General features: G+C 36.5%; 4 protein-coding genes, 1 long non-coding RNA gene and 2 pseudogenes across 15 annotated transcripts; 6 read left to right on the top strand and 1 right to left on the bottom strand.

Moving 5' to 3' along the window:
- Nucleotides 1-6,675: 6,675 nt before the first annotated feature.
- LOC142523768 (secreted RxLR effector protein 161-like) lies at nt 6,676-7,287 on the top strand. Its single transcript, XM_075627500.1, has one exon. It carries the CDS (start codon nt 6,676-6,678, stop codon nt 7,285-7,287), a length of 612 nt encoding a protein of 203 aa, XP_075483615.1.
- A 17,788-nt stretch (nt 7,288-25,075) lies between these two features.
- LOC142524850 (ASC1-like protein) lies at nt 25,076-30,290 on the top strand. 3 transcript variants are annotated; one of them, XM_075628981.1, is made up of 7 exons: nt 25,076-25,357; nt 28,084-28,313; nt 28,396-28,551; nt 29,095-29,280; nt 29,416-29,600; nt 29,781-29,856; nt 30,069-30,290. In XM_075628981.1, the coding sequence occupies exons 1-6, from the start codon at nt 25,220-25,222 to the stop codon at nt 29,810-29,812; spliced, it is 927 nt and encodes a 308-aa protein (XP_075485096.1). In that variant the 5' UTR covers nt 25,076-25,219; the 3' UTR covers nt 29,813-29,856; nt 30,069-30,290. The 3 variants fall into 3 exon arrangements, with proteins under 3 accessions (XP_075485096.1, XP_075485094.1, XP_075485097.1); XM_075628979.1 differs by having other exon boundaries at nt 30,017-30,290; XM_075628982.1 differs by lacking the exon at nt 28,396-28,551 and having other exon boundaries at nt 30,017-30,290.
- A 29,750-nt stretch (nt 30,291-60,040) lies between these two features.
- On the top strand, nt 60,041-111,415 carry LOC142524251 (inorganic pyrophosphatase TTM2-like). Of its 2 annotated transcripts, XM_075628142.1 has the most exons (12): nt 60,044-60,390; nt 61,504-61,860; nt 62,099-62,213; nt 62,540-62,735; nt 62,821-62,934; nt 63,057-63,230; nt 64,075-64,269; nt 64,562-64,684; nt 64,761-64,882; nt 65,222-65,327; nt 65,432-65,704; nt 65,784-66,177. In XM_075628142.1, exons 2-12 carry the CDS (start codon nt 61,524-61,526, stop codon nt 66,006-66,008), a joined length of 1,980 nt encoding a protein of 659 aa, XP_075484257.1. In that variant the 5' UTR covers nt 60,044-60,390; nt 61,504-61,523; the 3' UTR covers nt 66,009-66,177. The 2 variants fall into 2 exon arrangements, with proteins under 2 accessions (XP_075484258.1, XP_075484257.1); XM_075628143.1 differs by lacking the exon at nt 65,784-66,177 and adding an exon at nt 111,111-111,415 and having other exon boundaries at nt 60,041-61,860.
- LOC142524252 (F-box/kelch-repeat protein At3g23880-like) lies at nt 72,752-116,710 on the bottom strand. Of its 7 annotated transcripts, none has more exons than XR_012814856.1 (3): nt 115,361-116,708; nt 114,970-115,196; nt 72,755-72,836 (listed from the first exon to the last, which is right to left on the bottom strand). XR_012814856.1 is itself a non-coding variant. In XM_075628147.1 (2 exons), exon 1 carries the CDS (start codon nt 116,573-116,575, stop codon nt 115,364-115,366), a length of 1,212 nt encoding a protein of 403 aa, XP_075484262.1. In that variant the 5' UTR covers nt 116,576-116,708; the 3' UTR covers nt 72,752-72,836; nt 115,361-115,363. The 7 variants fall into 7 exon arrangements, 5 of the variants coding, with proteins under 5 accessions (XP_075484262.1, XP_075484261.1, XP_075484260.1 ...); XR_012814855.1 differs by lacking the exon at nt 72,755-72,836 and adding an exon at nt 114,229-114,458; XM_075628147.1 differs by lacking the exon at nt 114,970-115,196 and having other exon boundaries at nt 72,752-72,836.
- Nucleotides 103,221-104,873, top strand: LOC142525193 (protein ANTAGONIST OF LIKE HETEROCHROMATIN PROTEIN 1-like; annotated as a pseudogene).
- On the top strand, nt 106,898-108,337 carry LOC142524255 (inorganic pyrophosphatase TTM2-like; annotated as a pseudogene).
- LOC142524256 (uncharacterized) lies at nt 109,432-111,003 on the top strand. 2 transcript variants are annotated; one of them, XR_012814858.1, is made up of 4 exons: nt 109,432-109,560; nt 109,876-110,001; nt 110,079-110,651; nt 110,756-111,003. It is a non-coding gene; the product is annotated as an uncharacterized LOC142524256 (long non-coding RNA). The 2 variants fall into 2 exon arrangements; XR_012814857.1 differs by having other exon boundaries at nt 109,876-110,651.
- Nucleotides 116,711-144,179: the final 27,469 nt, after the last annotated feature.

Raw genomic sequence — 144,179 nt, 5'->3', positions numbered from 1 at the left:
GAATTGTACCTGGTACCAATTCAATGTTGAAGTCTATCTCTCTGACTGGAGGCAAACCCGTAATCTCATCTGGAAAGATATCAGCAAACTCACATATCACTGGCAAATCAGCCAATGATGGGCTCGATTTCAGTACGTCTACTGAATACACAAGGAATCCCTCTGCTCCTTTTTATAATAATCGAGTCATAGATAATACAGATATCAAAGGAATTCTCGATCTAGAACCCTTACCGTAAAATTTCCACTCATCAGCCATATCAGGTCTGAATCTCACGATCTTCTGAAAACAATCTACGGTAGCTCTGTACTTGTTCAGCATATCGATACCAATAATGCAGTCAAAATCAGTCAACCCAAGTACAATACAATCTAACTCAATCTCATGTCCGTCATACTGTAACATACAATGTTTCACAGAATTCACTGATATAAGACCTCTCCCCAAAGGTGAAGAGATAGATACTACAGTAGATAATGATTCAACAGGCAATGCATGAATCAATGCAAATCGCTCAGAAATAAATGCATGGAAGGCACCCGTATCAATCAATACATAAGCAGGATAACCACATAAAGAAAAGTTATCTGCAACAACATCATCTTGTGCTTCCTGGGCCTATTCTTCAGTCAATGCGAATACTCTAGCCTGCTGTCTCGGAGGCTGACTAACAGTCTGGCTTCTTTTTGGCCTGGGCTGTGACTGAGTAGTAGTCGGTGGTGGCTGGAAGGAGTGAACAGCAGATGATCGTCTATCAGTCTGAGCCACTGATCCAGATGATTCTGCTCCCTTGGATCTTTGAGAACTTCGTTGTGGACAGACCCGGGCAAAATGTCCCTGATGTCTACAGATGTGGCAACTACCAAATACTCCTTGGCATTGCTCTGTGGGATGTCTTCCTCCACAAGTTCTGCAATAGACCCCTGTATTACTCTGGCTCTATCGGGAAACAGTGGAGCTAGATGAACTGCTCCCTGACTTCTTGAACTGTTTTCCTCTGGCTTTCAAGTGATCTTTCTTCCCACCACTGCTATCAAATCTGGGAGGGGGTTGCTGAAATTGAGTAGAAGGTGGTTGCTGTGGTCTCGGTGTTGGAGGAACATACGAAGCTCCTTTCTGCCTAATCAGGCCAGCTTCAGCTCCTTTTGCTCTGTCCAGGGCATCAGCAAAATTATTCGGTCTTCCAGTGTTTACCAGTGTAAAGATCTCTGGATTCAGCCCATTAATGAATTGATCAGCAACAACTTCGTCATTCTCAGCAACGTGCGGAGCAAAACGCAACAAGGTAGAGAACTTGGCCACATATTCTTCAATGTTCAACTGACCCTGTCTGAGATTAGCAAACTCTGCTCCCTTGTCTTTCCTGTATGATACTGGGAAAAAACTTTGATAAAATTCAGTCTTAAAGATTTTCCAAGTAATAACTGTACCTCGAAGCTCCAACGCCCTCTTAGTCGTGAGCCACCAATTCTTCGCAACATCATGCAACTGGTGCCCAATCAATCTAACTCTGCGCTCGTCTGTATAATCCAGTGAATCAAACAACATCTCTATATCATCGAGCCAACTCTCACACTCAACAGAATTCTCGGTGCCCTTCAAAGTTAGCGGTTTAAACGACTGAAATCTCTTCAGTAGGGTTTCCATCGGAGTTGCTGTGACATCCATCGGATTAGTCGAGGTACTACCCTGTTCTAGGATTCTTCGAGGAGGCATATCTGATTATCAAAAGGATTAGTAACCAAATACAACACATCTGTTTCAGTCCTCCTCTGATCATCTTACTGCTGATCAAGAATCGGTTCTGATTCATTCTCAAGTCATACATGTTACCAATCAAATCAGATATTCAAGTAAACATGTATTTCAAAGCAGTAAAACATGCAGTAATACTAGCATGCAAAAGCAGGAAAGAAACTCAATCTACCCCACCCCGCTCACTAGCTTCTATCTCAGTCTAAGGAACCTACTGCTCTGATACCACCTGCTGTGGGGACCCAAACCTAATTCGTCTTCTTAATCATCATTAGGATAAATTAATTAATCTGGGTCTAAATTTTTTTTTTAAATTACATAAATGCGGAACATATGATAATCAGTCTGATATAAACATCAAAAACGAAGTACAAGTCTTGTACAAAATACATTTATCTCAACTAAGGTTCAACAACTATACATCAAGTGTTGAAAGCCAATCTACTTCTAAGTCCGGATCTCCACGCTAATCTTGATCTCTCATCTTCTTCTTGAACCTGATCATGACCCACATGTTGTCATGCACACATGCAAACACAACAACAGCCGGATAACTCCGGTAAGAAATATATTCCTAGTATAAACAACGTATACATGCAATCATATAAATTGATATAAAAGCATGAAACAGATATCAATAACATGTATCATAAACTGAAAGACATGAATCGATATAAAGCTATAAATAAACTCTTGACTCATCATCTCAGACTCGACTCTTCTCTAATCTAGGGATCCCGGTTCCTGGACATTGGCACACTATATCGAATCTCAGCAATAGAAGTCGGTCTGCTCCTAAGCAAAATCGATATAAACCAAACATCCAGTGTCTTGGCACATCAGCCAAAGACTTGGCACCTCAGCCAATGACTAGGCACATCAGCCCATGACTCAATACATGCTCTGCTATAAATCAATAGAGTAAGCATATCAGTCTCGTGAATTGCAAACATCAACGCAATAAAATAAAGTATGTGGTTTTGGGAAACTCAAGTCGAATCTAACTCGAGTCGTATCTTCCCAGTTCGACATTGATTTATACCTTTCTCTTGTCGATCTAACGAAGTCGAAGTCTCGAATTCGAAGCCTGTCAATACTCAATATGGCAATGACAATATTGAGGTGTACAATATCAATATACAGCCCAATCATCACTGGATATAATCAGAACTCAATCTAATTCTAATTCAACAGCATAACCACACAATCTCAATATACCCAGCAATACAATATCAGTAGATACGAATCATAACTCATAATCAATCAACAAACACAATTTGATACAAATTCTGTATAATCTAAATCAAACTAATTCTGAAAATCATAACAATTTCATACGGTGTCTGTTCTTCAATCTGATTTCGATTATACAATGATAACAATCTCAGGAACATATAATAACAATCATATCATGATTCCTCTCATATAAGATTTTCAAATCATATCAAAACATAAGAAAACTTATGTCCTTTTGAAGCTCTTGTCGAGAGGAGTCTGATACTGAACTCGGATTGAAAGTTGAACGGACGGATTTTGTATAACCTTCAAATTTCTAAAAGGAAAGCTTGACAATTCCCTGAGGCTCTCTCATTCTTTTTTCTCTGTCCAAACTCAAGAAATGAAGGATTTCACATATATATTGCATGTCCAAGCCAAGTGGCTCATTCCTTTGCACTGCACGTCTCGCGCATATGCGCGATCTTCCTCGGCGCATATGCGCGAGACCTACTGGTCTCGGCCTTCTTCCTTGCACATACTCGCGCATATGCGCGCCCTATCTTCGCGCATATACGCGAGGTTCTCTGTCATGCTCGCGCATATGCGCGAGGTTCTCTGCCTGCCTCGCGCATATGCGCCCTGCTTGGTCGCGCATATGCGCGAGGGGTTCAGTCCTCGCACATAATTCAAGTCTTCTTCTGTCTTTTCCGGTCTGACCCTTTTCGTCTATAATCACATCAAATCACAAATCAATAATTTCAGATTAACAGAATAAAAATCTCGGGCATTACAGTATATGAACATGATAAGCCTGAAGTTCAAGGCACTCAGAATGTAAATCTTGAAAATAACAGAAGGCGATGTGGTTTGGGATATGTCAAAATTGAGAGTGCTAAATCCAACCGATCATGCCTAAGATGCAGGCCAAATACAACCGTTCAAAACGGTTCAATACTGGCCCGCAAAAAATCAGGTTCAATTGGATATCACTAAAAAACTAGACATAACCATTACTACAACAACCGACCTGTTCAAAAGAGATACAGATTGAGTGACAATGACAGACGGACAAAACAACATGCTAAAAAAGAAAATACACTGCATACACCACCTGATTATGCACATAACCGTACTCATCTTAGGACACATCATGGAAAATACTTCAGGATAACTCAAGTGTGGATTCCTAAGGGACTAATAAGCTCAGGACCCAAATAAAAAATGGTACCAATTCCTTCTTTAAATAATTTCAGGTATTGAAGAAAAAGAACTTGGAAGAATCCATCTAGTTCTTGGATAGTGGTTGTTCCAGACACATGACTGGAAGCAAAACTATTTTATCAGAAATAGTCAACGACAGAGGTCCAACGATCACCTTCGGAGATAATTCTAAAGGTAGAGTTGCGGGTAAAGGTAAGATTATTCATGGAAAAATTATCATTAAAGATGTACTTCTTGTAGAAAATTTGTGTTATAACCTGATAAGCATAAGCCAACTATGTGACAATGGTTACACCGTTGAGTTTCAAAAACTCATATGCACTGTTAAATCTGCCGCAGGTAATATCGTGCTAACTGGTCATAGAAAGCAAAATACATATAAAGTAAAATGGAATGATGATTGTCTTAATACACCTACTTTATTTATCGCCTTAAATGGTAATAAAAATTAGCTTTGACATAAAAGACTCGATCATCTTAACTTCAAATCCATTGCTAGTATTAGCAAACTTAAACTGGTATCTGGCTTGCTTAACATTGAATTTGCCAAATATAAAATTTGCAATTCCTGTCAATTAGGTAAACAAGTCCGTTCAACCTTCAAGAACAAAGGAAGAAACTCATCAGCAAGATGCCTAGAACTTCTTCATATGGATTTGTTTGGACCGATACTGGTGATAAGCTTTGGGGGAAAGAAATACACTCTTGTGGTAATTGATGATTTCTCCAGATTTACATGGGTAACATTCTTAAACTCCAAGGATCAAACCACGGCTCAACTAATCAAGCTGCTCAAAACACTTCAAAATGAGAAAACTGAAGCAGTAGACAGAATCAGAAGTGACAGAGGAACTGAATTTCTGAACCAATTTCTGTCATCCTATCTTGAAGATCATGGCATAAAGCATGAATTGTCAGCTGCAAGATCACCTCATCAGAATGGAGTAGCTGAAATAAGGAACTGCACGTTAAAGGAAGCAACTAGGACCATGCTTGCAGAATCCAGTATCTCACAACAGTTTTGGGCAGAGGCCATCAATACAGCCTGTTATACTCAAAATCGGTCTATGATCAATAAAAATCATGAAAAGACTCCATATGAGATCTGGACCGGCAAGAAACCAGAAGTTGGATATTTTCGCATTTTCGGTTGTAAGTGTTTCATTCATATTGATGGCAAGACACAATTAACCACATTTGATGTAAAGATGATAATGGTGTCTTCCTGGGATACTCAGCAGTGAGTAAAGCGTATCGAGTTTATAATCAAAGAACTATCACTGTTGAAGAATCTATACATATTGTATTTGATGAATCATCCATATGTCATGACAATAGTAGTAGCAGCATTCATGATTTGATTAATAAACTTGATGCTACTAACCTTGAAGATAGTAGTGATGACAATATAGATCTGAGAAAAACAGGTGAACACATCTTGGAGCAAGATCCAACCGTTCAAGAACAAACTCAACAGATGAATGAACCAGAGGACAAATATCAACCACATAGTATACAAATAGAAGAGGGGGGCTGGAGCAAGAAGATGATATCATTCAATCAACCGAGTCAAATCCATATGGACCATGTCTCCGGTGCAAAAATGATCATCCACTTGAGCTGATCATCGGTAACCCTACTGCTCCTCTCAGAACTAGAAATCAAATGATCAATGAATTTATGCATGTTGTGTTTGTTTCCCAGATAGAACCTAAGAAGATCGATATGCATTGCTCGACAAAAATTGGATAGAGGCTATGCAGAAAGAACTTAAGCAGTTTGAAAACATTAAAGTTTGGCATCTAGTTTCTCGGGCTGACAATACTCATGTTATTGGCACGAGATGGGTATTTAGAAACAAAATGGATGAAAACGGTTTAATTATAAGAAACAAGGCAAGACTAATAGCTCAAAGTTATAGACAGGAGGAAGGAATAGACTTTGATGAATCGTTTGCCCATGTAGCCAGGATAGAAGCAATTAGAATATTTCAGGCCTTTGCAGCATTTAAGGATTTCAAAGTGTATTAAATGGACGTTAAATCTGCATTCTTGAATAGATTGCTAAATGAGGAAGTTTATGTAGAACAACCACCTGGTTTTGTTAATCACATTGATCCTGATTATGTTTACAAACTAGACAAAGCATTGTATGGATTAAATTAAGCCCCGAGAGCATGGTATGACACATTAACTCAATTATTTCTTGAGCATGGTTTCTTAATTGGAACGGTTGATAAAACTCTGTTTGAATTATCAAAAAATGATCACTCATTTGTACAAATATATGTGGACGATATTATTTTCGGATCAACTAACCTTAAATTATGTGAGAGATTCTCTAAGATGATGCAGGAACAGTTTCAAATGAGAATGATGGGCGAATTAAATTACTTTTTAGGACTGCAAGTCAAGCAGTAAAGAAATGGTATATTTATCAATCAAGCCAAATACACTCGAGATATGCTAAAGAAATTCGGCATGGAAAATTGCTCTCAAGCAACTACCCCGATGAGTTCATCAATCAAATTGGACAAAGATGAAGGGGGAATCTCAGTGGATACAAAGATGTACAGAGGGTTAAATGGTTCCTTACTATATTTGACTGCAAGTCGACCAGATATTATGTTTGTTGTATGTTTATGTGCACGATTTCAAGCTAAACCTATGCAATCTCATTTTATTGCTACAAAACGCATACTTAATTATCTTAAAGGTACTACTAATGTGGGTCTTTGGTATTCCAAATATTCAAGTTTTAATCTTGTAGGCTATTCAGATGCAGACTATGCCGGATGCAAAATCGATCAAAAAAGCACGAGCGGTTCATGTCAGTTTTTGGGTGATAGACTAATATCGTGGGCTAGCAAGAAACAGAAGTCTATTGCTACATCAATCGTTGAAGCTGAATATTTGGCGGCAGAGAACTGTTGTGCTCAGATGCTATGGATACAACAACAGCTGAGAGATTATGGAATTCAAGCTACCGAATCTCCTATCTTCTGCGACAACACAAGTGCAATAGCAATCACATACAACCCTGTCATGCACTCTCAGACAAAACAAATTGATATCAGACATCATTTCATCTGAGAACATGTTATGAAGAAAGAGATTTGGCTTGAATATGTTCATACGGATCAACAAGCAGCTGATATATTCACGAAACCGTTACTAGATGCTAAGTTTTCACATTTCCAAAATATGCTTGGTTTAATTGATTTATCTTGATATGATTATTTTTGTGTATCCAACTTGTAATGCAGGAAATCAAAGAGATAGACAAAATACAACCAATAATACATAAAGGAAATTTTATTAATTCAGACGGGCGGGTACAACAGATATTTCTTTTTTGATCGCCATCCTCCAGAAGGTCAACCAAGCTGTCAACCATCCGGTGGTGGTACGCAAAAACTCCTCTGAGTGGGCAATCCGCCTCAGAGTCCTCCGCTCCTTCAGGAGCATGATGAGATAGACTCCTTCCTCAGAGAAGGCGTCTGTAGCATCAGCAACGCGAAGGCGTCGCTGATATTTCTTCAAAGTTGCCACCCCTTTGGGGGTAGCAACAAGTCCCTCCCCATGGGAAGACTGAAGTTCCTGGACTTTCGTCCAGGTTGACAGCGTCTTCTCCAAGACGATGTCCTCTATAGCAGCTTTGCGGGAGGCCACTATGGACTCCATGAACTCCTTGACTAAATCAGGCTCGGCTAAACTACTTCCCTTATCCATCCTGCTTTATCTACTTTGTGTTTCAAGTGATTATGAAGCTAACCCATCTACTTGTATTTATAGATAAGAACCATCCGAAAAGCCTCTATCATTATGTCTGACACAAGGATATGAATAGCTCTCTGTCAAGCTACCGCCGGTTCATATCCCAAGAATTCTTTCTATGCACATGTTTAGGGGGAATGTTGGTTAAAGTCAATAATTTAATAGACTTCTCAACCGCTCCCTCTCTAATCATATTATTCATCCGGTTCAATTTTTTTTGGGGCTCGATATCTCCACGTCATTCCGTAAAAATTACTCAAACTCTTCGTCTACCCTGCTTGACGTGACGATTATTTTTTTTTTGAAATTTGAAATTAATCATTTTACCGCCGTACAAAACTTTTCAAAATTTTAAAAAAATTATATCCTTCCACTGACAGTCCTCCACGTGGACTTATTTGTGACTGTCTTAACTGAAAATACACATTCAAAATTTGCATCGTTCTTATCCTCACCTTGCTATTTTCATACGAAATTTGCGTTTAAGCTCTTCTTGCAGGTATTTCCTTCTATCTTTCTTCTTCAATCAAGAGTATGGCCGCCTCAATTGCACAAAATACAATTGCTATCAATTTCACATCAGTACTTGTCATGCCCAACAAGCCGATGAAAGCTATGTTTCGTATGCTTGAATTGTAACGTCCCAAAAATCTGAAAGTCCACGTGAACCACGTGCATGCAAATTATTAAATTTCTTTGGTATTTTATTAAATTCTTTTAAAGCATAAAATGCATGTTTATTTTATTAATTTGTGTTTAATTGTATTCATGCATTTTATGCATAATTATTGAATGATAGAGATTTATTTCATGAAATTTTAAAAGTTCATGCATTAGGATTATAGATGCATTTCACGCTCGAACGAGGATCAGAGACCGGAGAATTTTCAGGAAAAATTATTTCCATTACACGATTTATTTTTATAAATTAAATTGAAGCGGTTTTAAGGGTATTTTCAAAAAAAAGGGAATTTTTGGCCCGCAAGATTTTAATTTTTAACAGAACGCAAATTTTATCGAATCGAGGACTTTTTGAGAGTTCGGCTAATATTTTCAAAATCTTTTCAACACGAAATATTTTTCGGGAGTGTTTTTGAATTGAACGGGTAAAATTTTAAGCTCATCGGGCTTAAATATTCTTTTAAACCTTTAATTATCAAGCTTAGAGCCCATTAACCTTTTAAATTGCAATATCATTTAAGCCTAATAAAATCCCTTAATATCACGTAACCCCCACAGCCGATATATGTCCCTCTCCTTTCAGAATTTTCACAGTTTCAGAGAAAAAAAAATTAACTGAAGGACACGGCTTAGCTTGTTCTTCCATCGAATTCTCTCCGACGCATCCCTCTTCTCGTTTTTGATCTTCAAACTCATAAGGCACGCATTTGTATCATTCTTTATGCATCATACACGATATATGCATGTTTTATGCGTTTATTTGTTTGTGAAACTATCGATCCAAGCATGAGCATGGTTGGTTTCGGTTTTTGCATGTATCTTTGCATTTCATGCTTTGCTACTCACGTTTTTATGAATAGAGGTGCAAGGGGATGCGATTTGGGGCTGTACAGGGTCTTATGTTGGTGTCACGATGGAGCCTTGGAGTGAAAATGGTTCGGTGTTGCTGTAGGAGGAGAGATCGAGAGGTGGTGTCTTGGTTTTTGCCCGGTATGGCAAGATAGATCGAGTTGGGGGTGCTGCGATGTATGGGTTCGAACCAAGCTGGGTTTCAGAACTTGTAGAGTCTAGTAAGATGGTTGATGTGATCTCGCTGAAATGGGTGAGCAGGATAAGAAGCTCCAACGGATCAGATTAACAATTTATAGTGTTTAGGAATTTTGAGTGAGGATAATGGCTGTGACGGCACCTGCAAACAATGAAAAGAACTCATGAATGGGCGTCGGAGGGGTGTTCGGCGTAGCCACTCCGATGCTAAAGTCAGCAAGTTGAAGATGAACACAAGCAATATTTGAGAGAAAATATGTGTAATGCTCTAGAGTTCAAAGATTTCAGAATCATTAAATGACATTAATATTTGCTATTTATAGTAGAAAATGAGGTATGTACCTCGATTCTCGTGCCACCTACTAAATATGGTAAGTCGGTTGGCCATACTAGCTTCTGATGACTTCTAGGACACTCCAAGTCCAAGTAGTTCTGACAGATTTAGACTGCCTGTACTAATCATACTCAAGTGTGGTGCAATTCTCGAGGTTGCCCAAGTGGTAATCTACCCGGGAACTCATAAGACAGCCTGGGCTCTTGACTGCCCGGGAAGGTGAGAAGCGCCCGGTTAGTAGAGTGCTTGGTGGTTCCGTGAGGGCCCGGGCTGTTGGTAGAGAGCCCGGGTAGAGCCGCAATGCCCGGGAGAGAAGACTTGCCCGGGTTTTTTAGGAAACTTACCCGGCACACGGATCATGACCTCGGCCATCCAAGTAACAAACCAGGTTAATGCTGACCCGGATCTTAATGAGGGTATCACCACCCATCCCTAAAATAGTCGGGCTAGAGCTTGACTCGCTGTCTCGATCAGTCATACTTGTTATTTTGTTGAAACATAATTCAGAGTGAGTGAGAACATCGGGGGCTTCAAATATCTTATAGATGGGACAAAATACCGGGGCCTCATATCTCTCGGGCATTGAATAAGATGTCGGGGCCTCATATCTCCCGGGCTTTGAATAAGATGTCGGGGCCTCATATCTCCCGGGCTTTAGATAAGATGCCGGGGCCTCATATCTCCCGGGCTTTGAATAAGATGCCGGTGCCTCATATCTCCCGGGCTTTAAATAAGATGCTGGGGCCTCATATCTCCCGGGTAGTCCAAAGGGTGTCATTATTACCCACGTTTTAGCATTTATGCCGCTGAAAATCGTTTCACATTCCGAGGCAATTATGATCATGTCTCCTCGATATCCTCATAGGTCCTTTCATATGCCCGTTTCAATTTACGAGGTGCATCTCAATCGTCCACGTGTATCCAGATCAACGGCTGAGATCTCTTCCCTCCGCCTATATATATTAACCCTCCTATTTTCAAAAATCACTTTCGAATTTCAAAACTTCGGCGAAGCCCTTGCAAAATTCCTTCTCGAAGCTCCTTAGTGCGAAGCATTCAACCTCCGACGATCTTCCATCGTATTTTACCCTACAAATTTGTAAGTTTTTTCCTTCTTTAACCTATGTCTAACTCTATCTCTTCAACCTCAGGAGCCAATGCGCAAGGCTCGCCTAGTGCAGAGTCCACGGTGCTGCGCTTTGACTCCTCTCCGTCTCCCCCTCGTCGTTCTATTACCAAGCCTTCTAAAAAACCAGTAGCCCATCAAACCAAACCAACCTCTTCAAAACTTCCTTCTAGCTATTCTCGAGCTCCTACAAAGAGCAAGGGTAAAGGCAAAGCCCGGGTCTCGAGCCCTCCTCCAACCGAGACCCCGGGAGCTCCCTGGTTCTCCTCTATGAGCAGCACCCTGCGCACGGGGGCAGACGAGGAGCTCCGGGTTCTGGGGTCTATCCCTTCTGATTTTCCCATTTTGATTCCCGGTCCTTCTGATCGGGCAGATCACCCTCCTCCTGGATACACCACTTTCTTTCGTGACCAAGTTAGGAATGGTCTTCGATTTCCCGTCCATCCTTTTTATATCGATGTTGCCAAGTTTTTTGGCGTACCTGTCAATCAACTCCATCCCAATTCTTTAAGGATTATGGCCTCGGCCTATGTTCTTTTTAAAATGAATAATCTTCTCATCACCCCCCTCATCCTTCATTATTACTTTTCTTGCCAGCTTGGGGATAATGCATTTTCCCTGACTTCCCGGCTAAACGCCTGATTCCTTGACGACATCCCTTCCTCTCAAAAGATATGGAAAGGAAAATTTTTTTATGTCCAACTCCCGGGTCCTCTTCCCTGTCTAACCGAGTTTCTCCCTTCCCTGCCCCAACAACCTACCCTTCCCCAATCATACAAATTTGAGGAGCCTTTTTTGGTGAGTCAAACATTAGTAGAGGGGCGTAAGTACTCCTCTTCGGCCCTCATCTCGGAAGAAAATTTAGTAGCCTATGGGTTGAGCTCCCGGGCTGAGGACCCCTTGGACCGGGTTATTGACGAGGTGGCAGGCTCGGGCTCTCAACCCGGTACATCCTTTCTCTACTTTGTTTCCTTATTCCCTTATCTTGCTTGTTTAATTTGCCATAACCCTGTCTCTTTTTTATGCAGATAACTCCGAGATGCAAGCAGCTTTTTTGCTAAAAGGCGAGCAGCTGAGAAGGCAGCCCGAGAGAAGGAATTGGCGGTTCGCCGAGCAGCTGCTGAAGAAGAAAAGCAACGGGCTGCAGAGGCGGCAGCCCGAAGAGCTGAAGCTTCCCGGGAAGACCCTCCCCGGGATAACACTTCCCGGGCGATGACTGAGACCTCGGAGGAATCTGAAGATCTCATTCCTCTCAGTCAGAGGAAACGAAAAGCTACTGCGCAACCCGAGCTGGTCATTCTTGAAGACCTCCCCGAGGGTGACCAGGGCACCTCCCGATCTGCTCCATCTCCTCCCCTCCCCCCTCAGTCCAATGAAGAACCCGGTCAAGAGCTCCCTTCAACCGATCAGCTCTCCCAGGCTAATATCTTCTTTGAGGGAGCTACTGCCACTGGTGTTAAGCGCCTCAAGAAGATACTTAGCCCTGCTGAGGCGGTAATCTTGAAGAGTACTCCTGCCAGTGTTAAGTTTCTGGAGGGATCCAACCGACTTGTGTTTGTAAGTTTTATGCTTTTATCTTCTTCCATTTCTCTCTCCTCTTTTTTTTTTAATTCCTTCTTATTCAGGCTGCCCAGATGATAGTCTCGGCCTTTGAAGAGGTGGCTGCGGTGGCCACAAAGAAAGGTCAGCAAGCCCGGGAAGCTCAGGATATTCACGACCATCTTCAAGGAGAGATTGCCCGGGTTCAGAAGCTTCATGAGGAGAAAATCGCCGGTCTCCAGGCTTCCCTGGAAGCGGCTAATCAACAACTGGCCTCGGCTCAGCTCGCCCGAGATGACAGCATAGCCCGGGAGGAGGCTACTCAGAGGCAAACTGCGTTTCTGGCAACCCGGATTAGCTATCTCGAGGATGAGGCTAGTGCTCAGCAACATCGGGCTGAGATTGCTGAGGATAAGCTCAGACTCCTACAGCTGACCCATGAGGAATGGAGGACTGTTTTCCTAAAATCGGCGGAATTCCAAGCAGCTGTTGAAGATAGGACGTATAAATACTTCACAGTTGGCTTTGAGAAGTGCCAGGAGCAGTCTGAGGAAGAAGGTCTGATTCCAGCAGGTAGGGAGGGCTTTCCTGATATTGACAGGGCCATTGATTCCCTTCCCAAGGATGATGCTGCCGAGAAAGATGCTGAGAAGACTCCCGAGAAGGCCGGGGAACCATCAATGCAGCAGACTTAGAATAGGATTGTAATTTACTCTGTACTTTTTCTTTTGTAGTTCTTGCCTCCGGGCTTTGTAATGAAATGATATTTCTTTCCATTGCTGTACCTTTTTAATATTGCTTTGACAAATTTTCCACAACCCGGGTAATATAATAACTCATGAAACTTTCTAAGTGTTGAGAAGCCGGTAACTCCAAACCAATACCCGGGGTCCCGGTCCATATGATAAATAAATAACCCCATACTTTAACCGACACTTGAGGTGTAGAGGTTTAAACATGAGCTTCAAGAGGGTATATCTCGGGTTTCCCGAGCCAGGGTGTAGTGCCCTGGTCTTTTAAGAACCAAGGTGCGGAACCTTGGGCCGGGGAGCATGTCTCGGGACTTGTGAATGGTCGAGGTGTGATTCCCCGAGCCAGGGTGTAATGCCGTGGGCTTTTAAGAACCAAGGTGCGGAGCCTTGGGCCGGGGAGCATGTCTCGGGACTTGTGAATGGTCGAGGTGTGATTCCCCGAGCCAGGGTGTAATGCCCTAGGCTTTTAAGAACCAAGGTGCGGAGCCTTGGGCCGGGGAGCATGTCCCGGGACTTGTGAATGGTCGAGGTGTGATTCCCCGAGCCAGGGTGTAATGCCTTGGGCTTTTAAGAACCAAGGTGCGGAGCCTTGGGCCGGGGAGCATGTCCCGGGACTTGTGAATGGTCGAGGTGTGATTCCCCGAGCCAGGGTGTAATGCCCTGGGCTTTTAAATTAACCGGTGTTTGATATCTCCCGAGTTTAAGATATAAGAAACACTATATAACACTTCTATGAGAAAAATAAATCTTTCATTATATCTTCCAATAATCAATTACATTTGTCAGACATAATACTGCTTTAAATAAAATACATTCCATGGCCTTTTGAGGGAGCGTCCTTGCGCATCTTCTAAATAAAAGGATCCCGAGCTGACCCTCCGGGTAATTTTATAAGGTCCTTCCCACCGAGCTTCCAGCTTCCCCACATCCCCAGTAGGGTTGACTTTCTTCATGACTAGATCCTCTACTTGGAAGTCTCGGATTCGAACCTTTTTGTTATATGATTTCATAACCCGGCTTCTGTATGCCTCCATGCGAATGAATGCCCGGTCTCTTCTTTCTTCTACCAAGTCCAATTTCATGGCCCGGCTTTGGTCATTGTCTTCCGGGTAAGATTCTACCCGGGAAGAAGTTTGCTCGATCTCAATTGGGAGGACTGCTTCAGAACCATATACCAAGTTGAAAGGAGTTTCTTGGGTAGGTGCCCGGGGAGTAGTTCTGTAAGCCCAGAGAACACTGGGTAATTCTTCCACCCAATCCTTTCCTTTGCCTTTAAGCCTTGTCTGTAGTGCTTGTACAATAATTCTATTGACAACTTCTGTCTGGCCATTAGCTTGAGGATATGCAACAGAGGTAAAAGATTGAGTGATCTTCATTTCCCTGCACCATGACGTAATTACTTTGCCCTGAAACTGTCTCTCATTGTCCGAGATCAGTCTTCTGGGCACTCCAAACCGGCACACAATATTTTTCCACAGAAATTTCAGTACCTCCGGCTCAGTGATTTTTGCCAAGGGCTCAGCTTCTACCCATTTGGAAAAGTAATCAACAGCTACTAACAAGAATTTTTTCTGAGCCCGGGCAATTGGGAAAGGACCCATAATATCCATGTCCCATTGATCAAAGGGGCAAAATGCCCAGATAGGCTTCATGAGAGTGGCCGGGCTGTGCTTAAAATTTGAGTGATGTTGACAGCCCCCACAAGCTTGGACCACCCGAGCAGAATCTTGACTCAAGGTTGGCCACCAGAAACCAGCAAGCATTTTTTTCCGAGCCAAAGACATTCCTCTAAGGTGCTCGGCACAACATCCTTCATGAATTTCTCGGAGGACATAATCCACCTCTTTTTTAGATAAGAATTTTAAAAGAGGTCCCTGAAATGATATCCTGTACAACATATTATTTAAGAGAACAAACCTGGGAGCTTGTCTCTTAGTCTTCTGAGCTTGGGTTCTGTCCTCGGGCAGTTAATTATTTAAGATGAACTTGATCAGAGGTGTCATCCAGGAGTCACCAGGTACTGGTAATATTTCTTCCTCAGTGGAAAGGATCAACCGGGAAACATGCAAGACTTCCCGGGTGCTTACTTCTGATAAGGAAGCAGCCATTTTTGCCAGGGTATCTGCCTCGCCATTCTCCTCCTGTGGTATTTGTTCAATACCCCAATCCGCAAAGACTTCTGCTCGGGCTTTGATGAGCTGTAGGTATTTTTAGCATCCTGTCATCCTTAGCTTCATACACGCCCTTTATCTGCTGAGTAATGAGTTGCGAATCAGAATATAGAATAATCCTGGAGGCTCCGACTTCCCGGGCAGCTTGGATACCAGCCAGAACGGCTTCGTACTCGGCTTCATTGTTGGTTACCCGGGAGTCAATCCTCAGTGCCAATTTTATCTTCTCTCCCGGGGAAGATATTATCACAACTCCTACTCCACACCCAGCAAGGCTAGATGCCCCATCCACGAATACTCTCCACACTTCCTCCTCATTAGGTTGTACCATCTCGGATAAAAAATCTGACAGAGCTTGCGCTTTTATGGCAACCCGAGATCTGTATTTAATGTCATACTCCCCCAATTCTACCGTCCACTTGATCATCCGTCCGGACACTTCTGAGTGAGTCATAATCCTTCCGAGAGGACTATTGGTAAGAACAACTATTTGATGTGATAGGAAGTAGGGCCTTAGCTTCCGGGCGGTCATGATCAAGGCCAAAGCAATCTTCTCCACTTCGCTGTACCGGAGCTCGGGTCCTCTTAGAGCATGGCTAACATAATAGACAGGCTTTTGATCAGAGCCTTCTTCTTTTATTAGAACTGAGCTAACAGCATACTCTGTAGTAGATAGATAAACAAATAATTTCTCCCCGAGCTCCGGCTTTACCAACACAGGGAGCTCTGCAAGGTGAATCTTCAAGTCCTGGAAGGCCTGTTCGCATTTCTCATCCCACCCGAATTGTTGGGCCTTCCTTAGAACCTGGAAGAAAGGATAACTTCTGTGTGCTGACCGGGATATAAATCGAGATAAAGAAGCAATCCTCCAGGTCAGTTTCTGCACTTCTTTGACAGATCGGGGAGATGGCATACACAACACACATTTGAATTTTTCCTGATTCACCTCGATCCCCCGATCTGTCACTATGAATCCCAAGAATTTGCCTCTCTTGACACCAAAAATGCATTTGGCAGGGTTGAGCTTTATCCCGTAATACATTAGAATGGCAAAGGTTTCTTCCAGATCAATAATGAAATCCGCAACCTCCTTGGACTTGCCCAGAATATCATCCACATAAACTTCCACATTTCGCCCCAGCTGTTTCTCAAAGACTTTGTTAATTAGACGCTGGTAAGTAGCCCCTGCATTCTTCAACACGAAAGGCAATACAATATAACAAAATGTACCTCCCGAGGTAATGAAGCTGGCTTTATCTTGATCGCTCTTGGCCAGGGGAATTTGATGATATCCCTGGTATGCGTCCATGAAACTCAGTAATTCAAAACCTGAGGTGGAATCTACCAGCTGATCAATCCTGGGTAGGGGATAATGATCCTTGGGACAAGCTTTATTAAGATCGCGAAAATCTACACACATCCTCCACTTCCCAGTAGATTTAGGCACCAGCACCACATTTGAAAGCCATGTAGGAAATTGAATTTCTCGAATGTGGCCGGTCCTTCAGCAGCTCCTTCACCTGTTCATCAATAACTTTGTCCTTTTCAGGACCAAAGTGTCTCTTCTTCTGCTTTACCGGGTGAGAGCCCGGGAGTATGTTCAATTGATGCTCCGATATCAAGGGTGAGATCCCTGTCAACTCCTGTTGGGACCAGGCAAACACATGAATATTAGTTTTTAAACAATTGATCAGACTAACCCGGGTGGATGTGCTGAGGTCCCGAGCCACCCGGATTTGTTGCCCTGATCCAACCTCTACCATCTCCTGTTTCTCCTCTGCCACAAAGTGTACTTCCCCTTTCTCCACCACTGTTCCTCCAACTTCATCCATCCTTGCCTTCTTCCCTTCCCTCTTGGTTTTGCTCTGATCAGCCCAAAATGCCTCCACATAGCATTTTTGGGAAGAAGGTTGATCTCCCCGAACTTCTCCTACCCGGGCTCCCACAGGAAACTTTATCTTTTGATGGTAAGTGGATGCCACAGCCCTTAATTCATTCATAGCCGGCCTCCCCAAAATGATATTATATGAATATGAGGAGTCCACTACAGTGAAAGAGGTCATCGCTGTCTTCTTGAGATCCTGAGACCCTAGGGTTAGTGGTAGGACAATCTTCCCTTCCGGGTAGACCACATGGCCAGCAAAGCCAAAGAGGGCAGTTTCCACAGCTTCCAAGTGAAAATCCTGCAAATCCATCTGCACAAAGGCATCTTTAAAAATCACATTTACAGAACTGCCCGAATCAACAAATACCCTCAAAATGTCATAATTCGCCACCCGGGCTTGGATCACCAAGGCATCATTATGGGGTAGATTCACCCCCTTCAAATCCTCCGGGCCGAAACTAATGACCGCCTCATTCATCCTCGTCCCCTCTACCTCCATACATTCCCTCCTACTTCTCGATTTCCTCGCTCGATTGGAGTCTCCATCAGTGGAGCCTCCTGATATCATTTTAATCAACCATGTGGCAGGGGGAGAATTCTTTGTTCTCTCGGGCTCGGGCTCTCTTCTTCTCCCGAGATCACTCCTCGGATTACTCCTCATACCTCCTCCTCGGGCACTGGATCCTGGCTGCCGAGATGTCCAAGGCGGTAATCTCGGTCTCTTGTTATCGTGACTGGGTCCCGGGGGGGAGGTAAGACATAATCTCCCTTCAATGTCTTGCAATCCTCGGTGTTATGATAACACACCTTGTGGAGAGTGCAAAATCCTCTCCTCTCTGGCCGAGATAATTGATGGTCTGGAGCCAGGTCTCTACTGCATTCTTGCACTTCCCTGTCCCGAGTAATCTTCAGAGGCACGTGCTGAGAAAAGTGCCCGGGATTACTCCTCTTCTGTCCTCTCTCCTCGGGCTTAGACACCCGGTCTTCTCTCTCCTTTTTTACAGCCTCCCTCTTCTGCTTTTGAGCTTCTTCCATATTGATGTACTTATTTGCCCGGGACAATAAGTCCTCGAAATCCCCGGGCACCTTCTTGGTCAGTGATTTGAAAAACTCACCTTCCCTTAAGCCCTGGGTGAATACGGTAGTCTTTGTTTCAGTGGCACAAGTGGGAACGTCCAAAGCCACTCTGTTGAATCTTCTGATATAAGCCCTTAAACTTTTTTCCGGGCTCTGCTTGACCTCAAAAAGACTGAAAGCAGTCTTTTTGTACTTTTTACTGCTGCTGAAATGGTGTGAGAACATCTTCTGGAAATCTTTGAAAGAACTAATACTCTGGGGGACCAGACCCTCAAACCATCTCTGAGCCAAATCCACCAATGTTATTAGGAACACTTTACACTTTATTCTATCAGTGTAACAGTGCAGCATGGCCATGTTCTCAAATCTGGCCAAGTATTCCTCAGGGTCTGCATTGCCATCATAGTCTTTTATTTTGGCAGACTTGAAATTTCCGGGCAGGGGTTCCCGGACAATAATGTCAGCAAATGGGCATCCTCTAGCCATTGCCCGGGAAGTGCTCCGGTTCTCCAATTGTCCTTCCAGGACCTTCATCTTCTGCCTCAGCTCCAGCAACTCTTCTGCCACGGTTGGAGATTTGGACCCGACACTGGACTCCTCAGCCTCCTGTCTCTCCTCCTCCTCCCCCAACTCCTGCTCACGCTCTTGTCTATTTCCGGGCGGTGTAACATGACGAGAAACTTCCTTCCTTGCCATAGCTTTCTTTATGGCATCGGATACAATCTTTTGCAGCTCTTCCGAGGTCAAAGTAATGAGATTTGGCCCGGTCTTATTAACACCAACTTGTCTTGAAGTCTGCCCTCCATCATCCTGGGCGCGAGAATTATCTTGGTTGGTTCTTCTCGTACGAGCCATATCAACATCTTGAACTCAATTTTCCTACAGTCGGCGCCAATGATGTGATCTCGCTGAAATGGGTGAGCAGGGTAAGAAGCTCCAACGGATCAGATCAACAATTTATAGTGTTTAGGAATTTTGAGTGAGGATAATGGCTGTGACGGCACCTGCAAACAATGAAAAGAACTCGTGAATGGGCGCCGGAGGGGTATCCGGCGTAGCCACTCCGATGCTAAAGTCAGCATGTTGAAGATGAACACAAGCAATATTTGAGAGAAAATATGTGTAATGCTCTAGAGTTCAAAGATTTTAGAATCATTAAATGACATTAATACCTGCTATTTATAGTAGAAAATGGGGTATGTACCTCGATTCTCGTGCCACCTACTAAGTATGGTAAGTCGGTTGGCCATACTAGCTTCTAATGACTTCTAGGACACTCCAAGTCCAAGTAGTTCTGACAGATTTAGACTGCCTGTACTAATCATACTCGAGTGTGGTGCAATTCTCGAGGTTGCCCAAGTGGTAATCTACCCGGGAACTCATAAGACAGCCTGGGCTCTTGACTGCCCTGGGAAGGTGAGAAGCGCCGGGTTAGTAGAGTGCTTGGGTGGTTCCGTGAGGGCCCGGGCTGTTGGTAGAGAGCCCGGGCAGAGCCGCAATGCCCGGGAAGAGAAGACTTGCCCGGGTTTTTTAGGAAACTTACCCGGCACACGGGTCATGACCTCGGTCATCCAAGTAACAAACCGGATTAATGCTGACCCGGATCCTAATGGGGGTATCAATGGTAGAGATGAGTCATGGGTGTTTGGTCGAAGGAGAAGCTAGACCCTTGGATGTATAGCGTGAATGGAGATGGATGTGTTAGTTTTCGGTTGGCTTTGCAAGTGGTTGGTGCAGTGGGATTTGTGAATTGGTTTGGCTTAGTTTAGAAGGGTCATTAGGGTCCTAATGGTGAGTCTTAAGGCTGGACATGTGGTGGCATAGGGGAGGACCGAATGTTCAAAAATTAGGAGCCATGGGTAGGTTGTTGATTTGCACAAATGGGGGGTGGCCGAGACTTTAAGGAATACAGCAGGTAATGGATGAAGATTTTGGGGATTAAAGGACTTAATTTAAGTGGTAATTGGTTTAGAAGGAGTGGTATAAATTATGGTTCAAGTGGGAAAAAATTTTGGTAAAGTTTCGAGTTAATTTGCGTTAAAATCGGGACCCCGGTCCAAGTTTTAAAACAAATCGGTTAAGTTGTGAATTTGACTCGATTTTACATCTAGGAATGCTTTTAAAAATGTTTTGGGACATTTTAAGAAGTTTGGTAAGCTTCGGGTAAATTTTAGAGGTTCAGGGGTGAAACGATAATTTTTGGGTTTCTAGGGGCAAAATGGTCATTTTGCACCCGGGGTGAGATTTTGGTCCTGGCAGCGTCCTGAGCACAAATATATGATATTTTAAATATTTATGCATCATTTTTATGATTTTTACACAATTATGATAAATACGTCGCATACTTGGTTTTAAGAAAAATGTTACATATATGCATTTTTTTATTAATTGGTGAATATGATGTTATTTTAAAGGATGAGATTTAGTTATGACTGACGATGTATATGTATACGATGACATGAGATATGATGAGCTGAGGCTCGGGCTCAGTGGGCGGGTAATGCTGCCGCTGATGTCCCCTGCCGCCGGGTACCACGGTTTTATAGATGGATCCATCGATAGAGCTGATACGATAGAGCTGATACGAAAGTCACAACTAATGAACTAAATTCAATTAAAAGAAAATTTTTAAGGTTATGCTGATTGATGAGCTGTTTTGACACGTACATGATGATATGAGATGACATAATTTGACACGATATGATTTTCTACGACACGTTTACGTTACACTTTTAAGTTCATGAAAGTTATGTTAAGTATGATATTTTTCACTGTTGTGTGCTACATATAGGTATTTATATTTATGGTACATGTGTATTGAGTCTTTAGACTCACTAGGCATGTGTGATGCAGGTGAGTTCGATGTCGAGGAGACTGGAGGTGCTGGACTCTGAGTCAGCGGACCTAGTGGGCGACACGACCCGAGGACCTATGATTTTTTCGCACTTATACGATTTTATGTTTTGGATAGGATACGATGATTTTATCCGTTGTTTATATTTTACTGTTGGATGTAGGATTTTACTCACTTCTTTTACTCCGTATATTTTATTGGTAATTAATTATGATAACTTTTAAATGATGTTTTTAAGTAGGATATCATGCATACGATTTATTTAAATGTTATTTTCAAAATGAGAGCTTTATAAAAAAAATATTTCTGCATTTTAAAACGAGTAGGCGTTTCATGAATCCTCTGGGCTTCGCTCTTTTCTGGGATACAGTGACAAATGCTCCGACACTTTATTGAAGGAATTCTTCGACTCTGCATACATGAAGAACGGAGAAATTGAATGTGCTGTTCAAGGAAAAAATCTTCAATTCACCCAGAAGATGTTTGCTGATTTGTTCCACTTACCAGCTGCTGGAATTACTGATTTCTCCACACTTCCAGAGGGAAATATTGAAATTTGGAGAAGCAATTTCTCAATCACCGAATCTCCGATTTCCTCTCCAACGTGTCAAAAACGTGATCTAAAGATCGAATTTAGATTTTTCGCTGATATCGTGGCGAAAAGAGTTCTTGCCAAGGCTGGTGCATATGTCAAGATAAAGTTAGAAAAATTTCTTGTCATGGCTACCATCTCATCAAATCTGCAGATCAACTGGTCTGATATTCTATTCAAGACACTGGTGGCTATGATAAAGAAAGGAAACCAATCTCAAGGCTTTGCGGTTCAAATCTTCCATATGCTGATTGATGCAGGGGTTCAACCGGTTGATATGACTCAAGTTGGAAAGACCAAGCTATTCAACTGGATAACGGTTGAAAAATTCATCCAGAAAAATCAGCCAAATGATGCAGAGATAGTCTCCATCAAAACTGAGACCGGGGTAGAATTCGTGAAACAAAAAAAGCAAAAGAAGATTGTTTCAACTCCCAAAGAAACCAAGAGAAAGCTAGTCCTAAAATCCAGCTCAGATGATGAATCCAGGGACGACATTCCTGTGTCCCAAGTATTCAAAAAGAAACGGTCTGACAAGCCCAAACCAACAAATATTAAGATGATTAAGCATCTTTTGGCACCACTAGTCCCTCCTCCACTGCTTGAACTCTCCACCATAAAGCTCAAAGGTATTCGGATTACTGAATCAAACATTGAATCCTCTTTCTCTGGGGTTCCGATCATCCACCCAACAGACAAGGGCAAAAATATTCTGATTGAAGAACCACCAAAGACCAACTCTTTTCATACCGCCATTATTCTAATTAGTGAACGAGTCAATGAGATTGTTCAGAAGAAAATGGAGATGTTTGATCATTGGGTCCAATTTCGAACAACCACCACATTCGACTCCTTGATTCAAACTGGTAAGATCAAAGCTGTTGTCAAGCTTGAACGGTCCATCTTAGAATGGACAGAAACATCTGAAATATCAACCGCTCTAAACCGTCGCGACTTTCTGGAAATTCAGATGAAAGAAAGTGCTCTCTGAGCACTGATCCAATTAAGACGAAACAACTTTGTTTCCACTTGCCCAATTGCAAAAGATGACTCGGCGGCCATCTCCCAGCTTGAAATGGATGCTCTCTCACTAACAATGATAGTTGCTCAGATGAGGCAGGAACTTAAACTTCCAGACAATGAAGCACAGAGTAAGCATGACTCCAAACTAAAATTACATGAAGAACTGAGCTCTGAAGCTTTAAAGCCCAACCCACAGATCAGACTAACCCTTCTTTTATCTTCTGAAGAGATCACTAAATCGACCTCGTCAGAGGTCCCAATTGAAACCGTTTTGGTAAGGATTGAGGAGAACACCTTACCACCATTTGAAAAACTTATGCCAGAGGATACTCCCACTGCTGAACAAGCGTGTCAACAGGATGCTCCAGACCTCCTCCTTGTTTCGCACAAAGTCTCTGACACAAATGTATATGCTCAACCGCCTCTGGTTGACCCTTCAGAAATTCAAGCTCTATCTATTGATGAGGCGGTACAATTTTTGTCTGACTTTGATGAAGCTGCTACATTTAAAGACAAATCCGACTCCCCAAAATTACCTTTTAATGATGATCATCATCAAGCCTCTCTCCAAGAACCGCTGATAACCTCTCCTAAAGATTTACAAAAAGATGAAGTGACCATGGCATCCATGCCTACTTATTCTCCTCCATCTGGTTCTCTATCAGCAAAACCAGATGTACCAGAAGTCACAGGCTATAAACCCTCTGCTTCGACTGATGATATTGATCAAATCATTGAGAACATAATAGCTGAACTCCATGAGCATGAGCCGACAAAATGTGCTGGTAAAGCATCATCTTCTCAACTGGTCTCCTTTAAGAACAAGTTACTATCTGATCAAAGTGAACCTGAAGAACACGAATTCCCAGAAGAAAACTGTCAACAGGAGATTCTGACCAGACTTATCACTATGGATCAATCTATTCTGGCTCTTAATCGCAAACATTTTGATCTGAAGGAGGCTGTTCAAACAATAAAGTCTGATCTTTGCAAAGATTTTTCTGCCATGCAAACGAGTGTTTTCCTCCGGCAAAATAGACATAATTCTTCACACCTTAACATGTGCCTTGCCCTCTCGGAACAAATAACTCGTCTTCAAAAAAATGTTGAACGACGTATCGATGCCCAAGGTGCTCAGCTTGCAGAAATTATGGAATTTCTTGTTCATGGTGATGTCAAAAGGGGGGAAAGAGAGCGAATAAGGGCCATTCAAGAAGTAGAATTATCTGTGATGAAAGAATTGAGAGAAAAGGAAGAAAAGGCGAAAGCACAGCATATTTCAGGTCAAAATAAACATTAATTGTTGTATCCATTTAGTTGGTTATTTTGTTTACAATTTTAATTTCATTTATATAATGAAATACAATGTTTTGTTCTTACTTATCTCTGTAAAATTCACTGTATTGAATAGCTTTGCATTTGGGTTTTGTCATCACTAAAAAAGGGAAAATTGTTAAGAAGATATTATTACCCAAGAATTTTGGTATATGACAAAAACAAGACAGCACCTCACTGTTTCAGATAACAGCTGTATTTCGTATTTGCAACAGGTATCACTTCAACCGCACATTTCAGCAACTGGAATATATTTCAAACGGCTAAAGAACAAGAAAACTAACCGCTTGAATTCCAGACCGCCTACAAATTCAACAGTTTGGACTTGAATGATCTTCCTCAAAACCTGATCATTAAATAAATATTTATGTTGTATACATATGTAAATAAAGAGTTAATACACAATATATATGTATTATTAATTAAAATTGGACTTCTAATATAATTAATTTTAGGAATATCGGTTATTTTTTAAAAAAATTCCTAAAATATTTTTAAAAAATCAACTCAATATTCCATATATTTTTTTTTCATTATACGGAAATCGATAAATTTTATTTAAATTTTTTTTAAAAAAAAGACTAATCCGGAGATTCTCCGACTTGTACCAGGACCCGCTGATAAATAGGCCCACGACCAATTCCTATAAATAGGCCAACGAGAGAACTTCTCCAACTCAATCGGCGAGCTGGTGCCATTTGTTTCTAAAACACTGATAAGAAAAAAAATTAAAATTCTGATGTAAATATCGAATCTTTTTATGTATTTACAGAATCACAGCATAAAAATTGAATTTGTTTAAGTGAAATAAGTTGTCGCTCTCATTCTTGAGATGGGTTTTCTGGAATTGGTGAAATCAGTGGACTGGGAGCAAGAATCCTACGCACAGTACTCTGATTTCGTCGCGTTACCATTCTTCGCGCTCTTTTTTCCAGCAGTTCGATTTTTCCTTGACAGATTTGTTTTTGAGGTGTTCTTTTGTCACAGCCCGCGTTATGTTTTTTTTTTTCTCCTTTTCTGGTTTGTGTTGATTTCTGTGATTGTGATGGGAGCGGCTATTTTTGTGATACACGTTTTTTACTTTTCAAGAATTTTGGACAGGCGTTATTTAATGGTTCTGTGATTTCTGATCAGATACTCACAAATGTTAGCAAATTGTTGGAATATTGGAGAGTCCGAATTGAATGTCTAGATTTTGAAGGAATTTAGCGGTTGGGATTAAGATGATAACAACTCTGTAAATGGCTTGTTCATTTAATTTTGCTAGAAAGTGAAGGAGGAATGAGGGAACCATTCAGGATTAAATTGTAGTACTGGTGGAGTGGAGGATTTTGGCTTGAGGTTCGGAATTCTTAAAACAGATTTCCCTGAGTCGATACCATCTAATGCGGTGTCTTTGATTTCTTAAGCAAACCATTTTATTTCAAGGAATTTTTAAAGAACCTTTTGTTTCACAATGCTTTGCGGGTGAGACCTTCTAAAGAAAATTTTGCTTCATTGTGCTCTGTAGGGAAAAAAAAGTCCTCCGGGAAAGTATGGGCCTTTATTAGTTTCTCATAACATTGGATTTGCTTATGCATTCTGTTGGTCTTTATGCCATGTTGTAATGAAGTTTGTGCTTCTTTTGTTTGCTCAAAGTGTGTTTTCCTCTGTCATTGGGCCTGGTCCCTTTCTGTTAATTTCTTCTAATATAATGTAGCATGCCATTGAGATTGAAATCTTAATCAGCACCATAATGCATCAGATATATTTAAAGTTGTTTGGTCATGCCTTCATATATGAATATACTCTCTAGCTTTGTTGTAGTAAATTCACATAAAAAGCAGCATGGGTAATATCGTATCTAGCAATCGTATGCTTAATTGGCTATCATATTTGAGAAACATGCACTAGTCATTTACCTCGCCCCTCCAAGTTAAGCAGACGTGGCACTATTGTTTTTAGAAGACTGGTCCAGAACTTAAAGCATAACTTGAAGATCGTGATTTGTTGGATATCACAAACAAACGAGTTTGGGGTTATTGTGTGTTTTTTATGCAAATTTACTCAGTCTTGAGTTAAGTTCATGTGAAAGATACATGAAAATGACGACAAACATAATGAAAGAAACTAGCAAATATGAAAATCAAATGCAAGTGATATGCTTTGCCCAAATAAGTAATCTTAGGACATTATGATGCGTGAGCTGTGAGGCCCGGGGCCGAAGAGGGCGGGGGTTGATCGCCGGTGCCATCAGTTGCACGGACAATGAGCGGCTCCTGGCAGGCTTCTAGGTGGAGGGAACATGAATGAACCGACCCACATGGGAATGAGAGGGATTCCGAGAGTGTTCAATGTAATGGACTGTACAGTTGAAGAGGGCTTAAAAGATTTGATTTGTACTACTCATATCACGAAGGTGCATCTTCTTTTCGGTAGCTCATCACATAAAAACTCCAAAGTTAAGCGTGCTTGACTTGGGGCAATTTTGGGATGTGTGACCTCCTGAGAAGTTTCCCAGGGTGCGTGTGAATGAGGACATAAGCACGCTGAAAAGACTCGTCTTGATACAGTGAGGACAGTCGTCGAATCTGGGGCGTTACAGTTGGTATCAGAGCCGACCTCTCTTAGTACGGTGTGGTTCAGGGACGAACCAAGCGGAAGCTGGTGGGCATGTGAGGCCCGGGGCCGAAGAGGGCGGGGGGTGATCGCCGGTGCCATCAGTTGCACGGACAATGAGCGGCTCCTGGCAGGCTTCTAGGTGGAGGGAACATGAATGAACCGACCCACACGGGAATGAGAGGGATTCCGAGAGTGTTCAATGTAATGGACTGTACAGTTGAAGAGGGCTTAAAAGATTTGATTTGTACTACTCATATCACGAAGGTGCATCTTCTTTTCGGTAGCTCATCACATAAAAACTCCAAAGTTAAGCGTGCTTGACTTGGGGCAATTTTGGGATGTGTGACCTCCTGAGAAGTTTCCCAGGGTGCGTGTGAGTGAGGACATAAGCACGCTGAAAAGACTCGTCTTGATACAGTGAGGACAGTCGTCGAATCTGGGGCGTTACATGAGCTTGACTTGATTGTGAAATTCTAATTAAAATCTTAAGAATGTCAACCTCGGGCAGAATGTCAAACTTGTACAAATTTTTAAATTGAGTTCTTTATTGTCTTAAACATATTTAAGAATTTCTTCGATGACCTCCTTTTTTATTTGAAATGGTTAACATATGATCATCAAGCTCTCACTTCAATTTAGAGCTCTAGATTTTGGTTGAGGATTTTTGTTATAATAGAGTCAGTGTTATTTATTCCCTTTGTAATTTGTATATATCAATGAGCATATTTCTTTTAATCCTTTTGTTCATTAAATCTGTGAATGCTCATGTGCCCTCATTTCCTCCATTTTTCATCAACGATTAGTGTATTAAGTTTTCTACTGATATTTAATTTTTGTGTGAAATTAGCATATAATTCCTCTGGAGAATTATAATTTTGGTTTCATATTTACATTGTCACGAACATTTGTTTTTATATTAATTGGAACCGTCGATACGATTCTGGCTCCACTTTGAGAATTATTTTCTCTAGTGTTTGTAGGTGGTGATATAGTTGAGACTATTCGCAAATGGTAATAGATAATAATTCAAGATTGTTTCTACCTTGCTATGAAGATCGTTTACTCAACTTATAGCCTAAAATTCACATGTTGCAGAAAGCCGCCAGACGACTGATATTTGGAAAGGGAATGCAAGTTGTGAAGAATGAGTCACAACAGCAAAAAAAGAAAGTACACAAGTTCAAGGAGTCAGCCTGGAAATGCATTTACTATCTTTCGGCAGAGATTTTAGCACTATCTGTGACCCATGATGAGCCATGGTTTAAAAATACCAAATATTTTTGGTTGGGACCTGGAAATCAAACCTGGCCTGACCAGAAATACAAGTAAGATTGTCTGTCTTTTCTTTCAGTTACTCCCATATTTGTGCAAAGTTTAGTTTATATATTACTGTCTTCTGTTGTTCAGAATGAAACTGAAGGCTCTCTATATGTATGCTGGTGGATTCTACACATACTCCATCTTTGCTCTTATATTTTGGGAAACGAGGCGGTCTGACTTTGGGGTTTCTATGGGTCACCATGTTGCAACTTGCATTCTCATCATATTTTCTTATGTATCCAGGTTTGTTTTTGTAGTGGTGAGACATAATTTTAAATACAAAAGCAGAAGCTTAACTTGGAAGTAATCTGCAGGAAGAAAGCTTAAAAGAGTAGGTTAAAGCTTATTTATTTCTGAATGATTTGGCTATATGTTGTTCTATCATACAACAAATGTGATCTCAAATTTCAAATCGAATGTGTATTTGGGAGACGAAAAAAGCTTAATGTAGTGGCTTTGAACAGAGGAAGACATTTATATTTTTTTATAAACTGTAATACCATGTTCCAAATGGACTATGAGACATGTAGTAATGTCTTTGTAAGATGAATCCTACAACAACTTGGGTTAACATTTCGTAAAGCGAGAATGGCTGCGGAGTATTATTGGAGCCTGTTTTCTATTGCCTGAATATTTCTGTCTGGATTGTGCATTATACAAGTGTACAATGACTGTGAACCGGTGATAATAGCATCTACTAGAACCAAGAAGAATTTTATTATGCTTTTTATGAACTGATGAATTTTCTGGAAAATGATTTCATGTGTCTTTATCGGCTTCTTTCAGGTTTGCACGTGTTGGTTCAATTGTTTTAGCACTTCATGATGCTAGTGACGTGTTTCTTGAAGTAGGGAAGATGTCTAAATACAGTGGCGCGGAAGCACTTGCTAGCGTTTCCTTTGTTCTTTTTGTTTTATCGTGGATCCTGCTTCGTCTCATCTACTACCCTTTCTGGATTTTATGGAGCACAAGGTAATATCAAATATTTTAAGGTCTACTTAAAATAGCCAAGTTTCTGGTTTTATTTACCCCATTTATTTTCCATTTTGTAACCCGAAAGGTTGAAAACAAAGCTTCTTTTCTTTTTTTATTTATCTTAATATGCAGTTACGAAGTCGTCCAGACGTTGGATAAAGAGAAACACAAAATGGATGGACCAATTTACTACTACATTTTCAATTTTCTTCTCTTTACACTGCTTGTTCTTCATATCTACTGGTGGATTTTGATGTTTCGGATGCTCGTCAAACAAGTCCAAGCGAGGGGCCAAATCAGTGAAGATGTCCGATCTGGTTAGTTAAAAAAAGTATCCAGATGCTTAAATATAGACGTTATTATCAAGTTTGAAACAGCATTGAAACATTATTTCAAAGTAGAAGGAAAATAAATAAAATCACTATACATCATATTTCAGCTTTTAATCATCGACCAGAAATCTAAACGATAGTCCACGTCCCTTTTGTAATGTGCAGATTCTGAAGATGAAGATCAGCATGAGGATTGATCATAATAGGAAACTTTTTATTATTTCTTCATTTACGGCAAAAGGTACTGCACTTTTATTGAAAGAAATTCATACAATTCTCTTGTTTGTTTCAAAAAAACTTGTCCGAATAAACAACTTTGATTATCCTATTTTTGAACATGTATAAAAATTCGATATGTTTTCTTGATTACTGAAACCATTTGATTTACTATCCACTTGCAGATTCTGGAACACCCAATAACAGCATGAACCGTTATTTACTTATTCTTTGCAGGTCATTTTGAACTGTTTGGTTCAAGAAACATGAGCAAGCAAAGCTTTATACTGATTAAGAGGTTGGTGAAAAGGCCATATGCAGATACAATGGTAACATATAATTAGTTTTTTTCCCAAATCCTGACTAAAGATGTTATGTTACCTTGCATCAATGATTTCTGTCAGCTGTAAATTTTTTGTCGAATGAAATGTTTTCCGGTTCGGTTTCGAACATATGGCGTCAATGGTTATGGGGGTTGCATTTTGTTAGTGTGAATTTTTATTTCTTACTGATATATATGGAGACCATATATCTTTTGAATTGGATCTTTCTGGATAAAATTTTTTTTTGTCTGAAATTGTGTTATCTCATAGGTATGACTAGCTTCGTAACCCTGAATTTATGTCCACGGGACACATTTGAAGATGTTATTTTCTTAAATATATAGTTGACTAATGTAAAAAAAAATTAGCCTTAAATTTTACTTGAAAATATTCATTGACAAAAAATCGGGATTAAGATATCCCTGGTATTATGTTAATATTTTAATCTCATAATTTATATATCTTTTAATTTTGTGTGTGTTTTTCGTTTTTACTTTTCGAATACTTTATCTTGTTCACGATGATACGCCGTGCTTTTCGTTTTTATTTTTCAAATGCTTTATCTTGTTGATGATGATACGTAAAATTAAATTTTATTATATTAATATCTTAAATTTTAGTACAGTAATGTTAGCTAAACATAAATAGATTATATTATTTTAATAAAAAAATTGTTTTGAAAAACATTCGAGTTTATAATATTTTCATCATATAAAGTACAATTTTTAAATATAATTTATGTTTAAATTAAATGACATTATGTCTATTTATCACAAAATATATAATTGTATATTTAATTTTTATTTATTATATGAATTTTCATTCATCGCACAGCTTAATGGTTTAGTCTATTTAAATTTCCCACGATTTGAATACTATTTAATTAAACTAATTAACCTTAAACGGTTTGGAATATCTATTTTGTTTGGTTTTTCTACATTATGAACAATATTAAATGAGGCTTAACGAAAAGTTTTGCACATACACGAAAATGATTTACTATAATCAAGTGTTACTGATTGCTATGATTTACTATAACTGATTTAGTGAACAAGTCTCGATTTCAATTGTGGAAAGATGCACATTATCATCGATATAACGATATTGTATGTAAATTTATTCATCGTTCGATTCGGTTCGGTCTTTCGGTTTTTTTTTTTAGAAATATAAATTCGATATCTGAACCATTTTTCTTTGGTTCGGTTATTTCGGTCGGTAGTTCAATTTGAGTACAATTATTAAATTAATAATATCAATATATCGTGAATTATAATATGTTATTTAAAATGATTATTCATTCACGAAATATCATATCAAAAAATATAATATAAATAAAATTATTAATTTGACGAAATTTTGATTTTTTCGATCGGTTTGGTTTTGACGTATATAGTCTGAAAATGAAATAAATAAACTTCAATTTTAATATTTATATCAAAATTACAAAATTCGACTTTCGGTTTGGTTCGATGTTTGGTTTTTTTTTTGTTTGAATTTTTTATTTTTCCTTTTTATTCGAACTCTGAACACCCATACATGTGTATGTGATATGATGTGGTGTTCAAACCCAAACCACCTACAAAGCAACATCAGCTTGGACTAGGCCTGTAAACAAATCGAGCTGGTTCCATAAATATTTTATTCATATTTGAATTTATTAAACTAGAGTTGAATTCGAACATGTTTGAATTTTTTCGAGCCGAACTCGAGCCAAAATTATTTTTTTCAATAGTTCGCAAACTGCTTGCGAGCCTTGATGTTTTATTAATATAAAATAATTATATATTAAATATATATATATTTCGAGCTTTTAGAAATTTCAAGCTTTCGGACCTTCGTTCTCGAATCTTACTATCTGAACAATAGTTCGAATAGCTGAGGATTAAGTTCGAAGATTTCGAACCGAACTCAAATTTGAACTCGAACTTTCTTTCGAGCCGAGCTCAAGTCAAAAAAAAAAAAATCAAGCTTCAAGTCAAGCTCGAATTCGAATATATTTAATTCGAGCCTTAAATTTTTTGACTAGATTCAATTAATTTACACCCCTGGCTTGGACGGTCATATGTGAACATTGAACGCTGAAGCTCCAAAAAATTTTCTTTTTTAAAACTTTAATTCTCGCTCGGCAAGATTGGCGTATTGAAGGGTGGGGTTTTTTTTTAAAAAAAATAATATATTTTTAAAAAATATATATTAAAATATTGCAGATTTTAAAACATTATGAAAATATTACAATCCGGATTCATAATTTTTTGAAAAAAAAAAATTAATTGTGTCATGGATTCAAATGAATCCGTGACACTGTCCCGGATTTAGAATCTGGGACAGTGTGGGGACCCGAACTTAATTCAATTCTTAATCATTTTCTGGGAATAATTAATCAATTAAAATAAACAGGGTCTAAATTTTTTTTAAAATACGAGAGTACGCAGCATATGAAATAAGTCCTATCTCATTTACAAGATCACTATTCGGATCTAAGTACAAGTCCTGTACAATCGTAAATCATAATAACTACTGTTTCTTCACTACATCTCAGGTGATATAACAGATATACTCCTAAGTCCGGATCTCGACGCTAACTGTCTTCTATCATCCTCTTCTTGACCCTGATCCAGCCCCACCTGTTGTCATGCACACATACAAAACAAGACAACAGCCGGATAACTCCGGTGAGAATAAATCCCAGTATAAATAATGTAAACATGCGATCATATAAAAACATATACAAAAGCATATAACAGTTATCATTAACATGTAGCAAATCAACAACCATGGATGATATAAAACTGTAAATCAACTAGTCATCACAGACTCGACTCAAACAACGCGTCGTCTCAGACTCGACTCAACTCTAACCTAGGGATCCCAATGTCTGGATATTGATAATTATATCGAATCTCAGTCGATAGGAATGAATCAACCCTAAACGGCATCGATATAATTCATATATCCAGTGTCTGGGCGAAACAGCCGCAGAATTGACGAATCAGTCAAGAATTAAGCGAATCAGCCGATAACTAGACGAATCAGCCAGTAATTAAGCGAATGAGCCAAAGTTTAGACGAATCAGTCGATAACTAGACGAATCAGCCAATAACCAGACGAATCAGCCGGTGACTAGGCGAATCAGCCAATGACTAAACAATCAGTAGTCAATACATGCAGTGGCTATAAATCAATAGACTACAAACATCAATCTCATCAATTACAAATATCAATGCAATAAACTAAGTATGTGATTTAGGGAGACTCGAGTCAAACCTCACTCGAGTTGTGCAATCCCAACTCAACATTAATTTATACCTTTCTTTCTGATACTCTGACTCTGTCGAAGTCTCGAACTCAAAGCCTGTCAATACTCAATCTGACAATAACAATATTTGAGGGTACGACATCAATACACCACTCAATCAATACTGGATATAATCAGAATTAAATCAAATACTGTTTCAACAATATAATGTCATAATTTCAATATATCCAGCACTACCATATCAGTCAGATATCAATTCCAACACCTCATAATCGATAACAATTCAATTCTGATATCAAATCGACTCCAATACTACTCTGAAAATCATAATAATTTCATACGGTATCTATTCTCCAGTCCGGTTTCGATTATACGATGTCTAACATGACAAGAACAACATATATGAATCATATCAGATTTTGACAATACCATAATTTCAAATCATATCAAAACGTAGCAAAAATTACGTCCAGTTGTAGCCTACGTCGATAGGAACTCAATACCAAAGTCGGATTCAAAATCGGACGGGCGGATTTCTCACAAACGATGTAGAGATTTTTCGGAGCTTCTCTGAATCTTTCTGTTTTTTCCTCATTTTTGGAAGAGGAATGTTATATATATATATATATATATATATATCTCGTGCATGCAGCAAGGCAAATGGCACATCCTTCACGCAACACGTCTCGCGCATATGCGCGACATCAACCGGCGCATATGCGCGAGACCTTAAGTCTCGGCGCGTGTCAGCACGGCAGCTCGCGCATATGCGCGCACCTCTTCCGCGCATATGCGCGAGGAATTCTTCACAACTCTCGGGTACCCTCGCGCATGTGCGCGAATCCAAGTCGCGCATGTGCGCCCAACTCTCTGGACCTCTCGCGCATGTGCGCGTATACAAGTCGCGCATGTGCGCCCAACTCTCTGGACCTCTCGCGCATGTGCGCGTATACAAGTCGCGCATGTGCGCCCAGTGTTCTGTCCCGCATCATGGCTTCCGCACTACTCGCGCATATGCGCGAGACCTTCGGCTCTCGCATCAACAATCTTACATGCAAACTTTCAATTCGTGTCTCGATTAGCCCTTTCATAATCGTCTCGATTAAAATCAATAATCGTAATTTAACACGATATAAAATCTCGGGCATTACATTTCTCTCCCCCTAAGATACGATTTCGTCCCCGAAATCACAGGCAATCAATCGTATCAATAAGAAGGTATATAGAAGAATCTAAGTAAACCACTCACCTTAGTGACATAAAACTGGGAACCTCTGTCTCATATCAGACTCAGTTTCCCAAGTAGCTTTTTCAATGCCATGTTAACTCCACCGAACTTTTACAAGTGGATCGTTCTGAGCTATTTTTCTATATGATCAATAATCTGAATCGGTTTTTCGAAATAACTCAATGTCTCATCCAACTCGGCCTCATTTGGTTGGATGACATATGAGGCATCAGACAGGTATTTTCGCAAGAACAAACATGAAAAACGTCCTGTATCCCATATCATGAAGGCAATTAAAGCTAGTCGATAGGCACGATCTCCTATCTTCTCAAAAATCTCGTACGGCCCAATATATCATGGAGATAGTTTCCCTTTCTTGCCAAATCTAACAACCCTCTGAAAGGTGAACAATTCCTCGGAAAGGTGAAATTTTCAGAAATACTCGGTCACCAGCCTCAAATACCAACGGTCGTCGTCGGACATTGGCATAATTGTCTTGTCTGTCTTGGGCTGCCTTCATTCTCTTTTGACTTAGCTTCACCTTTTTCTGTCATATTTCTGATCATATCAGGTCCAGTCTCAGGAACCTCAGAGATATCCTTCTAATAAAGAGGGGATCGACACCTCTTTCCGTACAACGCTTCACAAGGAGCCATTTCAATACTCGTTTGATAGCTATTGTTGTACGAAACTCACCAAGTGGCAATATATCTTGCCAGCTAGTGCTAAAATCAAGCACTGCTGCTCTCAGCATATCTTCCAATGTTTGGATCGTCTACTCATACTATCCATCGGTCTATGGATGATATGCGATACTAAAATGTAACTTCGTATCTAAAATCTGCTGTAAATTCTGCCAGAAGTACGATGTAAACCGAGGATCATGGTCTGCTACAATCGACTTCGGCACTCTATGCAGTCTGACTACCTTTCTGACATAAATCTCATCCATCTAGTCATGTCTGTACGTCATCTTGTACAGAATAAAGTATGCGGATTTGGTCAATCTGTCAATCACAACCCAAATCGCATCGCAACCTCGGGAGGATTTCGGTAACTTCATTATAAAATCCATGGGAATGTGATCTCATTTCCATTCAGGAATAGACAAACTCTGTAATAGTCCTCTGGGTTTCTTTCTCTTAGTCTTTACCTGTTGGCAATTCAGACAGTTGGCTAGAAATTTAGCAATATCAGCTTTCATTTGTTTCCACCAAAACTGTCTTTTCAAATCAATATACATTTTCCTGCCACCAGGATGAATATTGAATCGAATGTTGTACGCTTCTGATAGTATCTATCGTTTCAACTCTGAAACATTTGGCACAACAATACGATTAGTTACATACAGAACATTGTCACGAACCTGATACTCGGATCGATGTCTTGCTCTAACCCTCGCTATCTAGTTCTGTACCTTCTGATCAACTTTCTGAGCTGCTTATATTTCAAAATCAGCTCTGGTCGGACTGTACAATATAAATTCCCCCACTGTCTACTATCTGATTCGAACACGGATTCAGAATAACAGCAATATTCAATCAGATTCAAAACATCACTCATCGGTACTGACCTGCTAACTCATAAAACCGCAAATATCTAACACTGATATCCATCTCGGTCAACTAATTACGGTTTAATTCTGCTAAAAGCAATAGATATATCATCTTCAGATATAACATACCCTGAATGCAATCTGTCTCAATCAGGATTCACCATTTCACAATTTCTGATATCAAGTCAAGGTTAAAATCAATTTCTCTGACTGAAATCAAATCTAAAGTCTTATCTGGGGAAAACATCAATATTTTTCATATCATTGGTAAATCAGCAAATGATAGACTCAACTTCAGTAAATCAACTGAATACATAAGGAGTCTCTCTCTGCTCCTTTCTGTAATAATCGAGTCATAGATAGTACGGATTATCAAATGAATTCTCAATCTAGAATCCTTATCGTACAATATTCCTCCTTTGGCCATCTCAGGTACGCTTCTCACCATCTTCTGGAACTAATCTAGGGTAGCTCTGTACTTGGTCAGCATATCAATATCAGTAATGCAGTCCCAAAATCAGACAACACTAGTACAATACCAGCTACAAGACGATCTAACTCAATCTCATGCTCATCCTATTGTAGTATACGATATTTGACAGAATTCACTGCTATAAAAACTCTCCCCAACCAGTAAAAAGATATACTACAGTAGATAAAAACTCAACAGGTAACGCATGACTCAATGCAAATCGTTCAAAAATAAACATATGGGAAGCATCCGTATTCATCAATACAAAAGCAGGATAACTACATCAAGAACAGTTACCTGCAACATCACCATCTGGTGCTTCCTGAGCCTGCTCCTCAGTCAAAGCAAATACTCTGGCCTGCTGTCTAGGAGGCTGGCCAACTGTCTGACTTCCTCCTGGCCTCTGCTGTGACTGAGATGGTGCTGGCTGAAATGAATGAACAGCAGCTGAGGGTCTATTCCACTGTGCCTCTGATCCAAATGATTCGGCTCCCTGGGATCTTTGAGAACCCTTCTGTGGACACACTCTGGCAAAATGTCCCTGTTGTTTGCAGAAGTGGCAACTACCAAGTACTCCTTGGCATTGCTCAGTGGAATGTCTCCCTCCACAATTTCCGCAGTAAGCTCCGGTATAACTCTGTTTGGAACCACTGGAGCTAGAAGAACTGCCGCCAGACTTCTTAAACTGCTTTCCTCTAGCCTTCAGAAAATCTTTCTTTCCACCACTGCTACTGCCACTCTCGAATCGGGGAGGTGGTTGCTGTGGTCTCGGTGCGGGAGGAACATCCGCAACTCCTCTCTGCCTTATCAGGCCCGCTTCAGCGCCCTTTGCTCTATTCATAGCATCAGCAAAGTTATTCGGTCGCCCTGTGTTCACCAATGTAAATATATCGGAATTCAAACCATTGATGAACTGATCAGCAACGGCTTCGTCATTTCCAGCCACATGTGGAGCAAACTTCAACAAGGTAGAGAACTTGGTCACATATTCTTCAATGTTCAGCTGACCCTGTCTCAAATTGGCAAACTCCGCCCCCTTGTCTTTTCTGTACGACACTGGGAAAAATCTTTGATAAAACTCAGTTTTAAATACATCCCAAGTAATAGTCGTACCTCGATGCTCCAAGGCCCTCTCCATCGTAATCCACCAGTTCTTTGCAACATCAAGCAACTGGTGCCCAATCAATTTAATTCGGCGCTCATCACTGTAATCCAGTGAATCAAACAGCATCTCAATGTTATCTACCCAACTCTCACATTCAACTGATGTCTCAGTATCCTTCAGAGTCGGTGGTTTGAATGACTGAAACCTTTTCAATAACGTTTCCATCGGAGTTGCTGTCACATCCATTGGAGGATTCGATGTGCTACCCTGTTCTGGTACTCTTCGAGGAGGCATATCTGATAATCAAATGGATTAGTACCCCAATCCAATAAACCTGTTTCACTTCAGTTCCCTCCTCCGATCATTTTACTGCTGATTGAGAATCGGTTCAAATTCGTTCCCAATAATACATATTACACAATCAAATCAGATAAGTCAAGTAACATGTATTATATAAACCAGTAAATCAAGCTAGCAATCACAAGCAAGGAAGGAAAACTCTCAATCTACCCCGCTCACTAGCTTCTATCTTAGTCTAAGGGATCTATCGCTCTGGTACCACCTATTGTGGGGACCCGAACTTAATTCAATTCTTAATCACTTTCTGGGAATAATTAATCAATTAAAATAAACTGGGTCTAAATTTTTTTTTAAAATACGAGAGTACGCAGCATATGAAATAAGTCCTATCTCATTTACAAGATCACTATTCGGATCTAAGTACAAGTCCTGTACAATCGTAAATCATAATAACTACTGTTTCTTCACTACATCTCAGGTGAAATAACAGATATACTCCTAAGTCCGGATCTCGACGCTAACTGTCTTCTATCATCCTCTTCTTGACCCTGATCCAGCCCCACCTGTTGTCATGCACACATACAAAACAAGACAACAGCCGGATAACTCCGGTGAGAATAAATCCCAGTATAAATAATGTAAACATGCGATCATATAAAAACATATACAAAAGCATATAACAGTTATCATTAACATGTAGCAAATCAACAACCATGGATGATATAAAACTGTAAATCAACTAGTCATCACAGACTCGACTCAAACAACGCGTCGTCTCATACTCGACTCAACTCTAACCTAGGGATCCCAATGTCTGGATATTGATAATTATATCGAATCTCAGTCGATAGGAATGAATCAACCCTAAACGGCATCGATATAATTCATATATCCAGTGTCTGGGCGAAACAGCCGCAGAATTGACGAATCAGTCAAGAATTAAGCGAATCAGCCGATAACTAGACGAATCAGCCAGTAATTAAGCGAATGAGCCAAAGTTTAGACGAATCAGTCGATAACTAGACGAATCAGCCAATAACCAGACGAATCAGCCGGTGACTAGGCGAATCAGCCAATGACTAAACAATCAGTAGTCAATACATGCAGTGGCTATAAATCAATAGACTACAAACATCAATCTCATCAATTACAAATATCAATGCAATAAACTAAGTATGTGATTTAGGGAGACTCGAGTCAAACCTCACTCGAGTTGTGCAATCCCAACTCAACATTAATTTATACCTTTCTTTCTGATACTCTGACTCTGTCGAAGTCTCGAACTCAAAGCCTGTCAATACTCAATCTGACAATAACAATATTTGAGGGTACGACATCAATACACCACTCAATCAATACTGGATATAATCAGAATTAAATCAAATTCTGTTTCAACAATATAATGTCATAATTTCAATATATCCAGCACTACCATATCAGTCAGATATCAATTCCAACACCTCATAATCGATAACAATTCAATTCTGATATCAAATCGACTCCAAAACTACTCTGAAAATCATAATAATTTCATACGGTATCTATTCTCCAGTCCGGTTTCGATTATACGATGTCTAATATTACAAGAACATCATATATGAATCATATCAGATTTTGACAATACCATAATTTCAAATCATATCAAAACGTAGCAAAAATTACGTCCTGTTGTAGCCTACGTCGATAGGAACTCAATACCAAAGTCGGATTCAAAATCGGACGGGCGGATTTCTCACAAACGATGTAGAGATTTTTCGGAGCTTCTCTGAATCTTTCTGCTTTTTCCTCATTTTTGGAAGAGGAATGTTATATATATATATATATATATATATATATATATATATATATATATATATATATCGTGCATGCAGCAAGGCAAATGGCACATCCTTCACGTAACACGTCTCGCGCATATGCGCGACATCAACCGGCGCATATGCGCGAGACCTTAAGTCTCGGCGCGTGTCAGCACGGCAGCTCGCGCATATGCACGCACCTCTTCCGCGCATATGCGCGAGGAATTCTTCACAACTCTCGGGTACCCTCGCGCATGTGCGCGAATCCAAGTCGCGCATGTGCGCCCAACTCTCTGGACCTCTGGCGCATGTGCGCGTATACAAGTCGCGCATGTGCGCCCAACTCTCTGGACCTCTCGCGCATGTGCGCGTATACAAGTCGCGCATGTGCGCCCAGTGTTCTGTCCGCATCATGGCTTCCGCACTACTCGCGCATATGCGCGCTTACTCTTCGCGCATATGCGCGAGACCTTCGGCTCTCGCATCAATAATCTTACATGCAAACTTTCAATTCGTGTCTCGATTAGCCCTTTCATAATCGTCTCGATTAAAATCAATAATCGTAATTTAACACGATATAAAATCTCGGGCATTACAGACAGTCTGCCACGAATTCAAATGAATCAGTGGCAGTGTGTCACAGATTCTTTACTGCCTATAAATTGCACCGAGTATTTGGCGAATTCACATCAGTCCTTCAGCTCAATTTTTCGGTATTCTTCTTGCGCAGCTTTTTTTTCCTTCACTCCGTGGTTTTTTTTTGTTAGTTATAAAGAATCCGTGATTCTCCTCCCCTTATAAATTGCGTCGATCGTATGATTTTCGGAATTCCTAATTTGATTTGATAGTTTTCTGTCGAATAACAAAACTTTAGAGAATTGCGCCGAGTCTCAGTAATTCAAAATTTGATTTGGGATAATTGTGCTGATTAACAGAATTTGGGAGAATTGCGCCGAGTCTAAGTCGAATCTCTGTTTTTTCTTACTATATTGAATTGTTTTTTGTATATTATTTATGATAATGTTTGTAATTTATTGCAGATATTAACATCCAGTAGCTGATTTAATTACAAATTCCGTTCAATCACATTTCAAAAGGTAATTTCAATAATTTCTTATATTTTAATTGTATTATTTATGTTATATTAATGTAATTATAATTTTTTTCGGTTGCATTATACTGTTTTTTATAAATTTGTTATATTTTATATTCGTAATATTAATTATTTTGTAGAATTACTAATACGAAAATAATAAGAAAATAATAATAAATGATAATATGTAGTAAGTTGGGATATTCGTGCCGGAGAAGTTATGTATTATCTTATTTATAAGATGAATGATCAAAATTTGATTAATTTTAGTATGATTTATATGGGTTTCATTTAAAAATCAAGTCGACCAAATCTTTTTATTTTATCAAAAAGCTATATATAATAATCATAGTAAACAAGCCATAAAAAAGCCGACAAAAAAAATATTTATGATATTTAAATGTGCAGATTTTAAAAGTCATCTCCTTACACGAAAAGAATAGGATGTCATTTAATAATAATCAAAATGTATATTTGAGAAATCAGGGTTTTTATGGTTTGTCATTTTCAATTTACAGAAAAAAGTTATTATTAAAAAAATCTTGTGTCGTCTGTATCATTATGGTTGGTCATTTTCAAAGTTCGTATTTTAAATGTAATTACGTTATAGTATTTAAATATGAGAATGAGTTAATATTAAGGATTTTTTCACTGTTTAACGTGTTAATTATAATAATCTAATAAAATAAAGATAAGAAAAATATAATTGTAAAATTAATGTAGCACGCCTATTTGGTAGGCGTTACATGTATTTACCTGTTTTTATTTTTAAAAAATAATATTAATGACTCTTTATAATTATTTCAAAGTTGTACGCCTCGACAGTACATGTATTAAATTAATATTAATAATAATACTAATATATTATTATTCAATGATATATTTTGAATTAATTTACTTAAAATTCTTATTTTAGTAATTAAATTAAGTTTTAAGGTAACAAAAATTTTATATGTAGTAAAACAATTTTGAAAAATATAAATTTATCTTGTAAATTTTTTATTTGTTTTTGTTTATTATGTTATGTTTTCTTTTTAAATTTATTTATTTTCTTAAAATTGTTAAAATTTTTAATATAAGAAATTAATTTATTTGAAAATTCTAATTACACGTGTTTAAAAACCTAAATTTTTAATATAAGTCATAACAATTTTATTATTATTATAAAATCAAACATTGGTATTATTAAATATAAATTTTAATTAAATTTTTTGATAGACTTAGTTTAGTTGTGGTGATGAGAATCAAAAAACAGTAGGAATAGCAATTACCAGAAGACAATGCAAAGCAGAAGCTATCGATTCGCTTTTAAGCAGTACTTTAGTCAGTACTCAACGGCTTAGAAAAACAGAAGCAGTAATAAGCAGAACTTGGCTTCACTAGAACAGTACTTAACGGCTTTTACTCGGTTATTTCAATCTTAAATGTTACCGTTACTTTATCAAGTACGAATATTAAATGCTGAACAAAGTCATTTAATACGTATTACCTATTTTGGTATAAAACAAAACTGATTGTTTTGTAGTTTTTTGCAGGAATCTTTTTAAGCATTAATGCTGTTTCTATCACAGGTCAAAGAATCCGTTCTAATTATAGACGTTGGATTCAAGTTATCTATATATATGGATCAAACCCATTTAGAAAACAACGCTGATCATTTTATCAAGAAACATATTATCTATCCAACATTACTTTGAGCAACCGCGAACAAATCGTTATCTTCCAAGCTCAATTTGCAGAAAAGCAGTACACGCTTCATATCTTACATCTGATATTTGGAGATCATTTTGTACTGATGTTTCTTCACCTTTTCAAGCAAAACACTTTATGATAATTTTCAAAGAAGAGTTTGTAATCTGGAAAAGAGTCTTTTCCAGAACCTTGTTGTATTGAATTATATTTTGTTGAGTTACTAAGAGTTTCAGTAGGCAAAAGATAAGTCCTGCTGAAGTGGGTGTGTACAAGTGTATACTGTAAAATCCAAAGTCTTTTAGTGATACCTTCTGGAAACAGAAGAAGGGGAGACATAGAAGATTTTATCTTTGAACTTCCATAAACATCTACTATTCTACTGTCTACTGTTATTACTGTTTTTCACCTTACTATATCGGATCGTTTCCTCACTTATATTTGTGATCTGCTGGATTTACGCTTGAACAAGAATAGCTACAATCTCTAACAGGATTCTAGCACCCTTTGCAAAAACTATCGTCAAAGGAAAGAGTTTATTCACCCCCCCTCTAAACTCTACATCGATCCCCAACAAAATTGATTTGACAATATATATTTTAATAATAATAATAATCTTGTAAGTGATTCTTGAAATTTTATCTAATATAAAATATATATTTTAATATATGTGTAAGAAACTCATAAATAAATTTTGTTATGATTGTATAAATTAAGTAATAGTGTTTGGTGCAAACATGGATACTGTGAGCGCCTTACTTTATGTAGGTGGCTATGTCATTATTAAAGATGGTAGGGTTAGATATTGTATCCCCGCGACAAGGTCCATTAAAATCTCTCGGTTTACTACATTTTCTCAATTAGTGAATTATGCGCATCGCAAGCTGGAGATTGACCCATCAAAATTCTCCATCAAGTTGTCAACAAAATATTGTTATAGCTCGTTGGCTCGTTACATTGAAGAACATGTCTATATCACAGATGATGATAGTCTACAATTTATGTTTGAGTTGCTGACACTGGATTGCATGTACTTGTATGTTGATTCATCGCCAGTGTTACAGAACGTAAGTGATTACGATTTTGATGCAGTATTGCCAGTAATAACGCAAGGTTTGGGAATAGTAGGTTTGAATGAAGCGGGAACTTCTATGTATCACGTCGGTGAACAGTCAGCTCATACATACTCTGGGATCGACACTGGTCCTTGGGATCACCATATCACGGCTCACAATGAAGAAGATTGTGCATGGGGGATGAATACAACACGAGAATGAGATTTTACTTCAAGGGGTTGGGATCATCATATCACTGGTCCATCAGGAGTTGATGTCGCATGGGGTTCTAGTAGAACAGGCCAATTGGATTTAAATTCATGGGCTGATGAGGAAAATACGACAAATGTTAGACATTTTGATAGTTCTACTGTGGATGCAAATATTCCCGCCCCAATTACAGAACACATACCCGAGCAAGATGATTTATTTGGGGACAATTTGCGTCATGTCATGAATAGCGATGATGATTTGTATGCTGCATCAAGTGACGGAGAAGATGATCATCATGTTGTTAATGCAAATGAAGGGATATCGGCGCGTGTGTTAATGTTTGGAGCAACATTGACAGAGAACATTCCTATTGCACCGGAGTAACATTTACGTGAAATTCCCCAATTTTTCAATGAAGTCTATGACGAACAAATTCCAGATTCATTTGGTATTTTTGATGCATCACGAACAAACTTTTACAATCATGAAAGGCCAGAGCTCGGTGTAAAAATGGTTTTTAAGAGCAAAAATGTTTTAATAGCTTCAGTGAAGGATTTTTCTGTTCGGGTTTTGAGACGTGAATATATCGTTGTCCAAAGTTCTCAGGCAATTTGGAAGGTCAAATGCAAGAAATGGTCCGAATGTGGCAATTGTGGGTGGGGACTTCGAGCATTGTTGAAAAAAAATATAGGCTACTTCATGATCACAAAATATGGTGATGATCACACATGCATGTCTACCCAAGTCGGTATAGATCACCACAACCTTGACGTAAACATGATAGCCAGTACACTTTTGGGAATCGTGTGTTGTGATCATGCGTACGAGATCAAATATGTGCGAGAAAGTATTAAAGAAAAATATGGGTATGATATATCGTATGCTAAGGTATGGCAGAGTTTGAAAGGCGCGGTGGAGGTAATCTATGGCACATGGGATTGCTCTGTAACTTTGCTTCCTAAATATATGGGAGCTTTGTCGAAGTACAATACAGGAACCATTGTAGAATTGAAGCATCTTCGACCGTATGACCATCCACATAAAATTTTAAACTTTGTATTTTGGGCTTTCAAATCATGTACAGATGGTTTTCGACATTGTCGCAACATAATCAGCGTAGAGCGTAGACGGTACCCATATGTACACCAAATATAAGCACAAACTACTCATAGCAGTAACATTGGATGCCAATAACCAGGTTTTGCCGCTAGCATTTGAAGGTACCACTGGTGGCGAGAGCACTATTTGTGAAATGCGATGATACCAACCAACATAGTCCACTGTGATGACGGGTGTACCAGGTATGACATAATCCCCACCAATCACAAAATTATATCTGTCATTCCACATTTCTACAAAATCTTTGTGATTTGTCGCCCAATCAAAGTTGTTCCGGCCTTGTCGCGTCAGTTTATGGAAATTTTCGAAGTTAGTAGCAGGTGGTGGAATACCCTGACGCATTCCAAACTGTTGGAGACACCGCTCTGGTCTATGCATCTCAAATATATGAAAATTGATCAATGTGCATGCCGACCGACATAGATGAATTCTATTTCCATCAAAAATTCTGCCAACCTCCGGGGACTCCATATCATAAACTGTAGCAAAGAAAATGAAAAAAAGATTATCAAGTTGATAATATATAATTCAGACTGAATTTTTAAAAAAATTCAAACTCTTAACAACTAATTAATATATCTACCTGCCCTTCTACCATCCTGTCATGCATATCTCTCATTATACGGACTGAATGATGGGCCATATGTGTCCAAGAAAATCCGCGTCTCCACCTGCAATTTATAAAAGTACACAATACAGTCATTAAAACTAAATAACAAAATAATAATAATAAATGTTAATTATTTCTTATTAGTACCGTGCGCCGTATGGTGGGAATGGTAGACCCTGAAGCACATCTGCAGCCTGATCTTCTGAAATAGATACTTGTTGCGCCCTATCAGAGCAAAGAAGAGTAATTCTAGACCACACCCAAATCTGCAATAACATACAACAGAAATAGTCAAATCATAAAAAAAATTAAGTACAACAAATATAGTGACCGTAGAAGTGTAAAATGACCGGCAATATCTGAACATGGCCACATAAATCGACCTTTAATCTCATTGATGTGTCGCACAACTCTCTATAAAGATATACCAACACAGCAGAACCCCAGCTAAACGTATTCACTATTTCTATGTCCTCAAGAAACTGCAAATACATAAGTTTCACAGCAGCACCTTCCGAGTCCAGAAACATGCATCCACCAATGATCATTAATGCAACACAACGAGAATATTGTGTCACGTCCTCTTCAGTGCTTTGATCATTAATCATATTATTTAGGCAATGGTCTAGCAAAGCGGTCAGATAAAGATGTGCACCTTTAATCTGAGAAGATGTAGGCGTAAAACCCAACCAAGTAGCGCAGCGCTGTTGTAAAGTATGTTTGTTGTACGCGATATCTACACCAGTGATGGGCATGCCATCAATATTCAACCCCCAAATAAGGGCAACGTCCTGTAGGGTGATTGTTGCCTCGCCCACTGTAAGGTAAAATGTGTGTGTCTCACGAGGCCATCTCTCAACAATGGCGGTAAGCAAATGATTATTATAATATTTAATTGGACCACACTGAATGACACCATAGAAGCCCATGCGTACAAGACATAGGCGGACAGGGAGGTAAATCCCAGCATTAAGCAATCTCCAAAGACATTTGTCAGACCGGCGTGACGGAATTATTGCATCCATGTTTTCAGCGTTGATATTATTTGATATGTGTTTACCCCGCACAACATATTATCCGTATTTTCAGTCATCTTATAAACAAAAAATCATTAGTTAACGTAATTTATTTACAATTTCCGGCTCGAAAAAATAAAACGTATATATTGATGACAAATTGGTAATAAAACTAATTATTGTAAATTAAATAATTTCTTTTAAAAATCAATAATACTTCATAAAACGTAACATGTAATTATAATACATACATTATTAATAGTTATTATTAAGTATAGTAATAGTTATAAAACGTATACATTAGTAATAGTTATTTATTATAACATGTAATTATAATAGTTACAAAAAAGTTATTTATTATAACATGTGATTATTAAGTATAGTAATAGTTATAAAATGTATACATTAGCAATAGTTATTTATTAGTAATAGTTATTTGTTATAAAACGTATACATTAGTAATAGTTATTTATTATAATAATACATTAGTAATAGTTATACATTTATTGTAATTAAATTAAGTATAGTTATTATTATACAATTAATATTATAATTATTCCAATAATATAATTACTATTATAATTATTACGTGATGCGTTTATTATTATACAATTATACAATTAATATTATAATTATTCCAATATTATAATTATATAGTTATTATTATAAAATTAATATTATAAATATTCCAATAATACAAAACGTATACATTTATTATAATTAAATTAAGTATAGTTATTATTATACAATTAATATTATAATTATTCTAATAATACAATTACTATTATAATTATTACGTAATGCGTTAATTATTATACAATTATACAATTAATATTATAATTATTCCAATATTATAATTATATAGTTATTATTATTACTTAAAACTACTATGATGCGTTCATAATGTGCTCGATGATGCAAAAATTCTAAATTATAGTATTATAATTCCAATAATACAATTAATATTATAAATATTGTTATTACTTAAAACTACTATAATTAACGAACAACAAAAAATATAATACGAACAAAAATAAATATAATAAACAAAAATAATATTGTTACCTCTTAGTATTCAAAAAAAAAAATTGCCGAAAACTTACGCTACTGAAGCTCGATGATCGAAAGAAATTGCTCCTAAGGGAAAAGGAAGAAGGCTCCTCGATCGGTGATTGAAAATGAGGAGGTGAGCACCTCATTTAAAGAAGGGGAAGTCACGTGTGGGGGTCACGGACAATGAATCCGTGACAGGCTGTCACGGATTCATTGAATCCGTGACATTCTTTTTTATTTTTTTTAATTTTTTTTAAAAATTAATTATGAATCCGTGACAGTGTTTTGCGGATTATACTACTTTTATAAAAAAGTTCAATTTGCAACATTTTTATAATGATTTTATTAATTTATAATATTTTTTAAAAAAACCCCGAAGGGTGGGTAACTGTAAGGCCCGAGATTATATCATTTTAATCCGAGATTATTTAATTTACGAATTTTTGAATGATAAATTAGATTTCACGGTTTTTGTAATTAATTAGGATTGAAATGGAATTAAAAAGAGTTGTGAGGACCAAATTGCAAATAGTGAAGATTTCAGGGGCTAAAGTGCAATTAGCACTTGAGTGGACACTTGTCACACCATGCATGAGATATATATAAATTGGTAAATTTCATTCAGCATCCCAGCAAAGAAAACGAGACAAGGTTCAGGGGAAAGCTTTAAATTTCATTTGATATTAGCTTCGTGAATTTGTGCGATTCGGCGATCCGATTTTAAATTCGGACGAAGTGCTGTGACCCTCTCATCGACAGCTACAACTGGACGTAAGTTTTATTAGGTTCTGTTATCATTTGAAATTATGATGTTGGAAGAATTATTATTTGATCATTATTATGTGTTCTGGAAATATTAGACAGCGTAGAATCGAAGTCAGATCAAATAACAGATTGATTATGGAATTGTTATAATTTTCTGATTATATTGATTGGAAATTGGACAGATTTGGATTGTTAACTGATTTCAGATGGTATTGGACATGAGTTATGATTTGTAATTAATATCTGTTGAGATTGTATTGACGGGGATATTCAGATTGTTCCGTTATGCCGTTGATTTTGAATTAAATTCAGATTGATCAGATTCAGTGTTGAATTTGGAATAGAATGTGATATTATTATTCTCGATATGTCATTTCAGATTGATAGAGACAGTCTTGAATTCAGAACTCCCAATACTTCAGACCGAGACTACGAAAGAAAGGTATAAGTCAATGTGGTACCGGGAGAATGACTCGAGTATGATATACTTGAGTTTCCCTAAATCACATACTTATTGTTATTATATGCATTGATTTGATTTGATATGCTTGTTCTATTGATTTATAGAAAGCACGTATTAGATGAGTATTAGACGAGTGATCTTGTGACAGAAGTGCCTGATAGTGGTGGAATCGTCACTGGCACATTGTACGATGTCACATGATAGTGAATTGGCGATAGTGCCAAAGTCTGTGACGGATAGGTCAAGACACTGGATGTTTGGTTATATCGACGTTGATAGAATTGGAGTTTCTTTTATTACTTTTGGTCGATATAGGAATGCCAACATCTGGAAACCGGGATCCCTATACTACGATTGAGTCTAGTCTGAGTCATGGAGTCACGAGTATGATTGACAGTTTTATATTGATTATGTTTCAGATTTTGATACATGTTGCTGTTATCTGTCCATGATTTTATATTTATCATATGATTGCATGTTTCGTTGATTTATACTGGGATGTATTTCTCACCGGAGTTATCCGGCTGTTGTCGTGTTTGTATGTGTGCATGGCAACAGGTGGGACAGGTTCAGGGTCGAGGAGATGAAGAGATATCGTGATTAGAGTGGAGACTACGGACCTTGATTTGAGATAGGGTTTGGACACTTGATATGTAGCTGTTAAACCTTAGTTGAATGAATGTATGATGTACAGGACTTGTACTTTATTTTATACTGATATGTATAATAGATGAATTCCATTACGTTCCGCAATTCTTTTAAAAAAAATTTAGACCTTGTTTATTATAATTGATTAAATAGTCCCAATGAAGATTAAGAACATGATTAGCGTCCGGGTCCCCACAACAGGTGGTATCAGAGCAATAGATCCTTTAGACTGAGATAGAAGCTAGTGAGCGGGGTAGAATGAATTTTCTTTCCTTGCCTGTGATTGCTAGCATGATTTATTGCTTGTTGATATATGTTACTTGATTTATCTGATTTGATATAGTAATATGCATTATTGAGGTTGAATCAGAACCGATTCTTGATCAGCTGTAAGATGATCAGAGGATGACTGAAACTTGAAACAAGTTGTGGTATCTGGTTACTAACCCTTGTGATAATTAGATTAGCTCCTCGAAGAATCCCAGCACAGGGAAGTATATTGATTGATTAGATGGATGTATCAGAAACTCCGATGGAATTACAGTTGAGGAGGTTTCAGTCATTCCAACCGCCGATTTTGAAGGGCACTGAGACGACTGTTGATTGTGAGGATTGGCTGGATGATATAGAGATATTGTTTGATTCACTTGAGTACCCAGATGAACGTAGACTCAAACTGATTGGACATCAGTTACAGGAAGTCGCAAGAAGTTGGTGGATTGCAACCAAAGAAGCCTTGGAACAGAGTGGTACAATGATTACTTGGAAAATCTTCAAAGTTGAGTTCTATAAAAGGTTTTTCCCAAGTTCGTACCAAGAAGATAAGAGGGCAGAATTTGAAAATCTGAGACAGGGTCAGCTAAGCATTGAAGAATATGTTGCTCAATTTTCTACCTTGCTACGTTTTGCACCTCACGTGGCCGGGAATGATGAAGCTGTGACTGATCAGTTTGTTAAGGGATTGAATCCTGAAATACTGACCTTGGTGAACACAGGCCGACCCTATACTTTTGCTGATGCTCTGGGTAGAGCCAAGAGAGCCGAAGCCAGTCTGATGAGACAGAAAGGAGCTTCGTTTGCGCCTCTAGCATCAAGACTCGGACTTGAGACTGGTAGTAGCAGTGGTGGGAAAAAAGACGATTTGAAAGCTCGAAAGAAGCAGTTTAAGAAGTTAGGCAGCAGTCTTTCTAGCTCCAGTAGTTGGAGTCAGAGTTATACTGGGGTTTATTGCAGAATCTGCAGAGGAAGACATCCCACTGAGCAATGCCAAGGAGTATTTGATAGTTGCCATATCTGCAAACGATCCGGACATTTTGCGAGAGTATGTCCACAGAGAGGTTCCCGAAGATTCCAGGGAGCAGAAGCATCTGGTGGTAGTGACAGAGGAACAGATCCTGGATGCACTTGACGATATAGTAGCAGGTCCTTGTTCTTTTATGATTATTACGCGTATGTATTGAGAGACATTCATATATCCTACCCCTGATTTCTGAAAGAATTGCATTGATGTATGCTTTATCTGTTGAGTCATTGTCTGCGGTAGTTGTTATATCTTTACCTTTTAGGAAGAGTTTTGATATCAGTGAATTCTGTGAAATATTGTATACTGCAGTAAGATAAGAATGAGATTGAGTTAGGCTGTGTTGTACTTGTGTTGTCTGATTCTGACCGCATAATTGATATGATATGTTGACCAAGTACAGAGCTACTACAGACCGATCCTAGAAGATGGTAAGATTCGGACCTGACATGGCCGAAGAGTGAACATTGTACGGTAAGGAATCTAGATTTAGAATTCCTTTGACATCCGTATTATTTCTGACTAGATGATTATCGAAAGGAGCGGAGGGACTCCTTATGTACTCAATTGATTTACTGAAATCGAGTCTATTCTTGGCTGATTTACCAATGGCATGAGTGTTGCTATTGTTTCCAGATGATATTCCGGGTTTGCCTTCAGTCAGGGAGATTGATGTCCGCCTTGACTTGATACCAGGTACAGTTTCTTTTCTTTAGAACTTTGTACAGAATGGCACTAATAGAACTGAAAGAATTGAAAAATCAGTTTGAAGATTACTGGCCAAGAGTTACCTCTGATTGAGTGTTTATCGTTGGGATGTATCAGCTATGTTTATGAGTTGATTAACTCTGTATTCAAAAATATTTTGATGATTCTATGCTTGTGTTAGCTGTGATATTCTGATATATTGGAAGAATATGATTGATTTTGTTGAATATTCTGAGAACTGAGATGTGATATACAGAAACTGCTGAGATGTGAATCTAGATTGAGACAGATTGTATTCAGAGTATGTGACATCGAAAGACGATATATCTGTTGATTTGAGTACAGTGAGGCCGTGATCAGTTGGCCGAGATTAACGACAGTGTCAGATATTTGCAGTTGCATGAGTTTGCAGGCTATTGTATATGACTGTTGTGTTGAATCTGATTGAGAATTGTTATTTTTCTGAATCGGTATTTGAGACAGATTGTAAACAGTTGAGACTCGATATTGTGCAAGCCGAATCAAAACTGATTTTGAGAATTAAAGCCGTTCAGGAAGTTGATCAGAATGTACAGAACTCGATATCGATAGTCAGAGCAGGGCATCGATCAGAATATCAGGTATGTGATACTGAATTGTATATGAACAACTGATTTATTGTGCCATATGTTTCGGATTTGAAACAACAGGTAGTGTCAGATATGTACAGTAATTGATTTAGCATTTATCCTGATGGTAGGAAAATGTATGATAAATTGAAAAGACCGATTTTGGTAGAAACAAATGAGCTCATATATGACAGAGTTTGTATTGAAATGTCTGAATTTCCAACAGGTGAAGGCTGAAAGAAAGAAACCAGGAGGATTGTTGCAGAGTTTATCGATTCCTGAATAGAAATGGGATCACATTTTCATGGACTTCGTGACGCAGTTACCACGTTCCTTCAGAGGTTGTGATGCAATTTGAGTCGTGATTGACAGATTGACCAAATCAGCATGCTTCATTCCGTATCAGATGACGTATAGATATGACCAAATGTAGAAATCTATGTCAGAGGAGTTGTTAGATTTGGCAAGAAAGGGAAACTGTCTCCACGATACGTTGGTTCTTATGAGATTCTCGAGAAGATAGGAGATCGGTGCCTATCGACTCGCATTACCGACTTCTCTATCTGGAATAAATGATGTCTTTCATGTATCTATGTTGCGGAAGTATCTCCCGTATGATTCTCATGTTATTCAGCCAGACGAGGCCGAGCTTGATGAGACACTGAGCTATGTTGAGAAACCAGTTCAGATTATTGATCGTAAAGAAAAACAGCTCAGAACGAAAACTATTCCTCTTGTGAAAGTGCAGTGGACTCGTCATGGCATTGAAGAAGCTACCTGGGAGACTGAATCAGATATGAGACAGGAATTCCCAGAGTTATTTAAATGATGTGAGTCTTTTATTTTAGCTTCTGTTATATCTTCTTATCTTATGTGATTTGATTGTCTGCGATTTCGAGGACGAAATCATGTCTCAGAGGGGGAGAATTGTAAGGCCCGAGATTATATCATTTTAATCCGAGATTATTTAATTTACGATTTTTTGAATGATAAATTAGATTCCACGGTTTTTGTAATTAATTAGGATTGAAATGGAATTAAAAAGAGTTGTGAGGACCAAATTGCAAATAGTGAAGATTTCAGGGGCTAAAGTGCAATTAGCACTTGAGTGGACACTTGTCACACCATGCATGAGATATATATAAATTGGTAAATTTCATTCAGCATCCCAGCAAAGAAAACGAAACAAGGTTCAGGGGAAAGCTTTAAATTTCATTTGATATTAGCTTCGTGAATTTGTGCGATTCGGCGATCCAATTTTAAATCCGGACATAGTGCTGTGACCCTCTCATCGACAGCTACAACTGGACGTAAGTTTTATTAGGTTCTGTTATTATTTGAAATTATGATGTTGGAAGAATTATTATTTGATCATTATTATGTGTTCTGGAAATATTAGACATCGTAGAATCGAAGTCAGATCAAATAACAGATTGATTATGGAATTGTTATAATTTTCTGATTATACTGATTGGAAATTGGACAGATTTGGATTGTTAACTGATTTCAGATGGTATTGGACATGAGTTATGATTTGTAATTAATATCTGTTGAGATTGTATTGACGGGGATATTCAGATTGTTCCGTTATGCCGTTGATTTTGAATTAAATTCAGATTGATCAGATTCAGTGTTGAATTTGGAATAGAATGTGATATTATTATTCTCGATATGTCATTTCATATTGATAGAGACAGTCTTGAATTCAGAACTCCCAATACTTCAGACCGAGACTACGAAAGAAAGGTATAAGTCAATGTGGTACCGGGAGAACGACTCGAGTACGATATACTTGAGTTTCCCTAAATCACATACTTATTGTTATTATATGCATTGATTTGATTTGATATGCTTGTTCTATTGATTTATAGAAAGCACGTATTAGATGAGTATTAGACGAGTGATCTTGTGACAGAAGTGCCTGATAGTGGTGGAATCGTCACTGGCACATTGCACGATGTCACATGATAGTGAATTGGCGATAGTGCCAAAGTCTGTGACGGATAGGTCAAGACACTGGATGTTTGGTTATATCGACGTTGATAGAATTGGAGTTTCTTTTATTACTTTTGGTCGATATAGGAATGCCAACATCTGGAAACCGGGATCCCTATACTACGATTGAGTCTAGTCTGAGTCATGGAGTCACGAGTATGATTGACAGTTTTATATTGATTATGTTTCAGATTTTGATACATGTTGCTGTTATCTGTCCATGATTTTATATTTATCATATGATTGCATGTTTCGTTGATTTATACTGGGATGTATTTCTCACCGGAGTTATCCGGCTGTTGTCGTGTTTGTATGTGTGCATGGCAACAGGTGGGACAGGTTCAGGGTCGAGGAGATGAAGAGATATCGTGATTAGAGTGGAGACTACGGACCTTGATTTGAGATAGGGTTTGGACACTTGATATGTAGCTGTTAAACCTTAGTTGAATGAATGTATGATGTACAGGACTTGTACTTTATTTTATACTGATATGTATAATAGATGAATTCCATTACGTTCCGCAATTCTTTTAAAAAAAATTTAGAACCTGTTTATTATAATTGATTAAATAGTCCCAATGATGATTAAGAACATGATTAGCGTCCGGGTCCCCACAGTAACAACCCCTCAAGTGCTTTTTTCTTTTTTTCAAAAAATAAATTGTTTTTCATTTTTTTAAAAAAAATTATCCCATCTGTTTAAATTTTTTAAAAAAAATGCATATTTTATTGCAAAAATTATGAACGGTTTTTAAATGGCTGATTAACGTCTATTAACTGTTATTTTAATATAAAAAACCATATTTCATCTATAATATTTATCATCTTCCACGTATTATTTCAATCATCAAAACATATTATATATCAAATCACTCCAAATATCTTCTCTCTATTATTTTCATCATCTCATTTTATTTTTAATATTTATTTCTATAATCCTATTTTTTCCGAGATAGATGAAAATAACCGAGGTCTTTTTAAAAATTTCGTGAATTATTCAAAACTCCTGGAAAGATGCTTTTTCCCAAAATTCACAAAATCCATCAATTTATCTACATTTTCATATCCACGAAATTATCCACATATTCCATATTCACCAAATTATCCATATAATCCATATCCACCAAATTGTCTATATAATTCATATGCACCAATTGTGCTTTTTTTATATGTTGTAAACTTTCATTTGAAATTTATAATAATATTTTAATTTTAAATAAACAACATTAGTAAAAAGAAAAATAATTTTATTTAATAAATATATTTAAAAATAATAATATTATTTATTTAAAATAATAATAATTTAAATTGTGTAAATAAAATTTAAAATATATTTCTTTAATGTAAAATAAGAATAAAGATGAATGAATGGACATTGAGATCCAAAATAACGAGTATCCATGCTAAAATGTAATGTGAAAGAATTATAAAAAAATTCTTATAAAAAGTAATATTTAAAGTTCTTAATATTAATATAATATAACGTTATTTCAGAATTCAGACATTAAAAAAAAAATTTATGAACAAAAATCCAAGTGCTTTGGCACGTGGAGAAGTTGGGAAAGAAAGGGACTAACATGTACTAGGATCTTGATTGATGTTGCGTAGGCCTAATATTGAGTTAAACCATTATATTTTCTCAGTTCAATGCGTATGCCATAAAAGATTGACCAAATCAGAATTGCAAAAAACGTGACTATTTATGGTCGACTATTATTAGATATTAATTAAATAACTGTTTGTTCATGACAAAAATTTTGTGAGACGGATATCTTGTTGTTTGTGTCACTCATGAAAAAATATTATTTTTTATGTCAAAAGTATTACTTATTATTGTAAATATGAGCAAGGTTGACTCGTCTCACGGATATAGATCTTTGAGATCATCTCATAAGAAACCTAGTATTTGTTTATTAAATCGTCTTTTATTAGATGTTTGTTAGTATGTTTCTTGTAGAACCTAAGATCGTGCAATTTCTTTGATTTTACTCCCACGATTCTGGAAAAAATGTACATGCATGAATTTTCTATTTTCTAGAAGATTACCTTGTTAGCATACGAACTCATCTTTAAGCATTAGAAAATTATAATAGCATGTTTTGTACGTATATGCGTGTGACATGCTTGTTAATTTGATAACACCCTTTGATATTAAATGAAAGTATCCAATCGGTTGCCTAGAGCTGGTCGATATCTGGGATCTCAAAAGGCTTGAGTTAATAAGAGAAGGACGAGTGTTGAAAGTAATAATTGTTTCTGTTAATAGAGTTATCGATACGTGATGTTAGAGTTGTTATATAATTATTTAAAATATTAGAATTGTTCTATTATCATCAGCTATACTTTTTTTAAAAAGTGATAAAAATTTGATTTTACGATGATTAGGGGTGATAAAAATACCGAATTTTGGTATATCAAGGTTACCATATCAAAAAATACCGAAATTTTCGGTAATGATATGAAATTTGAAAATTTTCGGTGTATAAAGAAATAATATATATAAATTTAAAAAAGCATATAATATTTTTAAATAATAAAATTAATTTTTTTGTGAAAAATAAGGTATTTATTCGGTATAAAACCATATATCGAAATCGTATCGAAACCTTAGTATACTGCAACATATTTCGGTATAATCGGTATGTTATTTATATATATCGAAAATTTCAATACGATATAGGTACAAAAATTTTAATACTATAATTTTCTATACGATATATGATAAGTATTTTTCAGTACGACACGATATACACATCACTAATTGTCATTGATGAAAAGTTGAGAGTGTTATACCAAATAAAAAAATGAAAAATGTTTTTTTCTGTAAGTGATATTTACTCTGAAACAAATGTTATAAAGCACCGAATTGGTTTCTTAAAACGAAGGAAACTTGGCCGATATTTCCTAGCTTTATCCGCAGAATTGGAACTCTTATTTTATTTTTATTTTACTTTCATTTTATAATTGACTTTGGCATGAGAATGGCTTTTTTGTTTGTACAATTATATTATTCTTGACCTTTACTAATGCCTTTGCCTAATTAACTAAAAGTCAAACATAAATTATATAAAAATATTCCTTAAAACACAATTAAAAACACATTGAATTGATGCAAAAATCACATCAATTATTTGTACGAGACATTTGATGCTTGATGTTCATTTTTGTCTGGATATATTCAATGTATTTTTATTACTTCCGAGTAATACTTGTTGTAGATTTAATAAAATAAATATATAAATTAAATACATATATCACTAACACGTCAAGAATCCATATCAGAAAATATAAATGATAATAAACACGAACAAGAATCCATTGATTGATCTAGCGTTTGATTTATAGATCTTTCAAGACAACAAATAATTGATCGTCTTATTCTCGTCTTAGATGAGAGAATGAGAGAGATCTAAAATATATATATCATATATAATATGTGTTACTCTATGTGCCTCATGACCATAGTCTTATATAACTTTAACAATCTTCGACCTATCACAGAAGACTTGATTGAGTTGGGTTTCTGCACATAAGGTAAATCATATCAATTTATTTAATACTTTGAAGATTCATAATTAATTAGATCACCTTATTTGGTTTTTTATTAGATAGTTTGTTCACGTACAATTAACTAAATTACGTGAGCCCAAAAAATAGTTCAAACAATACAATGTCCATTTATTGAAAAATAAAAAAACCATCCTAATTGAACATGTATTTATATAATAAATGACAAAAACTTGCATGAGACGATCTCACAGATCGTATTTTGTGAGACAGATCTCTTATTTGGGTTATCCATGAAAAAGAATTACTTTTTATGCTAAGAGTACAACTTTTTATTGTGAATATCGATATGGCTGACTCGTCTCATTGATAAAGATTCGTGAGACCCTCTCACAAGAGACCTACTTATAATAAATTTTATTGACGCTTATTTTTATATATATCCAAAAATATAAAGCTTTGTATTCCAACCATTAACATGTTAATTTTCGTTTGGGAAGAATCGGAGTTGAGTGTATATGCAGACCTGATTCATCGTTCAATTTTTTAAGGTTGTACTTATTTATGACCGATGAATTTCAAATTTATTGACTTATTTGAATGGACAAAGTTGAAATTCAAATACACTTTATTATCAAATTATGAAATTTCAATAATAACTGTAGTGAATTTTAAATATTCTCAATATGATCTTCATTTGAAATTCATCTTTCGAATCAAATATTTCTCTCCGAATCAAATTCATGAGTTCGAAACGCATTGAGAGTCTTCGATTACCTAATTTTTCTTTGATTTCCAACAATTGGGGTCCTAGATTTGTGAAATCCTTTAACTAGATGGACATGAATTTTCAAAATGGATATTGGTCCATTGATTTGAACATCTGTGGTTCAAAACTCCAAGGCTTTCAAATATTTAAAAAAGACTTCTCTATTGATAAAATTAGGTTTTGAAATAAAAATATGTGAAAAGACGAGAATGGAGAAATCGTCGAGATACTTGGAAATACAAGCTTTGGAATACAAACTTGTTGTGTAGATTTCAAATTAGATCTAAATTATACCATGTCAAAATATAAACGTAAAATCTTTTATTCCAGTACAGACGATAAAATGATAAAATTCTTGTAAATTTATCAAAAAGTATTTTAGTTAATAATAATTGTACAACTCTAGTATTTCAAACAGCACAGAAACTCAAACGCCACGTTCTTTATACTCTCGTAACAAGAAAATTATTATACTCCACTGATACGTAAAATGAATTTGAAATTTGGAATTGAAATCAAATTAACCTAAATTCATCGATCCAAATACAATTCAAGTTTTGCACGACTTTTGGGCGCGTTTTACATTTGCTATTATATCGTAAATTTATGTCAATTTAGCGTTGTTGAATCATTCTTATTTGGACATTTATTTTCAACGTTCAGACTATACCATCTCAATCACATTAATTTTTATGTGAAATAATTTTATGAAAAAAGGTTCACACACATGAGCAATATTGCTTATTTAGACAAAAAGATTTGAAATTCATGGATTTAAATGTATTTTTATTATTTAAATAACTTGCACAAAATAAATTCACATTCATCTCCCTACTCATTTACACTACAATTATACAAATCACAACACAATCCAACCTAAACCACCACTCGTTGCGGGCTTTAAAAAAATCTCGCATAAACCATTATAAATAATATAAATGTTTCAAAACTATTTAATCATACAATCTATTTCAAATTTCAAATGATATAAAATTTTCAAAACTCGTTAACATATATAATCATTAGAAACAATATTATAATTTTTTTAAAAAAATTTACGGGTTGCCCCGCCTTGATCCACAATCCGTGGTATTAAAGTCGTAACATAAACCGTTTTTTTTTTTTTTGGCATATTAGATTTGCTCGACGTACCAAACCAAATTGAAAGCTTTAATAATAATTTCAATTTCCTAGGTAGTATAATCATTTACAAATTCAAAAATATAAACAGAGATAAAAAAAAATTATTTCGATAAGCTCTATTGTGATTTATATCATTTTTATACATAATATTTGTATGCTAATAATTTCATATATTGAAAGAATTGTAGAGTATTTTTTTTATATGATTCTTATATAATTTTTTAAATTTGTGGTGGTTTATAATTGCTCTTAACCTGAAATATTTTGATGTCAAATAATATTTATGTAAAATATTTAGAGATTATATTAAAATATAAATTTTTTAAAATATTAATAATCTATGTTATGTCATAAAATTTTACTTTTTGTTTTCTTAAAATAAAATTTCCATTGATTTCTATAAATAAAAAACCCAACCCCTCGATAGTTTCTACGATCTTCTCTAAGTCGTGCAGAAATCTTCGCAGCAAATCCTCAAGATTTCCCAGTTCCTCTAAAACTCCCGAGGAAATCACAATTTCCCATCTCACCAAGCGATCTAGTTCAGTTTGCCAAAAAAAAAAAAAAAAAAAAGCACACAAAACGAGAGAAAATGGAGAAAATCCAGAAAAAGGAGAATCCAACACGTATGCTGACAATCACCCCATATGAAAGAGTTTAATGCTAAAAAACCCCCCCACTTTTCCTTCCTTGTTGAACCCCACTTATAATTGAATCAGAGTATCAACACAGGGGATTAGTGTATTTGAAGATTGATATCGTGAATTCAGGTGTATCTGTTTCCCTCCAATTTTTTACGGGTTGATTCTTTCTGTTTTTTAAATGGGATACTGATTTTGATCTCTTATTGCGAGTACGCTGCATTGGTTCTGTTTGTTTTGGTATCTAGACCTAAAAGCGTATCAAGAACTTTTCTTTCGCTTCAAATTGTTACCTTTTTTTTCTTGTTTTTGTTTAGAATTGATTTTCTGGTGATTTGTTGATCTGGGTATCAGTTTTATTTCGTTTAGAGCATTCGTGTAATTTTTTGCGCGTTTTTGTAATTGTTGATCATCTTTTGATTCTCAGTGCAACGCTAATGTCATTTCATTGATTATACTTTGGATGAAATGTCAATAGTATAGTGAAAAATATGCTCTTGATACTCAATTCGTTTAATTTATTTTGATGATTGATTTATAAATTATCGAAATTGTAAGTCTTATAGTTTCCTTTTGGGGTTGGCCAGTGTGTGGTTATGTGCGATGGTTATGAAATTTATAAGGGAATAGACAGTGGTTAGATGATTCAACTCTGCTTCTGACTCTTGGGATTTAGGCTCTGTGTCTTGTTATATTCTGCTACACCAGAACTCGCTCTTTTTTAGAAAAAATAAAAATGTGAAGAGCTTTAGTTTGGGGCAGAAACTGCGGTGCTTGCCTTACCTGTAGGTCCATCTCTGTTATGTTGAAATAACAGAACATAATGTTGCTGAATGCTGATACTGCATGGTGTGAAATACTATTGTGGCTTCTTTTATTCTCTAATTCACTAAATTATCTACTTTCAGTTTAGTTTTGCATTTGGGTTTTTTTCATTATAAATTGTCTACTTAGGCAAGTGACTACTTCCCCTGATATAGTCTTGATTAGCCTTAAATTTTTTTAAAATATGACTGCTGATTATTTGGGTGAGTATATTTTTCATTATATTTATGATAAGCTTTGATATTTATTTTCTGATGACTTTACTTCTCTACTTTATCTTTCACTTGCAATGTGATGAATCAGTTTTTTTTTCATTTAGTTCTAAAATGCACGACCTTGTCTACTCTCTCTAAAGTAGCTTAATTAAGTTGATCTGTTTTTCATTTGGTGGGCATTCTTATACACTTTCAATTTCAGAACAATCTAGTACGATAGCAATGGCCCAAGATACTTCTAATACTGAATCAACTCAGCGTAGACCTGGTCTCTTAAAAGATCAAGTTAGACTGGTCAAAAGGAAGGACTCAGATCGTTATGAGATTGCTCCAATTCCTGATAATTTGTCATTTGAGAAGGGGTTTTTTGTAGTCGTTCGAGCATGCCAGTTGTTGGCACAGAAGAATGATGGACTTGTATTAATAGGATTAGCTGGTCCCTCTGGTGCTGGGAAGACCGTATTTACTGAAAAGATTGTTAATTTTATGCCAAGCATTGCTGTTATTTCAATGGACAATTACAACGATGCGAGTCGTATAATCGATGGAAACTTTGATGGTAAAATATGCGACTACTATTTCTGCATCACTGATTCTTTTCAGGCTGAGATTCTTGTTGTAAGCTGATTTTTTGTGAAAATTCTTTTCTATTTTACCTCTTTTTCAACTGAACATTTGAGACTTCCTAGGCACTTTATAATTGCAACTTACTTTATTAATTTATGTTTCATGCTTTTGGAAAATTCTCATAACTTAACATCTTGGATGGTATTTATAAAATTTGACATTATGCACAGACCCACGATTGACTGACTATGAGACTTTGCTGAAGAACATTCATGATTTGAAGGCAGGGAAGCAGGCTGAAGTCCCGATATATGATTTTAAATCCAGTTCACGCACAGGATACAGGTCTGTGTCTAGTCACTTACTTTTGACTAATCAAAACCCTTGTAATTTTTTGTCAGAGGCTATTTTAGTTATTGAGTGAGCAGTATTATTTCTTGATGCAGAGCTGTCTTCTTGTTTCTTTTCTTCTATTTTTGGGGTGGTGGTGGTGGTGGTGGTGGTGAAGTCTTCTCCTTTTTTACTCACCTTTATTTTAGCAATTTAAGTTGAGGGTTTTTTTAACTGACAAATTTTAATTTTATAAAAGTTGACTGGTTCATTTGAAGTTGCAAACTTCTTTTATCTCGAGTCTAATGTTTGTGATCTCATGAAGTCACATGCTATTGTAGGACTCTTGAAGTCCCAAGTTCTCGTATTGTGATTATAGAAGGTATCTATGCTTTAAGTGAAAAATTGCGTCCTCTGCTGGATCTTCGGGTATCTGTGACAGGTGGTGTTCACTTTGATCTCATAAAACGGGTTATACGGGACATACAGCGTGCTGGACAGGAACCAGAAGAAATAATTCACCAAATATCTGAAACCGTGGGTATTCCTTGTTATAATTTAAGTAAAGCATGAAATACCTCATACCCGTTCAACAAGTTCTCAGCCACACTTCTCCTTGCAGGTATATCCTATGTATAAGGCATTTATTGAACCTGATCTCCGCACAGCTCATATAAAAATTACCAACAAATTTAACCCGTTTACTGGATTTCAGAGTCCTACCTATATATTGAAGGTAAATTTTGATTGATCAATTTCACCTAAATCTATTGTACTTATTGATGTTTCAGTCATGAAGATTGTACTGTGATAACTTGTAGACTCTTGATATAATCGTGTTGTATGCATGTTATTCAGTCCCTGAAGAATTTGTCTCCGGAACAAATTAAGTATGCCATGTCTGGAGAGCATTCAGAAAGTACAGAACAGACATATGATATTTATCTTCTGCCGCCTGGTGAAGATCCAGAGACTTGCCAATCTTACCTGAGGATGCGTAATAAAGATGGAAAATACAATCTTATGTTTGAGGTCTGCTCTTATTATTCAATATGACATATTCGGAGATTTGAGTGACTATCTATTCTTTTACTAGCTCCATATATGAACCGAGAGTGCTGTTATTTAGTCGTAACCTCATATGACTAATAGGATCAACTCATGAGCCTGCTTGAGTGACTATATTTAATTTTATCTGTTTTAAAATAAATAATTCTTCCTTCCAACGCGCAAAAGTCTGGTATTCATTACCTTCCCTGGTCATCATTGAAGTATATGGCTGACACGTGAAAAGGTACTTAACGAGGTGAATACTTATTTAATTGTGTGCCCGAAGTGGAAATTATTTCTTGCTCTTAATGTGTTAGTATGTTCCTTCGTGGTTGTATATAAATTTAGTTCTATGAGGTTATTGGAAAAGACATTTTTTCTGTTATATTAGGTTTTAGGAAACAGAGAGAAAATAAATGACTTGCAAAATGTGCATGCTTTGTTAATTAAAGTTTTTTCCCTAGCCGTATTCCAAATGAGCTCTAAGAATTTGTAAACCACAACGATATCAAAACAAATCACAATATTTGGTTCTGTTTACGGGGTTTGTCAAATTATGTTAGAAATGGTTGGATAAAATAATATTAAGATGATAAAATAGTATATTTTGAGTAGTAGTATAATATGATTGTAAAGTATATTTTAAAAATTGTATCCAGTTTAATCAAAACTAATATTTTGTTGTGAAAAGTTGGAGGAAATTTGGATTTTGGGGAAGATAATAAAAAGAATGATAGTATTTTTATGTTTATTTGTGGGATGATAAATTGGCTTAGTAAAATGAAAACAAACATAGTGAAAGCTTTTACATTTAAATAAACTGTAGGAATGGGTCACTGATACTCCCTTTGTCATATCTCCAAGAATAACATTTGAAGTTAGTGTTCGTCTTCTTGGTGGATTGATGGCCTTGGGCTACACAATAGCCTCCATACTGAAAAGAAGCAGCCATGTCTTTTTGGATGAAAGGGTCTGCGTGAAAATTGATTGGCTGGAACAGTTAAAGCGTCATTACGTTCAGGTAGAGTACACTTTCGCCACCATTTTCCACCTTCCGTTCCACACCAGAACTTTTTCTAACTAAAGCTTGCAATCTACTATCAACTTCATGATATTTTTTAAATGTATGCAATTTAAATTTTCTTCATATCTCTTCTCATCCTATCGTGATCTTCCTCCTGATAATTAACGTGTATATAGCTCAAATTTCCTCCTTTTTCATGAGATAGTTCTAAACAGTGAAGTGCTCGACTCTGGCATATTTTCGTTCCATGTGGTTGTTTATGATGTTGATCCTGCTTTATTTGAGACAGGTACAAGGTAGAGACCGCCTTGTTGTAAAATGTGTAGCTGAACAGCTGGGATTGGAAGGTTCATATGTTCCACATACTTATATCGAACAAATACAGCTTGAGAAAATGATCAACGATGTCATGGTATGACAAATAACCGAGCCTCCCTTTATGCTTCTTATTTTTTTCCGAAGGCATTTCAAATCTGGGATATTGACAGGCATTGCCTGAGGATTTGAAAACCAAACTTAGCATAGATGAGGATCTTATCTCAAGTCCTAAGGAAGCACTTTCCAGAGTCTCGGCTGAAAGGGCCGCAACAAGAATAAAGAATCTCAAAAGGTGTACTTGTTATCCTATGCTCTTTTAATTCTCCAGATGTTCTTACTTCTTGATAGTGTCCATACTTTTATGGAGTATGAATTTTAATCATCTTTTGTGCTATTAAGCTGTATTTAATGAATCATATTTATATCGTTATTGTTTTTTTGCCATAAAAGTGTTCCTTGCAATTAATGGGACTTCATTTCTTGTAAACTCAAATGTAAAAGTTTTAACTGTCACAATTCAACGTGTATTTGTTCATTAATATTATATGTGATTTTTGCGAGTAGCAGTTACCGTTTTAATCAAGTCGTAGGTCATCATATCCTTGAACATTTTCGTTGCTTGATTTAACAGTGGTATGTCACACTCATACACGGGACACACAGATAAGAACATGTCGAAGATGAACAGAAGATTCGATGATAGAATCATAGACTCACCAACAGCTTTGGCAAGTCAGGTATAGTACTTCAAATTTTGAAATACTAATTTATGTAATCTTCCGATACATAATAATATTCAACTCGCTTGATTTAATTACTGTTTTCAACTTATAAACTACAGGGAGCTATAATGCAGCTTTCAGAACAAATTTCTACACTAAATGATCGTATGGACGATTTCACATCTCACATTGAAGAGCTAAATTCCAAGCTAAATAGCAAAAGAGGTTCTCCCAGTTCACAAAACATAGCATTACAGGATTCGTCCTGTAACGGGTCAGCTCCAACTTCCTATTCCATATCTGGTCTAGGAAATGGTTCTTTAACCGGATTCGTAATGACAAATTCCTCATCTTCCACCCAACTAGCAAAAGAGTCTTCTTTAATGGAAGAGGTATTACTTCATTGTCTTTCTGTGTGAAGTTCTTTTGGTTACACTAGTTATCGAGATTTTGTTCGGACTTTTGTGGCAGCTATCGAACATAACTCGTGGACAACGTCAAGTCGTACGTCAGCTCGACAATCTTAGCAACTTTCTACGAGAACATGTGAGCTCCGGAAGATCACATCGCGATAGAAGACACGACAGAGGTGAAATTCCAGATGTTGAGGCCATCAGGATTTCCATGGTCTTAGCATCGCTAGCTGTTGGTGGGGTGGGAATATTTTTGCTCAAGGGATTTTTAACCTTAAAGTGATCCTACCTGACATAACTAACTCATTAGTCGACATGTCGATTTTATTTAGCATGCCACCGAATACCTCCGAATGTTTTGCAATGCCACCCTTCTGATCGGGAATTTAGATTTTGCCTGGATCATTCGACCCTATATTTCGGGGTTTTGAAAGTGATTTGAGTTTTGTTTGGGGAGGGTGTTTATATTTTTTTGACGTTGAAAGCAAGACATGTTGACTTCTAACCACCATGACATGTTGACTTCTAACCACCATGACATGTATGCACAGGGGTGATGAATTGTTATGTATTTCTTCGGTTTTTCTAAAAGTTTTACCATCTGCGGTTTTTTTTAATGTAACTCTTAAAGTTACCCTTTTTTTTAAATAAAAAATTAATGCACAGTTTCGATTGGTTTCGGCTTTAAGAAAAAAAAATTAGTGAAAAGTAAGAAATAATGAATTCAAGTTTGAAGCATAATTTTGCTTAAAGCAAAATATTAAGCAATATGAGTTAATACGACAAAATACGATTCTTATTAATTTTATTGAAAGATAATAGCATAAATAAATTTGTTATAAAAGGTCACATAATTTCTAAGAATATAATAGATTACTAAAATTATAAATTTAGAAAATGAAGTATTGGCAGAATATCATATTATTTTATTTATATATCTCAATCAATAGTTGGAAAGATCATCGAGACTATTATTTTAGGTTAGAAATCAAATGAATATGTTGTGTATCATAATTAATAAAAATATAAATTTATCAAGTTATGCGATGACGTTCATACGGTTTTTTCCTACAAATTTCCATTAAACCGTTGCATGCGGAATCTCAGTTTATTGTAAAATTTTGGATATAACCATGCGATACAGACAATTTTTCAGAAAATTTGATCACCTCTACGTGTATATATTGTAATTAATGTTATATTTAATTTTTTTTCCCTTTTTCTTATGAAACCAACGAAGAGTGTGATTTGACAGGACATATATATAGAATGAGGTTTGAGATATTAAAAAATGTCACATTATCCTTTTCTTATTTTATGTTTGTTTGGAATTTTAGATAATTAGATTTATTTCCAAAAAAAGAGTATATTACAAATCCCAAGGGGACACATATATGGAATGAAATTTGATGAACACGTGAGATCTAAACTATAGACAATCAATTAATTTTTTAACTAAAATTTTGTAGTATAAAGAAATGTTAACTTAGCATCAAATATTAGACCATCGAAATAATAAAATATTAAAGACTAAAATTTTAGATATGTACTAATAAATTAATAATTTATTATTTTAAAGAGTAATTTTTCGATTCACTAAACAAAAATTAAATTTCGAAAAAAATCATCATGTCTCACTGATATATAACTCATATTTCTTGTATTATTATAAAAAAATAAAGTTCATTGTGCTTATATTTATGAAAGCAAGTAAGTGATATTAAACATTTTACAAATTAAATAGCATTAATAATAAAATTCAGTTCATAGCAACAACTTTGTTTTAACAATTCTTTGTTATATTTTATTAGTAAATTATTTTAAGGATGTTTGTAATTTTAGATAACGGTAATTTGGAGAAAAAAACCTCTGTCAATGATTTAATTAATATTCAGTACACAACAGTTTTTTTTTGTAATTTAATACCTGACAAAAGACCAACTTAGTTTTTATTACATGTTTTATGCATTTTTACATTTTAACCCTTTTTAATTAATAAAAAATTATATAAATCTCTAATTTTTGTTGGTCATCTTCTCTTTCCACTCATCATTCCCGATGCATTTTGATAACATGTACATTGAATTAAAATATTTTTTATTTTAAAAAATACAAATTCATAACTAAGCATTGAACTTTTTGAAATACTTAGTTTTACTTGCGAAATACATAATTTCAGTTTTAAAATACTTAAATTGGTAAATGAGATACTCAGAATGAGTATTAAAATACTAAATATTTGAATATGCAACGTAAGTTCACCAAGTGCTCGTATTTCCATCCAAGATCCATTTGGATGACTTGTTCATTTCATTTAATTATTTTTTTATTTTTAAAAAAACAAATTCGCAACTAAGCATTGAACTTTTTCAATTACTTAGTTTTACTTGCGAAATACCAAATTTCAATTTTAAAATACTTGATTTGATAATTGAGATACTCATAAAAGTTAATAAAATACTGGATATTCTAGTAGGCAATGTAAGTTCACTAAGTGCTCGCATTTCCATTCAAGATGCATTTGGATGACATGTACATTTCATTTAAATATTTTTTTTTATTTTTAAAAGAAAAACAAATTCATAACTAAACATTGAACTTTTTGAAGTACTTAGTTTTACTTGCGAAATATCTAATTTCAATTTTAAAATACTTGATTTGGTAAATAAAATACTCAGAATGAGTATTAAAATACTGGATATTAGAATATACAACGTAAGTTCACCAAATGCTCGTATTTCCATCCAAGATGCATTTGGATGATATGTTCATTTCATTTAATTATTTTTTTTATTGTTAAAAAAAACAAATTCGTAACTAAGCATTGAACATTTTCAAGTACTTAGTTTTACTTGCGAAACATCTAATTTAAAATACTTGATTTGGTAAATGAGATACTCAGAATGGGTATTAAAATACTGGATATTCGAATATGCAACGTAAGTTCACCAAATGTTGGTCTTTCCTTGGAAGATGCATTTGAACGACATATTCTTCTCATGTGATATCTATTTTGTAAAAAAAATTCAAATTCTCAACTAAGCATGAAACTTTTAAAGTACTTAGTTTATTTGATAAGTACATAATTTCAATTTCAAAATACTTGATTTCATAAATGAGATACTCAGAATAGGTAATAAAATACTGAATATTTCTAATATGCATTATGATGCAATTTCAATGCAATTGAAATTTTAACAAATACATTGTTCATCACTCTCTATGAAATAAAAATAACAATTTATTTCGGTATACAAAGAAAGAACTTACTTTTACTCCGGGACAAGTATGCTACTATATTTTTGTTAAAAGTAAGTGTTTATTTTGATCTACAAACAACTTACTCTTACTTCACGATCAGTAATGAATGTTCATTCTATAAATGACATGAATAAGTATTCTAATGAATCTTAGTTGAAAAAACCAACCATGACTGAATTTACGTTGCATATTCGAATATCCAGTATTCTATCACATATTATGAGTATTTCATTTACCAAATCAAGTATTTTAAATTAAAATTAGGTATTTCGCAAGTAAAAGTAAGTACTTCAAAATGTTTCATGCTTAGTGATCGAGCAAAACTTTCATTGTAAAATTCTTAGTAAAAATTAATAATATTCAAGCTCGAAATAATCGCAAGTGCATGATGTCAAGTAATAATATAGTGTACAAGAGTACGAGTATCGTTCCTCTAAGGACTGTATTTCTCAATTACTACTCTCAGTTATTCAATTTTTAGCAGTGATACTTCAGATGATTGTTTACTACTACGATTATTAAATAAAAACTCAATGAAATGGTTCAAGGATTAAATGATGAAATAAATAAAGCTAGAATGATTGATTAAAGTTCAATGAGAAATGAATTTGTTGAGAATCTCGGTTCACCTACCCCTCGCTAATCTTCTTAATTCGTTCGACAATGATCTATGCTTTCGACGAGATTTCCTATCAAGGGTGAATTGCATGTTGTTTTATTAAATCCCCTAGCTTTCGACCTACTGGACTATGACTATCGACATGTATCCGACTTCATATTTATATGTAAATTGTAAATCCATGAATTATGCTACTCGTTCCTATCACGGGCTATTATCTCGAAGAACATTGTCCGAAAATCTTCAAATCTTCGCTCCAAGCCTTTTTTCTCTTTCAATGCCTTGTGACTGTTAAAAAGTCCTTGAACATGTTATCCAAATGCATCTTGGATGGAAATGCAAGTAGTTGGTGAACTTACGTTGCATATTCGAATATCCAGTATTTTAATACTCATTACGAGTATCTCATTTACCAAATAAAGTATTTTAAAACTGAAATTAGGTATTTTGCAAGTAAAACTAAGAACTTGAAAAAGTTCAATGCTCAGTTGCGAATTTGTTTTTTTTAACAATAAAAAAGTAATTAAGTGAAATGAACATGTCATCCAAATGTATCTTGGATAGAAATGCGAGCACTTGATGAACTTACGTTGCATATTCGAATATACAGTATTTTAATACCCATTCTGAGTATCTCATTTACCAAATCAAGTATTTTAAAATTGAAATTAGGTATTTCGCAAATAAAAGTAAGTATTTCAAAATGTTCAATGCTTGGTTATGAATTTGTTTTTTTTTAATAAAAAATAATTAAATGAAATGAACAAGTCATCCAAATGGATCTTTGATGGAAATACGAGCACTTGGTGAACTTACGTTGCATATTCGAATATCCAATATTTTAATACCTATTCTGAGTATCTCATTTACCAAATCAAGTATTTTAAAATTGAAATTAGGTATTTCGCAACTAAAAGTAAGTACTTCAAAATGTTCTATACTTAGTTGCGAATTTGTTTTTTTTTTAAAATAAAAAATAATTAAATGAAATGAACAAGTCATCCAAATGCATTTTGGATGGACATGCGAGCACTTGGTGAACTTACGTTGCATATTCGAACATCCAATATTTTAATACCCATTCTGAGTATTTCATTTACCAAGTCAAGTATTTTAAAATTGAAATTGGGTACTTCGCAAATAAAACTAATTACTTGAAAAACGTTCAATGCTTAGTTACAAATTTGTTTTTTTAACAATAAAAAATAATTAAATGAAATGAACATGTCATCCAAATGCATCTTGCCTATTCATTTTTTTTTTTGAAAAGTACGTTGCATATTCTAATATCCTGTATTTTAATATTTATTCTGAGTATCTCATTTACCAAATCAAGTATTTTAAAACTGAAATTAGGTATTTCGAAAGTAAAACTAAGTACTTGAAAAAGTTCAATGCTTAGTTGCAAATTTGTTTTTTTAAAAATAAAAAAAATTAAATGAAATGAACAAGTCTTCCAAATGGATCTTGGATGGAAATACGAGCACTTGGTGAATTTGCGTTGCATATTCGAATATCCAGTATTTTAATTCTCATTCCGAGTATCTCATTTACCAAATCAAGTATTTTAAAATTGAAATTAGGTATTTCGCAAGTAAAACTAATTACTTGAAAAAGTTCAATGCTTAGTTGCGAATTTGTTTTTTAAAAACAAAAAAATAATTAAATGAAATGAACATGTCATCCAAATGGATTTTGGATGGAAATACGAACACTTGGTGAACTTTCGTTACATATTCGAATATCCAGTGTTTTAATACATATTTTGAGTATGTTATTTACCGAATCAAGTATTTTAAAATTGAAATTAAGTATTTCGAAAGTAAAACTAAGTATTTCAAAGAGTTCAATGCTTAGTTGTGATTTTTTTTAAATAAAAAATATTTAATTCAATGTACATGTAATCCAAATGTATCGGGAATGATGAGTGGAAAGAGAATAGACCAACAAAAATAGGGATTTATATATTTTTTTATTAATTAAAAAGAGTAAAAAAGTAAAAATGCTTGAAAAATGTAGTAAAAACTAAGTTGGTCACTTGTCAGGTATTAAAATACAAAAAAAAAAATTGCTAGGTACTGAATCTTAAAAAAATAATTGATAGATGTATTTTTCTGCAAATTATCCCTTTAGATAATTAGATTTATTTCCAGAAAAAAATTCTGAAAAAGCTTCACCAATGGAATATTACAAATCCCAAGGGAAAGTGGAAAAGAGAGAATATTATAATTATTTCTGAGTGGGTCTGAGACCGTCTCACGAATCCTAATCTGTGAGACAGGTCAACTCTACTCATATTCACAATAAAAAGTAATATTATTATCATAAAAAATAATAATTTTTTCATGGATATCCAAATAAAACATTCGTCTTACAAATATGACCGGTGAGATCGTCTCACACAAATTTTTTCCATTATTTACAGGGGTTAATGGACTTTCAACCCGAAACGTAATTGGGATTCTAGTGTTTGTGGAAAACGATGGAAGAGAATTATTTCGATCTCCTTCCAAGAGAGGTCATCGTCTATATTTTTGACAAAATCATTGATGCCAAATGTCTGTCCGTTTGTTGTTCAGTGTCCAAGCTTTTTGCCGCACTTGCTCTTCAGGCTCGCTTTATTTCCGTGCAAATTCGTGGTGATGGCTACGGGAGTTATTCTTGGCCACGGGAAATTCTCAACTTTCTGAAAAAATTCTCTTGCGTTGAATCTGTAATTATCCAAATCTCGTTCCCTTTGAAACTACAAAGATCTGTGCCTTTACTTGGGTATAAATCGGATTCATCCAGCTTCATCTTAGTTTCTGCCAAGTGCCGTATTGATGAGACTACAGGCATTGTTGAAGCCACGTCTCAGACCAAACTTGGGTATTGTAATGCCTTGTTTCTTCCGATTATCAGGCACATGTTACATTTCAGGCGTAGGTTTTCTTATACGGAAGTGCTTCTCGATTTATTTCCCAACTTGAAGAATATTTCGGCAGTTGAATCCATGGAGAATGGGAGTTTTGTCTGGGAAGAAGACATTGCCAGAAGAACAAAGGAAAAGCCGTTGACGGATTTCTGTATAAAGGTATGGACAGCTCCCTTGGTCAAATTGCCACGTTCTGGATGTGTGGTGAAGGATGCGATTCTTATTTCCATCCGAGAAATTGAAGCTTGCCATGAGATGGTTTCCTTTGAAGAGGAAGAATACCGTGAACTTGCAGCCACCATGATGAAGGAATATCCCTGTAAGGAAACTCCCTGTATGCCGCATGGGCTTCCGGTTAGAGCCATCCGCGAGGTATCACTCGTTATCGATTTAGTACAATCCCTTATCTTTGGCTAACTAGATTTCATTCTATTCAACTTTTTTGTTATTTCCCAACAAGTTAATCTTAACAAAATCTTTCAATATTTTGTTTCCCATAACCAACAACTTATATTTTATTGGTGTCATTGCTCTAGTTAAGATTCAACTTTTGATTCTTCTTATCATATTTCGGTCTTGTATCATTGGTATGTTAATTAATTTGAGAATGCCAGTTTTTGTACAACCGGAACTAATCCATAGGAAGCTAAGAAGTGCATTGTCTTCCAAGAATCTATTCACAAAGTTCATGCCACGGCTCTTGGTAATTTCCATCGATAAAAGGTGGATTTTTATAAATCAAACGATAAAGACCCACCCCTTGTTAGTTTCTACAATCTTCTGCTAGTCTTGTGCTGAAATTTTCACAGCAAATCCTCAAGATTTCCCAGTTCCTCAAAAACTCACGATGAAATCACAATTTCCATCTCACCAAGCAATCTTCTGTAATTTGTAAATAAAAGTTAAAGCACACAAAAGGAGGGAAAATAAAGAAAATCAGGAAAAAAGCAGAATCCAACACTTACGCTAAAAATCACCTAGCCAACACCTTTTTCCTTTCTTGTCGAACTCCACTTGTATAATTGAATCGGAGTATCAGCACAGGCGATTAGTGTACTTAAAGATTGATATCGTTAATCAGGTAGATATGTTTCTCTATTATGTTTTTCGGAATGATTCTCTGTTTCTTAAATGGGACACTGATTTTGATCTCTTACCTGTGGGTGTATGCTGCATTGGTTCGGAAGTTCCAATCACCGGTTTGCAGTTCAGATCCTACCAGTGTTGTGTAAACATTTAATTTATGTAGGTTCTGCTATCAATAGGGATTATCCTTTTAACTTCCAATTGCAAGAGGAAAAACAAGACTCTCAACATAAACATTCGAGGAGAAGCCTCGTTTAAGTTTGAAATTTGCAGGCGGCAACTTTCTCGATTTTCTGGTGGATGAGTTCCACAAGAACAATTTTTTTTTCTTTTGAAACCAAGCAAAGCAAACCATCAGAGGAACCCATAACCCGAACAGTACTTCGCGGATGTTTCTTAGGATAATCAATACTTCATGCATCGGTCGAAGGTTCGTGCATCACGGAGCTCAATGGACAACGTTTGAGGTCTCGGAAATGGTTAACATGATTCTGTAATTAGATAAACTCCGGTCCTGTCTGGAACTACTGAGGTAGGTTTTGATGAATTGTCGGCTAGATATTAATGAGAGCCACGATTTGGACACACACCTGAATCTCAAGAGTGATTTGACTTGTAGCCTTGCAAGTATTTCCACTATCATTTCTTCAGGAAGATCGAGGATTCCTCCGTTGATTGGTGGTGTTTGAGCTTCAAGGGTCGCTTGGTTTTTCTTGGATTGACGATGGGTTGGAGAATCTCTTCCCCAAGCCATCGTATTATAGAGTTTTTAAGAGTTTCAAGAATTAGAAATTTTGGTGTGTTAGGTGAAAACAGATCAAAGGATGAGATTTTTGATATTAAAAGTTATATTTTTCATGAATTATGTCAGATTGAAGAGCTGATTCACGGAAAACCAGAAATGACCCGTGAGACGGTCTAGCATAAATTTTTGTAAAGAAACAAGTATTTTCAATCGGATCAGAAGACGATTCTAATTCTCAACATAAACCAATAAATGAGATTTATGGAAAACTTTGAAATCCAACGGAGTTACATATTTAATTAATGTGTAACTCTTATGAATTACTTGAGTCTACTGCGTAGAATGTTAAATTTTAATTAATCAATTATATAATTTGTTATAAACTTAATCTAATTCTAATTTAAATTAACATTAAAATTACATTAGATAAACATTTTCACTCTTAATAATGGATTCTTAATTATTTGGTTAGTAAGTTGAGTGAGCAAGAATCGGCCTTCAGTTTTAATTTGTCCAATTCGGTTAATACACGACCTGAAAATCGTGGGGAGATCGTGGAATGTGGCTGAAACTCCCCCGTGGAGGGTGACAAAAGTAGAAGGAATAATCAGAAAAGGCTCCCGACAAAATCAACACAAAAATCTACAGCAAAACTCTGCAGAATTCTCTCAATTCTATGCATGTTTATTTCAATTTCCAGCAGTCAAGTATTTGAATTTTTTACATATTCCTTCAACTTTCTTGTAAAAAACGTCGATCAAGTTCATAGCAACATAATTACATAATTATATTTGATGTTGTTAATGGATCCCTCTTGTCATTTTGTCATATTCCTCATTTTTGTTTGCGTTTTTTAGCCATTTCGAAGGAGTTAGAACTTACGACCGAATCGAGACCTACAACGTTTGGTAAACGAAGTCAGATTATTTCACAATTTTGGCACGAACACGTGTCTGGCACGCCCGCAATTTTCGAGACAAACAGAAACTAAACCCGAAAACAGAAAATAAATTTGATTATTCCTGAAACAAATTGTATCACTTAAATCAGAAAAAACTCAACAATCTTGGACACAAAATGCTGAGTATCTAAACAAAGTAAATTATTAATGAATTAACCAAATTTTGTTTAAAATTGATGAACACCACACTCCAAAAAAAGCTTATTATGTCGTAACCTTCTACACCGAAATATACGCAAACAAAAAGAGACCGGAAAATAAAATCTGCCGCAACATAAAATAGAACAGAAGTCCAAACAACATCAGAAATATAAATCAATAGTGGTGAATGAACAAAATTATTGTATGTGCTTTTTTATTGTGGAAATGAACACACTCCTATATATTATATTATCACAAAAATATGTTTTAAATTATAAAATAATTTTATCCAATAAATTTTGATTTGATTTAAATTTCGAAAATAATAATTATATTACGCAAATTGAAGCCAAACATATATTTTGTTTTCCCGTTGTTCTTTGAGGTTACTCTAAACCATTTTTCAACTGAAGTTGTGACTAAATTTATGTACTTTTTATTTTTAGATGCGAGTTTTATCATGATATGCATGAAGATTGGGAGGATTATTTTCGAGTTTAAACGAATTATTTTGCACGTGATCATTTATTTATGGTCTAAATAAAATAAATTACTTTTAGACTTCTTCTTGGCATGTAAAAGAAGATTTTATAAAAGTTAATGTCATTTTGATTTTGTAAATTCACAATAATTTGTAACTAACCAATCAATTAAACTATGTCAAGTTAGATCACCATAGAATCAAATAAATATTTCTGAAAAATTTGAAATTAATTAGTTGATAATAATTAGTCAATTGAAGATGTTTAATTAGTTTCTTTAAAGTGTTATATATATATATATATATATTGATAATCAAAATATTTCAAAAATATAATAATTTTAGTTACACCCACAACACTGTTGGCGGGTTATAGAACTTTAACTTATTAAATTCTTTTAAAAAGAATTTAAAATAATAAATTTTGTAAAAATATAATTATGAAAAACTATCTAAAAATTGTATACAGAAAAGCAAAAATGTTAAAATATAATGTTTTTATTCCCAAAAAACCCATAATTAAAGTAATTGATAATTGAAATTAAATACAATGAAGTTTTTTCACTAGCGTTTTTTCGTAGTCTTATTATCCTAAAGTGAATATCCATCACTCTTTATCAAATTAAATGCAAAACAATGAATATCCATCATTCTTTATCAAATTAAATGCAAAACAGTGACATATCAGAAAACATATTCGGTGCTGTGAATTGCATTGCATGTTTTATTTTGTACGAGAAAAAATATATGTATCTCATCATAGAATTTCACACTTAAAGCAGAAAATTAAATCATTCATTTAAAATAAAATCATTTTATTCATGCTTTTATATAGATAATAATAATAGAGATAACATTTTAAGTTGAGGGTTTTTTAACCTGTCAAATCTTAATATTCAAGTTAATAAAGTTGGTCTGTTCTTGCGCATCAGGTAATTAATTGGTGATTCAAACTCCTTTAAGACTCGAAGAATCTTGGATTTCCTATAAATATGGAAACTAAGACTTTATAACGAAACTTAAAAGCAGTCAGTGTTCTAAATTCAAACTTTTAAACTTAATGGATCAAACCCAAATTTGAACAATTTAATAGAGTAAAAAAAAATTATTGAAAGTGCTGTAACTAATAAACTTACAGAAAATATTCAGTAATTGATATATCAGAATTTTGGTGTTGTGCTAAGGTGTTGTCAACACCAGTACACAATACTGCTGCGGAAATTATTTGTTACTTAAACAGGTATAATTGGAATAAATAACCAGAGATCAAAATCTAAATCATGCACAAGTACGAATACTTGTGCGATGCCTCATGTCAAGAAAATTCACTAGATAATTATGTAAATCGTTCAAACAAATCAATACTAGTGAAAATAACGAAACTAACTTCTTTTACACTCAAAGGAATTGAAATATGCATAAAAAACACAAATCAAATATAGATGCATAAAACAAACATGTATTGCTTAAAAACTAAATGAAACCACTCTTCGATCAACACTCTGCGTTAGTGTTGTTCTTGAGTGTTGGTAACACAAATCAGCAACACTGTTGTAACGTGAGTCAATCGCTCACAAACGACTTTACGCTGAAATCTTCAACTCCGAAAAAGATCCTGCTGCAATGCTCTTGTTCCTCGTTGTAAAAGTCACCCATTCTTCTCTTCATATTCCTCTTTTTATGGATATCTTTTCTCTATCTCTTTCCATAGATGCTCAAGATCCTATAAACAAGTAAAATAAAGAGTTTATTAGGAATTGAACTCTATATTAGGACTAAGATGTTATATCTTAGAGATAGGTCCTAAATTTGAATACATGGAATAAATCTTATCATATAATCACTTCAAATTAGTCTAGAAATGCAAAATTATAATATTTCATTTAAATGGAATGTAGATTAAATAGGAATAAAATATTCCTTTCAATCTCTCCCTTTTTGCATTTCTTGACAAAACTTCCAAAAATAATCTCCCCCTAAGTTTCAACGTATAGCTCCCCCTGAGTTATAAAGTTGCATCTCCCCCTGAATTAAACAAGTGACAGTGTTGTCAACACGATCTCACAACACTATAATCAGTTGGAGTTAAGAAAAGTATGAATGCATTACTCATCATTAAACAGCAAGCATAAGGGAGCAAGAACTAAAACGTGAAGGAATTTAACAACTAGAACAGTAGGGGCGAAAACACAAGAGAGAGCTCAGTCCATAGCAGGATCATCCCCAGTATCAGCAGTATCTCCATCTCCCATTTTTGGTGGTGCCACGATCTCCCTCTTTTTGACCAGAATGCAAGCCAACTTCCAGAAGTAACCGATAGTCAGCGATTTGATGTTCATAATAAGCAATGAGGTCCTTAGCTTGTTTAATCTGCTGGAGCCCAAAATCAATATGTGCCTGAATCTCTGAAGTGGAAAGCAAGATAAATCCTATAGGGACGGAGGATGAAGAGGGTGCAGTGTTGCCAACACCAGGGGCAACACCAGTAGCAGACGAAGTCCCTGAGATTCCAGGATTCCAAAAATCAAAGAGGGAAATGGGAGCTTTGTGGATTTCATTTCTCCTTCTGCAAATTGAAGGACAATGGTGAACACTAATTGCCCAAAATTGAAGTTGCGGCCCATGCCAATGGTAAATAGGGTAATCGTTTGTGGTCTGGTAACCACAGTTGTGTTGGATGAGGGAGTCCAGTTGCGAATGGCAGTCTTGTGGAGGATAGAGTAAAATGATGTCAGGTTGGCCGCTGCAAGACGCTTTGGGCGGCTTGGAAATTTCGTGATGAGTCCCCCGTTATAACAGAAGTAATGTCGTCAATGTGTGGGAGATTCATCCTCATCATCAGCCTCAGGAGTATTGTAGAACTTATTTATGGTGTAGGGAGAGAAATTATAGATGGTGTCTCGGACAAACACCCTCCCATACTTTGCAAATCTACCATCTCCAACACTGGAGGTCAGATTATAGTAAAATTTCAGGATTGGTCTCCGAGCATATGGCAGAACTGTATTTCCCGTATGCTTCAAAATCAATATTTCGTTCCTCAATGAATTCTCTGTGTGCATAAAGGCACCATTGAGCCACAACAGACTTAGAGTAAAATTTGGAGGAGAAAGAATTAGTAAGATCGTAGTCCTCCGCGTTAGGGTTGTCAAACACTAGCTCAACACCGTGCTCAGTTTCTTCAACATCTTCCACAGACTCAGCTAATCGTTTTGAGCTTTCATCAGAGTTCTCTGCTTCAGACATAGACTCGGATTCTGGTGGCACCCTCTCGGAAGTTTCTGGTACCGAGTCCTTTCCCTTCTTGGTGTCTCGCAAGCTGTTCAGAAAATCAGCCCGAGATTGTTCATCCTCAGATGAGAAGCATACATCTTGTGGAGGATCAGGAGATTTCGCAGATGGGACAGCAGAGGTAGACACAGAAGCGGATGCCTTTTGAGTAAAAGTAGACCTCTTTCGAGCAACCAACTCGAAGTTTTCATCATTGGAGTCATCCTCCGATGAAAAATCCAGATCGAGTGTGAAATAGGTGGCCACGCGTGGTTTCTTAGGAGCGGAAAAATCGGGACTATATCCTCCATCTCGCTTTGAGCGTCTCCGATAATTTGGAGGTCGTGGGGGAAAGGCCCGTCGATAAGCCTCATAATCCGGTGGATTGTATGCATCCCAAGGATTTCCAGGTTCTCCTGGAGCAATTTCTTCCAGTGGGATAGGCTGTGGAGCAACAGGCACCAGTTGCAGTGGATTTTCAACAGGAGACTCAGCCGGTGGTGTTGCCTCTGAGGGCATAACACCACGACTTGCTGCCATTTCACTACGGATATCTGATGGGTCAAATCGATTATCTGCCATCTGTAGAAAGTAAGAGGCGATGCTGTGAGAATTTGCAAATTACGCAGTGAAATTGAGAGCGTGGGTAAGAGATGAAGAAAAAAAATTAATTTTAAAAGGATAATTATAAGAGCTTGCTTCAACGGTAAGATTGCTTTCCAGAAACGTCGCACAGTAACGGTAAAATAAATTCAGAATAGCCGACTTAATCACAACTTTACTCCTAAAAACAGACGGTAACTGAGATTCAAAACATGTGTAACAACATTCCCAAAGGTTAATCCAAATCAATCCTACGTCGATTACACCCCACGAACATAAGTAGACACATAAATTCAAAAGTTAGATGATCAAGGTTTTCATCAACCGTCATGAGTCAGTACTGATATGTCATTGTACATGATGAATTCACAAAACAAAAATCAATATGCATGTCCTAAATATGCCTCCAATAAGCTGAAATATCAAAATGTCAGGCACAATATAAATTGTGCTGTGTTGGAACTTGGTGTTGGCAACACCTCCTGGCAACACTACTGAGTTTTATTCAAACTTCCATAAAATTTTCTTTTGATTCAGAAATGATAGCTCTCACACCATAAGAACGGTCTTCAATGGACTCCCCTAGGTAGTTTTTTTCATTACCATTTTTACTTAGAAGTGGTAGCTCCCACACTAGAAGAAAGGTCTTCAATGGACTCTTCTAGGTAGCTTTTTCCATTTTCTTCTAAACAATTTTTTTTTGGTATTTATTGCCCTCTTTTATGTTTTTCTCCTTATGCTCGCATTTTCCAAGTCACATTTTTCACATTAGACAAGATCATGATTTCCATGAATATCTTCAGTTACTTGATCCCTTGGATTGAGCATAATATATTCCTCAACATTTGATTGGAAGTATGAACACTCAGAGAGTACCTTTCAGTCGTTGCTTACACTGTTCAAACTTTACACAAATAAATAGTATGGTTATGATTATGCAGTATGCCTAGCATCCTAAAGATAGACATGCAATAACGGTGTTGTCACTGGTGTTGGCAACACCAATGACAACATGTGTGTGATTATTGTACGCACATGCTGAGAGACTTCCGAAGATTAGAGAATCTATCAAAGTCCAAAGGTTTCGTGAATATATCAGCAAGTTGATTCTCAGTCCTAACAAATTCCAGTCGAATTATGCTTTTTTCAACCAAATCTCGAATAAAATGATGCCTTATGTCTATGTGTTTTGTTCGAGAGTGTTGAACATGATTATTAGAAATGTCTATAGCACTTGAATTGTCACAAAAAACAATCATTGCATCGCTATGAAAACCATAATCTTCAATCATTTGATTCATCCAGAAAAGTTGTGGGCAACAACTTGCCGCTGCTACACATTCAGATTCAGCAGTGGATAGAGATACACAATTTTGTTTCTTACTAGACCATGACACTAGGTTATTGCCTAGATAGAAACAACCACTCAAAGTGCTCTTCCTATCATCTAGATCTCCAGCCCAGTCAGCATCAGAAAAGCCTACCAAATTTGTGTTTGTCTCTTGAGTGTTCCACAATCCTAATTCTAGTGTACCTGCAATGTATCTCAGTATACGTTTCACAGCTTTTAGGTGTGATATTTTTGGATTTGCTTGGTACCTAGCACACAGACACACACTGAACATGATATCGGGGTGAGTAGCAGTTAAGTACAAAAGACTACCAATAATGCTGCGATACATGGTGTTGTCAACACCATCGGCAACATTGTCTTTAGAAAGTTTTTCACTTGACCCCATGGGAGTTTTTATATGCTTAGTATTGTCATTTGAGAACCTTTTAATCAAATTCTTGGTATACTTGGATTGACACAGAAAAATACCATCATGCAATTGTTTTACTTGTAATCCAAGGAAGAAGTTTAATTCACCTATCATGCTCATTTCGAACTGTGATGAAATGCGCTCAACAAAGTTATTAACAAGTGTTTGAGATGAAGTACCGAAAATAATGTCATCTACATACACTTGACATATCAAAATATCATGTTTGAGCTTTTGAATGAAAAGAGTTTTATCAACTTCACCTCGTTTGAAACCCAAGTTGATCAAGTAATCAGCCAACTTATCATACCATGCTCTGGGAGCCTGTTTCAGTCCAAACTGTGCCTTCTTTAGTTTGTAGACGTGGTCCATGTGGTGTGGGTCTTCAAATCCTTTTGGTTGACTCACATATGATTTTTCTTTCAAAATTCCATTTAGAAAAGCACTTTTTACGTCAATTTGATACAACTTGATGCGCATGTAACATGCTATGGCAAGCAACAGTCGGACAGACTCAATTCGGGCTACAGGAGCAAAGGTTTCATCAAAATCCATCCCCTCAACCTGCGTGTACCCTTGAGCTACCAGCTGAGCTTTATTTCGAATAATGTTACCAAATTCGTCTGTTTTATTTTTGAAAATCCATTTTGTTCCAATAACATTGATATTCGAAGGTCTAGGAACTAAATCCCAGACATCATTGCGCACAAATTGTTCAGTTCTTCATGCATTGCTTTGACCCAAAATTCATCCTTTAGTGCATCATTAACAGTTTTAGGTTCAATTAGAGACACAAAGCATGAGTGACTTTCCTGGGAAAATAGTAGAGCTCATGCAAACTAATCCTATTATCTTCGGTAGTCAACCTTCTCATTTTTCCTTGTTTGCACATCATCATGTATTTCACAAATAATTTGTGATGATGGGTGATTTTTCTGAATTTTGCTGGGGATATCCCTCACGCTGTCGATTATCACATCATCATCATCGACATCTTCATTTTCCATGGCTTCTGTTCTGTTCAGAAGTGGTGTTGTGCCCGGTGTTGCCTCACTGGACTTCAACACAAGTCTCAACACCAGTGCTAGTCGATGGCTCACTTGTATCCAGTAGTCCTTCAGTATTATCCTCTTTAGATTTCCCTATCATATCCGCACAACCATCAAACACAACATTAATTGACTCGATAGTCATTCTAGTTCTCAAATTAAAAACACGGTAAGCTCTACTATTTATAGGAATATCCGAGAAATAGACATTTATCACTTTTAGAATCAAATTTTGCAAGATGATCACGATCATTTATGGCATAACAAACACAACCAAAGACATGAAAGTATTTAAGGTTTGGTTTTCTTCCCATAAAGATTTCATAGGATGTCATGGTAGATCCACTCCTTAAAAATACACGGTTGAAAATGTGGCACGCAGTATTCAAAGCTTCGGCTCAAAAACGTTTTGACACATTTTTAGAACTTAGCATGACCCGAGCCATTTCTTGAAGGGTTCGATTCTTCCTTTCCGCTATTCCATTTTGTTGGGGAGTTTTAGGGGCTGAAAATTCATGAGTGATTCCTTTCTTTTCGCATAAGGAAGTAAAATATGAATTCTCAAACTCCTTACCATGATCAGTTCTTATTTTAACCACCCTCATATCATACAAATTAGTTATCCTGACATGCAATTTTTTAAAGACATCAAAAGTATCAGATTCTTCTCTAAGGAAACTTACCCAAGTGAAACGCGAAAAATCATCAACACAAACAAACGAGTATTTCTTACCACCCAAGCTCTCAAATTCCATTGGAACCATTAGATCCATGTGCAAGAGTTCAAGACACCGTGTTGTCACAAAGTGTTGCAACACCGAGTGCGCAACACGTGTTTGTTTTCCTTTCTGACACGGTCCACAAACATATGCATTATCTGAACATAAATTAGGCATACCTCTCACAGCTTCAAACTTACTCAAATTCTTCAAGGTCTTGAAGCTCACATGACCCAGTTTTTGATGCCATAGATCCAAATTGTTTACCTTGGTACTTCGGCAATCATCACCTTCTCCCACAAGATAGCAATTGTCAGCAGTCCAAGTTCCTGACATAACACAAACATTTTCATCATTAAAGACTTCACAATTATTTTTTTGAACCTAACATGTAAATCATCATCACAAAGTTGACTTATGCTTATTAGGTTCGAATTAAGTCCTTCAACAAGTAGGACATTGTGAAGTACGAGAAGTCTATCAACATTCAGGGTTCCCTTACCTACAATTCTCCCTTTGACACCACCTCCATAGGTTACACGTCCACTTTTTACTTCAAGATAATCAATGATGTGTTCTTTAGATCCAGTCATGTGACGAGAACACTCACTGTCAAAGTACCATGCAGCTGCAATGTTAGTTTTTTACGAGGTATAAATGACATTGCATCGTGTAAAAGTTTTTTGTAACCAAATTTTCTTAGTGAAGGAACTTTTGACTGCGGTGTTGGACGTGGTGTTGGGAAACACCTTATGCAACACCCGATTTGTATGCCACCTGAGGTAGTCATTTCTGAGTTTATAGCAGAAGGGTTTGATGTACCCAAGCTTATTGCAGTAGTGACACATGAAATGACGCTTTCTTGGCTTGGAGTTTGGGGTTGAAGCAGGTTTCTTGACTTGTGACACCTTTGCTGAAGAGAGAGCTTTTGAGGGTGAGGGAGATGAACTGGATGATTTCAGCTTTTGTTCAGTGACCAACCTTGAGCTTTGCATCATCTTTATCGGTGGATTTTCTGGTAAGGGTTCAATACAGTCTTCAACACCCTTTACAAAAACTGTGGTCCTTGAACTGGAGTTAGACGACTCACCATGTTCATACATAATTTCAACATACCCAAGCTCAGATCTGCTGTCTATTCCCATAGTCAGAATTGTGTCAAGTTTTGATGAGCTTGAGTTGAATTTTGCAATTGTTTTTTATGCTTTTTCAAGATCATCCTTGACCTTACATAGTTCAAGGTCCTTCCTAGTCAGCAAGACTTCAAGACGGGACAAGTTACTCTTCAAATCAGTGTTTTCTTTAGACATTATGTAGTTTGTCTCATTTCGTTTGAGCCAATCATTGTAGAGTTCTTCGTACATCATCTGGATGGTTTCCACAGTTAGTTCTTCTTGGTCAGATTCCTGGATTTTATCGAGATCTGAGTTTTCCAGCGATTTAACATTAAAACATTGTGATATTGACTTAGTGCTACGGCCTGGTGTTGCAACACCAGTAGCAACACCAAAGGGATTGACCTGCAGTTTCTTCATATCTATCTGGATGGCAGTAAGGGAGGTACAATTGTCTCCTTCCTTAGAATCACGATCTTCATCAGTGTCCTCGTCACTCAAGGTGACTACCATGTTTTTATTTCTTCGAAGTCGTTTGGCACACTCATTTGCATAATGGCCAAATCCATAGCATTCTTGACACGGGAATGAGTCAAGTTTCTTTCCCTCTGGACGTCCCAAAACTTCATTCTTTGATCTAAAATTCCCTTAAACAGATGCATGCATTTTATTCCGTTCAAAAGGAACAAAAGAAGATTTTGGTGTTGACACAGTTTTCTTTTTGTCTCTCATTCGTTTCAAGTAGTCACCAAACTTCTTAGTAATCAGGGAGATTGACTCCTCACCAAGGTCAGATTCATTTGCCTCTTGAATTAGGCTGTTCATGGAGTCATCAGTGGTTTGTAAAGCAATGACCTTCCCTTTATTTCTTTTCTGTAGGTCCAGATTCATTTCAAATTTTAGAAGAAAACTGATCAGGTCTTCCAGGTTAACTGTAGAGGTGTACTTGGACTCGTCAATGGCACAAATTTTGATATTGAAGCGTTCAGGGAGGGATCTCAGAACCGTGCTAACCAGCTTTTTGTTTGACATATGATCACCGAGACTAAAAGCCTCATTTGCAATGTCACGTAATCTTCGATCATATTCTACAATTGTCTCATTTTTCTCCATTCTCAGGCTTTCAAATTTGGAGGTTAACATCCTGAGTTTGGTTCTGCGAACACTTTCAGACCCTTCACAGTGCTTTTGAAGAATATCTCATGCTTCTTTGGCAGAGATGCAGGTTGTGATTAGGCTGAACATGTTGACATCAACAGAGTTGAATATAGCATTGAGTGGCTTTGAGTTAAAGTTCGAGGTTTGAACTTCATCATTGGACCAAGAATTCTCTGGTTTACTTCTACTATCTCCATTATCATCAAGTATCCTAGGCGGAGACCAGCCGTCTAAGACTTGTTGCCATGTTCTTTCTTCAATAGATTTGATGAACATCCTCATCTTAACTTTCCAGAGAGCATAGTTTGAACCATCCAAAACTGGTGGTCTAATAGTAGTGTTAGATGCTAACGGATCCATCAAACTATTAGTGTATTCCTGTAAAGACAGCAGAAGACCAGAATCAATCACTTAGTGTAACAAGTGTTGGCTCTGATACCACTTGAAAGTGCTGTAACTAATAAACTTACAAAAAATATTCAGTAATTGATATATCAGAATTTTGGTGTTGTGCTAAGGTATTGTCAACACCAGTACACAACACTGCAGCGGAAATTATTTGTTACTTAAATAGGTATAATTGGAATAAATAAGCAGAGATCAAAATCTAAATCATGCACAAGTACGAATACTTGTGCGATGCCTCATGACAAGAAAATTCATAGATAATTATGTAAATCGTTCTAACAAATCAATACTAGTGAAAATAACGAAACTTAACTTCCTTTACACTCAAAGGAATTAAAATATGCATCAAAAACACAAATCAAATATAAATGCATAAAACAAACACGTATTGCTTAAAAACTAAACGAAATCACTCTTCGATCAACACTCTGCGTTAGTGTTGTTCTTGATTGTTGGTAACACAAATCAGCAACACGGTTGTAACGTGAGTCAATCGCTCACAAACGACTTTACGCTGAAATCTTCAACTCCGAAAAAGATCCTGCTGCAATGCTCTTGTTCCTCGTTATAAAAGTCACCCATTCTTCTATCCATATTCCCCTTTTTATGGATATCTTTTCTCTATCTCTTTCCATAGATGCTCAAGATCCTATAAACAAGGAAAATAAAGAGTTTATTAGGAATTGAACTCTATATTAAGCTAAGATGTTATATCTTAGAGATAGGTCCTAAATTTGAATACATGGAATAAATCTTATCATATAATCACTTCAAATTAGTCTAGAAATACAAAATTATAATATTTTATTTAAATGGAATGTAGATTAAATAGGAATAAAATATTCCTTTCAATTATCATACCAAAATTTGAAAAATCAATTGACCAAAAATCGAAATTTGAAAATTTTAACTGACCAAAATAATTATTTTCACTACTCTTAAATATTTCAGTTATAATAACATTTTTTGCCATTTCAAAAAAAAAAGAAGTTATAATAACATTTTTTGCGTCAAACGCGTTGATAGAAAATTTTACCCATTCTATTCATATCTTGCAGTGTCTCGTCTATTCGGCAAAACACATCCCCTGTAATTGTTTGTGGTTCAGAATATGCTATAACTTGCTATTGAGATTCAAAATGATCTTAATGACCGTAGCAGAAATTTTTAATTATCTATTCTAGCTAACAATTGTAGCGAGGTTAATATATATCATGTTAAGTAGCAAATTTAAGTAAATGTACAAAAAACTCGTAAAAGTTGAATGATGATGGTCGGGTAGATCGGATGAGTTGGGTGTGCAATACAAGGGCTAGATAAGCTCTTCTCGGGGAGGCTAATTGAGACCGAGCAGATTATCTCCAGGTTGAAAGATTCACGACGAATTTGTTACTTAACATGATATATATAAACATGAAGAATGGGATAAAAGAAGGAGACAGATGGGTTATGGCTTTAACTTGATGACATTGCCGCTTCATTTTGTCGGTAAAACTTGAAGCTTCGAAAATGATTCTGTTCTCTGATTGTAGAGGATGGAGAGATAAAAAAAAATGCGGGGTTGACTTTTATGTGGTAGTTGCTTACGACTGTGATATTTATTTTCTACCATATATAAGTACGCTTTTTAAAAAATTATCTAAATTGATTTTAAAAAATTGGATACTGTATTAATAAAGTTTTTTTTTTTTAAGAATAATAAATTTTCTTTGAACCAATATAATCCATCGAACCGAAGTGATTTCAAATTTTAGTTCGAATAGTTTGTTTTTCGATTTTTATTTTTGTAAAAAAATAGGTAAATTTTAAGTTAGTGTTAAAAATATGGATAAACCTAATGAGTTGATTTAGTTTTCAAATAAAATTTAGTTTTTTTTTTATAGGGTCGTAATAATTAATAAATTGGTTTTGAACCTTTGGTCGAGTGGCTTCTCTACTCCCAAAATAGGAGGTGTTTTCATGGGTACAAAACCCCACAATCCTCACCATACATATGTATGTACATTAATGTATGAATGACATCTCATCGATATTCACGTAAGTGTGTAAGTGAGTGTGCATCATATCAAAACTAATATATGTTCATCAATAATTAATATTTGGGCGTGCTATTTAGTTTATACCAAAGAAAATAAAACACCATAATTTTATGTCAATCTGAAACTATTCTGCTTTGGATAAGGGTGTTTAGAATCGAAATGTGAAACAATTGTGGTTTGATTAGTCTTATGTCAATTAAAATTTGAATTGATTTTTAAAATCAACCAAATCGAAAAATTAGTTAATTTGGTTCAAAACTATCAACTTTAGTCCACCTTCAATATGTGCAAGTTAGAAATTGAGATAGGCATCAATTTGGTTATCGAGGAGTATTGCATGCAAAGACATGGACAGAATGTGTCAGTGGGCTAAAACTTAGGTAACTTCAATTACATAACCAGTTTTTTTTTTTTCTAATATTATATAAATGTGTGTTTGTATTAATTATGCAAACAATATTCTATTCAATAAAAGCAACTAACCAATAGATCAACACCAATTTATTGATCTTAATGTCTAAATGAAAAGCAATTTGTTTTGTATTGGAACACATAACACTTGATTAATCAGCTCATCGGACCATTCACTCAAAGACAAATTCATTGTAAAAAAGTGAATAGAATCATTTATGATCATGTAAACCTGGGTATTTATAGGAGAAAAATGTAAAGATGACTTTATTTTCAGTGCTCGGTTACTACTTATAGCAAGATGATTGTACATGCCCTGTCTCTTGATACTGCTACATCTAACAGCCCATATTGTCTCTAATCTAGTCACATCATCCCTATTAGAGTTGAAAGATATGTCAATGATTTCGAGGCATGTCAATCCATATCTGTGGACTCGGAATTGACACTTGTACTGAGGTGCTCGGGCAAATAATCGCGGTGTGAGAACGAGGACAGGACCTCTGATCCTTTAAGTCCTATTACACTGCTCAGGTTAAGCTGAGAGTCCGGGCTCACTCATGCATGTGCTGGTCTGATCAGTTTCCCTGGTGTTGCAAACCCAATGATGGTTTATAAAAGAGCATTTCCTTCTCCCAGGTTGGTTCTTACCCCAGCTTCCCTTATCTTTTCGATCTTTCCCCGTCCTGAGTCCCCGGATAACCCGATGACCCTGGCGTTTCTCAAGTATCACCACTCCCTCCTTAAATATTCGGGCTAGAGTCTCACTTGTTGTCCCGAGTGGTTAAATTGGATCGGACGGTAAATTAGTTGATATTTTTGAATTTGACCAGGATAGGACATATGTCAGCATGACGTGAGCCCGAGTAGTCTAAAAGACAGGTGTCTCACATACGTCGCTTCACATTCTGGACACGTCTTTTCAATTACCCGGTGCAATTTCCGAGGTACATCTCGTCCGTTTGTTTATTTCAAGATCAAAGGCTGAGACCACCTTCCCTCGTATATAAACATTGATAGTTCCACCCCATTTCACACTTTGCAACCTCGCGTTCTGCTCTCATGCTTCTGAGATTTCGGCGTTCCTAGCTTCTTCTCCGACCAACTCGAGTTCTCCCATCCGACCAGTTTTTCTTCCATCTTACTCCCGTTAGTTCTCTTTTCTTTTCACTCATGTCAAACTCCACTTCTTCTACTTCTGGTGCTAACGTTGATGGTTTCTTCTCTCGGGTTGGTGTTAACATTCGTGGTTCCACATTTTATATTACCCCACTACTTTTTTCACTCTTTTTTAATGAAAAATATGGGGTTTTTAATTTTCTTTTGCCATTGACGGCTCTATATTTCTAAAAAACCCATACTTTCCATTCTTTCCAAGAAATCCAAAAAGTCCAAAACCACCCACCATGCTGTCGGGCCTTAGAGAAGGGCAAGGGCAAAGCTCATATTTCCTTCGCAAAGCTAAGAGCAAGGTTCCGAGTACCCCATGATTTTCTACCATGGTCAGCATTCTTCGTCCCGGGGTTGATGAGGACGTCCGAGTCCTTGGGTCCATTCATTCTTCATACACCATCATTATTCCTGGTCCCTCGGACCGAGCTGATCAGCCCCCAGAGGGATTCTATACTTTCTTCAGAGATCAGGCCGGGATCCCTGGAAACTATAAGACCTAGGAGCCCTATATCCAGAGCTAGGAGCTCATGGAAGGGCATAAATTTTCCTCGTACCTATTGATCTCTGGAGAAAATCTTGTAGTCTTTGGGTTGAGCGCCCAGGTTGAGGACCCTATGAACAGGGCAATTGATGAATTCGATGCCTCATGTGCTCAACCTGATACCTCTTCTGTCCCTAATATTGCTTCCCCTTACCCTTTAATTATTTATTCTTTGCTGTTAACACTTTCCCTTCTTTTCTTTGCAGATAATTCCGAGATTCAGGAATCTTTTGCCAAAAGACAGGATGTTGAGAAAGCGGTTGAGGAAAAGAAGCGGACTGCTCGAAAAGCTGTCGCAGAAAAAAAGGCACTGGCCAAGAGCGCCTCATAGGAATCTCGGGTGGCTGCTGGGGCTCGGGTAGCTGAGGAGAGGTTTGCGGCCGAGAAAAAAGCAGGGAGAGCCACCGTTTTGAACCACGTCGAGGGATAGGGCTCAGACACTAAGCTGCAATTTCCCCCTGAGGAACCAGAAGATCATGTCCCCTTTGTCCGTCGAAAGAAAAAGGCCCTGGTCGATCCTGAGGTGGCCGAGCTCAGTGGTCTGAGGCGGACGAAGGGTACGTGATCGAACCTGAGGACGTCGATCCCGAGGCGATCGAGCTTTAACCTATCCCCCAGGAGCCCAAGGTAACCTCTTCTTAGATGGGGTTTTCTTGGCAAGGATACAGATTATAAATAGCATCACTTCCTCGGCTGAGGAGGCTCATCTTCTGGGTCTGGGCCCTAACCACAACTGTTTGGGGGTGCTATCAGAGCCTTCTCTATAAGTTTCTTTGCCTTTGATTCAATCTCTTACTTTCTTAGCAATTTTTATAACTTAACTTTTGCTTACATAGGACCTCTTATTGTTTCTCCTCATCACAATGATGTACCTCCCGATCTTTCGGAGCTTTTCAGGGGTGTGTAGTGAGAAAACCAACCCAAGGGGTTTCTCTTCTGTGTTCGGTCTTCTAACCTCCCTGGCCAATCACCTCATTCTTTTTTCATGGTCTATATCTTCTGTCTCTGGGCCTCTTCCATTTTAATGTACTTCTCCAGCCGGGACAATAGATCCTCAAAATCCCATGGCATTTTTTTTACTAGGACTGGAAGAAATCCCCTTACCGGAGTCATTGTGTTAAGGCAGTAATTTGGGTCTTGAGGGCACATGAAGGCACTTCCATGGAGGCTTTGTTGAACTTACAGATGTACACCCACAATGAATCGTCCCCACTTTGTTTTAACTCAAACAAGCTGAAAGCAGTTTTCTTGTACCACTTGCTATTACTAAATTGGTGCAATAAAATGCTCTTGAAGTCGTTGAAAAAATGTATGCTTTGTGGATCGAGCTTGTCAAACCACCGTTGGGCTAAATCCATCAATGTGGTTAAGAAATTTTTGCACTTGATTTTATCCTTATAACAGTGCAACATGGCAATGTTCTTGAACCGTGCCAAATGTTCTTCAGGATCGATGTTCCCGTCACAATCTCTAACTTTTGCCGACTTGTACTAGGCAGGCAAAGACTGCTATATGGGCTGAGAAATGACACCTTCTTGGATGGACTCGTAAGGCTCGGGAGGACCCGGTTTGTACTTCCAATTTTTTTTACCTTTTTACTTAAATCTTCCGGTTCTTCGGACATGATGAGGGCCTTGGAACATTCCTGTGAGCTTTCCTCCTTTCTTGTTTTGTACCAAGGATGAGACTATCCTCAGACCCCTCTTCTCGGTGCATGTAACTGCTGTCGGGAGGTAATTTCTCCGCGATGGCTTTCTGGACGGCCACAGCTATTGTGAGGACCCGAACCTAATTCGTCTTCTTAATCATTATTAAAAATCAATATAACAATTAAGAAATGTGGGACATAAATTTTTTTCTTAAAATGCAAATGCGGAAACGTAATATAAACACTCTGATATACATGTCAATATAAAAGTACAAGTCTTGTACAACATTATTTATCTCACACTCAAGTTCAGTTACTACATCAAGTACTGAAAATCAATCTACTCTAAGTCCGGATCTCCACGCTAATCGTAATCTCTCATCCTCTTCCTGATCCTGATCCTGTCCCACCTGTTGTCATGCACACATACAAACAAGACAACAGCCGGATAACTCCGGTGAGAAATACAATCCCAGTATAAACAATGTAAACATGCAGTCATATAAAAACATATACATAAAAGCATGAAACACATATCAATAGCATGTATCAAATCTGAAAGACATGTATCGATATAAAACTGTAAATCAACTCTAGACTCGTCATCTCAGACTCGACTCATCTCTAATCTAGGGATCCCGATCTGAATAAGAACGCAACGTTCTCCCATCTACTTTACCCCAGCTAGATGGTGGTACGTTCTTAGTCCCAGACTATGGCGGTCTATATCGAAGATCTGCAATAGGAATCGGTCTTCTCCTCAGTATATCGATATATATCCAAAAGTCCAGTGACTTGGCGGTTCTGCCATGGCGGTTTTGCCAAACACTAGGCGGATCTGCCCAACTCTAACTCATGCTTTCCTATAGATCAATAGACTAAGCATATCAATATCAAGAATTGCAAATATCAATGCAATAATCATTCAGTATGTGATTTTGGGAAACTCAAGTCAAATCTAACTCGAGTTGTGCAATCCCAAATCAACATTGATTTATACCTTTCTCTCTGTCAATCCGACTCTGTCGAAGTCTTGAACTCAAATATGTCAATACTCAATGTCCAGTTGAAGCTCTCGTCGATAGGAACACAGTAATGAAGTCGGATTTAAAATCAGACGAACATATCGAAATATAAAGGCGTAAGGATTTCACAAGCCTTTCTCGTTCCTTTTTCTTTCTTTCTTTCTGAATTTGAAGGAATGACACATATATATCTATCAGTTTCATGTTATTGATACGTGTCATCCTTTTACAACTTTCAGGCGGCGCTCGGGCGGTCGAGAATTACCTCCCGGGCGCGGAATGTTCTGTCCGCACAATTAATCATTGGCGCCCGGGCGGTAGGTCAAAAACTACCGCTCGGGCGCCACATCTTCTGTCCGAAGCATATTTCTATTGAACACCGGCGCTCGGGCGGTCAAAAACTACCGCTCGTGCGCCAGACTCTCTGTCCAAGAACCATCCTTGCTGAACAGTGGCGCTCGGGCGGTCATTTTCTACCGCTCGGGCGCCAATAGTTCTGTCCAACAGTTGCACCATTCATATGCTTTGTCCAATCTTGTCTCGGAATGACCCGTCTTTAATCATATCAGTTCATAATCAATAATCTCAGATTAACAGAATCAAAATCTCGGGCATTACATTTCTCCCCCCCTAAGATCTGATTTCGTCCCCGAAATCACAGGCAATCAAATCATATAAGAAAAAAATGTATAACAGAAGCTGAATCACAATACTCACATCAATGAAATAACTCGGGAAATCTCTGTCTCATGTCTGACTCTGTTTTCCAAGTAACTTCTTCGATGCCATGACGACTCCACTGAACTTTCACAAGCGGAATAGTCTTCGTTCTGAGTTCCTTTTTCTTTCGATCGAGAATCTGAATCGGCTTCTCGAAATAACTCAGTGTCTCGTCCAGTTCGGCCTCGTCTGGCTGAATAACATGTGAAGTATCAGAGAGATATTTTCTCAATAACGATACATGAAAGACATCATGTATCCCAGATAAAGAAGGCGGTAGAGCGAGTCGATATGCACGATCTCCTATCTTCTCGAGAATCTCATGCGGCCTAATATAACGTGGAGACAACTTCCCTTTCTTGCCAAATCTGACAATTCCTTGGAAAGGTGAAATCTTCAAGAATACTCGGTCTCCTGCCTCAAATACCAATGGTCTACGTCAAACATTGGCATATTTGGCCTGTCTGTCTTGAGCTGCCTTCATTCTCTTCTGAATCAGCTTCACTTTCTCAGTCATATCTATGATCATATCAGGCCCAATCTCAGGAACCTCAGAGATATCATCCCAATAAAGAGGAGATCTGCATTTCTTTCCGTACAACGCCTCAAAAAGAGACATCTCAATACTCGTCTGATAGATGTTGTTGTATGAGAACTCACAAAGTGGCAATGCATCTTGCCAATTAGTGCTAAAATCAAGCACTATGGCTCTCAGCATATCTTCCAGTGTCTGGATAGTCTGCTCTGACTGTCCGTCGGTCTGTGGATGATATGCGGTACTCAGATGCAACTTCGTACCTAGAGTCTGCTGCAAACTCTGCCAGAAGTGCGAAGTAAACCGAGGATCACAGTCTGAAACAATCGACTTCGGCACCCCGTGCAATCTGACCACTTCTCTGACATAGATCTCTGCCATCTGGTCATGTCTGTACGTCATCTTGTACGGAATAAAGCATGCGGATTTGGTCAATCTGTCAATCACAACCCAAATCGCATCACAACCTCGGGAGGATCTCGGTAGCTTTGTTACAAAATCCATGGAAATGTGATCCCATTTCCATTCAGGAATAGATAAACTCTGTAACAGTCCTCCTGGTTTCTTTCTTTCTGCTTTCACCTGCTGGCAATTCAGACATTTTGATATAAACTCAGCAATATCAGCTTTCATCTGTTTCCACCAAAACTGTCTTTTCAAATCATTATACATTTTTCTGCCACCAGGATGAATACTGAATCGACTGCTATGCGCTTCTGACAATATCTGTCGTTTCAACTCTGAAACATTCGGCACAACAATACGATTATTCACATACAGTACACTATCCCGTACCTGATACTCTGATCGATGCCCTGCTCTAACCATCGATACCGAATTCTGCACATTCTGATCACCTTTTTGAGCCGCTTTAATGCTCAAAATCAGATCTGGTTCGACTTGAACAGCATAAAGTCTCAGCGGTCTACTATCTGTCTCAAATACCAATCCAGATAAACAACAATCTTCTATCAAATTCGAAACACCAATTGTCGATAAGGATAAAGAACATACCTTTCGACTTAGTGCATCAGCTGCTGCATTGGATTTCCCCGGATAGTACTTGATTTCACAATCAAAGTCTTTCAATAAATCAAGCCATCTTCGCTGTCTCATATTCAACTCGGACTGTGAAAAGAGATATTTCAAGCTTTTATGATCAGAATAAATCTCGAACTTCTCACCGTAAAGATAGTGTCGCCATATCTTCAATGCAAAGACGATGGCTGCCAATTCAAGATCATGAATTGGATAGCGAGTCTCGTGTGGCTTCAGTTGTCTTGAAGCATAAGCGATGACATGGCCTCGCTGCATCAGAACACATCCCAACCCTCTGTGAGAAGCGTCACAATATATTACAAAAGTCACCAGTACCTGATGGAATCGTCAAGATCGGAGCACTGGTCAGTCTCTTATTCAACTCAAGAAAACTGGACTCATAGTCTTCAGACCAAACAAACGGAGCATTCTTCTGAGTCAACTGAGTAATCGATTTGGCAATACTCGGGAAATCTTTAATAAATCGACGATAATAACCTGCCAAACCCATAAAACTGCGTATCTCTGGCACGGATATCGGTCACGGCCAACTAATCATTGCCTCAACTTTGCTGGGATCAACAGAAATACCGTCTCCGGATATAATATGCCCCAAAAATACAACCTGTCTCAACCAGAATTCACATTTGGACAGTTTGACATATAATTTCTCAGCCCTCAGAATTCTCAACACAGTTCTCAAATGCTCGGCATGTTCAATCATATTCTTCGAATAAATCAATATAACATTAATAAAAATAATCACAAAATCATCTAAATATCTCTGAAATACACGGTTCATCAGACCCATAAACACCGCTGGAGCATTAGTCAAACCGAACGGCATGACAATAAATTCATAATGTCCATACCTGGTTCTAAATGCTGTCTTCGAGATATCAGAATCTCTGACTCTCAGCTGATGATATCAAGATCTCAGATCGATCTTGGAATAAACAGAAGAACCCTGCAACTGATCAAATAAATCATCGATGCGAGGCAAAGGGCATTTGTTCTTTACCTGTTGCTTTGTTCAGTTGCCGGTAGTCGATACTGAGTCTCATAGAACCGTCTTTCTTTCGAACAAACAATACTGGAGCACCCCAAGGCGAAACACTCGGTCTGATGTATCCCTTGGCCAGTAAATCTTCCAACTGATCTTTCAATTCTTTCAACTCAATCGGTGCCATTCTGTACGGAGCTCTAGAAATCGGAACTGTACCTGGCATCAACTCAATACTGAAGTCTATCTCTCTAATCGGAGGCAAACCCGGAATCTCATCTGGGAAGACATCAGCAAACTCGCAAACCACTGGCAATTCAGCCAAGGATGGACTCGATTTCAGTAAATCAACTGAATAGACAAGGAATCCATATGTTCCTTTCTGTAACAATCGAGTCATAAACAATACGGATATCAATAGAATTCTAGATCTAGAACCCTTACCGTAGAATTTTCACTCATCAGCCATATCTGGTCTGATTCTCACAATCTTGTGGAAACAATCAACAGTCGCTATGTACTTGGTCAGCTTATCAATACCGATAATACAGTCAAAATCAGACAACCCAAGTACGATGCAATCTAGCTCAATCTCATGCCTGTCATACTGTAGTAAACAATGTTTCACAGAATTCACTGAAATCAAACATGTCCCCAACGGAGAAGAGACAGAAACTACAGATGATAACAACTCAATAGGCAAGGAATGCATCAATGCAAATTGCTCAGATATGAATGTATGCGATGCACCAGTATCTATCAATACATAAGCAGGATAACCAGAAATAAAATAGTTACCTGCAACAACATCGTTAGGTGCCTCCTGAGCCTGCTCCTCTGTCAAAGCAAATACTCTGGCCTGCTGTCTCGGATGTTAGCTCACTGTCTGACTTCCTCCTGGCCTCTGCTGTGACTGAGGAGTCGTCGATGGTGGCTGAAAAGAATGAACAGCTGACGATCGTCCAACTGTCTGAGCCACTGACCCAGTGACCCAGATGACTCTGCTCCCTGAGATATCTGGAAACCTCTCTGTGGACACACCCTAGCAAAGTATCCCTGCTGTCTGCAGATGTTGCAACTACCAGTCACTCCCTGGCATTGCTCAGTCGGGTGTCTCTCTCCGCAAGTCTTGCAATACAGTCCAGTATAGCTCTGGCTCTGTCGGGCACCACCGGAGCTAGAAGAACTGCTCCCTGACTTCTTGGATTGCTTTCCTCTAGCTTTCAAGAAGTCCTTCTTTCCACCACTGCTGCTGCCACCCTCAAATCTGGGAGGAGGTTGCTGTGGCCTCGATGCTGAAGAAACAAACGAAGCTCCTTTCTGTCTCATCAGATCGGCTTCTGCTCCTTTGGCTCTGTTCAGGGCGTCAGTAAAGTTATTCGGTCGCCCTGTGTTCACCAATGTAAAAATCTCGGGATTCAACCCATTGATGAACTGATCAGCAATAGCTTCTTCATTCTCGGCCACATGTGGAGCAAATCGCAACAAAGTAGAGAACTTGGTCACATATTCCTCGATGTTCAACTGACCCTGTCTTAGATTGGCAAACTCTGCCCCCTTGTCTTTCCTGTACGACACTGGGAAAAATCTCTGATAAAACTCAGCTTTAAAAACATTCCAGGCAATAGTCATACCTCGATGCTCCAATGCTCTCTTTGTCGTGATCCACCAGTTCTTTGCAACGTCATGCAACTGGTGTCCAATCAGTCGGACTCGTCGCTCATCTGTGTAATCCAAGGAGTCAAACAGCATCTCTATGTCATCTAACCAGCTCTCACAGTCAACAGAAGTCTCTGTTCCTTTCAGGGTTGGCGGTTTAAATGACTGAAACCTTTTCAACAGTGTTTCCATCGGAGTTGCTGTCACATCCATCGGATTTGCAGATGTACTAACCTGTTCTTGTATTCTTCGAGGAGGCATATCTGATTACCAAAAGGATTAGCAACCAAATACAACAAACATGTTTCAGTCCTCCTCTGATCATCTTACTGCTGATCGAGAATCGGTTCTGATTCATTCTCAATAATATACGTTACCAAATCAAATCAGATAAACAAGTAAACATGTATTATATAAAGCAGTAACACATGCTAGCATTCAAAAGCAAGGAAAGAAAACTCATTCTACCCCGCTCACTAGCTCCTATCTCAGTCTAAGGTACCTACTGCTCTGATACCACCTGCTGTGGGGACCCGAACCTAATTCGTCTTCTTAATCATTATTAAGAATCAATATAACAATTAAGAAATGTGAGACATAAATTTTTTTCTTAAAATGCAAATGCGGAAACGTAATATAAACACTCTGATATACATGTCAATATAAAAGTACAAGTCTTGTACAACATTATTTATCTCACACTCAAGTTCAGTTACTACATCAAGTACTGAAAATCAATCTACTCTAAGTCCGGATCTCCACGCTAATCGTAATCTCTCATCCTCTTCCTGATCCTGATCCTGTCCCCACCTGTTGTCATGCACACATACAAACAAGACAACAGCCGGATAACTCCGGTGAGAAATACAATCCCAATATAAACAATATAAACATGCAGTCATATAAAAACATATACATAAAAGCATGAAACACATATCAATAGCGTGTATCAAATCTGAAAGACATGTATCGATATAAAACTGTAAATCAACTCTAGACTCGTCATCTCAGACTCGACTCATCTATAATCTAGGGATCCCGATCTGTATAAGAACGCAACGTTCTCCCATCTACTTTAACCCAGCTAGATGGTGGTACGTTCTTAGTACCAGACTATGGCGATCTATATCAAAGATCTGCAATAGGAGTCGGTCTTCTCCTCAGTATATCGATATATATCCAAGTCCAGTGACTTGGCGGTTCTGCCATGGCGGTTCTGCCAAACACTAGGCGGATCTGCCCAACTCTAACTCATGCTTTCCTATAGATCAATAAACTAAGCATATCAATATCAAGAATTGCAAATATCAATGCAATAATCATTCAGTATGTGATTTTGGGAAACTCAAGTCAAATCTAACTCGAGTTGTGCAATCCCGAATCCACATTGATTTATACCTTTCTCTCTGTCAATCTGACTCTGTCGAAGTCTTGAACTCAAATCTGTCAATACTCAATATCCAGTTGAAGCTCTCGTCGATAGGAACACGGTACTGAAGTCGGATTTAAAATCAGACGAACGGATCGAAATATGAAGGCGTAAGGATTTCACAAGCCTTTCTCGTTCCTTTTTCTTTCTTTCTTTCTGAATTTGAAGGAATGATACACATATACATATATATATATATTATATATATATATATATATATATATATATATATATCAGTTGCATGTTAATGATACGTGTCATCCTTTCACAACTTTTAGGCGGCGCTCGGCGGTCGAGAATTACCGCCCGGGCGCGGAATGTTCTGTCCGCACAATTAATCATTGGCGCTCGGGCGGTCAAAAACTACCGCCCAGGCGCCACATCTTCTGTCCGAAGCATATTTTTATTGAACACTGGCGCTCAGGCGGTCAAAAACTACCGCTCGAGCGCCAGACTCTCTGTCCAAGAACCATCCTTGCTGAACATTGGCGCTCGGGCGGTCATTTTCTACCGCTCGGGCGCAAATAGTTCTGTCCAACAATTGCACCATTCATATGCTTTGTCCAATGTGGTCTCGGAATGACCCATCTTTAATCATATCAGTTCATAATCAATAATCTCAGATTAACTGAATCAAAATCTCGGGCATTACAGCTATCCACTGGGTTAGTTGTTCTGGATTGATGGTGAAAGTGTGTTGAGAGGGTGGCTTCCCTTGGGGACTCGTGAGTCCGTGGTCTTCCTCTGGGAATCGTCCTCCGCCTTGATTTTTGGGTGGAAATCATATCTACGTATTAGATCTGATTTCTCATAGACGACGCCAATGATGATGGTACGAAATCAAGTGAGCTCGGTGGGCGATTCACCGGGCTAAGTAAGCTCTTCTCGGGGACGGTCAATCTACCCCGGGTTGAATGATTTACACGATGTTAAGAACGAAGAATGTTAGCGGGCACTGGAAGATTTTTCGGCGTAGCCACTTTGACACTCAAGTCAGTCAAGTGTTCTTTGCAAATAAAAGTGCAATATAGAGAATGTATATCGAGTACTTGTGCAAAAATGTCGAGTGAATAGAATCCTTTAAGATCAAGTAAACTTGGGTAATTATATGGGAAAATGTATTGATGACCTTGTTTTCAGTGCTCAGTTAGTACTTATGGCAAGATGGATACCCATGCCCTGCCTCCTGACAATGCCATATCTGACTTACTGCCTTTAGTCTAATCACATCATCCCTACATGCGACAAAAGACATACCAATGATTTCGAAGTATGAAATTACACATCTGTGGACCCGGAATTGACATCTGTATTGAGGTGCTCGGACAAATGATCATAGTGTGAGAACGAGGACATAACCCTTGATCCTCTTAAGTCCTATTACATTGCTCGGGTTAAGTTGAGAGTCTGGGCTCGCTGGAGCATATGCTGGTTTGATCAGCTTCCCTGGTGTTGCAAACTCAAGGATAGTTTATAAAAAGAACACTTCATTTCCCGGGTTGGTTCTTATCTCGGCTTCTCTTATCTTTTCAACTCATCCACATCCCTAGTCCTAGGATGACCCGATGACTCGGGCGCTTCTCGAGGTATCATTAAATAATTTTATAAAAAAAAATTTTCACCTCAGCTAGTGTTTTTAAAATCGGACCGACTCGTTCGACCAGTTCGACTAGGAACTGGCCGTGAGTCCTGTCGGAACCAGACTATAAACTGTTTTTATGGTCATCATCAGTGTCACCCATTTTAATTTTTTTTCAAAATTTTGGTTTTTTATTTTCTTTATAAAAATAGTATTTATATTTAAAATTTAAAATTTTATTTTTTTGGTTATTTATATAATTTGAACTTTATTAAAATTATTATTTTAGGAAAATTAGACTTTGTTTTGATTTATTTATTTTTTAAAAAATATAGTAAAATTATATATGACTATATATGTTGTTTAGATTTTAATTTGGATAATTATTTTTATTATTATTTTAGAATTTAAAATATATTATTTATTATTTTATATTATTATTTTATATAATATAACGGTTTTTCCGTATGATCAGTTGAACCATTTTTAAGATAAATCGATTCAAACATAGATACGGTTATGAAAACTTTGACCTCGATTTTCCTTAATGTCTTATTCAAAAATGCACACTATTTCATTTTATTGATGTTCAAGTCATGTAGCACGTAATAAAAACATTATGTGCAAGAGACAATTTCATTTTGAAAATAGTCCCTGCCATTTTTATAATAAAATAAAGGACAAACTTCTCAAAGTATTTTAATCAAATTTTCAGAGTCAATTTTTGTGAACAGTAGATAATTTTTGTCCAATTAAAAGATACATATAGATTTGCTCAAGGATACAAGCGATTCAAACTACTCGTGAGTGGCTGCAACCGAGCTTGAATCGAGTTCGAGTAACTCGAATATTTAATCGAGTCAACCTCGAGTTTTATATGTTTCTATTTGTATAGCTTGCGAGCTGCACGATTATATATGTATATGTATATTATATTTACTTATATATATTTAGTCCTATATATTTATATTTATTTATTTAGAATTAGAATAGAGTCTAAATCGAGATTTTCGAACTGGAGCTCGAGTAACACGATATGTTCTCGAGTCGAGCTCGGGTCCGAACACACTAATTTTTTGTCGAGTCGATGATACTCGAGCTCGACTCGACTCAATTGCAGCCCTAAATCCGCTTGTCGGTTTACTAACCTGTTATAAGTTATAACTAATTGTAATAATACAACTCCATTACTTTCAGCTATACGATAATCTATGTATTACGATTTAATTGTTTTCCTAATAGAACAATTATTAGTCCCAATATAACTCATATGTTCTTTTTTTTAAAATGATAAGTATATATATTTAAATTTAGTTTCAGGAGTTATTTTTTCAGGCATGTAAAAGAAGATTTTATAAAAGTTAATATCATTTTGATTTTGTAAATTCACAATAATTTGTAACTAACCAATCAATTAATCTATGTCAAGTTAGATCACCATAGAATCAAATAAATATTTCTGAAAATTTTGAAATTAATTAGTTGATAATAATTAGTCAATTGAAGATGTTTAATTAGTTTCTTTAAAGTGTTATATATATATACACACACAAACACACATCACATAAAGGAAGAGATGTTTAGCGGTGCGTGCATGAACAAAATTATATGTCTTGATGTTTTTAATGAGAAATTATATAACAAAAATTTAAGGTAGCAAATTGTTTTAATCTGATATTCATTTGTCTGAAAAATTTTATAGTCTTTTCCTAGATTTATCAACTACTCTCAATTTAGCTGCTATTAATATTATATTTAAATTTAATATCACATTATCTTATGTATTTATTTTTAGGTAATTATATTATTAGTTATTTAAATTTGGATTTGATAATCAAAATATTTCAAAAATATAATAATTTTTGTTACACCCACAACACTGTTTGGCGGATTATAGAACTTTAACTTATTAAATTCTTTAAAAAAGAATTTAAAATAATAAATTTTGTAAAAATATAATTATGAAAAACTATCTAAAAATTGTATATAAATAATACAGAAAAGCAAAAACGTTCAAAGTATATTGTTTTTATTCCCAAAAACCCATTATTAAAGTATAAGCTAAATAAACTATTAATCATGGAAAGTAAAATGCAATGAAGTTGGGTCTTATTTTTATTACACGACCTATGTGAATATCCATCAAATCTCTATCAAATTAAATGCAAATCAGAAAGATGTCAGAAAACACATTCACGCTAAGGACACCCACATTGATACATTAATGCGTGTTAATAACGTCTATTAATGTTCATGCATCAATGTAGACAAGAAAATTATTAATCTTCGCTGACATGGCAGCCAAGAAATTAATGAGAATGAACGGCGTTATTCCGGAATTTGCACTACTAGCGACGGTTTTTGATTTTTCAAAAACCGTCGCTAACATTATTCGCCAACGACTCTTTTGAAAAATAAATACTACGTATCATATTTAACAAACTATAACGGCTAGTTTTTATATAATATTGTAAAATACAAACTATAACGGCTAGTTAAATAAAATAATAATAAAAAATCACTATAAATACAAATCAATTTCTACAAATTTATTCATTCATCCAACACATTTCTACTCATCAACCACACTCAATATATATTCTCTACCATTCTCAAACTTCTATTTGTAGGTTCAATATTTATTTCTTTAATCCTTATTTGTATACAATGTCTCATTCTTCGAGCAGCTCGAGCTCGAGCTCCAGCTCTAGCCCAACAAGCGAAGACGAAGTACAAGCTGAAGTTAATGACGAAATTTGTGATCCGGGAGAAGAAATGATGTTATGCATGCTTGAACTAAGCAGAGAAATACATGAATCTTCTGAAAGTAGTAACGATATTCGACGAAGAAGAAGGTTCATCCAAAGAAATCGTGAAGCCGGTCACTTGCGGCTCGTCAATGATTATTTTTCCGCCAGCCCAGTGTATCAAGATCATATATTTCGAAGAAGATTTCGTATGCGAAGAGAGTTATTCCTTCACATTGTGAATGCACTTGAGGCCAATTCAATGTATTTTCAAATGAGGAACGATGCTGCTAGAAGGAAAGGATTGTCACCACTACAAAAATGCACAGCTGCTATATGTCAATTGGCTTATGGAGTCCCTGCCGACCATCTTGATGAGTACCTACGTATGGGGGAATCAACTGCCATCAAGTGTCTTTTCAAATTCTGCCAAAATGTGGTTGAAATATTTGGTGATCGATACCTGAGAAGGCCGAATGCTGATGATATTCAACGTCTTCTTCAAATGCAAGAAGAGAAACACAAATTCCCTGGCATGTTGGGTAGCCTTGATTGTATGCACTGGCAGTGGAAAAATTGTCCAGTTGCTTGGAAAGGGCAGTTTACCAGAGGCCATGGGTCGCCGACACTCGTACTTGAAGCAGTCGCATCTCAAGATCTGTGGATATGGCACGCATTCTTCGGGGTCGCGGGTTCACGTAATGATATTAACGTGTTGTACGAATCTCCCATATTCAACAATATCTTGCAAGGAAATGCCCCGGAGATCAATTTCATAGTTAATGGCACTCATTATACGAAGGGTTACTATCTAACGGATGGAATATATCCGGAATGAGCTACTTTCGTTAAGGCTTTTCCTTGTCCGGAGGATCCTAAAAGGAGATTGTTTAAGGAAAGACAAGAGTCTGCAAGAAAAGATGTTGAACGGGCATTTGGAGTGCTCCAATCTAGATGGGCGATTGTTAGAGGTCCAGCTCGTTATTGGTACAGAAAAAATTAAAATATATTATGTTAACATGCATTATTTTGTACAACATGATTGTTGAGGATGAGGGGTGTGACGTGACAAATTGGTCTAACGACGAAAGTGACGAACCCGCACAACCTGTCCAAGGCTCAAACCGAGGATTTCATGATTATCTCCGTAGAAATTCCGAACTACGTGACTCTCAATTACATCACCAACTTCGTGCCGACTTAGTTGAGCATATTTGGACAGAGTACAACAACAATTAGTGAAGTCAGTTTATTACAAATTTCAAAATGTTTGATTTATATGTTGTTTTTCATTATGTTCAACTGTTGTTTCCTATATGTACGCTTTCAGTCAAATTTGTAATAAATTTTTAAATTTACATAAATGAAACTCGTAAAATAATAAATAAAACTATTAAATAGTTGTTTTTTCATTTTTTAAATAATATTTTAAATAAAAAAGTCCAACTTTTTTTTCATTTTTAATAATATTTTAATAAATATTGGAATTAAGTTATTTTTAAAATAATAATACTAATTATTTTTAGTAATATTTGTTGTAAAATTTTAGAAATATTAGAAAGAAATTGAAATAATTAAAAATAAAAAAAATAGTAAGTGGATAGTGGGATCCATAAATAATGAAAGTTGAAATTAAATGAATGTGGGTGTGTGTTAATAATGGGGAAGTGTTAATGTAATGAATATGTGGCTCGTGGACCCCATCATTTTTGATGAGATGGAGAATTATTAACCTGGATTAATTCCGACGGATGCGGATGCCCTGACGTGAATTGCTTTGCACGTTTTATTCTGTACGAGAAAAACTGTGTATCTCAATCACACAATTCCACTGCAGAAAATGAAATCATTCATTTACAGAAAAAAATGAAATTTATTGAGTGATTTGACAGCTTCAAACGACGGTAACGAGTTCAGACAATTCGGCTTCTGGAAATGCATTTTTTATCATGAACTCCTCTGAACCATTTTCGTTTGTTTCACAGTAGAAGATGACATTCTTTATCATAGTTCCAGAGAGGGGGAGCTCTATCATGGGTATCCTCCATATTTTAACGTGGACATTTACAGACATCTCCATATCCTCGTGCGGAAGATTAGCCATCATTAAATTCACGTTATTCAGATCTTTGAGACATCCTTCTTCGAGTTCGATGACACCCTGATTTGTATAGTCAAGAGATGATATTTTCTTGAGGGATGGGAATTTTTTTTGAAGCGCGTTGATATATTTGATCCTTGCTCGACTATCCCATGATATTGGCCGGTTATTTTGCAGCAAAACCTCTTCTACTTCTACACCACCTTCGTAGTTCAAATCTTGTGCTTTGAGATAAACCAGGCCATTTATGTCGCCTCTCCACCTTATGAGATGGTTGACGTTATCTATATCAACACCTGGAGTGAAACAAATGCTCATCGATTCAATGCATGAAAATTTGGCCAGAAAGTTCAGTTGGCCCTCTGGCCATTCGGCTTCTTCTCCAGGAAATAAAGCCATGTCATATGGCACATCAATAGAGATTGAGCGTGTATGAGAAACAAGGTACGCAAATTTCTCTGAAACAGAGTAGAAACTGACAAGAGTTTTTTAGCATCCTTCACCTTGTTAAAGATAAGTACCATGAGAGATTCGGGAAGATCAAGGAAACGTTTTGCAAATGGATCGAGAGATTCAAGGAGATCAAGGGAAAGTTTTGCAAATTCAAAATTCATTGAAATGGAAGAGCAGAAAATTGGGTTTTCTTGGATGGGTTGTAATTCTTTGGGACGATGAATTTTAAATTCTTGGAGGGAATGAGTTTTATTTGGGATTGAGAGCGTATAACGGCAATTTGCCAACTGAAAATTTGTCATAAAATTCAAATGGGTTTTTATGGTTTATAACTAAAAATTTTTTTGCCAACTGTCTAACAAAAAATTAAAATATGTCTGTTTTAGTTTTACCCGTAGCCCAACCATGGGAAATAGGGGGCTCGGACCGTTGGGATTCAGTTGGATGGATCACTGTAATATACCAAGACACCGTGCTTATGTTTTTCGTGTCGATTCTTCTGTTTTTTTAAATGGGATACTGACTTTGATCTTTAATTGCGGGTAGCTGCATTGGTTCGGATTGTTTTGGCATCTAGATCCAAAAGCGTGTCAAGAACATTTCTTTTGCTTCGAATTGTTGCTTTTCTTTTCCTAATTTTGTTTAGAATTGGTTTTCTGGTGATTTGTTGATATAGCTTTGAGATTTATTTCGATTAGTGAATTCATGTATTTTTTGCGCATTTTTGTTATGTGATCCTGATCAGGTTTCTTATTCTCAGTGCAACGCCAATTCATTTTCAATCTGGATGAAATGTCAATAGTATAGTGACAGATACGTTCTTGATGCTCGATTCTTTTCATTTATTTTGATGGATTGATTTATGAGTTAAATTTCAGAACAGCCTAGCACAATATCAATGGCCCAAGATACTTCTAATGCTGAATCAGCTCATCGCAGACCTGATCTCTTAAAGGATCAAGTTAGATTGGTCAAAAGGAAGGACTCAGATCGCTATAAGATTGCTCCAATTCCTGATAATTTGTCATTAGAGAATGGGGGGGTTTTTGTGGTCATTCGGGCATGCCAGTTGTTGGCACAGAAGAATGATGGACTTGTATTAATAGGATTAGCCGGTCCCTCTGGTGCTGGGAAGACCATATTTACGAGAAGATAGTTAATTTTATGCCAAGCATCGCAGTCATTTCAATAGTCATCTACGACGATGCAAGTCGAATGAGGGATGGAAGCTTTGATGGTAAAATATGCCACTACTATTTATATTCTTCGAAAACTTCTCGCTGCATCACTGATTATATAGGCTGAGATTCTTGTTGAACGCTGATATTTCGTGACAGCAACATCTTTCTTTATGAAAATGAGATATCCGTGATGCTTTTCCTTTGAAAATTCTTTTCTATTTTGCTTCCTTTTCAACTGAACATTTGCTATTACGCTTCATGCTTTTGGAAAATTCCTATACCTTCACATCTTGGATGGTATTTATAAGATTTTGACGATTTGTCACAGATCCACGATTGACTGAATATGAGACTTTGCTGAAGAACATTCCCGATTGGAAGGCAGGGAAGCAGGCTGAAGTCCTGAAACATGATTTCGAAACCAGTTCACGCACAGGATACAGGTCCGCGTCAAGTCACTTACTTTTGACTCATCAAAACCCTTTTAATTTTTCGTCAGACGCTATTTTAGTTAACAAGTGAGCAGTATTATATCTTGATGCAGAGTTGTCTTCTTGTTTTCTTTTATTCTATTTGGGGTGGTGGTGATGAAGTTTTTTTCTTTTTTTCTCGCCTTTATTTTAGCAATTTAAGTTGATGGTTTTTTTTGCTGTATGACTCTTAATATTATAAAAGTTGATTTGTTCATTTGAAGTTGCAAACTTCTTTTTATCTCATCACTCTTCTTTACTGCCACTGGAGTCTAATGTTTGTTCTCGATCATTAAGTAACATGCTATTGTAGGACTCTTGAAATCCCAAGTTCTCGTATGGTGATTATAGATGGCATCAATGGTTCAAGTGAAAAATTGTGTCTGCTGCTGGATCTTCGGTATCTGTGACGGGTGGTGTTCACTTTGATCTCGTAATGCGGGTTATACAGGACATACAGCATGATGTGCAGAAACCAGAAGAAATAATTCACCAAATAACTGAAACCAATTTAAGTAAAGCATAAAACACCTCGTACCCCTTCACAAGTTCTCAGTCACACTCTCCTTGTAGGTATATCCTAGTTTAAAGCGTATATTGAACCTCATATAAAAATTACCAACAAATTTAAACATTTTACTGGATTTCAAAGTCCTGCCTATACATTGAAAGTAAATTTTGATCGAGTAATTTCACAGAAATCTATTATAGATGTTTCAGTCATGAAGATTGTAATGAGATAACTTGTACAGACTCTTGATGTCATTGTTTTGAATGCATGTTATTCAGTCCCTGAAGAATTTGTCTCCGGAACAAATTAAGTCTGCCATGTCTGAAGAGCATTCAGAAAGTACAGAATAGGCGTATGATATTTATCTTCTACCGTGGTGAAAATCCAGAGAGTTGCCAGTTTTACCTGAGGATGCGTAATGAAGATGGAAAATACAATCTTATGTTTGAGGTCTACTCTTATTATTCAATATGACGTATTCGGAGACTTGAGTGACTATCTATTCTTTTTCTAGCTGCGTGTATGAACCAAGAGTGTTGTTATCTAGTCATAACCTCATACAACTAACAGGATCAACTCATGAGCCTGCTTGAGTTACTATGTTTAATTTTATCTGTTTTAAAATAAAAATAGAAATCTTCCTTCCAACATGCAAAAAGTCTGTTACGCTTTACCTTACCTGGTCATCATTGGAGTATATGGCTGACATGTGAAAAGGTACCTAACAATGTGAATACTTATTTCATTTTGTGCCCGAAGTCAAAATTACTACTTGCTCTTAATATGTTAGTATGTTCCTTAGTGGATGTATATAGATTTAGTTCTACGAGGTTATCGAAAACCTGCTATATTAGGTTTTAGAAAACTGAAAGAAAATAAATGACTTGCAAAATGTGCATGCTTTGTTAATTAAAGTGTTTTCCCTAGCCGTATTCCAATTGATCTCAAAGAATTTTTATCAAAAACAATCGCAATGTTTGGTCCTGTTTACGGGGTTTGTCAAATCATGTTAGAAATGGTTGGATAAAATATTATTAAGGTGATAAAATAGTATATTTTGACTAGTAGTATAAGATGATAATAAAGTATATTTGAAACTGTTAAGAACGGATCGCTGATCCTCCCTTTGTCATATCTCCAAGAAATAACATTCGAAGTTATTGTTCGTCGTCTTGGTGGATTGATGGCCATACTCGAAAGAAGCAGCCTTGTCTTTTTGGATGAAAGGGTCTGCGTGAAAATCGATTGGCTGGAACAGTTAAAGCGTCATTACGTTCAGGTGGAGTACACTTTTGCCACCATTTTCCACCTTCCGTTCCACATTAGGTTCTCTAATATTGAATGATACTTTTTCTAACTAAAGCTTGCCATCTACTAACAACTTCATGATATTTTTAAATGTATGCAATTTAAATTTTCTTCATGTCCGCTCATCCTATCGCGATCTTCCTCCTGATGATTAACGTGTATATAACTCAAATTTCCTTCTTTTTCATTAGATGGTTCTCTATAAAAAAGAGTGAAGTGCTCGACTCTGGCATGTCTTCGTTTCATGTGGTTGTTTATGATGTTGATCCTGCTTTATTTGAGACAGGTACAAGGTAGAGACCGCCTTGTTGTAAAATAATGTGTAGCTGAACAGCTGGGATTGGAAGGTTCATATGTTCCACACACTTATATTGAACAAATACAGCTTGAGAAAATGATCAATTATGTCATGGTATGACAAATAGCCGAGCCTCCCTTTATGCTTCTTATTTTTTTTCCCAAGGCATTTCAAATCTGGGATATTGACAGGCATTGCCTGAGGATTTGAAAACCAAACTTAGCATAGATGAGGATCTTATCTCAAGTCCTAAGGAAGCACTTTCCAGAGTCTCGGCTGAAAGGGCCGCAACAAGAAATAAAGAATCTCAAAAGGTGTACTTGTTATCCTATGCTCTTTTAATTCTCCAGATGTTCTTACTTCTTGATAGTGTGCATACTTTTACGGTGTATGAATTTTAATCATCTGTTGTGCTATTAAGCTGTATTTAATAATGCATATTTATATCGATATTGTGTGTTTGCCATAAAAGCGGTCCTTGCAACTTAATGGGACTTCATTTCTTGTAAGCTCAAATGTAAAAGTTTTAACTGTCTCGATTCAATGCATGTGTAGTTGTCGATTAATATTATATCTGATTTTTGCGAGTAGCAGTTACCGTTTTAATCAAGTCGTAGGTCATCATATCCTTGAACATTTTCGTTGCTTGATTTAACAGTGGTATGTCACACTCGTACATGGGACACACAGATAAGAACATGTCGAAGATGAACAGAAGATTCGATGATAGAATCATAGACTCACCAACAGCTTTGGCAAGTCAGGTAAAGTACTTCAAATTTTGAAATACTAATGTATGTAAGCTTCTGATACATGATAATATTCAACTCGCTTGATTTAATTATTGTCTTCAACTTATAAACTACAGGGAGCTATAATGCAGCTTTCAGAACAAATTTCTACACTAAATGATCGTATGGAAGATTTCACATCTCACATTGAAGAGCTAAATTCCAAGCTAAATAGCAAAAGAGGTTCTCCCGGTTCACAAAACATAGCATTAGAGGATTCGTCCTGTAACGGGTCAGCTCCAACTTCCTATTCAATATCTGGTCTAGGAAATGGTTCTTTAACCCGGATTCGTAATGACAAATTCCTTATCTTCCACCCAACTAGCAAAAGAGTTTTCTTTCATGGAAGAGGTATTACTTCATTATCTTTCTGTGTGTGAAGTTCTTTTGGTTACACTAGTTACCGAGATTTTGGTCGGACTTTTGTGGCAGCTATCGAACATAACTCGTGGACAACGTCAAGTCGTGCATCAGCTTGACAATGTTAGCAACCTTGTACGAAAAAATGCGAGCTTCACAAGATCACGTCGCGATAGAAGACACGACAGAGGTGAAATTCCAGATGTTGAAGCCATCAGGATTTCCATGGTCTTGGCATCGCTAGCTGTTGGTGGGATGGAAATATTTTTGCTCAAGGGATTTTTAACCCGAACGTGATCCTATCTGACATAACTAACTCATTAGTCGACATGTCGATTTTATTTAGCATGTCACCAAATACCTCCGAATGTTTTGCGATTCCACCCTTTTTGTTATAAAAGGTCACATAATTTCTAAGAAAATATGATAGAATACTAAAATTATAAATCTAGAAAATGAAGTATTGGCAAGAAAATCATATTATTTTATTTATATATCTCAATCAATAGTTGGAAAGATAATCGAGACTATAACTTGATTATATGTGATATGTTTCACCAAAAGTGAGACGGTAAAATTTGAATGGTCTTAATAAAGCAAGGATAATATCAAAGAAATATCGTAATTCGCGGGATAATATAAAGCAGCGTGTAGGAAACATAAATCCCGAGATGTCTCGGGATGTCCCGGGACAATTTGGGATATGGAGCCGAGCCATTCGTGGTGCCCGGGTCAGGAGAATAGATTATTCCCAGGTGAATGAGAAGGTAATCTGAATGGAAGCCCGGATCTCTAACTGCTCATAACGATGACAGTGACTTGACAGGGAGAGTGTATGGAAAAGCCAATCGAAAGATTGGTCCATTGAAACACCCGGGGTTAAATATACGGGCTATTGGATGCCCGGGCTCCCATGTAAATACGTGATAGGCACTCTATCCGGGCCATTTCGATATGAGTGCTGCATTTAATGGGCCCGGCATAATAGGGTGTGTGCGGCCGACCTATCTCTGACATTAATATAAGTGGTTGACAAAATCAGGTAGGTTGTATGTGACTAGTATGATATTTGACATGTCAGAACAATATGATATAATCAGCCGCCCTACTATAATTAATACTCAAACACACAGAACGAGGTCATCATTGCATCTCCTACTATAAATATCAGGTTCACTCTTTGCATTTAATCTCTATTCACACATTGAATGCTCTCATTTATTGTGCATTTACTATTCATCCTCAACACCAATCTCACAACCATCACTTGGTTACATTGGTTTCTTGCTTGAATTTCTCACTGACTTAAGCATCGGAGTGGTCACGCCGGACACCCCTCCGGCGCCTATTCACGTGGTTACTTTCTTGTTCGCAGATCTCAGAGCAATCAGGGGAGGAAAGAAGCTTTCAGTCCAGACGTCCAACTCATATTTCTTTCAACATATTGATAGCAAACCCGGTAGAGTGCCCGACCCGACTCATCCATTTCACCCGGGTGGCATCATTGGCACCATCCGGATGTTGAATCCACCAGTTGATAAATCCGGGAAAGTGGATAACAGTCTTTGGGGCAGGCTTTATTCAAGTCCTGGAAATCTACACACATCCTCCATTTTCCAATGGCTTTAAGAACAAAGACCACATTGGAAAGCCAGGTAGGGAATTGGACTTCCCGAATGTGGCCGTGAGATTTATCTTTTTCTTCAATAGAGTTATGGTCCTAATAATTTTGAGAAGTCAAGAGAATTTGAGAATAAAGAAGACATAAGAAATGATAAATTACTAAGAAATAAGGTAAAAGTATGTTTTGCTTAGTCACTCGGATTTTTTTTAAACTTTAGTAACATAGATTTAAGTTAGAAATCAAATGAATATGTTGTGTATCATAATTAATAAAAATATAAATTTATCAAGTTATGCGATGATGTTCATACGGTTTTCTCCTACAAATTGCCATTAAACCGTTGCATGCAGTGTTGTTTGATAAAATTTTGGATATAACGATGCGATACGAACGATTTTTCAGAAATTTGATCACCTCTACGTGTATATATTGTAATTAATATTATATTTAATTCTTTTTTCCTTTTTCTTATATAACTAAAGAAGAACGTGATTTGACAGGGGACATAGATCTTAAATATTTAAGTATGTTTCGAATTTTAGATAATTAGATTTATTTCCAAAAAAGATTATATTACAAATCCCACATAGATGGAATGAAGTTCGATGAACATGTGAGATCTAAACTATAGACAATCAATTAAATTTTTAACTAAAATTTTGTAGTATAAAGAAATGTTAACATAGCATCAACTATTAGACCATCGAAATAATAAAATATAAAATACTAAAATTTTAGATATGTACTAATAAATTAATAATTTATTATTTTAAAGAGTAATTTTTCGATTCAGTAAACAAAAATTAAATTTAAAAAAAAAAGCATCGTGTCTCACTGATATATATATATGACTCATATTTCTTGTATTATTGTAAAAAAATAAAGTTCATTGTGCTTATATTTATGAAAACAAGTAAGTGATATTAAATATTTTACAAATTAAATAGCACTAGTAATAAAATTCAGTTCATAGCAACAATTTTGTTTTAACAATTCTTTGTTATATTTTATAAGTAAATTATTTTAAGTATGTTTGTAATTTTAGATAATTAGATTTATTTCCAAACAGAAATTCTGAAAAAGATTCACCTACAAATCCCGAGGGAAAGTGGAAAAGAGGGAATATTATAATTATTTCTAGGGTTTCAACCCCAAACGTAATTGGGATTCTAGTGTTTGTGGAAAACGATGGAAGAGAATTATTTCGATCGCCTTCCGAGAGAGGTAATCGTCTATATTTTTGACAAAATCATTGATGCCAAATGTCTGTCCGTTTGTTGTTCAGTGTCCAAGCTTTTTGCCGCACTTGCTCTTCAGGCTCGCTCTATTTCCGTCCAAATTCGTGGTGATGGCTACAATAGTTATTATTGGTCACGGGAAATTCTCCACTTTCTGAAAATATTCTCTTGCGTTGAATCTGTAATTATCCAAATCACGTTCCCTTCGAAACTACAAAGATCTGTGCCTTTACTTGGGTATAAATCGGATTCATTCAGCTTCATCTTAGTTTGTGCCAAGTGCCGTATTGATGAGACTACAGGCATGGTTGAAGCCACGTCTGAGCATGGGAGTTTTGTCTGGGAAGAAGACATTGCCAGAAGAAGAAAGCAAAAGCCTGTGACGGATTTCTGTATAAAGGTATGGACAGCTCCCTTGGTCAAATTGCCACGTTCTGGATGTGTGGTGAAGGATGCGATTCTTATTTCCATCCGAGAAATTGAAGCTTGCCATGAGATGGTTTTCTTTGAAGAGGGAGAATACCGTGAACTTGCAGCCACCATGATCAAGGAATATCCCTGTAAGGCGCATGGGCTTCCGGTTAGAGACATCGGCGATATATCACTTGTTATGGATTTAGTACAATCCCTCATCTTTAGCTAACTAGATTTCATTCTTTTCAACTTTTTTGTTATTTCCCAACAAGTTAATCTTATCAAAATATCTCAAAATTTTTCCCATAAACAACAACTTATATTTTATTGGTGTCATTGCTCTAGGTGAGATTCAACTTTTGTTTCTTCTTATCATATTTCAGTCTTGTGTCATTGGTATGTTAATTAATTTGAGAATGCCATTTTTTGTACAACCGGAACTAATCCATAGGAAGCTAAGACTCTATTCACAAAGTTCATGCCACAACCATCTATGCGGCATACGATTTTATAAGCAATGTTCGGAGAAAATGCAACAATTTGGAACTAGTGCATTTCCATCCAAGAATCTGTTCACAAAGTTCATGCCACGGCTCTAGGTAATTTCCATCTATAAAAAGTGGATTTTTATAAATCAAACAATAAAGACCCTCACCTTGTTAGTTTCTACAATCTTCTGTGAGTCTTGTGCATGTGACTAGAAAAGGATGAAAGAACAAAAACACAATTTCCTCGTACAATTCAAGATTTTCATCATCTTCCTTTCCAGCAATCACATAAAAATTGTGAATACACTTGAAGTAATTGGTTTCTGCCAATCGATTCAGTATATTCTTAGAAAACTATGGAAGAGAAGCCGCCCGCCCATTATATGTTCGAAGCCTACTAGACCAAAAATAACATTATAAACTACAAGAAAGAACAGGTTGTGATCCAAGCTTAGAGAATTAGCATTTTTTCTTAGGGAATCGAGTTTATGATGTCCCGTGATACGGAATACAAGTTTACGATATTAAATGACATAAGATATAAGAAAAATATTGAACCTTTTATGCTATCAATTGGGATTCTCCTTTATCTTTCATTTGTAAGAGGTGAAACAAGGCTCTCAAAATAGATATCCCCTTCCAAAAAAGCCTTGAGATTAGATTACTTGTATCGGGAATCCTAACAGAATTATCTTCCAGATTGTAAACTATAAAATGCATCCCAAAGACCAACAAAAGTTCACCATTTTGTAGCATGAACAATGCTTTCGAGTACAACAATTTCCCAGGAGCATCCACATAAGGAATGGTGGCCACTTTAGTCCAAGACTCCTTAACACCATACTCCTTCAAAACCCACAAGTCTGCATTGATATATTGATAGTTGCACAGAATACAAATGCATTCTCCCAGCACCCCTAGAGTTGAGTCAAATTCCCTCTCCCCATAATTTGGTTGCTCCACTATCCCATACACCTCACTTTCCATATCAAGAGACACGATATCCCACCTAAAATGAAAACCAAGGTTCCTAGAGGCGGACCAATGAAGCTTCCCACAAGCAAACTTGCCCGAATCATCAAGAGGAACACCACCCTTGAAATCCTCCATCCTCTTCCAAGAATTGATCTTCGAACTATAAATCTTAACCATTGACTCATATGCACCCGCGTTTCCAAACACACAGAAAATGCCCACAACCTTGTAATCGTCGTCGCACTCATTATAACCAAAGCCATATATATTATAGAAACCTCGTTTAACATTGACATTCACAGGCGGCAATTTTTTCGATTTTCTGGTGGATGGGTTCCAAAAGAACAAATCTTTTTCATTTATAGCCAAACAAATTAAACCATTACAAGAACCGACAACCCAAACAGCTTTTTTCGGATGTTTTTTAGGATAATCAATGCTACATGCATCAGTCGAAGGTTCTTGCATCAAGGACATCACTGAACAGTGTCTGAGGTCAAAATTGGGGTGGGATATTGTTGACATGATTCTGTAATTAGAGAAATTCCTACCCGATCTAGAATTATTGAGGTGGGTTTTGATTAACTGTTGGCTATAAATTAATGCGAGCCATGATTTAGAAACACACCTGAACTTCAACAGAGATTTGACTGGTAGTCTTGCAAGTATTTCCACTACAATTTCTTCAGGAAGACAGGGGATTCCTCCATTGACGGGTGCTTGAGCTTCGAGGGCCGCTTTGTTTTTCTTGGATTGACGATGGGCTGAAGAATTTGGCGAATCTCTCCCAGAATCCATCTTAGAGTTTTCGAACGATTCTTTATCTAGAGGATCAAAATTTTGCCCCGTCTCTGAAATCAAACAGTAATATTCTTCTGTTTAATGCTTAGCCGTGTGGAAATGTTGGGAAGTATTTAGAAGTAATAATTTTACGGAATAAATTTTAGGAGTTATTTAAATAGAAGTTTTTCGTTGTTTATAATTATAATTTGATGTTTTTGAGGATCTGTTTTTAAAATTAAAATATAAATATACAAGTTTTCTGAAAATCTTTAGAAAACAATTATTTGTTTGATTTTATTTTTTAAAAAAATTATTGTAGTAATCAAATTGTATGAGTTTTTGCCAGATAATTAAATTTTTTTTATTGTTATATGAATAAATGAACAAATATTCAACAACATATTTGTATATTTGTCCAGTCTCTGTGAAACGAAATTTTTTCTGAAGTCTTTGATTCACACCAAAAATGATTTTAAACTCTCTGAGCTTTCAATTGTTTTTTTCAAATTCGGTACATATATTGAAAATCTAATATTAATAAATGATATTTGAGTAAAATATATTTCAAATATGACATTAATATATTATTTTTAAGCATTCGAAATACATAACAAATATTGATATTTATTACACATTTTTTCTCATATGAAAATCGGTACAAAACAATGAAAATATGATATTATTATATGATATTTGAATATAAAATGTTTTAGATATGATACTAATATATGATTTTGAATACTCAAACATGTATTGATATTAATTACGCGTAATTTTTCGGATGAAATCGGTACTAAACATTAAAAATACGATACTAATATTAAATGTATGATATTTCAGTATCAAAATTTTCGAATATAGTACTAATTTATGATATTTCAGTACATAAATAAGTGTAACAAGTATTAATATAATATATCAGGATTTATAAATTTTGAAATATATATATATATATATTAAAATGTAATATATTAATTTTTTATGGGGTGAAATTTTATGGTAATTTGAAATCAAATATTCAAAATTTCTATTTAATCTTGATAATTATTAAAAAGATAAATCGGAAATAAATCCCTGATAAAAACTTATCTATATGGGATCTCCAATGTACGTTGTTGATGTTAAGTATGAATTGGCAGCAGGATGTGTGTTTAATTGAGTAAAGCTGCACTAAGCTTGGCTTACAAAGTTGAGTCCACAGATTTTGTTTGCCAGTTGTCTCGCAATTTGTACCAAGGGACACAATGCCCTTGTATTTGCGTCTCTCAAGGGATTTTCTCATTTCTGCATTCTTCGATTAAAAATATTTTTTAAAAAAAAACTGAAAATATTTTTATGATGTAATCATTTTGCAATTTTCATATGTGACATTTGCGTGTTTTTAAAATTTTTCATGAACGTTAACATATGAAACTCCGGTAAGCATATGTAATCTATACCAAGAAGTAAGTGTTTGTCATTAACTTTAGTATATTTTGCCTAGTTTTTCTCTGTGGTATTTTTTCATGTGTTGTTTGGATGAATTTTAGAAGTTTATGTTGTATTTAATTGGTTATATTGATATTTTTTGCCTTTTATGTATAAATGGTTAAAAAAAATGTTAGTTAAAACAAGACTCAGATATAGAACAGAAAAATAAAGTGTCTCAATGTTCTTCTACTTGTTTTAGAATAGTAATGAACAAGCTTGAACTAAACTCAACAAGAGCAATGAACAAGGATCATAAGTACTCTTTTTGGTAAATAATTGAAGATGCTTAAACTCTCCATCTATAATATCTGAGTTGATGTGATATTAAAGAGTTTCAACAATGACTCCTCCTCCTTCGTCTTTGGGAAGGGCATTGTCGATCTTTTCACATCATTTGAGTTTTATATCATCCTTGTTTTGTTGTAAGGGGGCCAACTTGTAAACCAAGACCTCGAAAAAATTTAAATTTTTTAGCACGTTATTTTACAAGAAAGCTTAGCAAAACAACAAGGAATACGATTTATGAAAATTTCTTATCATTGAAAGGAAAACATAATTGGATGAATGTGCATTATCAAAGTGATATTGAGTTTTTGTTATTTTTCTTAATATTATTTTATTCTTTTTTGTATCATTACATTTTTATCCTTATTCATGTAGGTTCGGTGTACGAAAAAGTCCCTTCATTAAGAGTAGTATCTGGATGTCCATGTATATATCCCTTATTGTTTAGGTGGGGTGAAAGCAAGATTGAAGATGCCGAGGCTTTGTTAAAAAAAAAAAATTATTCGTACAAAGATATTTTGTTGAAAAGTCGGTATTGTCGCATGACCTACATTCAAATAACATAAAAAAGATTATAAAACAGTACATATAGCAACATTTTTTGATAAACATTTTATAACACAAACATACCATTAGTTACATACATGTTTCACAAATTATCTACCAAATGCCGCAGACAGCATGCATGATGAATGTTTAGGAACATTAACTCAACAACCTTGACTATTCTTTGTGTGAGGCCCATTTACTCTGATGACAATTATTGTCAAACAATAATTATTTGATTTAAATCTGCAGCGAAAAAAGTGTTTAAAATACTTTAAAACGGGCATCAGGGCCTAAAAAAATTCCGGCATGACCTCTCCGTAAGTAGGACATCCCGCAAACTCAAGCAGCAGTTTATATCAAAATATACTCCAACTAGAGTCATAAAAACAAAAACCGAAGTTAAACACCTATAGCCGCACTGGCCAGGACTAAGCAGAAATTAAAACTTATCGAATACTCACCAGATCATAAAAATCACATAGTCAACTTAGAACATCACAAAAACAACCAAATACTACTACAGATACACGGGGCATCTTCCCGGCAAATAAATTACAATACAAGACTAAAACAAACTCAAGACATACATATAAACTAACTGGGAGACTCCACTGAATAGAACCAAGCAATCCAACCTCAATCCCGAGCTCCACTTACGGAACCTTGGCCTGATGCTGCAAAACGACTCGGGAGATCTACGATGGTGTGCAATAGCAACCACAGCAGCCCCCTAGAAAACAACTGAGGTTAGGATTGTGGTTTGAAACAGTTCAACAATAACAACAATAGTCATAAATCATGCATAATCATATAATAAAATGTAATATGCAATGCATGAAAGGTTCAACGAATAATCGGGATAACAGGAGCCAACAAACGGTACAATAACAACTGGAATAATGCTCGAGCAACAACACGGGGGAGCTACATCGTCATGCAGCTAAACCGCCTTGCCAAGTATGCGAGATATGCCAAGCTGTGCTGAATAACACCCCTGACTCAGCCTCCATACAGCTGATACGGTATAACAGGATGGCACAACAAAACGAACTAGATGACACAATCCCAGCGCTCACCTAAAAAGGCTGCACTAATTACGGGATTGTTCAATCACATCTACAGTCTCATGTGTATAGGCCTATCAGCCACACTATGATCCCGAGATAAACAACAGTGACAGATAACAATAGATATCAACAACTGCTAACAAGAACGATATGGCTCAACATGAATGTCATAACACTATGCATATGCTAAATGCCAAGAATATGTCACAATAATAAACATATATCACAACGAAAGCATTTAACAACTTACAACAGTCAACAAATCATAAACCCGATCAGTGCAACACAGAATGACAATTAAACATAATTTATGTTTTACCGTCGTATGTTACCGAGCTGTAACATACCTATACCAACTTTACAATCCAATAACAACTTCACTTCAAGACTCTCTACCTAAACAAAACAACAATAAGCCGATCATGAAAAGTATATTCCATACCGATGTCCGATTTGGCATAAAAGAGCATAAAATTCGTATCTCATTCAATATTAACTTAAATCAATATCTGCCAATGGGAAATGAAAGATAGCTTGAATATCTAAGTTTCTCTAGAAGAAACCATTTCCATAATCCTAATAGATAAATCCCAGAATTATCAGGAAGACGCTACTCCATACGCACTTCGCAGCAGAATTTTGTAATTGAGTAGTTTTGGCAAAATAGCATAACTATCTCAATTCTTAATGAATTTAACGAATCTTATATCATTACGAAGAAAACACATAGCTCTACAACTTTTGTTTGAACCATAAGTTCAGAATCCGAATGCATATATGCCATAATCCCGAAATACAGTAGGTATCCTGCACAGCACAATTGCAGAATTCGATTTTGGCACATTTTGGTAGAAAAATCATAACAAATCCGTTCCTAATCAAAAACCCATTTTTCCAGTGGCTATAAACAGCTAACATAAAGCACTACAAAGTTTTTTTAGATCGTTTCTACAAATTCAAAATACAAAAATCGCAGCAACACAAAAACTCTCACCCAAAAATCGGAAGAATTCACGCAGAAACAGAGCACCGGAACAGCAGCTTCAATCTATCCGTATCCTTGCTCAAAATTCACGATTTCTGTCTTGAATCGAAGCCTAGTATGTAAGGAAGACATCCCTTTAGACCGATCGAGATTTCGATGCCGGACGGAGGAGATATGGCTACTTTGCCGCGGCTGCTCCTCAAGTGACGGGAATTGGGGTTGAGGGAATGGGTTTCTTTCTTTCCTTTTTCCTTCCTTCTCTCTCTCCTTGGTAAGTTGTGTGTATGTATATGTATATTTATATATCTTGTGTATTTGGTTACTAAAATAGTAACTCAAGCCCATCTATCCCGGTCTGTATTTATTTTTGCTCTCGTGTGTTATTTAACTCTATATATATTTTATATCGTTAAATTCTCCGATATTCTAAGATACATATTTTTAACACACTTCTTGAATTTATTTGGCATAAATAATTATTTTAATTTACAACTCAATAAGTATTCTAATTATGTCAAATTATCGGATAATTAATTACAGGACCTTACACTATGATGCTTATTAGAGAAAAAAAGTGAACTCATCGAACCCCATACAGTGATGCGAAAGAAAAGCACCTTTAAGTTGGAAAAAAAATCAACTCCAATTATCATCATTTTCAGTATCCACGACTGTGAGGCTCGGGGTCGAAGAGGGCGGGGGGTGATCGCCAGTGCCATGAGGTTGCACGGACAATGAGCGGCTCCTGATAGGCTTCTAGGCGAAGGAAACATGAATGAACCGATCTTACACCAGAAGGAGAGGGATTCCAAAAATGTTCCGGTATGAGACTGTGCAATCGAAGAGGGCTTAAAAGATTTGATAGGTACTACTAATATCAAGAAAGTGCATCTAATTTTTGATAGCTCATCACACAAGAACTCCAAGGTTAAGAGTGCTTGACTTGGGGCAATTTTAGGATGGGTGAACCACTGAAAAATTTCATAGAGTGCGCGTGAGTGAGGACATAAGCACACTGGAAAGACTCGTCTTGGTACAGTGAGGACAGTCATCGAATCTGGGGCGTTACAGTTGGTGTCAGAGACGACCTCTCCTAGTACAGTGTGTTTCGAGGACGAATCAAGCGGAAGCTGGTGGGCATGTGAGGCCCGGGGACGAAGAGGGTGGGGATTGGTCGCCATTGCCATGAGGTTGCATGGACAATGAGCGGCTCCTGACAGGCTTTTAAGTGAAGGGAACATGAATGAACCGATCTTACACTGGAAGGAGAGGGATTCCAAAACTGTTCAGGTATGAGACTGTGCAATTGAGGAGGGCTTAAAAGATTTGATATGTACTACTCATATCAAGAATGTGCATCTAATTTTTGATAGCTCATCACACAAGAACTCCAAGGTTAAGCATGCTTGACTTGGACAATTTTGGGATGGGTGAACCCATGAAAAATTTCGTAAGGTGCACGTGAGTGAGGACGTAAGCATACTGGAAAGACTCGTCTTGATACAGTGAGGACAGTCATCGAATCTGGGGTGCTACAGTTGGTATCAGAGAAGACCTCTCCTAGTACAGTGTGGTTCGAGGACGAATCAAACGGAAGCTGGTGGGCATGTGTGGCCCGAGGACGAAGAGGCCGGGGAGTGGTCGCCATTGCCATGAGGTTGCATGGACAATGAGCGACTCCTGGCGGGCTTTTAGGCGAAGGAACATGAATGAACCGATCTTACACCGGAAGGAGAGGGATTCCAAAAATGTTCAGGTATGAGACTGTGCAATTGATGAGGGCTTAAAAGGTTTGATAGGTACGACTCATATCAAGAAGGTGCATCTAATTTTCGATAGCTCATCACACAAGAATTCCAAGGTTAAGCGTGCTTGACTTGGTGCAATTTTTGGATGGGTGAACCCCTGAAAAATTTCGTAGGGTGCGCGTGAGTGAGGACGTAAGCATACTGGAAAGACTCGTCTTGATACAGTGAGGACAGTCATCGAATCTGGGGCGTTACAGTGGGTATCAGAGACGACCTCTCCTAGTACGGTGTGGTTCGGGGACGAATCAAGCGGAAGCTGGTGGGCATGTGAGGCCCGGGGACGAAAAGGACGGAGAATGGTCGCCAGTGCCATTAGGTTGCACGGACAATGATCAAGTAAACATGTGATAGGATAAATTATCAAAAGATTAATTATGCATAACTTCAAAGACATTCAACATGGGTTATAAAAATTCATGGGTTTTTATTAAAAATTTAAACCAGATTTATATATAGCCACAAACACATACCTAGATTCATTGATTGGTCTAGAGTGAAAGCTATGGATATTCAAAGAAAATAGAGAATCAATAATCTTATTCTTATCTTATATGGGAGTATTAGAGAAGTCCAAAATACGTTTACTTTATATTATATATTATTCTTTGTGCCTTGAGACCGTAGCCATATAAATAACACAAGCAGTCTTCGACTCATCGTAAAAAACTTAATTAAACTGAGTTCTATACATAAGATGAATGATAACAATTTATTTAATATTTTGAAAAGTCATAATTAATTAGATCGTCTCGTTGATTTCTTTATTAGACAACGAGCCCACATACCATTAATTAAATCATGTGAGCTAATAAAATAATTTTAATAACATGGATCTGAATGTGAATAAAACTTAGATGATTAGTGAAATATCAATTTTCGATTATCTACAGCTTAATTAAATACTGGAATCAGTCGATTGAGGTTGGCTTAATAGTGTGTTGACTCAATAGTGTGATGGTATAGCAATGGTTTTATCTATCAACGCACCGGTCGCTACATTATTATTGTTGGGAAATTGAAATGATCATCTCTGTTAAATATAAAAAAGGGCACGGAATTTCGTATGTTAAATTGAAAGTCATTTTACAACGTTTTAAAAAACCGAGTGTTTTGCCTTCACATCAGAAGTGTACGTAGAATGTGAAAATTTTGGATATAACCATGCGACACGGACAATCTTTCAGAAAATTTGATCACCTCTACGTGTATATATTGTAATTAATGTTATATTTAGTTTTTTTTCCTTTTTCTTATAAAACCAACGAAGAGTGTCGATTTGACAGGACATATATATAGAATGAGGTTTGAGATATTAAAAAATGTCACATTATCCTTTTCTTATTTATGTATTGTTTGGAATTTTAGATAATTAGATTTATTTCCAAAAAAGAGTATATTACAAATCCCAAGGGGACACATATATGGAATGAAATTTGATGAACACGTGAGATCTAAACTATAGACAATCAAGTAATTTTTTAACTAAAATTTTGTAGTATAAAGAAATGTTAACTTAGCATCAAATATTAGACCATCGAAATAATAAAATATAAAAGACTAAAATTTTAGATATGTACTAATAAATTAATAATTTATTATTTTAAAGAGTAATTTTTCGATTCACTAAACAAAAATTAAATTTCGAAAAAAATCATCATGTCTCACTGATATATAACTCATATTTCTTGTATTATTATAAAAAAATAAAGTTCATTGTGCTTATATTTATGAAAGCAAGTAAGTGATATTAAACATTTTACAAATTAAATAGCATTAATAATAAAATTCAGTTCATAGCAACAACTTTGTTTTAACAATTCTTTGTTATATTTTATTAGTAAATTATTTTAAGTGTGTTTGTAATTTTAGATAATTAGATTTATTTCCAAAAAGAAATTCTGAAAAAGCTTCACCAATGGAATATTACAAATCCCAAGGGAAAGTGGAAAAGATGAGAATATTATAATTATTTCTCAGTGGGTCTCATCTGAGACCATATCACGAATCCTAAACTGTGAGACGGGTCAACTCTATTCGTATTCACAATAAAAAGTAATACTCTTATCATAAAAAATAATAATTTTTTCATGGATGACCCAAATAAGACATCCGTCTCACAAATACGGCCCGTGAGATCGTCTCAGCCGAATTTTTGCCATTATTTACAGGGTCAATGGACTTTCAACCCCAAACGTAATTGGGATTCTAGTGTTTGTGGAAAACGATGGAAGAGAATTATTTCGATCTCCTTCCAAGAGAGGTCATCGTCTATATTTTTGACAAAATCATTGATGCCAAATGTCTGTCCGTTTGTTGTTCAGTGTCCAAGCTTTTTGCCGCACTTGCTCTTCAAACTCGCTCTATTTCCGTGCAAATTCGTTGTGATAACTATAGTAGTACTTATCCTTGGTCACGCGAAATTCTCGACTTTCTGAAAAAATTCTCTTGCGTTGAATCTGTAATTATCCAATTCTCGTTCCCTTTGAAACTAGGAAGATCTGTGCCTTTACTTGGGTATAAATCGGATTCATCCAGTTTCATCTTAATTTCAGCCGAGTGCCGTATTGATGAGACTACAGGCATGGTTGAAGCCACGTCTGAGTCCAAACTTGGGTATTGTACTGCCTTTCTTCTTTCGATTATCAGGCACATGTTACATTTCAGGCGTAGGTTTGCTTATACGGAAGTGCTTCTCGATTTATTTCCCAACTTGAAGAATATTTCGGCAGTTGAATCCGTGGATCATGGGAGTTTTGTCTGGGAAGAAGACATTGCCAGAAGAACAAAGCAAAAGCTGTTGACGGATTTCTGTATAAATGCATGGACAGCTCCCTTGGTCAAATTGCCACGTTCTGGATGTGTGGTGAAGGATGCGATTCTTATTTCCATCCGAGAAATTGATGCTTGCCATGAGATGGTTTCCTTTGAAGAGGAAGAATACCGTGAACTTGCCGCCGCCATGATGAAGGAAACTCCCTGTATGCCGCATGGGCTTCCGGTTAGAGCCGACGGCGATATATCACTTGTTATCGATTTCGTACAATCCCTCATCTTTGGCTAACTAGATTTCATTCTATTCAACTTTTTTGTTATTTCCCAACAAGTTAATCTTATCAAAATCTTTCAATATTTTGTTTCCCATAACCAACAACTTATATTTTATTGGTGTCATTGCTCTATATATGTAGATTCACCTTTTGTTTATTCTTGTTATATTTCAGTCTTGTGTCATTGGTATGTTAATTAATTTGAGAATGCCATTTTTTGTACAACCGGAACTAATCCATAGGAAGCTAAGAATCTTTTCACAAAGTTCATGCCACAACGATCTACACGGCATACGCTTTTACAAGCATATTGGGAGGAAAGGACAACAATTTGGAACTAGTGCATTGTCTTCCAAGAATGAATCTATTCACAAAGTTCATGCCACGGCTCTTGTTAATTTCCATCGATAAAAAAAGTGGATTTTTATAAATCAAACGATAAAGACCCACCCCTTGTTAGTTTCTACAATCTTCTGCTAGTCTTGTGCTGAAATTTTCACAGCAAATCCTCAAGATTTCCCAGTTCCTCAAAAACTCACGATGAAATCACAATTCCCATCTCACCAAGCAATCTTATGTAATTTGTAAATAAAAGTTAAAGCACACAAAACGAGGGAAAATAGAGAAAATAAGGAAAAAAGCAGAATCCGACACTTACAAAAAAATCACCTAGCTAACACCTTTTTTCCTTTCTTGTCGAACTCCACTTGTATAATTGAATCGGAGTATCAGCACAGGCGATTAGTGTACTTAAAGATCGATATCGTAAATCAGGTAGATATGTTTCTCTGTTATGTTTTTCGGAATGATTCTCTGTTTCTTAAATGGGACACTGATTTTGATCTCTTACCTGTGGGTGTATGCTGCATTGGTTCGGAAGTTCCAATCACCGGTTGGCAGTCCAGATCCTACCAGTGTTGTGTAAACATTTTGATTTATGTAGATATTATTGTGAGCCACGATTTGGACACACACCTGAATCTCGAGAGTGATTTGACTTGTAGCCTTGCAAGTATTTCCACTATCATTTCTTCAGGAAGATTGAGGATTCCTCCGTTGATTGGTGGTGTTTGAGCTTCAAGGGTCGCTTGGTTTTTCTTGGATTGACGATGGGTTGGAGAATCTCTTCCCCAATCCAGCGTATCATAGAGTTTTTAAGAGTTTCAAGAATTAGAAATTCTGGAATGTTATGTGAAAACAAATCAAGGAATCGGTCTATCCGACTCATATCTATCGTGAGAAGTAATACATTTGACATTAAAAGTAATATTCTTTCATGAATTGTATCGGGTTGAAGATCTGTCTCACATAAATGATCCGTAAGACCGTCTCACATGAATTTTTGTAAAGAAACAAGTATTTTCAATCTGATCAGACGATTCTAATTCTCAACATAAACCAATAAATGAGATTTATGAAAAACTTTGAAATCCAACGGAATTATATGTTTAATTAATGTGTAACTCTTATGAATTACTTGAGTCTATGCGAAAGAATGTTAAATTTTAATTTAATCAATTATATAATTTGTTATAACTTAATCTAATTCTAATTTAAATTAACATTAAAATTACATTAGATAAACATTTTCACTCTTAATAATGGATTCTTAATTATTTGGTTAGTAAGTTGAGGTGAGCAGGAATCGGCCTTTAGTTTTAATTTGTCCAATAAGGTTAATTCTTTTTTTTTTTTAAATAATAATCCCTTTTTAAAAAATTATATTGTAATTATTCTGAAAATATATAAGGCCTTTTTGTGTTTTCATCTTTGGGAGACCATTTTTCTGCCTTCAAATTCAAACCGAACACTATCATTTAAAGATAATCAAAAGTCTTGCATGATAAATTTTGTAATTAACAACAAAAACATTGTAATTAACTCAAAAATATGGAAAGTCAAAAAACGAGCCGCGATTTTCCATTCAAAATTTACTTTTTGAAATTATATTTACCAACAATTTTTTCATCATTTTTAAAAATTACACTTCTATATTTTATTATTACCAAAATATGTTTTAAATTATAAAATAATTATATCCAACAACTTTTGATTTGATTTAAATTCCGAAAATAATAATTATATTATTCAAATTGAAACCAAGCATATATTTTGTTTTCCCGTTGTTCTTTGAGGTTACTCATAAGCCATTTTTCAACTGAAGTTGTAACTAAATTTATGCACTTTTATTTTTAGATACGAGTTTTATCATGATATGCATGAAGATTGGAAGGATTATTTTCGAGTTTAAACGAATTATTTTGCACGTGCTCATTTATTGATGGTCTAAATAAATTACTTTTAGACTTCTTCTTGGCATCTAAAAGAAGATTTTATAAAAGTTAATATCATTTTGATTTCACAATAATCTAACCAATCAATTAATCTATTTCAAGTTAGATCACCATAGAATAAAGAAATATTCGTATCTCCTTGTTGAACATTTCATGTTCGCAATCTTTATTTTGATGTTAACAAAACTTGTTATTATATTTCTAACATATTTACTCAAGTGTAAAGTTATTAAAACAATAATCAAGCCGAAACTGAATTCTGCACAAACTGAATTTCTGGCAAGTTTCGGTATTGTGATGATATCTCTCAACGGCATGATTCAAATGACAATCCGTCTACTTGATTGATCAGAAAACTCAATTTGGAACAAGTCGTATTTCAACTCAATTGGGAAAAATCGGATGTTATCAAGGTCTAACTGATCGCTGAATTACCGAACTGATTACACGAAAACAGCAATCAGTTGCGGTATTTTGGTCATATCTCTCAACTCGGTTATTGGAATGAGGCGATTCAGTATGCGTTAGAAAGATAAGACGATGATCTACAAATCATCTTCAGAAGTAAAAGTCTGGATCGAAGTTTAAGATGCTGATAAATGACGATGAAGCTACTGGTTCTGTACAAACTGAAATCAGCGTAGCTGATTTCAGCACACCAACTGAACTGAACTGAAATAGCTGCTGACCAGTTGAACTGAACTGAACCAGCAGCTGACCAACTGAACTAAACTGAACCAGCTGCTGACCAGCTGAAACTGTACTAGACCAACTGAACCGAACCAGCTGCTGATCAACTGAACCAGCTGAACTGAACCGAACCAGCAGCTAACCAACTGCGCTGAACTGAACCACCTGCTGACCAGTTGAACTGAACAATCAATTGAGTTGACTCGAGCTGAGCAATCGGGAAAATGTCCACTAAGAAGAATTTGACCGTTGCAATTTTAGAAACAGTACAGAAACTTTTCAAACGGTCATATTCTTGTATCTAACGTATATATAATTGTTGGGGCCTATAAATACAATATATTAAAGATAAAACAATAGCTTTTGAAGAGGATTAAAAGCATGAGCAATTAGCATGAAGAAATCAGCTAGTTGAGAGCTCAAGCTCTTGTGTGAGGATACATTTGAGATTGATATTGTAAAGGATAAATTCCTCACACACAATCATTCACACATATACAAGAGAGTTGAACTTCAAATATTAGTTGAGTGAGTCTTTGCACAAAGACGTAAAACATTGTGTTTGTAGTCTTTTCATATGAGACATTAAACAATATGCTGATTGTGAAGTGCTGGCTACAATCTTGAGTGCTAGGAGTTCTAGTTGGGTGTTGCCCTTCCGGAGTGAGTTTGTACAAACAGTTGTATAAATCAAAGTCTTCTAGTGAATCCTTCCCAATGGGAAGAAGGGGTGACGTAGGAGCATTTGAAGTCTCTGAACATCCATAAACAAATTCGTATCTATTTGTTTATTGCATTTACTTTTCCTTCCCAAAAATATTGTATACCAAATGTGTGATAAAATGTTTCAACCAAAATATTTTTTACTCATTAGATCAATTGAATACTTCTACGAAAAAAGAATGACATGGAAGAGTTTATTCGTCGAAATTCTATAAACGAGCCTCTTAGTCAATTACTTAATCAAGTTTATTGGCCTAATGTGTTTTTTTCACCTGATTTTGATATAACCTCATGGATCCCTAAGCTCTATGGACTCATTCCGCACTACTTAATCAACTTGTTTGCTCAACTTAAACGATCGAGAATATGATCTTGACTGTTAACACTAGTTGAGATTAATTTAAAAGTCTTAGACAAAAAAATTTTTGTGAGTTGTTTATTTAATTTATCTTTTTTAAACATATCTATCGATCCTGATAATTATATTTTTAGAATTATAATATAATATTATTAATTTAGTGGTACGTGAATGAACAAAATTATATGTCGATGTTTTTAATGAGAAATTATATAACAAAAATTTAATGTAGCAAATTGTTTTAATCTATTCATTTATCTGACAAATTTTATATAGTCTTTTCTTAGATTTATCAACTACTCTCAATTTAGCTGCTATTAATATTTTATTTAAATTTAATATCACATTATCTTATGCATTTATTTTTAGCTAATTATATTATTAGTTAGTTAAATTTGGATTTGATATTCAAAAATATTCCAAAAATATAGTAATTTTAGTTACACCCACAAGATGGTTATAGAACTTTTACTTATTAAATTCTTTTAAAAGAATTTAAAATAATAAATTTTTTAAAAATACAATCCTGAAAAACTATCTAAAAATTGTATACACAAAAACAAAAATGTTAAAGTATAATGTTTTTATTCCCAAAAGACCCATAATGAAGTAATTGATCATTGAAATTAAATACAATGAAGTTGGGTCTTATTATCCTAAAGTGAATACCCATCATTCTTTATCAAATGAAATGCAAAACAGTGAATATCCATCATTCTTTATCAAATGAAATGCAAAACAGTGACAATTCAGAAAACACATTCACGGTTATGTGAATTGCATTGCATGTTTTATTTTGTACCAGAAAAAATATGTATCTCATCATAGAATTCCACATTTAAAAGCAGAATGAGATCATTCATTTATAGAAGAAAATGAAATTTGTCGAGTGGCTTGACAGCTTCGAACGACAGTTGGCCCTGCATTATGATGTGAACGAGTTCAGAGAGTTTGGCTTCTAGAAATGCATTTTTTTTATCATGAACTCCTCTGAACCATTGTCGTTTGTTCAGAGTAGAAGTGGACATTCTTTATTCTAGTTCCAGAGAGGGGGTGCTCCATCATCGATATCCTCCATATTTTAACGTGGACATTTGCAAGAACCTCCATCTCCTCGTGTGGAAGATTAGCCATCATTAAATTCACGTTCTTCAGATCTTTGGCAACTCCATCTTTAAAGTCGATGACACCCTGCCCGCCATTATGTCTACAACAATGTAGTAAAATGGACTAAAGAATCATGCCTTAATAAAAAAATCTCAAAAAAATCTTTTCTGATGTGGAAGATCAGTCTACGCTGTAACCACATAGCATACTCAAAATTTTAAGAAATTTTAAACCAATGATCTGAAACCACTTGTTAGTCCCACACGCGGCAATTTGAGATAATAATATGTAAATAAAGAATAAATAAGACACCGAGATTTACGTGGAAAACACATAAAATTATTAGGATAAAAATCAAGGACAAGATGAAAAGAATTTCCATTATCATATTTTATGGTGTACAATCACTCACTGTGTTTTCAAAGATAATACACACTCTTTTAATAGAGGAGAACAAAAAAACAAAAAACCTCACAAATATTATAATATTAAGCACTCAAATAAGAATGTATTGAGTTGAGAGACGGACTTGAAAATGAGATGATTGGAATGAGGGGAGGGGAGCTCTAAACCCCCATCAATATTGCATTAATTTCCGACAGATAGTTCAGTAGGTCCTCTGAACATTTAGTTTCTTTTCCAAAAGATAAACCATGTCATATGGCACTTCAACAAGGATTGAGAGTGTCTGAGAAACAAGATACGCAAATTTCTCTGAAACATAGTAGAAATGATAGAGTTTTTTAGCATCCTTCACCTTGTTAAAGATGAATACCATGAGAGATTCGGGGAGATCAAGGAAAGGTTTTGCAAATCGATTGAGAGATTCGGGGAGATGAATGAACAGTTTTGCAAATTCAGAATCCATTGAAATGGAAGAGCATAAAAATGGGTTTTCTTGGATGAATTGTAATTTCTTGGGGCGATGAGTTTTAATGTCTTGGAGGGAATGAGTTTTATTTGAGGACTGGGAAGCGTATAATTGCAATTTGCCAACTGGAAATTTGTCAATAAAATTCAAATGGGTTTTTGGGGTTTGTAATTGAAAATTTTCTTGCCAACTGTCGTAACAAAAAATTAAAATATCTCTGGTCATATCTGTTTTAGTTTTACCAGTTAAAGACGATAAAATAGAATCTTTTCGCAAGTCGCCCAACCAAGGAAAATAGGGGGTTCGGACAGACAACCGTTTTGTAGTTTCGATAGAGCGTTTGAAAATTGTATGAAAATGGCTAGTATATGATTCAATTGGATGAAAATATACTGTTTAAAATTTTTATTATTATTAATTATTATAGTTAGATTCTTCTTAATCGATGGTGATCGGTCATGATATCCATAGTCTCGCTTCTTTCTCGGCCAATTCCAGATTTTGATTTGCTTCTTCCCATCGTCGAGCCAGATCGACTCGACATTTTCCCCTAACCCCCAGTTACTGAGATAACATGGCCATAAGCCGATATTGCATGGTGTGAATGTTACTGTAGCTTATTTTGTTATTTGATTCTCTGAATTATCTGCTTTCATTTTATTTTGTATTTGGGTTTCTCATTGTAAATTGTCAATTTATTCGGAGTGACTACTTCCTCGGATAGAGTCTAACTCAGCCTTAAAAAAATTTTATGCGAAAATCTTATGGCCGCTTGATTTTATGGGATTACTATATAATTCTTTATATTTATAAAAGCTTTAGTATTTATTTTCCGGTGATTTTACTTATCTGCTTTATCTTTCACTCGTAACGTGATGAATTACTGTAATTGTAACGGACCAGCCCACATGTGAAATTGTCCGCTTTGGCCCATGGCCTGACGGATTTAAAATGCGTCACAAAGGGTCGCTACACGCCCAATTAAATGCCTAGTACCTCTCCCGTGGTTTAGCGATGTGAGATTTTGCCCAAAGGACTTCACCCCCCTCCCCCTTTCGGGACTCAGCGTCCTCGCTGAGGTTTTCCCCACCATCCCCAGCCCAATTATGAAATTTTCTACTTTGGCCCAGGGGGTTTGGGATGGTGGGGCAAACCTCGGTAAGGACGTCGAGTCCTGAAAGGGGGGTGAAGGCCCTTAAGCGAAATCCCACATCGCCAAACCACGAGAGAGAAAGTTCAGTAGGTCCTCTGGACATTCAGTTTATTTTCCAAAAGATAAACCATGTCATATGACACTTCAAACCAGGATTGAGAGTGTCTGAGAAACACGGGAGAGAAATTTGAGTATGTCCTTTGGACATTCATTTTATTTTCCAAAAGATAAACCATGTCATATGGCACTTCAACAAGGATTGTGAGTATCTGAGAAACACGGGAGAGAAAGTTCAGTAGGTCCTTTGGACATTCAGTTTATTTTCCAAAAGATAAACCATATCATATGGCACTTCAACAAGGATTGAGAGTGTCTGAGAAAAAGGTACGCAAATTTCTCTAAAACATAGTAGAATTGATAGAGTCTTTTAGCATCCTTCACCTCGTTAAATATGACTACCATGAGAGATTAGGGGAGATCAAGGAAAAGATTTGCAAATTGATTGAGAGATTCGGGGAGACAAACGAATAGTTTTGCAAATTCAGAATCCATTGAAATGGAAGAACAAAAAATGGGTTTTCTTGAATGAGTTTTAATTTCTTGGGGTGATGAGTTTCAATTTCTTAGAAGGAATTAGTTTTTTTTGGGGGTTGAAGAGCGTATAACTGCAATTTTCCAACTGGAAATTTGTCAATAAAATTCAAATGAGTTTTTGGGGTTTGTAGCTAAAAATTTCTTGCCAACTGTCGTAACAAAAAATTAAAATATCTCTGGCCATCTCTATTTTAGTTTTACCGGTTAAAGACGTTAAAATATAATCTTTTCGCAAGTAGCCCAACTCAAGGAAAATAGGGGGTTCTAACAGACAACCGTTTTGTAGTTTCGATATAGCGTTTGAAAACGTATGAAAATGTATAGTATAAGATTCAATCGGATGAAATATACAATTTAAAATTTTTATTATTATTTATTATTATAGTTAGATTTTTCTTAATTGATGGTGATCGGGCATGATATCCAAAGCCTCGCTTCTTTCTCGACCAATTTCGGATTTTGATTTTCTTTCTCACCATCGTCAAGCTAGATCGACTCGAATTTTTCCCCTGACCCCCGGCTACTGAGACAACATTGCCATAAGCTGATATTGCATGGTGTGAACGTTACTGTAGCTTATTTTGTTATTTGATTCCAAAAATTATCTGCTTTCATTTTATTTTGCATTTGGGTTTGTCATTGTAAATTGTCAATTTATTCCGAGTGACTACTTTTTCGGATGAAGTCTAACTCAGCCTTAAAAATATTTTATGCGAAAAGTATATGGCCTCTTGATTTTATGAGATGTATATATAATTCTTTATATTTATGAAAAGCTTTGGTATTTATTTTTCGGTGATTTTACTTATCTTCTTTATCTTTCACTTGTAACTTGATGAATTACTATAATTGTAACGGGCCAGCCCACATATAAAATTTTTCGCTTTGGCCCAAGGCCTCACGGATTTAAAACATGTCAGAAGTGGTCGCTACACGCCCAATTAAATGCCTAGTATCTCTTTCATGGTTTAGCGATGTAAGATTTTGCCCAAAAGACTTCACCACCCTCCCCCTTTCGGGATTCAGCATCCTCGCTAAGGTTTGTCCCACCATCCCCAGCCCACTTGTGAAATTGTCTGCTTTTTTCCAAGATGTTTGGGATGGTGGGGCAAACCTGGGCGAGGACGCTGAGTCTGGAAAGTGGAGTGAAGGCCCTTAGGCAAAATCCCAAATCGCCAAACCACGGGAGATAAAGTTCAGTAAGTCTTCTGGACATTCAGTTTCTTTTCCAAAAGATAAACCATGTCATATGGCACTTCAAGAAAGATTGAGAGTGTATGAGAAACAAGGTACGCATAGTTTTGCAAATCGATTGAGAGATTCGGGGAGACGAACGAAAATTTTTGCAAATTCAGAATCTATTGAAATGGAAGAGCAAAAAAATGGGTTTTCTTGAATGAGTATTAATATCTTGGGGCAATGGATTTTAATATCTCGGAGGGAATGAGTTTTATTTGGGGGTTGGGAACGTATAACTGCAATTTTCCAACTGGAAATTTGTCAATAAAATTCAAATGGGTTTTTGGGGTTTGTATCTGAAAATTTTCTTGCCAACTGTCGTAACAAAAAAATTAAAATACCTCTGGTCATCTCTGTTTTTGTTTTACCAGTTAAAGATGATAAAATAGAATCTTTTTTCAAGTCGCCCAACCCAAGGAAAATAGGGGGTTCAGACAGACAACCGTTTTGTAGTTTCGATAGAGCGTTTGAAAATTGTATGAAAATGGCTAGTATATGATTTAGTTGGATGAAAATATAATGTTTAAAATTTTTATTATTATTAATTATTATAGTTAGCTTCTTCTTAATCGATGGTGATCGGTCATGGTATCCATAGTCTCGCTTCTTTCTCGGTCAATTCGGGATTTTGATTTGCTTCTCCCCATCGTCGAGCCAGATCGACTCGACTTTTTCCCCTAACCCCCTAGTTACTGAGATAACATGGCCATAGGCTGATATTGCATGTTGTGAACGGTACTGTAGCTTATTTTGTTATTTGATTCCCTGAATTATTTGCTTTCATTTTATTTTGCATTTGGGTTTCTCATTGTAAATTGTCAATTTATTCGGAGTGACTACTTCCTTGGATGGAGTCTAACTCAGCCTTAAAAATTTTTTTATGAGAAAATCTTATGGCCGCTTGATTTTATGGGACGAATATATAATTCTTTAAATTTATGAAAAGCTTTGATATTTATTTTTCGGTTATTTTACTTATCTGCTTTATCTTTCACTTGTAACGTGAGGAATTGCTATAATTGTAACGGACCAGCCCACATGTGAAATTTTCCACTTTGGCTCATGGCCTTACAGATTTAAAACGCGTCATAAGGGGTCGTTACATGCCCAATTAATGCCTAGTATATCTCCCGTGGTTTAGCGATGTGGGATTTTACCCTTGAGACTTCACCCCCTTCCCCTTTCGGGACTCAGCGTCCTCGCTGAGGTTTGCCCCACCATCTCCAGCTCATTTGTGAAATTTTCTGCTTTGGCCCAGGGATATGGGATGGTGGGACAAACCTCATCGAGGACGCTGAGTCCTGTAAGGGGGGAGAAGGTTCTTAGGCGAAATCCCACATCGCCAAGGTTTGCCCAACCCAAGGAAAATAGGGGGTTCGGACAGACAACCGTTTTGCAGTTTCGATAGAGCGTTTGAAAACATATAAAATTGGATAGTATATGATTCAATTGGATGAAATATACTGTTTAAAATTTTTATTATTATTTAATTTAATAATTAGATTCTTCTTAATTGATGGTGATTGGGCATGGTATCCGAAGTTTCGCTTCTTTCTTGACCAATTTCGGATTTTGATTTGCTTTCTCCCCATCGTTGAGCCAGATCGACTCAACTTTTTCCCCTGACCTCCGGCTACTGAGATAAGATGGCCATAAGCCTATATTCCATGGTGTGAACGTTAATGTAACTTATTTCGTTATTTGATTCCCTAAATATCTGCTTTCATTTAATTTTGCATTTGGGTTTGTCATTGTAAATTGTCAATTTATTCGGAAGTGACTACTTCCTCGGATGGAGTCTAACTCAGCCTTAAAAAAAAATTATGCGAAAATCTTATGGCCGCTTGATTTTATGGGATGAATATATAATTCTTTATATTTATGAAAAGCTTTGATATTTTTTTTCCGGTGATTTTACTTATCTTCTTTATCTTTTACTTGTAACGTGATGAATTACTGTAATTGTAACGGATCAGCCCACATTTGAAATTGTCCACTTTGGCCCATGGCCTGACGGATTTAAAACGCGTCACAAGGGGTCGCTACACACCCAATTAAATGCCTAGTATCTCTGCTGTGGTTTAGCGATGTGAGATTTTGCCCAAGGGACTTCACCCCCTCCCCCTTTCGGGACTCAGCATCCTCGCTAAGGTTTGCCCCACCATCCCCAGCCTACTTGTGAAATTTTCTGCTTTGGCCCAGGGGGTTTGGGATGGTGGGGAAAACCTCGGCAAGGACGCTGAGTCCTGAAAGGGGGTGAAGGCCCTTAGGCGAAATCTCACGTCGCCAAACCACGTGAGAAAAAGTTCAGTAGGTCCTCTTGACATTCAGTTTCTTTTCCAAAAGATAAACCATGTCATATGGCACTTCAATAAGGATTGAGAGTGTCTGAGAAACACGGGAGAGAAAGTTTTGTAGGTCCTCTGGACATTCAGTTTATTTTCCGAAAGATAAACCATGTCATATGGCACTTCAACAAGGATTGAGAGTGTCTGAGAAAGAAGGTACGCAAATTTTTCTGAAACTGAGTAGAATTGATAGAGTCTTTTAGCATCCTTCACCTTGTTAAAGATGACTACCATGAGAGATTCGGGGAGATCAAGGAAAAGTTTTGCAAATCGATTGAGATATTCTTGGAGACGAACGAAAAGTTTTGCAAATTCAGAATCCATTGAAATAGAAGAGCAAAAAAATGGGTTTTCTTGAATGAGTTTTAATTTCTTGGGGCAATGGGTTTTACTTTCTTGGAGGGAATGAGTTTTATTTGGGGGTTGGGGAGCATATAACTGCAATTTTCCAACTGGAAATTTGTCAATAAAATTCAAAGGGTTTTTGGGGTTTTTAACTGAAAAATTTCTTGCCAACTGTCGTAACAAAAAATTAAAATATCTCCGGCCATCTCTGTTTTAGTTTTACCGGTTAAAGACGATAAAATAGAATCTTTTTGCAAGTCGCCCAACCCAAGGAAAATAGGGGGTTCGGACAGACAACCGTTTTGTAGTTTCGATAGATGGCTAGTATATGATTCAATTGGATGAAAATATAATGTTTAAAATTATTATTATTATTAATTGTTATAGTTAGATTCTTCTTAATCGATGGTGATCGGTCATGATATCCATAATCTCGCTTCTTTCTCGGCCAATTCGGGATTTTGATTTGCTTCTCCCCATCGTCGAGCCAGATCGACTCGGCTTTTTCCCATAACCCCCCAGTTACTGAGATAACATGGACATAAGCTGATATTGCATGGTGTGAACGTTACTGTAGCTTATTTTGTTATTTGATTCCCTGAATTATCTGCTTTCATTTTATTTTGCATTTGGGTTTCTCATTGTAAATTGTCAATTTATTCAGAGTGACTACTTCCCTTGATGGAGTCTAACTCAGCCTTAAAATTTTTTTTATGAGAAAATCTTATGCCCGCTTGATTTTATGGGATGAATATATAATTCTTTATATTTATGAAAAGCTTTGATATTTATTTTTGGGTGATTTTACTTATCTGCTTTATCTTTCACTTGAAACGTGACGAATTACTATAGTTGTAACGGACCAGCCCACATGTGAAATTGTCCACTTTTGCCCATGGCCTCACAGATTTAAAACACGTCATAAGGGGTCGTTACATGCCCAATTAAATGCCAAGTATATCTCTCGTGGTTTAGCGATGTGGGATTTTACCCTTGAGACTTCACCCCCTCCCCCTTTCGGGACTCAGCGTCCTCGCTGAGGTTTGCTCCACCATCTCCAGCTCATTTGTGAAATTTTCTGCTTTGACCCAGGGGGTAAGGGATGGTGGGGCAAACCTCAGCGAGGACGCTGAGTCCTGAAAGGGGGGTGAAGGCCCTTAGGCGAAATCCCACATCGCCAAGGTTTGCCCAACCCAAGGAAAATAGGGGGTTCGGACAGACAACCGTTTTGTAGTTTCGATAGAGCATTTGAAAACATATAAAAATGGATAGTATATGATTCAATTGGATGAAATATACTGTTTAAAATTTTTATTATTATTTAATACAATAGTTAGATTCTTCTTAATTGATGGTGATCGGGCATGGTATCAAAAGTCTCGCTTCTTTCTCGACCAATTCCGGATTTTGATTTGCTTTCTCCCCATCGTCGAGCCAGATCGACTCGACTTTTTCCCCTGACCCCCGGCTACTGAGATAAGATGGCCATAAGCCTATATTCCATGGTGTGAACGTTAATGTAACTTATTTCGTTATTTGATTCCCTAAATATCTGCTTTCATTTTATTTTGCATTTGGGTTTGTCATTGTAAATTGTCAATTTATTCGGAGTGACTACTTCCTCGGATGGAGTCTAACTCAGCCTTAAAAAAAAATTATGCGAAAATATTATGGCCGCTTGATTTTATGGGATGAATATATAATTCTTTATATTTATGAAAAGCTTTGATATTTATTTTCTGGTGATTTTACTTATCTTCTTTATCTTTCACTTGTAACGTGATGAACTACTGTAATTGTAACGGATCAGCCCACATTTGAAATTGTCCGCTTTGGCCCATGGCCTGACGGATTTAAAACGCGTCACAAGGGGTCGCTACACACCCAATTAAATACCTATTATCTCTGCTGTGGTTTAGCGATGTGAGATTTTGCCCAAGGGACTTCACCCCCTCCCCCTTTCGGGACTCAGAATCCTCGCTAAGGTTTGCCCCACCATCCCCAGCCCACTTGTGAAATTTTCTGCTTTGGCCCAGGGGGTTTGGGATGGTGGGGAAAACCTCGGCAAGGACGCTGAGTCTTGAAAGGGGGTGAAGGCCCTTAGGCGAAATCTCACGTCGCCAAACCACGTGAGAAAAAGTTCAGTAGGTCCTCTTGACATTCAGTTTCTTTTCCAAAAGATAAACCATGTCATATGGAACTTCAATAAGGATTGAGAGTGTCTGAGAAACACGGGAGAGAAAGTTCAGTAGGTCCTCTGGACATTCAGTTTATTTTCCGAAAGATAAACCATGTCATATGGCACTTCAACAAGGATTGAGAGTGTTTGAGAAACAAGGTACGCAAATTTCTCTGAAACTGAGTAGAATTGATAGAGTCTTTTAGCATCCTTCACCTTGTTAAAGATGACTACCATGAGAGATTCAGGGAGATCGAGGAAAAGTTTTGCAAATCGATTGAGATATTCGGGGAGACGAACGAAAAGTTTTGCAAATTCAGAATCCATTGAAATAGAAGAGCAAAAAAATTGGTTTTGTTGAATGAGTTTTAATTTCATGGGGCAATGGGTTTTACTTTTCTTGGAGGGAATGAGTTTTATTTGGGGGTTGGGGAGCATATAACTGTAATTTTCCAATTGGAAATTTGTCAATAAAATTCAAATGGGTTTGTGGGGTTTGTAACTGAAAATTTTCTTGCCAACTGTAGTAACAAAAAATTAAAATATCTCTGGCCATCTCTGTTTTAGTTTTACCGGTTAAAGACGATGAAATAGAATCTTTTTGCAAGTCGCCCAACCCAAGGAAAATAGGGGGTTCGGACAGACAACCGTTTTGTAGTTTCGATAGAGCATTTGAAAATTATATGAAAATGGCTAGTATATGATTCAATTGGATGAAAATATAATGTTTAAAATTATTATTATTATTAATTGTTATAGTTAGATTCTTCTTAATCGATGGTGATCGGTCATGATATCCATAGTCTCGCTTCTTTCTCGGCCAATTCGGGATTTTGATTTGCTTCTCCCCATCGTCGAGCCAGATCGACTCGACTTTTTCCCATAACCCCCCAGTTACTGAGATAACATGGACATAAGCTGATATTGCATGGCTATGAACGTTACTGTATCTTATTTTGTTATTTGATTCCCTGAATTATCTGCTTTCATTTTATTTTGCATTTGGGTTTCTCATTGTAAATTGTCAATTTATTCGGAGTGACTACTTCCTTGGATGGAGTCTAACTCAGCCTTAAAAATTTTTTTATGAGAAAATCTTATGCCCGCTTGATTTTATGGGATGAATATATAATTCTTTATATTTATGAAAAGCTTTGATATTTATTTTTCGGTGATTTTACTTATCTGCTTTATCTTTCACTTGAAACGTGACGAATTACTATAATTGTAACGGACCAGCCCACATGTGAAATTGTCCACTATGGCCCATGGCCTCACAGATTTAAAACACGTCATAAGGGGTCGTTACATGCCCGATTAAATGCCTAGTATATCTCCCGTGGTTTAGCGATGTGGGATTTTACCCTTGAGACTTCACCCCCTCCCCCTTTCGGGACTCAGCGTCCTCGCTGAGGTTTGCTCCACCATCTCCAGCTCATTTGTGAAATTTTCTGCTTTGGCCCAGGGGATATGGGATGGTGGGGCAAACCTTAGCGAGGACGCTGAGTCCTGAAAGGGGGGTGAAGGCCCTTAGGCGAAATCCCACATCGCCAAAGTTTGCCCAACCCAAGGAAAATAGGGGGTTCGGACAGACAACCGTTTTGTAGTTTCGATAGAGCATTTGAAAACATATAAAAATGGATAGTATATGATTCAATTGGATTAAATATACTGTTTAAAATTTTTATTATTATTTAATATAATAGTTAGATTCTTCTTAATTGATGGTGACCGGGCATGGTATCAAAAGTCTCGCTTCTTTCTCGACCAATTCCGGATTTTGATTTGCTTTCTCCCATCGTCGAGCCAGATCGACTCGACTTTTTCCCCTGACCCCCGGCTACTGAGATAAGATGGCCATAAGCCTATATTCCATGGTGTGAACGTTACTGTAACTTATTTCGTTATTTGATTCCCTAAATATCTGCTTTCATTTTATTTTGCATTTGGGTTTGTAATTGTAAATTGTCAATTTATTCGGAGTGACTACTTCCTCAGATGGAGTCTAACTCGGCCTTAAAAAAAAATTATGCGAAAATCTTATGGCCGCTTGATTTTATGGGATGAATATATAATTATTTATATTTATGAAAAGCTTTGATATTTATTTTCCGGTGATTTTACTTATCTGCCTTTTCTTTCACTTGTAACGTGATGAATTACTGTAATTGTAACGGATCAGCCCACATTTGAAATTGTCCACTTTGGCCCATGGCCTGACGGATTTAAAACGCGTTACAAGGGGTCGCTACACACCCAATTAAATGGCTAGTATCTCTGCTGTGGTTTAGCGATGTGAGATTTTGCCCAAGGTACTTCACCCCCTCCCCCTTTCGGGACTCAGCATCCTCGCTAAGGTTTGCCCCACCATCCCCAGCCCACTTGTGAAATTTTCTGCTTTGGCCCAGGGGTTTGGGATGGTGGGGCAAACCTCGGCAAGGACGCTGAGTCCTGAAAAGGGGTGAAGGCCCTTAGGCGAAATCTCACGTCGTCAAACCACGTGAGAAAAAGTTCAGTAGGTCCTCTTGACATTCAGTTTCTTTTCCAAAAGATAAACCATGTCATATGGAACTTCAATAAGGATTGAGAGTGTCTGAGAAACACGGGAGAGAAAGTTCAGTAGGTCCTCTGGACATTAAGTTTATTTTCCGAAAGATAAACCATGTTATATGGCACTTCAACAAGGATTGAGAGTGTCTGAGAAACAAGGTACGCAAATTTCTCTGAAACTGAGTAGAATTGATAGAGTCTTTTAGCATCCTTCACCTTGTTAAAGATGGCTACCATGAGAGATTCGGGGAGATCATGGAAAAGTTTTGCAAATCGATTGAGATATTCGGGGAGACGAACGAAAAGTTTTGCAAATTCAGAATCCATTGAAATAGAAGAGCAAAAAAATGGGTTTTCTTGAAAGAGTTTTAATTTCATGGGGCAATGGGTTTTACTTTCTTGGAGGGAATGAGTTTTATTTGGGGTTGGGGAGCATATAACTGCAATTTTCCAACTGGAAATTTGTCAATAAAATTCAAATGGGTTTTTGGGGTTTGCAACTGAAAATTTTCTTGCCAACTGTCGTAACAAAAAATTAAAATATCTCTGGCCATCTCTGTTTTAGTTTTACCGGTTAAAGACGATGAAATAGAATCTTTTTGCAAGTCGCCCAACCCAAGGAAAATAGGGGGTTCGGACAGACAACCGTTTTGTAGTTTCGATAGAGCGTTTGAAAATTATATGAAAATGGCTAGTATATGATTCAATTGGATGAAAATATAATATTTAAAATTATTATTATTATTAATTGTTATAGTTAGATTCTTCTTAATCGATGGTGATCGGTCATGATATCCATAGTCTCGCTTCTTTCTCGGCCAATTCGGGATTTTGATTTGCTTCTCCCCATCGTCGAGCCAGATCGACTCGACTTTTTCCCATAAACCCCCAGTTACTGAGATAACATGGACATAAGCTGATATTGCATGGTGTGAACGTTACTGTAGCTTATTTTGTTATTTGATTCCCTGAATTATCTGCTTTCATTTTATATTGCATTTGGGTTTCTCATTGTAAATTGTCAATTTATTCGGAGTGACTACTTCCTTGGATGGAGTCTAACTCAGCCTTAAAAATTTTTTTATGAGAAAATCCTATGGCCGCTTGATTTTATGGGACGAATATATAATTCTTTATATTTATGAAAAGCTTTGATATTTATTTTTCGGTGATTTTACTTATCTGCTTTATCTTTCACTTGTAACGTGATGAATTACTATAATTGTAACGGACCAGCCCACATGTGAAATTGTCTACTTTGGCCCATGGCTTTACAGATTTAAAACGCGTCATAAGGGGTCGTTACATGTCCAATTAAATGCCTAGTATATCTCCCGTGGTTTAGCGATGTGTGATTTTACCCTTGAGACTTCACCCCCTCCCCTCTTTCGGGACTCAGCGTCCTCGCTGAGGTTTGCCCCACAATCTCCAGCTCATTTGTGAAATTTTCTGCTTTTGCCCAGAGGGTCTGGGATGGTGGGGCAAACCTCAGCGAGGACGCTGAGTCTTGAAAGGGGGGTGAAGGCCCTTAGGCGAAATCCCACATCGCCAAGGTTTGCCCAACCCAAGGAAAATAGAGGGGTTCGGACAGACAACCGTTTTGTAGTTTCGATAGAGTGTTTGAAAATTGTATGAAAATGGCTAGTGTATGATTCAATTGGATGAAAATATAATGTTTAAAATTTTTATTATTATTAATTATTATAGTTAGATTCTTCTTAATCGATGGTGATCTGTCATGGTATCCATAGTCTCGCTTCTTTCTCGGCCAATTCGGGATTTTGATTTGCTTCTCCCCATCTTCGAGCCAGATCGACTTGATTTTTTCCCCTAACCCCCTAGTTATTGAGATAACATGGACATAAGCTGATATTGCATGGTGTGAACGTTACTGTAGCTTATTTTGTTATTTGATTCCCTGAATTATCTGCTTTCATTTTATTTTGCATTTGGGTTT

This window comes from Primulina tabacum, chromosome 14 (assembly GCF_025594145.1).
Source record: "Primulina tabacum isolate GXHZ01 chromosome 14, ASM2559414v2, whole genome shotgun sequence".
Classification (NCBI taxonomy): domain Eukaryota; kingdom Viridiplantae; phylum Streptophyta; class Magnoliopsida; order Lamiales; family Gesneriaceae; genus Primulina; species Primulina tabacum.
This window is presented reverse-complemented; position numbering and strand designations above follow the sequence as displayed.

Excerpts from the sequence above, each read along its gene's own strand:
- LOC142524850 (XM_075628981.1), top strand. The coding sequence starts at position 25,220 with ATGGGTTTTCTGGAATTGGTGAAATCAGTGGACTGGGAGCAAGAATCC. Across the intron at positions 28,314-28,395 it reads TGGCCTGACCAGAAATACAA|AATGAAACTGAAGGCTCTCT; the intron begins GTAAGATTGTCT and ends TCTGTTGTTCAG. Across the intron at positions 29,281-29,415 it reads TGGATTTTATGGAGCACAAG|TTACGAAGTCGTCCAGACGT; the intron begins GTAATATCAAAT and ends CTTAATATGCAG.
- LOC142524251 (XM_075628143.1), top strand. The coding sequence starts at position 61,524 with ATGGCCCAAGATACTTCTAATACTGAATCAACTCAGCGTAGACCTGGT. Across the intron at positions 63,231-64,074 it reads AATACAATCTTATGTTTGAG|GAATGGGTCACTGATACTCC; the intron begins GTCTGCTCTTAT and ends AATAAACTGTAG. Across the intron at positions 64,685-64,760 it reads AAATGATCAACGATGTCATG|GCATTGCCTGAGGATTTGAA; the intron begins GTATGACAAATA and ends GGATATTGACAG.
- LOC142524252 (XM_075628147.1), bottom strand. The coding sequence starts at position 116,575 with ATGGATTCTGGGAGAGATTCGCCAAATTCTTCAGCCCATCGTCAATCC.
- LOC142523768 (XM_075627500.1), top strand. The coding sequence starts at position 6,676 with ATGGAAAATTGCTCTCAAGCAACTACCCCGATGAGTTCATCAATCAAA.